This window comes from Pseudorasbora parva, unplaced genomic scaffold (assembly GCF_024679245.1).
Source record: "Pseudorasbora parva isolate DD20220531a unplaced genomic scaffold, ASM2467924v1 scaffold_31, whole genome shotgun sequence".
Classification (NCBI taxonomy): Eukaryota; Metazoa; Chordata; class Actinopteri; order Cypriniformes; family Gobionidae; genus Pseudorasbora; species Pseudorasbora parva.
Window position 1 is genome coordinate 514,619 of NW_027125103.1, and position 144,179 is coordinate 658,797.

Here is a 144,179-nt window from a genome sequence, read left to right on the forward strand (position 1 = left end):
GAAAAATGTATTAAGCATATCTTCCCCAGATAAGGACCAAAAGGAGGGACTAAGCTGAACAAAGAACTTTGTTTCGCGCCGAAAACTCTCTGATCGATTGGACCATCCAGGAAATGGGCGTCGTTCTACCTGATCTACAAATGCCAATGTGACCCTCACCCTTCCGCTTTTGCATCGCATCAAACGCCGCAGGGCCATCTGCTACCAACTTTCTAGCCCCCGAGGGCATTCTTCAGAGAGGAGAACTCAGCACACTTCAAAGAGACCCTCCGCTCCACACCGACCTCAGAAAGAACCGCCGGACACGCAGGACATTTGAACAAAGAATACACGCACACACGCGAGAAGCCAAAACCAAAGCAAGTATTCTTATTTCTACAATCCAAACTGCTGTTAAAAAGGTCGTGTTAACCCTGTTTGGGACGAGTTAACTCCGTGAGGGCTCTGTGTAACGAACTGAAGTGAATGCTGTCTCTCTCTCTCTCTCTCTCTCTCTCTATATATATATATATCTCTATCTCTCTATTTTTGGTCTATTCATTCTTTCGTTTATGTACCATATTCTTTTCGTTTACTATCTATATTTCTACTCTCTTTATGCATATTTAGTATGTACTTTTTGTGTGAATTGTAGTGTTATTTTTAGTCTGTGTTTATTAAACTTCCAAAAGACATTTTTGAATTGAATCTGTTACTATTCCACATACACAAAGTCAATGAAACTTACGATCCTAACCTTACCTAAACTGCTTATGCTACTATTTTAGTAAAGTAAACTGTATGAACATTTGAAATATTGATTTTGTCCTGATCAGTAAAGTTAATGTTTCTTATGCGCTCGTAAAGCAGTAATCCCTTATTGAGAATTGATTTGAAAGTCTATAACTAATTTGCAGGACAAACTTAGTAAGATAATTTCAAGCAATTCCGTAAAGGGTTACTTGTATTTGATTAAACATTTTTCCTTATCGGAAAATTTAAATACGTACTGAACGACTAGCAAATTATATTCATAAATTCATGAATATTGAATATTGAATCTCTTTTGAGTTAATTATTCCCCGAGACATTAAACTCATAGTCATTTTTATTACATATTATGGTGGAGAAATTACCGAGCAAGTTTCAAACGTTTGTGTATGTGTGAACGATGTTCATATTCTATTCATTGTGTATTTTTGGGGTATTAATAACACGCACGCGCGTTTTTGAATTGTGAGGTACCGCGCAAAGCGAACCCAAGCATAAACAGATGCTGTAGCTGTATTATATTAAGGATAGTATAAACGGCACGTAAATCCAATATTGAAACAGAAAACCACGAAAACCTCTGCAGCCATAGGCGCAATAAGGTTCATCCGCGCGATTTCCAAACAAATGTATTGTAGAATCAACGCGAGGTATTGACTCGAGCAATATAATACATGTTTCATCAAATAATGAGATTTTGATGTGGTCTGTAGACATGTACGTGCGTTATCCCGCTTGATCTGAACGACGAAAATTTTCTATCATTGCGGAAGATTGGAACAGGGCGAGACTCTCCTGTCCAATAATAGGCCTAATAATAATATTATATCGTTAAGATAAACGATAACTCCTGGTTTAAGTCTGGCTTAGCTTACCAAAGACCTGAGACCTAAAACATTTGAATCAAAGATGCTGAAAACCATATTGATAAATGTCTATTGGAGCCCTTGTAAATGCGTGATAGACAGACGGTAAATTCCTGTATTCACCAGTTTCGTTTCCCGTGCCCAGCACCAAAGGACCGGAGAAGTCATTTTGAGTGATTGTGAGCAAGAAAAGTGTTTGCAGAACGCCAGAGGGCGACTCAAAAATTGCAACGCTGCTTGCAGAACGCCAGAGGGCGACTCTAAAACCAGACAACGCCATCTGGTGAGCATTTCCGCCTAACTAACTCTAATCTAGGGCGGGCGCAACAGCGCCATCGTGTGGATAAATTCGGATAGTTTCACTCTCCGCTATTTGATTCTGCCTTAACAAAATAATTTTGAGCCTATAAATTGTTTATTGCTTACTGTTGCACACAGTTTCATTTATAAATTTTTTCTAGCAACAACCAAGTCTCCTTTCTCGCTAATTAAACACCCTTATTCGAATTTGAAGTTTAAAAAGAAACATAACTTCCTCTAACTCAAAATGAAATTAGGTTTAAATCACAGACAGTCCAATTGGAAGGAAGGACGCCACCTTGTGGCTGTACCCTGCTAAGTCAGCGCACCACTAACTCCCTATTCCCTTTCTGATTAATTCTTTTATTTGGATAACTCCCACTTAGAGATTAATCGTTATAGGATTATATTTTGATTTGCTTTCTTTTATTTGATTTTCCTTACCGGCTTATTTAAATTTCATTTAAACTTGCTTTGAATGGAATTTGAATTAAGTTGGGCTTCTAATTTTTATTTTTATTTATAATTTTAATTTTAATTTTAATTTTTTTGTGGCAATTAATTTTTTTTATTTATTATTTAAAAAAATTTCCCCTGCAAAAGTTCTCTTCCCCTCCCATTGGGAATAAAGCTCATTTTGGTAATTACAACCAGTATCAAAAGTGCTTTTTGTTTTATCATTACTTGACAGAAACTTTTGCCTTTTTCTAAATTGCTCTTGATATGTAATCTTCCACTTCCTTCTCGCTTACAATCATAAAGCCTTTGATCCGGTAAACAGGAGAGTTTTTAATTCATTTTAATTCCACCTGTTTACCCTCTTTGTGTATTTATCGTAGGGCTCACAAGCATCCATGGTGAATTGAGAATAGTCTCAAACTGGTCTCCAAAGGGGGGGTTGCCCGACCGACGTGACCGACACCGGCTGTGTGTGAATCTCGGTTTCTTGTATCTCTGTCCGCGGCTGCGGCCCGCAGTGGCGACATCAGCAATTTGACACTCCAAAGAAGTCAACCAGTCCAGCTCACGCACGCAAGGCAATTTCTGGGACCAATACCCAAACCAGGGCCTAATAGGGCTCTCGAAAGAGAGGGTTCTGGTGAACGTACCGATTTTGCTGTGCGGGCTGGCGGTTGATGGATTGGTGTGTCAGGTTGTGTTTAAAGTCATAAGCTGTTTGAGTGGGCGCAACGCGACACAGAGTAGCGAGGGACCGGGGACAAGGCAGTTGGGTGTTTGGAAACGTCTGAAAGGCCGACCACACCGCTGGGTTTTCCACCTGAGCGACCTCAATTCACCCCGGATGAGCTAAATGAGATAAAACCCATAGTATAAGCCGAATTTTAGTATATCCTGAGCAATTGCCCTATTAATTTTTCCCTAACACTTCCAGCGTGCACGCTGACGTTCCTTTCATTACAGACCAATTCATTTTGTGTTTGTTTCCACTGTGCTCTTTCCTATCCTCACTGTTGAACTGTCACGATTGTGTTTCATTCAGTTCACCAAGAGACACCAAGGAGAATTAGGTAGTCAAGTGACGACCGAGCAGCGGGTCACCAAGTGACCCCCCCCAGGGCTACCGCCCACCTAATTGTCTAAATTGTCTAATTATCTAACTGCCTAACTGTCTACATCAGTTAGCCAAAATTCCTAGCTATCCCGTACGATAGCTCGTCAGCTTTAGAACAAGCTTGCATTGGCCTCTCTGTGTGTGTGTGTGTGTGTGTGTGTGTGTGTGCTGTGTTTCTCTCGTCCACAGTAAGCCAGCAATGTCCCGTTCATCCAGTCCCGCCGTCCCGTGGGATCGCCTAACGACATGGCTGGAAGCGCTAACGGCCACCAGTCATGGAAATCTGGGGCAGCTGAGCCAGGAGCAACTGGACACCGAGCTAGACCAGCTGATGACACATGATCCAACGCAGAGCTATTCTAACAAAGAAGTGGCCAAGATCCTCGGAAGCCTCGCCCACGTCCTCATCGCTCAGGCACGTTTAAGCGAAGGGAGCTACGCCAATCTGGAACAGGGAGGGAAGGGAGCTACGCCAATCTGGAACAGGATGCAGCAACGCTAAAGCTTCAAGCCGAGGAGGTCCGGAGAGACCAAGCCCTCACCCAGCTTCGTCTAGATCAGCTTCTAGACACAGAGAAAGAGGATGAAACAGACAAAGAACAAAGAAAGGAAGTAGAAAGACTTCAAAAGACCCTGGAGGAGCTCCGTCGTGACGCCGACCGATGAGTACAGTCAGAGAAAGATGCCAGGAAAGACCTCGACGAACAGCTTCGGCGTGGCGAATCCCTCCTGGATAGAGCCAATGATGAACTTAAAGACGGAGACGCTAGAGCTAAAGCCTATGCAAAACATTTGCAGTCGGCACAAGCCGAGATCGATGAGCTCATCCAGCAAAGACACGAGCTCGAAGATGAACTTGACATGGTGCAAAGAGAACTGAGACAATCGTATAAAGTGCAACGTTACCGGAAGGGGGAATTGCACAACACAGAGTTTCCCCTGACCAGTTACTCCGCACATTTTAGCCAAGAAGCAAGAGCTATGAAGGGGGACGACAGCCCCCTGTTTAAAAGGTCACCCGCCAGTCTCCACGAATCTCCGTCAGCAGCAGAGGAAAGGAAGCCCTACCAGGACGTCAAGGTCAACAGCCACGAAGCTTGAAGCAGAAATATTCCTACCTTCAGCCCAGACCCGGCAGGAGGACACGACGTCCACGCATACTTAAAAGACATAGACTTTACCTGCAAACTGTCGCTCACGCGAACAACTGGGACAGACTGTACCTACTCAGGGCCACGTCTAGTCGTGACGTACGGAGCTTTCTGGATCGACAACCAGAGGCCATCAAAGCGGACTACTGGCATCTACGACGAGCTCTAATTCGTGAGTACTCTGATCCTGAGTCAGACCAGGAGTTCATCACTGCCATGGACCTCAAGCAAGCCCGACTTGAGACCTCACAGAACTTTTATAACCGACTGCGACGTGCTTACTTTGGGGCAGGTAACGACCCAGGCATGGAGGAAGACCTCAACTTCAGAACTCTGTTCCTCCGAAACCTGCACCCTATCATCAGGCACCACCTGGGGGTGCTGGCGTGCCCGCGCAGTATGGATATGCAACAGCTAAGAGACTTAGCTCACAAAGCTTACATCAAACAGAAAACCATTTCTGAAAAGACTGTAAGACCGCCCACCATCTGCCCTGTCTCTGAGCACCGCCCAGAGCTAACCCTAGAGGGCGCCCAACAGAACCACAGTTACCGACCCGTCAACAGAGAGTCCAAACCACTCCAAGCCAGCAGAGGGCAGCGTGGTCATGGTGGTGGCCGTCCACTGCACCAGAGCGATCGCTCTGAAGGATCCTGGGACCCGCCTCGCCCCTTTCACAACCAAAAGGGGGTGAGCACCTGGGAAGCTGGCCGAAAACCCAGACGGAGCCGAAACGAACCTCCGAGACCCAGCCCAGAAAGCCAGTGAAGGGACCACTATCGACGTGACAATGGTAAGCTCGGACCTGAGCCCACATCTGACAAAGAAAGTGCAGCCGCTTCTGAAGTTGCAGAGCTCATAAAAACACTGAAAGAGTTTCTCCAAAAAGAAACCTCACAAGGAAGACAAGAATGACGGACCAGGTATAGCATGACTAGACCTGATACCTGAAATCAATCTTCCCGACCTTCCTGCAACTGAACCAAGCACCCTGAACACTGTTCCTCAACCACAGACTAGTGAACTAACTGTTGCACCCCCACATGTCAGCAGCGCACACTCACTACAGCTAACAACAAGCCAGTCAAACACCAACACCTGTTCCAGGAATGTGACAACATCACGAGTACCCTAACCCTGGGCATCGCCTTCCTCATGTACAGAAAATTCAATGAGATGAGAACCTCCACAGCCAAGCTCACGACAGCCGTATCTGGAGGTCTCCGATGGAAACCACGGAGGGAGGTTACAACGCCCGGAGCAGAGACGGATCTCATCGAGCTGGTTCCCCAGCCGTAACAAACACCTGCTGCCCGACCGCCCGACTCACCTACCATCCGTCCATTGTGAGGGGAGGTTGTCCGATAATGACCACAGGACATCAGCCGAACAAAAAGGGGGAATGTAGCCACAATGACGGTGTCTGTCCATTTGGCAAACGGCCAGATGCCTCTCGCCTCTCTGAGGCGCGTTATCAGATCATGTTAATACGATTAATGACCACAAGGGCACCACGTTGTCTGAAAGACCACTCTTTGATCTCCCTTGGGAGATAACAAGCAGGCTCCGTAGTGACTTTTATTGCCCCCAAATGGCCCTGCACGATATCTGACACCTCACAAACATCTAGACACACACACCCACATAGAGTCCCACGAGTATCAAAGGAATGTATGATTAAAAGTCACCCCAAAAACGTATTAAATGTATGCTTTTCTGCTTAAAGTGTTTTTATATGTGTCTGAAATAATTAGGAGAAATTATATGAACGTAACTCAAGCTGTGTAGGCCCACAGACAGTGGAAAGCCTGTATTTGTGTATTCCCAGATCTCAGACTTATGATCCATGGCATCCTTGTAATCAGAAAAATGCGATCGTACCGAATCTTGTAAAAGAATTTACAGAACATGCATTATTACAAAATTACCAGCGTTGTAAAGAAAAATGCATTAAGCATATCTTCCCCGGATAAGGACCAAAAGGAGGGACTAAGCTGAACAAAGAACTTTGTTTCGCGCCGAAAACTCTCTGATCGATTGGACCATCCAGGAAATGGGCGTCGTTCTACCTGATCTACAAATGCCAATGTGACCCTCACCCTTCCGCTTTTGCCTCGCATCAAACGCCGCAGGGCCATCTGCTACCAACTTTCCAGCCCCCGAGGGCATTCTTCAGAGAGGAGAACTCAGCACACTTCAAAGAGACCCTCCGCTCCACACCGACCTCAGAAAGAACCGCCGGACATGCAGGACATTTGAACTCAGAATACACGCACACACGCGAGAAGCCAAAACCAAAGCAAGTATTCTTATTTCTACAATCCAAACTGCTGTTAAAAAGGTCGTGTTAACCCTGTTTAGGACGAGTTAACTCCGTGAGGGCTCTGTGTAACGAACTGAAGTGAACGCTGTCTCTCTCTCTCTCTCTCTCTCTCTCTCTCTCTCTCTCTCTCTCTCTCTCTCTCTCTCTCTCTCTCTGGTCTATTCATTCTTTTCATTTATGTACCATATTCTTTTCGTTTACTATCTATATTTCTACTCTCTTTATGCATATTTAGTATGTACTTTCTGTGTGAATTGTAGTGTTATTTTTAGTCTGTGTTTATTAAACTTCCAAAAGACATTTTTGAATTGAATCTGTTACTATTCCACATACACAAAGTCAATGAAACTTACGATCCTAACGTTACCTAAACTGCTTATGCTTCTATTTTAGTAAAGTAAACTGTACGAACATTTGAAATATTGATTTTGTCCTGATCAGTAAAGTTAATGTTTCTTATGCGCTCGTAAAGCAGTAATCCCTTATTGAGAATTGATTTGAAAGTCTATAACTAATTTGCAGGACAAACTTAGTAAGATAATTTCAAGCAATTCCATAAAGGGTTACTTGTATTTGATTAAACATTTTTCCTTATCGGAAAATTTAAATACGTAATGAACGACTAGCAAATTATATTCATAAATTCATGAATATTGAATATTGAATCCCTTTTGAGTTAATTATTCCCTGAGACATTAAACTCATAGTCATTTTTATTACATGTGATTTGCCGACAGTCCACTACCCCCAGACACAATTGTTCGTCCCAGGAAGGTAACCTTGCGTCTGCACACCTGTAGCTTATCCTTACTGACCTTAAAGCAAGAGTCCAACAGCTGTTTTAATATCAATTTTTTTTCCCCTAAACAATCTTTCCTCTTTGTGGCAGCTAATAACAGGTCATCTGCTGTGTCTGTTATTGTACCATTTTTCCTGTTCTGAAGTTAGTAAAACTGAGCCAACTACCCCCACTTTTCCCTATCAATAACCCTTGTCCTTTTACTTCCCATTTCTGTCCCTCTATTTGACTAAAAGATTCTTCATAAATGATGTCCCATCCTGTCATAATTTAGGGTGCAATAAAAGGGTCTGGCGGTGGTATGTACGTTTCTAAACTTGAAATCCAGGGTTTCGAGAGGTTGTATGCTGCAATCAAACTATCAGGCTTAACCCCCACGTCCAGCTATATATCAGCCCCCTCCCCTTCTTTTGCTGGGGTCAGTATAGCCATTGACCATTTTGGCTTGCCGCCAACCCCCCTTCTTTTGAACAATTATAAATCGTACAATTTGGGAAGGAGATGATTATACCATCGGGTGAACACAAAATGCTGGCTCCTAATTTGATTAACAAATCTCTGCCCAACAACGGCACAGGGGCCTTTGTGGAGTAAAGAAAGTTATGACGGAGCCTTTTTTTTATAGGCCACGTTTCTGCCTCCCCAGATAACCCCATGACTTCAATTATTTTGTTTGTCAGCATGTCAGCTGTCACTGCCCCCTCCAATGACAGTTGAGTATGTGGCCCCAGTGTCCACCAGGGCCCTCAGTGGCCTTCCATTGACCATCCATTTGCAGTAGGGCCTCTGCCTTTGCCCCCCTGCAGGTTCTCTTTGGGCCTCGTCAATAAGTTTCCGCATTCTCCCCCAGATCCCACACCGGGAATTGTGTGGGCATCTGATTCTCAACTGGGTATTCAGCTGGGGAGGAAAGGAAACCATTAGGGCCTGGTCGTCTGCCTTGACCATTACTGCCACCTCTAAGAGGACCCCATCCCCCTGCAGGTGCAGCCCCTTGCATTGGACATTCATTTCTCCAATGATTCATATCTCCACACACAAAGCACCCAAAAGGGTTGACTGCAGCATAACCACCTCCTCTGCCCCATTGTCCCCGCCCCCTATTGTATCCAAATCTTCCTCCCCTCGACTCTATTAAATATTGTGGGGTGGTCAATTGACCTGTCTGTCACTGCAGATGACGGACCAGTTGTTGCTGTACGATCTGTTGATTCATCTGAATATCTTTTGGATTTTTCTTACTTTTTTCCTTATTTTTTGTTTCAATAGCTGGAGTTTCAATTTTTCTACTTCCCCACTTTCCTTCTCTTCCTTTTCCATCACTCTATATGTGTAATGCACAAAATGCCTCAACCAAACTTCTTCCGTGGCCACTGCAATATCTGGGTTATTATTCATAGCCTGTTGTATGGCTGTGGGAACTCCTCCTAATACAGCTGCCGTAAACAAGTCTTTAGTAAGCTGTGTAGCATTCTGATTCTCCTCCACCTGTGACTCCCATTCAGCCTCGTACCTGTGCAGGTATGCAGAGGCCGACTCCCCTGGCTTGATCTTGAACTTAACATTTTGGTAGGTTGTGGCTGGTGTTGGGTAATGTGTTTTTAATGCCATGCTCAAATCAGATAAATGTTTGACTAGTGGTGCTTCATTATTCACATTCACAGTTCCTGCATCTTCTTCGATTGCTGCTAATTTTGACATAGGCACCAGGCTCCCAAGCAGCATCCTGACATCACCCATAGCCAATTCCACTCCAGCAGTCAATGCAGTCAATTTAGTTATCACTCACATTCTGTTCAGTTGAATCTGTCTTTCTTTCTCTTTCCTCCTCCATACACATCCTCCTCTGTCTCTTCTCCTCCTCCTCTCTCTGCTTGTTCATACTTAACAACTTTCTTCTTCTGGCTCATCCCCCATCTTGCTCCTGCTCGCATCACTTTCTTCACTTACTCTCCTCTGCCTGCCTTCACTAAACCTCTTTCTTTTGTCACTGATGCTCTGCCTTATCTTTTTCAACTCCTTTTCCAAGCGGTTCAGTTTCTTTCACCCTCTCCTCCCTTTTTTTCTTTAATTGGTCCTGGACTATTTTCTTATCTCTCCATGAAGTCTATCTATCTCTTTTTTGCTTTTCCTTTGTTCCATTTCTTCGCCTCACTCAATTTTTTTTTCTGCTAGCAACAGCTGTCTAGGAGTCCTCATTCCCATCCTTCTAATGTTTTAAGCTAAATAACCTTTCCCCATTGTCTCATCTGTTCAATTATACTGAATTTTCAACTTATTCCAACAATCCCTCAGCTCCTTGTCCCTTTTCTTTTTATCTCTCGGCTCAGTCTGAGCCAACACCATTCCCTTAATTTTATTCCAATTATCCTTTATCATTTTTCCTTTTTTTCCTTCCATTTTCTTCCCTTTTATATACTTATGCTATTATCTAGTTAATAAAAGTTAGTTAATTAAAATAGTTATGCTTAAATGTCTAACTTTGTTACTTCTTCGTACATATACGTATATATATATATAGCCAAATTACCTAAATTTTATACACCTGTACCACCTAATCTATTTTTGCACACATGTGCCTCCAATTTCTTCCTTTTTTTTCTAAGTATATACTAAAACCTTTAAAATAATACTGTATTCACCCAAGAATACTTATCCTTCAACCTTGAGCACAACCAAGCACTCTAAAAAAATAAAACCTTTTAGCCTGCATACAGCCAAGTATACAATAGCTTTAACCTTAAACCTTTAACCTTGAGCACAACCAAGCACTCTTAAAAATAAAACCTTTTAGCCTGTACACAGCCAAGTATACAATAGCTTTTAACCTTAAACCTTTAAAGGGGGGGTGAAACACTCAGTTTCAGTCAATCTCATGTCAATCTTGAGTACCTATAGAGTATTGCATACTTCATATCTCTGAAAAGTCTTTAGTTTTATCATATTTATAAAAGAAATATAGGCTGTACCGAGTCTTTCCGGAAAAAACCGAGCGCCTGGAGGCGTATCGTGTGGGCGGAGCTAAAGAATGACAAGCGCGCAAAGCGGTGACGTCCTCAAGCGTGGAGAAACCCATGGCTATCTCAGCTAATACAGATAATGATCCACAATCAAATCTGAGGGAGAAATAAAATGAACAGGAGAAACGGCAACATCAGGACGTCCGTCTCTGTGGTATGTAAGTTACTGTATTTAGTGGCCTCTCCACATTTCTGTGTCTTTACTCGCAGTGTATGAGGACATGATTCGGTTTATGGACTATTGTATGCGACTAGACCTTAGAAGTAGCAAGCAAAACAGTTTTGCACGTCAGAATACTGTAACGGTATACAGAACAACAATGGAGTAACCGTTAGCATTTTGAATGACGAACACGCGATCGTGTCGTTTACTGATGTTTACTCACGCGACGATAGCCAACAGCAGAGACATTTGAAGCAGTTTAACTCACCGGCTGCTTCCAAAGCAGGACCGAACCTTTATCGCTGGGACTGCTCCGTCAAAAACACACTTCTTTGGTATGATTTGGTAAAGTCCTGACAGCAGTGGCGTGTAAATCCATTTTGAGACGCGACTGAAACGATGTTGTGAAGCTTCCCGTCATTTCTGCGTTCAAATCGGTTCAAATGCAGCGCTGCCTTCCCGGAATGCTGTGCTGAAGCGTTGAAGTCGCTCGACGTCACCCATCGGAATAAAGTGGAGCGCGGCGCCACATAAGTGTTCACGGACGACTGGATCTGCAGCTGAGAGACTGTTTACAGCGTGCTCTAGTCATGCGCGCGCGCACCCTACCGGGAGAAGAGCCCGTACGGCCCATACAAGGACCTTCCGATCTATTAACGTCAAGTAGACCCATACTCGAAAAAAACTTGCCGAAACTTGTGAGAAACCGGAAGGAGTATTTTTGACACAGAAATACTCCATCAAAAGTCCAACATTAGTTTTTGAAACTTTGTCTATGTTTAGGATGGGAATCCAAGTCTTTAACAGTGTAAAAAGCTCAGTATACATGAAACAGCATTTCACCCCCCCTTTAACCTTGAGCACAACCAAGTGCTCTAAAACCTTAAACCTTTAACCTTGAGCACAACCAAGTACTCTAATAAAATAAACTAAAATAAAAAACCTTTTAGCCTGTACACAGCAAAGTATACAATAGCTTTTAACCTTAAAGCCCGTATTCCCTCACGCAGGTCTACTGAATGCTTTTTAACCTTTTCTACCCAAGTATACCGGCCGCCGTATACACCAGTGCCCCAGGGTAGAATAACCTTTTTGACTCGCTTTAGTGTTACTATTTTACTCCATCAACACTTTTTCGTATTCAACACAATAATTTGGATATAGCCAATAGCAGATCTTTGTATTAAAACAGGTGTCTGCTTACCTTTATTTTGTTGCTGCGCAGCTTGTGTTGAAACGAAGAGGGTTGAAGTCCTTTTCAGGCTTGATCGATCTCCAATGGACCGATCCGGGTGCCCCCTCCAAATTGTTGGACTTTTGTCCCCAAAGTCCTCCCCAAGTTCAATGATCGGCCAGGAGTCGAGTTATCAATCAAAAGTATACATTTATTAAAGTAACAGCGAGTAAAAAAGGTTTCTGAGCTCAGGATCCAGACCAGCAAAGACCAGCATCAGGAAAATCCTGATGACTTCACTATGGCTGCTCTTGAATGAATTTCACAACTTTATCATGCATATTTTATATTCTTGTTCTTCATCCCCTTCTCCTTCTGTACTGTCTCCTCCAATTGGGGTGTCCCGCGTCATCAGTCTCCTGGCAGCATTTCTATAAACATAGGTGAACACACACACACACACACACACACACACACACACACACACACACACACACACACACACACACACACACACACACACACAGTACAGCTCTGGTATTTTTCCATCTTGGAGATCCCCTACCCCCTCTGTCTAACCCTTGCTTGACCTCGTACCACCTATCCTTATCCTTAGGCCTAGTCCACACGTTCACGGGTATTTTTATTAACGGAGTTTTTCCTCCTCCGTTTTAAAAAACAATCGCGTCCACACAAGCACGGTTTTTAAAAAAATTCTGTCCCCATGAGAACGCAAAACTACGCTATATTGGCTGCCTGATTTCCATATGGGTCCCATTCACTGCACCGATGCACATTGCACTGACTGAGGGATGCCATGGGCTCAAGTGAAACACTTCCTACAAGTTCCTTTGCTTTGGACTCAGTGACAGGTAACTGTATACACAGGTGCAGGGCCGAAGTGGACTGTAATAGCTTCACACACTTGCTTTACTATTTTGTATTATTGCATTCTGGCGCCTTTGTTCTGCAATACAATGAAATAACTGAACATGTATCTGTAGGATATACGTGTGATAAGCGCTGTTAGTGAAGTCCACCGCATAGAATCGACTCACGTAAATCAAAAGGAGATGTGGAAAATCTGATATCAAACAAAGGAAAGAACGACGCGCACTTCAATTTAAAAAGCCGAAATCTCCGTTTTCACCATCTACACGACAACGCTGTAACCGGAGTTTCTAAAAATCTTCACCCTGGCCGGAGTTTTCAAAAAAGTCCGGTTTTAGTAACCGGATACAGCGTTTGCGTGTGGACGAACAGCCAAACCGCGTAGAAAAAGCTGCGGTTTTGAAAATACCCGTGTTCGTGTGGACAGGGCCTTAGTTTAGTTTCACACTCTTTATAGCGTCCTGCAAAGATCTCAGCACATTTCCTAAACTTCTGTACATTTGCAAGTTAAATCATCATAAGCAAATTGAAGAACAACTCAATTCATAATGAACATCACTCAATCATTACTTCATGGTCAAAAACACAATTAATACTGTATACTTAATACTTTATACTGTGAATCATAATATGCCACATGACTAATACTTCATATCCTAATATGCGACTACATGAAAATAATGAACATATCCTTGAAATAAATGAAAATATCCTTCAAAATCCAGGAGAAAAGTCAGTAAATTCAAGTAAGATCACAGGTTTTGCTTATCCCGTGGGAATGTGCCACGCAAAACTCAGATGTAGGGGAGTAATTTCTACATCACAGCGGTCCCTAAATAATACTAAACCCGTGCGAATAGCTCCTTAGACGGCAGAGTACTTCCTCTTTATACAGGTGGAATGTACCACTTCGCCCTTAATAACACAATGAAATGTACCATCTCGCCCTCAATAGCAGTAATAATTGATCACATCATCACATTAACGAGCTTAATGAATTCCTCCTGACAATTAAGAGTGGTTTAAATATCAGTGCAGCTGCTCAAGAGGAGCTGCAGATTAGAATTGAGTAAATTGGTGTAAGGTTTCTGAACGAGACACCTGCTTTTGTTCTAGTCTTGAATGATCCTTCCTAATGGCTGTGAGAGACGTTCTTTGTGTTTGGAAAGGGCTTATTTTAGCTCTTTTCATCTTTGCTGTTGAAGGACAGAGATCAGGGCCGTGAGTAAACATACTTTAAAGTGAATTAACTATGTCTTTGTTTTAACCTAATTCCTCAAAGTTTGAATTTCTTTGCAAAATAACTTTCTTAGTCTCTAGTACAAAATGTTTGCCAAATACTTTTGTGTATTATATATTTATTTTATACACTTGCATGAATGTTTTAATTTATGACACTGAATGTCTGACTGTTTTCACAGAGCCTTTTTGGTGACGTTTCCTGCACTGATTGAGTCCAGCTCTGATGTCAAATTGTGTGCTAGTCTCTTAAAACCCAATGAGAGTCTCACAATGACTGTTTCTCTACTTGATGACAAAAATATGACTGCTCAACTTGTGCAGCAGAGATCTTCAACAGCGTTTCACCGCTGTTTTAGTTTTAAGGTTTGTCATTGTGTGGCACATGCAGCACTTTGGTCTGTTTTTTGTTAACCGGTTTCTCCACAGGCTCCTCAAGTGGATGGAGAATCTGTGCAGAAGCTGAAGGTGGAAGTCCAAGGAAGGGTCTTCAAAATGACAGAAGAGCGGAAGGTCATGTTCAGATCTTACCGACCTTTGACCTTCATCCAAACAGACAAACCCATCTACAATCCAGGACAAATGGGTGAGCTGTGAATGAACCTTGGTTGACTATTAGAACTTGTAGTGTAATAGCCAGTCTACACTTTCAATTGCATTTTGTAATGGCCGTGAGTTTCTGTTTCCCTTTTGCAGTCAATTTCAGAGTTGTGACCATGAGTGCCAAATTTGTGCCCCTTGATCAAATGGTAAGTGCATCTGTCTGTCATATCCATGGTTTTCAAAATGGTGTACAAGGTGATGTGCAAATGGTGACCCTGTTTCATCAGCATGTAATAGTTAATATTACTGTTTTTGTCTTTCAGTACAGTCTGGTGGTAGTGGAGGTGAGTGATCCAGAGCCAGTCTTTCAATGAATGCTGCAACTGCTTTATTTCTGCATGGTTTTAGATTTGCAGGTTCTTTTTTTTCTGAACTTTTTATACAAGGTGTGGTGCCTCTCCCTCTCCCCCCAATAGGATAATAATTATAACCGCATTGGTCAGTGGACAAACGTTTCCTCAACGGGATGGATCTTGCAGCTTTCTCACGAGTTAAACCCAGAGGCTCAGATAGGAATGTACATGCTAAAGGCTTTTATTGGTGACCAAATGATCACCCAAGGTTTTGAGGTGAAAAAATATGGTAAGTCATCGTTCTAGTACAAAAGTACAACTGCAAACCTGAGGTCCTAATTAAGTAGTTTGTTTCCGGTTTAGTTTTACCCAAGTTTGACGTTACCGTAAAAGCACCACAAACATATAGCGTTGCAGATGTGGGACTGAAAGTTGAGGCTTGTGCCACGTGAGTAAAGCTCTCTTCTTGTCTTGTGGTTGGTTCTTGATCTCATTCCTTGTAACTCTTTCCCAGATACACTTATGGCCAACCTGTACCTGGTCAGGCATTAGTGGAAGTGTGCCGTGAGCCGTATTCATATGTTGTGGTTCCTGATTTGACCCGTCGCTGCCTGAATAAAACCGTAAAGGTGTGACCACTGCCATACAGAGCAAGGTTTTTCTTCTGCTTGACTTTTATAATGACTCCTTTGTTCTGCAACCAGATGAATGCCACTGGCTGTGCCTCCCTTACCTTCAGTACATCAGTGTTTTTCACCACCAAATTTGAGGATAAAATGGAAGATAATTTTCTTGTTAACTTCAACATCACTGAAGAGGGCACTGGTGAGCTACTGGCTGAATTTTTTTTTTTTTTAACCAGTGACCCATGTCTCTTATTTGGGGTTTATACTCTTTTCCTTTTTTACTTCTGTAGATGTAATGCTGCCAAAATCCACAACTGTGTTCATTACATTTGAAGTTGGGAAGATCACATTTGTAGAGCTCCCAGATTCTTTTAGAATCGGCTCAACGGTCGCTGGAACGGCAAGTAAAAGTCAATGTTACAGAAGCCTGCACATTGGTTCCCATTCCTAGCCTTTTGTTTTCCCCTAAAGATCTTGGCAGCGGCTTTCAATGGGACTCCAATTGTGAACAAAGCGGTGTATCTCCTGGATGGTAACAGTTGGCCTAATAAGCTGCTCCTAAATCTTACCACAAACCAGAAGGGACTGGCCACGTTCTCCCTCAACACTGCTAATTTTGACCCTAAGGCTGATCTCAATCTGGTGGTATGAATTTATTTTTTATTAATTCTTTTAAATTACTACTCAAGAATTCAATGCTGCTCATTATTCCCCAGGCAAGTGCTACTCCAGCACGTTATTATGGTTACAAATCGCCCTACTTCAGTACGGATGAGAGGGTGCTTCGCCAACCTGCAACTCCTGACAGCCCAACATTCAGTGAACTGAATATAGTGGCGCTTGAGCAGCCGCTCAAATGTGGCGCCACTCTTCCAGTGACTGTGAATTATTCTTTTGTTGGTGAAACTGGCAACTACAATGCGGACATAATCTATATGGTGACTAAAACTATCAATTGTGGTGGTTTTTAAAAAACGAATTGTGCCCTGGCACATTTCATGCGCTAATCTGTCTTTTTTTTTTTTCCAGGTCTTGTCCAGAGGAGTGATTGCCCTCCATGGATTTCAGACGGTCACAGCGAGGGCTTCTAATACTGTCACGAGCGGCTCTGTGTCATTCCAGCTGTCTGTCGGTGTGGATATGGCTCCAGCGGTGCAGATTCTGGTCTACTGTGTCTTGCCCAGTGGGAGTGTAGTTGTTGGTACAGCAACTTTTGACACAGAAATGTGTTTTCAAAACAAGGTATGATGTGCTGTAGCATTTCTTGGCTGCGAGTGGGGAATGTTGACGTCCTACAGTGTGTTCTTCCTTGTTTCAGGTGTCTCTACAGTTCTCTCCGGCTACAGCCGTTCCTGCTGAGGGAAATGTTCTGACTGTCTCTGCTCAAGAAGGATCTCTGTGTGGTATCAGTGCTGTAGATCGGAGCATCCAGATCATGGAGCCAGGAAGACGCCTGAGTGCAGAAATGGTACCCATGTGCCATTTGTTCAGTTTTCCTGTTGGACCTGCTTTCAAATTCAGTTTCAACTTTGGGATTTGATTTTCCCCCTGTTGCTGGATTGGTCGGGCAAAAAATGTGGTTGTTACATTTTTAAAGCCTTAACTTTTATTAGCTTGTGACTGTAACAAACCAAATGTTAGTGCAATTCGTTTTCCTGTGACACTAACACAGACTTGTTCCATGGACCCAGGTGTTCAACATGATCCCAGTGCGCTTGCAGTCATATTACCCATACGGAACTGAGGATGAACAGGAGTGTCTTATTTTTCGACCCAGTCGCGCTGTTCCCACAGATCATGCCTATATACAATTCCAGGTAGAAAATCATTCATGACCCTGTAGTCACTGAAACAAGGACCCTGTAGTATTCAATTTCATCTTTTTGTCACTGACAGAGTGTGGGGCTGAAGCTTGCAACAAACCTGAATGTACGAGAACCTGAGTGTGTGAAGTACAAAGACCTGGTATATTATCGTAACCTCTTTAGACGTAGGTTTACCATTCTTTCCATGATTATTTATTTATTTTTGTGACTTGGTGAATTTGAAATTTTCAGTTGTTGCTGGTCTGTTTTTATAACTGTATCAAGATGGACTGTTCAGAACTAGTGCATGCAAAAACCAGTAACTTCTATTCTTTATTTCAGCATACTTTGGACCTGAACGGTATGAAGTGCGTTCAATGGCTGCTTCTCTGCAAGGTGGTGAGGGTTGGAGCAGCTCCACCTCTGACGTGACCATCAGAACGTACTTTCCAGAAACGTGGATATGGCAACTGACTAAAGTGGGGTTAGTGACGCATCTTAATTTCACCAGCTGGCCTATGTAAAGCCCCTTACCACAATCCTGCCGCTGGCCATTTTGATGAATCGGTGTGTCAAGCCAGTGACTAAAATGATCAACTTCAAGTAATTTCTGTTAGTAGCATGAAACAAGTGTTTAAATTAAGCTACAGAGCGCAATAGTGTTCTATGACTGTTTGGCTCTGTCAGTTATCTGCAGTGCACAATTTTTCAAACTGCCATTAAGGTGCACAACATAAGCTCTTACTGTATTCATGTCATGTTTGCTGTGGTGAAAAGCCTTTTGTGAGAAATAACGTTGCAAAGTTCACTTGTATTTATTCAGAGCCCTCCGACACAAACTCGATACAACGCTTTCTCAGCAATCTTTCCCCAGCTCTGTTTCTTTACTGGCAGCGAGTGCTAGCCTGACAAGCCAGACCCAGAAGTTTGTCTTTCAAACTCCCTCTGCACAGCGTGCATGCAATTGGATAGCACTACAACCAACCAGAGCAACAAAGGTGAAGCAGAGCTAGTTGAAAGATTAAACTTTCGCCGTATCCGGCGAAAACTCCAGAGTCACGGTCAAAGCTGATTCGAAAGTCCGTTCGCCAGTTTCTGTGTTTGCTAGAAGCACGCAAGCGCAACTCTGCTGTCATTATGGTTAGCCCTGCCCACCAACTCTATACACGATGTGACTGGCCTGACCAGAGTTTGGTGTTTACAGCTCAGTGTATTGAGTTGCTAGATGACACTCGCAGCAGATTGGATTTACTGCTGCTAGGGTGCGTCTAGATTTCTAGGCCAAGAGTGCTGCTGTGCCTGATCCACATGTATTCATATTTCAAATGCAAAGATGTTAGCCAATCACAACAGTGGGTGTCTTCACTGAAGACTCACAGGAGACATACCACTTGAAATGGAGCATTCAAGCCAGAGGGGCAAATAAGTATGAAGATGAGAGCCTTTTATTTCTAAATTGCCGTTTTGATGTAAAAACCATACTAACAATAGAAGTACGTTTTTAAAACTTAAAATGTTTCGGGACCCTTTAAAACCTTACTTAAATTTAGAACTTTATAAAACCTTGTACATGTTCCAAGTGTATTGCATAATATAAAATTATTAAATGTATATAATGTAATGGCAGCTCAGAGGTACACTAGCATTTAAGTATGTAATTGAATAAATGTAAAATTAAAACCCTACATAGTCTTCAATATATTGATTAAAAGCTACTGTTTTAAAGGTTTTTTATTCAAGAGCAGTAAGGTTTTTTTTTTGTCTTTGTTTTAGTAACAATTTGAGGTAACCTGGCCCCTTAAGGACAACTGTTCATAACCTGCTTGCATCTCATACGGACACGCAGATTTTACTTTCTCTTTAGACATAGTCAACTGTTTGTTAACCTTGTGTATTAGCGCAGGAAGACTAAATCCATTAATCCTGCTTTTAGTGCCTGTGTTCAGCACATGTAAAGCATGCAAATTAAACACTTAACCACTTCAGCTTCTGCCGTACCGAATGGTTCAATATTATATTGAGAATTGTGGCATCCCTAAATTATATCTGTGCTCCCTTAAACATCACTTCAAAGTGTCAATGAGTGAGTCTTCAACACTGGATTTAGCTTGCATGTCGGGATGCATGAACATTAGTCAGTTTATTTCAACCTCCCCCAAATACCACTTGCTTTTTTTTTTTTTTTTTTTGTATTAGTTTTTCTTGTGCTTTGCTATAATTCTGCAACTGTCCCCCACTAAATTTGTAACTTGCCAGAATAGTGTCTGTAAACTGGCAAGATGTGAAGGGGAGTAGAATTTGTCATATTTAGTCGCTAAAACAAAATACAAATGGCTTGGCTAGCTCGGTTTCCAGGTCATAGGACGGAGAAACGAGGAGGGATATTGAGTTTTGTTTATTTTTAATTCAGAGCCTCTGGATCCACACAAGTTCCTCTAACTGTTCCTGACACCATCACCACATGGGAGACCGAGGCGTTCTGCCTGTCCTCGACAGGTTTTGGTCTGGCTCCTCCAGCGCTGCTGACTGTCTTCCAGCCCTTTTTCTTGGAGCTCTCCCTGCCGTACTCCATCATCCGGGGGGAATCTTTTGAGCTGAAAGCCACGGTCTTCAACTATCTGTCCAACTGCATCATGGTCTGTCTTATTTATAATGGATCTTTATAGAGCTCAGTGCCTTTGCCTAATGTTCACTGTCATTGTTTGGCAGGTTCAAGTAACTCCAGCTCAGTCTTCAGCCTTCACTCTGAAACCACGGAATGATCCGTATTCGTCCTGTCTCTGTGCCAATGAGAGAAGAACCTTTAAATGGATTTTCACTGCTTCAGTTCTTGGTCAGTTTTGGACCATCTGTCCCTCTCAAATGAAGTTTGAGGTGTTATTCAAAACAGCAGCCCATAATGATGGTTACACTTTTCAAATCAAGTGTCAATTAATTTTAATTACCTTAACATTTTAGCTTTATAGTTTTTATAAAGTAATTTTAAATTGTATGTAATCTAATGAATTAAAATGCTTTACATTTGAGAACTAGTCAAACTAGGGTTCAGGATTAATAAATAATGGGTAAATATTGTAAGGTTTATGCTTTGAGATGCAGTGAACAAGATTGCAATTAAAATCCAATTTATAGTGTTTCCTAAATCACTACCTGTCTGTCACTGCAGGAACTGTCAATGTAACTGTCAATGCTTCAGCTGAACCATCCCAGACTCGATGTGGCACTGAGGCCGTGACCGTCCCGACAAGAGGACGCATTGATGTAGTCACTCAACATCTACTTGTCCTGGTCTGTTCACGTCTTTCTGGATACTTGAGTGGAATTTTTATTTTTTGTTTTTCTCTTAAACAACTAATGTGCTCCTAATGCTTTTTAGGCTGAAGGAGTTGAAAGGACAAGCACCCAGAGTTTGTTACTGTGTCCAAAGGGTTTGTTTGCACTCAATGATTCTCCAATTCGTTCTCCCAGTACAGCCAAACATTAGCCAAGCACCCAATTCTGTTCTGTTTGGTCCATAGGAAACATTCTTTCTGAAGATGTGACCCTGACGTTTCCATTAAATGTGATCCAGGGATCATCCAGATGCTCCGTTTCAGTCCTTGGTAAAGGTGTCTGGTCACTTGTGCTTTTTGTTTTCTTTTTTTTTGTTCTTTAATTATTTTTTGACCCATGCCCAATAGGAGACATGATTGGTCTTGCACTGAAGAATGCAGATAGGTTGTTGCAAATGCCATCGGGCTGTGGAGAGCAGAATATGGCTGGTCTTGCTCCCATTATTTATATCATGCAGTACCTGGGTGTCACAGGGCAACTCACCACAGCCATTCGAGAGACTGCCACGGGCTACCTTCAGAGAGGTGACCATGGCTCTTTTGGTTGGGAATCCCTAGAACTTTCAATTCTCCTCCTGTAGACGGTCTAATTTTTTGTTGTGCTGAACAGGGTACCAAGGACAACTGAACTACAGACACACTGATGGTTCATTCAGCACTTTTGGTTATGATGAATCCAATTCATGGTGAGTTTCTCGTTGTTCTACGGTCATGTATAATCTCTTGTGGCACATCGTGTAAGTTTATTTTGTGACCACTTCTCCACGTTCAGGTTGACTGCCTTTGTCCTGAGGTCTTTTGGTCTAGCGAGCAAATTTGTCTTTGTTGACCCAAACGTCCTGCAGACTGCAAAGGACTGGTTGATCAGCAAGCAGGCTTCAGACGGCTGTTTCATGCAGCAGGGAACTCTGTACCACTATGAAATGAAGGTGGTCACATTACTTGAAATGCTCCATAATGGACTTGAGGGCTGAGACTGTGCTAAATATACCTGTGTTTTAGGGTGGAGTTGATGACAATGTGACTATGACTGCCTATGTTGTTGCATCACTGCTTGAACTAGGTGTCCCTGCCAAGGTAACTTCTCCAGTAGTTGTATGACTTCCTTGACGACCAACCTTTTTGTCTTTCGTCTGAGATCTGCTTTGTTTTCAGGATCCCGTCATAACCAATGCTCTGTCATGCTTGAGGCCTGTTGTTGGGAACCTGAGAAACACTTATGCCACGGCTCTGCTGGCCTACACCTTCAGTCTAGCTGGAGAGACCACCTCTCGCTCGCAGCTTCTATCCACATTGAACAACCTTGCCGTTTCAGAAGGTAAGATTTACCAGCCTCTTGTTTAAGGTGTTCAGGTTCTTAGTCAACAACTTTCTCCCCACCGTCTCATCCTAAGGCTCTAAGCTCCATTGGTCTCAGACGACATCTGGTGATATTCTGGCGGTGGAGATCAGCTCTTACGTTCTGCTAGCAGTTCTCACAGTTCAGCCTCTCACAACAGCTACTCTGAGCTATGCTAACCGCATTGTCAACTGGCTGGTGACCCAGCAGAATCCCTATGGCGGCTTCTCCTCCACCCAGGTGCCTCTGTCTACCCAACAGGAGTGCCATCATATAGGAGGAGGTTTTAATCTGATTTTTACTTTTTTAGGACACTGTGGTGGCTCTTCATGCCCTGTCTGTATATGCTGCTCAAGTGTTCAAGTTGGATGGCTCCAGCACTGTTACTGTACAGTCCTCAGTGGTAGGAGGAGACTCTTATAGCTTCAGTGTGAATAAGGACAACAGGCTGCTGTATCAGCAGAAGCCACTAAAGAATGTTCCTGGCAAATATAGTGTTAAAGCATCAGGATCCACTTGTGTGCCTGTGCAGGTCTGTATCTCTTCCCTCTCTTTCAGTTTTCTATTGTGTACATCCTAATTCTGTTTTATTTTGCAATCATAGATTGCATGTTTCTACAACATTCCGACACCTATCACAGTTTCCAAAATGCTGACAGTTGAAGCAAAGGTAAAGGGAGACTGCCGACTGGTAGGGGCCAACCTCCTGTTGAACTTTACTGTGAAGTAAGAACAGATTTGCCTGTTAAAATCATCTAGTTTCTTTCTGGATCATGTTGACTGAACCCTTTGTTCTTGCATCATCAAGATACAATGGTGCAAAAGCAAGTACTAACATGGTTATCGTAGACATTAAAGTCCTGTCAGGCTTCACAGCTGACACATCACTGGTACGTATGTTTAAGATGATTTAGAAAGTCTTAAGATGCTGGAAGCTCCTTCAGCTCTATGTAAATGATGGCCTTTTCTCCTCAGCTTGGTTCTCCACCCCAATCGTTTGCCCCACTTGTGGAGCGTGTTGATGCTGAAGATGATCGTGTCCTAGTGTATCTGAAAGAGGTGAGTACATCACCTATATCTGCTGCCATCTTTATGTATGTGCTGCTGTTAATCTCTTCTGTCTCGCAGGTTCTCAAAGGCTTCCCTATTACTTACACACTACAACTGAAACGGGTTCTTGCAGTGCAAAATCTCAAGCCAGCAGTCATCAAAGTTTATGACTACTATCAGACAAGTATGCTTTTGTCATTGGCTGAACTTCCTGTAGAATTGCCTTTGTTTACTGACTAATTACTTGTTCTTTTTTTCCAGGTGATCAGTTTGAGACCACATACACATCCCCCTGTTCATGAGTGCTGTAGAACAGAAGTCAAATAAAGCTCTTTTTATAAAAATTGTTTTCTGTTTCTGTGGCTTACAGTTTGACAGTATTCTAGTGTAACTCAGGTTACCAGTGGATTGAGAAGGAAGCAGAATTTAATTCCGAAATGGTTTAAAAGAATGAAAGATTGAGCTATTCATTAGACCATAAAACTATGGTTTAAGTATATAAATATTACAATAAAATTGTAATATATAAGCTCGCTAGTGAATGACATTATACGTCGGCTATCGCAGCAGTTGGTAGGAGTTAGGCATTCAAGGAACGTTGCCCCCCTCCCGAGATGCCTATTGCTTGGGGCAAAGTCAAGTCCTGTGACAGCAGTGGCGTGGAAATCCACTTTGAGACGCGACGTTATGAAGCTTCCCGTCACTTCTGCGTTCAAATGCAGCGCTGCCTTACGGGAATGCTGTGCTGAAGCGTTGAAGTCGCTCGACGTCAACCATAGCAATAAAGTGGAGCGCAGCGCGGACTATAACCGACATAAGTGTTCACGGACGACTGGATCTGCACCTGAGAGAGTTTACAGGCGTGCATTTCCTCACTCGGTCTAGTCACGCGCGCGCACCCTACCGGGAGAAGAGCCCGTACGGCCCATACAAGGACCTTCCGTTCTATTAACGTCAAGTCGACCCATACTCGAAAAAACTCTCCGACACTTTTGAGAAACCGGAAGGAGTATTTTTGACACAGAAATACTCTATCAAACGTCCAACATTCGTTTTTGAAACTTTGTCTATGTTTAGGATGGGAATCCAAGTCTTTAACAGTGTAAAAAATAGTTTGGCTGCCTGGCGTTTTCTTCGTCTTTGCACACCAGAAGCGTGTCTGACGCGACGCTGTTGCTGCTAATAATGTACAGGGAAGCCCTATACTTCTTGTTAAATATAAATGTATTGCCTATTGATACAGCAAAGACAACGTCGGCAGTAGCCTATTGACCATACATATCTATGGTATTGATGACAAAATAGAATAGGAAAAGATATGCCATTTTGACACGACTACATATTAAATGACATTTTCATGTTTGAAAGTCTTTAGGTTAACAAATGATATAGGCCTAATTGTAATAATAAAAAACAACATAATTATCGATTTTGAAATCTTAAACCTGTCAATACAGAACAATGTTCTTTTGCCTATTTTAACATGAAGTATAGGGCTTCCCTGTACATTAATACCAGCAGCAGCACCGCGTCAGACACGCTTCTGGTGTGCAAAGAAGGAGAAAACGCCAGGCAGCCGCCTCGCAGCTGACGCAACAGAAACGGCACACTTGCAGTGTGTCTCCGGCCTAAGTTCTGGTGGCTGTTGAGAGTTGCTATGGCATCCATAAACACATTCCAGCTGCTGGAGATGACGGCGTTGTAGATATTCAAATATATTTGAATACATTGCTGGATATTTGATATCCGTTCGAATTAGATTTTTTTCAAAAATGACAGCCCTAACGGACAGTAATCATTTTTGTGTGTACCGATTGAAAGATTTAGTGAACGTTATCTAAACCGATCTGGTGTTTACATGTGATGACTTTCAATCCCAATCATTTTGTCACATGCAGTTTGTCTGCCACATCAAAAATGTCAAAGCTGTTTTCTCCAGCAGCTGGAATGTGTTGACTGTAGCCATAGCAACTCTTAACAGCCACCGGGACTAATACAGTATATTATAAGCTATTTATTTGTTTAAATTGTAATAATCATCTGTCAGGCGCAGTTAAAGTAAAAACTGCCTGGGGCAATACGCTGTGTCATTACTCCAACATTATCTTCATAACTTACGAAATAAAAAGTTAACCCCTCAGAAAAATTAACTTTCCTCTCTTGTCAACATGAGCGCGGCGCGTAATCGGTCAGGTCGTTTACATGGTGAGAAAAAACAAGTATGGAAGAGATTCAAGCTGTGCTGCTTTTGCTGGTTATGTATAGGTTTACTAAAGAGGTAATTAACAACGACAGAAAAGAGCACTGATATGCAGATTCAGCAGCATGCAGCATATTCAGAAAGCTTGTAAAGCTAGATTTAAAATGACATTGTATATTATTATCAGCTAAACACAAAATAGTGACAAACATACAGCTTCCGTCACTAATGACCCCCTTCGAATCCTCAGGGCACTAAAGTTAAAGCCTCCTGAATCTCGATGCGCCACCGGTGGCCGGGAACTCACTAATGTTTTGGTCGTCAAGGTATAATGATATGAATTAGTGTTTCCTGTAGAGTCACAGAAAATACATTGTCTGGTGTATAACAGTTTAGCAGAAGAACAGTCGAGGAGATCAGCACTGAGAGAGAAAGAGATAATCCAAATCTTCCAAAGGACAATGTTCCAATTCAAGCATTCATTAGCACGTACAGATGATATAAGTCGTGTTTCAGGAAGAGAAATTACGACGCCCATAAAGCCTGCTGCAACACTGCCTGGCCCCCGTGTGACTAGTAAAACATAAAACATGTATTAAAAAAAATACACATTACTGCCCTGTTAACCCGAGCATGAAAATACATATACCATACCTGCAGACAATGACTCACACCACCCCGCGTACTCAATGGCGTGCAAGCTGCGCTGTTTTGCAGAGATAAAGCCGCTCGATGCATCTAGCACACTCCTCAGCGATACTGTGAAATATATTTGTGTCAAATTAACCCTCCAAACATATTTCAAACTACCGCTGCCATCAGTAGCTCTTACCTCCAGGATGTAAACACAGCGCACTAGAAATGACGTCAACACCAACGGGACTAGTATTATCTAGGGACCTCTGGTGATTTGTTAGCCAGACAAGCCAGACCCACATTAAGATGTTTCTGATGTTTTTAAGACTCACATTAAGATGTTTCTGGAAACTCACCATTGACAGCTCAATCCGATGAAGAATGACTTCAGTGCCGTTCTTTGTTTTTTTCTCAGAGAAAAGCTTAACTCCAAGTCTTCCAGTCGCGGTCAGAGCTGATTCGAAAGACCGCCGTTCGCCAGTTTCTGTGTTTACTAGAAGCACACAAACGCAACTCGGCCGTCGTCATTATGGCTCCGCCCACCGACTCTATACACGATGTGATTGGCCCGGCAAGAGTTAGGGGGAATACAGCTCAGAACGAGAACCTGAGTGTGTGAAGTACAAAGACCTGGTATATTATCGAAACCTCTTTAGACGTAGGTTTACCATTCTTTCCATGATTATTTTTGTGACTTGGTGAATTTGAGGTTTTCACAGTTGTTGCTGGTTTGTTTTTATAAATGCATCAAGATGGACTGTTCAGAACTAGTGCATGCAAAAACCAGTTACTTCTATTCTTTATTTCAGCATACTTTGGACCTGAACGGTATGAAGAGCGTTCAATGGCTGCTTCTCTGCAAGGTGGTGAGGGTTGGAGCAGCTCCAGCTCTGCCGTGACCATCAGGACTTTCCAGAAACGTGGATCTGGCAACTGACTAAAGTGGGGTTAGTTACACATCTTTATTTCACCAGCTGGCCTATGTAAAGCCCCTTACCACAATTGTGACCAGTCACGGAAAGTAGGGACACAAGTCAGTTCTGGGGCATTTTGAGTTATTCACAGATTCTGAAAGTGTAGTCTCCAAGCTTTCCAACGATGTGTAACACATGGAACTCTGATAATGGTTGGAGAAGTTGTGGCCATCTGAATGTAGGCCTTTTAAAAAGTGTAAACGAGAGAAAACAGCCTCTGAAGTTTTGCTGTTCTCACCTGCTGGGAGTGACAATAGGGCTAATTTACATCTCATTTAGATAAGCCATACCCCCTGTAAAGCTGCATGGTTGCTAGTAATGACAGACGCAACGGGAAAACTCGGACCGCATACTACTAATAAAAAAGATGCTAACATTACCATCTAAAAGCCTATTATAGTAATGGGTTTTTTTGGCAAATGATACGTTATCATATGATAGTCGGGCAAATCTATATGTGGTTGTTACATTTTTAAAGCCTTAACTTTTATTAGCTTGTGACTGTAACAAACCAAATGTTAGTGCAACTAGTTTTCCTGTGACACTAACACAGACTTGTTCCATGGACCCAGGTGTTCAACATGATCCCAGTGCGCTTGCAGTCATATTACCCATACGGAACTGAGGATGAACAGGAGTGTCTTATTTTTCGACCCAGTTGAGCTGTTCCCGCAGATCATGCCTATACACAATTCCAGGTAGAAAATCATTCATGACCCTGTAGTCACTGAAATAAGGACCCTGTAATATTCTATTTCATCTTTTTGTCACTGACAGTGTGGGGATGAAACTCGGACCGCATACTACTAATAAAAAAGATGCTAACATTACCATCTAAAAGCCTATTATAGTAATGGTTTTTTTTGGCAAATGATACGATGCTAACGATTACAATTAAAACGACAGTTAAGAACAATAGGCAGGTATGGGAAGGTCTAAACATGAAGCCGTGTGTGTGTTCTTAGAATGAAAACAAAACGACAAACTTTGGTGTTTCTGGAACACTCCATAAGAAACAAAAGCATTCTTGCAAATCTTGTTGCCTCCAATGAAAAGTCATTCGGGCACTTTCTGATTCACGAGTTTGTGTGCCCATATAATCTTAGTGAAAGTGGTAAACAGATTTGGCTTGCTGTCTGCTATAGAGGGGCTCGGAGAGGATATTCTACCCGAGCTCCGATTGCCCCCCTATAACAGGCAAATTGAATGAATAAAATAATGAATGAATGAGTCATTTATATAGCGCTTTCATATGTACTACTGTACACCCAAAGCGCTTTACACTCGTGTCAAGGATCTCTCCTCAACCACCACCAATGTGGTGTACAAAAGGAGGAGCAGGGGAGGAGGAGGGATGCTTCAGGAACCAAAAAGGGGAAGAGGTAAGCTGCTGGTTTTATACCTTGGTATTAATTAAAAGATTAGATGGGCGTACTCCTCCCGAAATTACGTTTATTAACTTCACTTCACGAGTTTGTGTGCCCATATAATCTTAGTGAAAGTGGTAAACAGATTTGGCTTGCTGTCTGCTATAGAGGGGCTCGGAGAGGATATTCTACCCGAGCTCCGATTGTCCCCCAAAAACATGGGCAGAAATAGACAGCAAGCAAGAATCATGGAAATTTGAACATCTCATGATTACGGGAGGAGTCTGCATAATTATTCCAGAAGACCCCCCAAAATTGTTAAATAGACTGAATGGAAGATGGCACTGTAGCAGTACTGAGGTAGGTAACTGCTGTGGCAGTTTATGAAATAGGTGAGGGAATGCAGCAGTAGTCAGGCATTGAGCGGGGCACTGCAGCAGCATCAAGCAAAGCGCTGCAGCAACATTCTCGAATTGACGGGGCACTGCAGCAGCATCAAGCAAAGCTCTGCAGCAACATTCTCGAATTGACGGGGCACTGCAGCAGCATCAAGCAAAGCGCTGCGGCAACATTCTCAAATTGACGGGGCACTGCAGCAGCATCAAGCAAAGCGCTGCAGCAACATTCTCAAATTGACGGGGCACTGCAGCAGCATCAAGCAAAGCGCTGCAGCAGCTTTCCCAAATTGGCAGGGCACTGCAGCAACATTCTCAAACTGGCGGGGCACTGCAGCAGCATTAAGCAAAGCACTGCAGCAGCAGTCTCAAAATGGCGGGGCACTGCAGCAGCATCGAGCAAAGCACTGCAGCAGCCTCCAACATTCTCAAATTGGTGGGGCACTGAAGCAGCTTCAAGCAAAGCGCTGCAGCAGCATTTTCAAACTGGCGGGGAACTGCAGCAGCCTCCAGCATTCTCAAATTGGCGGGGCACTGGAGCAGCAGTCTCAAAATGGTGTGGCACTGCAGCGGCAGTCTCAAAATGGTGGGGAAATGCAGCAGCATTGAGCAAAACACTGCAGCAGCAGTCTCAAGATGGCGGGGTACTGCAGCGGCAGTCTCAAGATGGTGGGGCACTGCAGCGGCAGTCTCAAGATGGTGGGGCACTGCAGCAGCAGTCTCAAGATGGCGGGGCACTGCAGCGGCAGTCTTTACATGGCGGGTAATGCAGCGGCAGTCTCGAATTGGTGGGGCACTGCAGCGGCAGTCTCGAAATGGCATGGCACTGCTGCGGCAGTCTCAGATTGGCAGGGCACTGTAGCAGTGGTCTCAAATTAGCGGGGCACTGCAGCGGCAGTCTCAAGATGGCGGGGTAATGCAGCGGCAGTCTCGAATTGGCGGGGCACTGCAGCGGCAGTCTCGAATTGGCGGGGCACTGCAGCGGCAGTCTCAAAATGGCATGGCACTGCTGCGGCAGTCTCAAATTGGCAGGGCACTGTAGCATCAGTCTCAAATTAGCGGGGCACTGCAGCGGCAGTATCAAGCAAAGCATGGCAATGGCAGTCACAAATAATGAAGCACTAGAGTGGCAGTATCAAATTGAGAAGCACTACAGCGGCTGCATCAAATTGGGGGAGCACTACAGTGGCAATATTAAATTGTGGAGCACTGGGCACTGCAGCGGCAGTATCAAGCAAAGGATTGCAGCGGCAGTCACGAATTAGCGAAGTACTGCAGTAGCAGCATCAAATAGGAGAAGCACTGCAGCATAAAATTGGCGCAGCACTGCAGTGGCAGAATCAAATTGCGGAGCACTGCGGCATCAAACTGCAAAGCACTGCAGCGGCTGCATCAAATGGTGGAGCACTGCAGTGGCAGCATCAAATAGGAGAAGCATTGCAGTGGCAGTATCAAATTGTGGAGCACTGGAGGGGCAGCATCAAAATGGAGGAGCAGTGCAGCGGCAGCATGAAATTGGAGGAGCATTGCAGCGGCAATATCGAATTGCGGCTCACTGCAGCATCGAAAAAGGAGAAGCATCGCAGTGGCAGCATCAAATAGGAGTAGCACAGCAGAGGCAGCATTAAATAGGAGGAACACTGCAGTGGCAGTATTAAATAGGAGGTGCACTGCAGTGGCAGTATTAAATAGGAGGTGCACTGCAGTGGCAGCATTAACTGCGGCATCAAATTGGTGGAGCACTGCAGCAGCAGCGTCAAATTGCGGAACACTGCAGCAGCAGCATTAAAAAGGAGGAGCCCTGCAGTGGCAACATTAAACAGGAGGAGCACTGTAGCGGCAGCATCAAATAGAAGGAGCACTGCAGCGGCAGTGTCAAAATGGAGGAGCACTGTAGCATCAAAATAGGAGGAACACTGCAGCGGCAGCATCAATTAGGAGGAGAACTGCAGTGGCAGAATCAAATAGCAGGGAAACTGCAGCATCAGTATAGGAGGAGAACTGCAGTGGCAGTGTAAAAATGGCGGAGCACTGCAGCAGCAGTATCAAAAATGGCGGAGCACAGCAGCGGCAGCATTAAATAGGAAGAGCACAGCAGCGGCAGCATTAAATAGGAAGAGCACTGCAGTGGCAGCATCAAATTGGTGGCAGCGTTAAATCGCGGAGTACTGCAGCGGTTGCGTCAAAATGGCGGAGCACTGCAGTGCCAGCATCAAATAGGAGGAGCACTGCAGCAGCAGCATTAAAAGGGGAGGAGCCCTGCAAGTGGCAGCATTAAACTGGAGGAGCACTATAGCGGCAGCATCAAATAAGAGGAGCACTGCAACGGCAGTGTCAAAGTGGCGAAGTACTGTAGCATCAAAATGGGAGGAGCACTGCAGCGACAGCATCTAATAGGAGGAGCACTACAGCAGCGGCAAAATGACAGATCACTGCAGTGGCAGCATTAAATAGTAGGGCCACTGCAGTGGCAGCATCAAAGTGGAGGAGCACTGCAGTGGCAGCATCAAAATTACGGAGCACTGCAGTGGCAGCATTAAATAGTAGGAGCACTGCAGTGGCACCATTAAATAGTAAGGGCACTGCAGTGGCAGCATTAAACTGGAGGAGCACTGTAGCATCAAAATAGGAGGAGCACTGCAGCGGCAGCATCAAATAGGAGGAGAACTGCAGTGGCAGTATCAAATAGGAGGAGCACTGCAGCGGCAGCATTAAACTGGAGGAGCAATGCACCAGGCAGGGCAGCATCAAATAGGAGGAGCACTGCAGCGGCAGCGTCAAAATGACGGATCACTGCAGTGGCAGCATTAAATAGTAGGGGCACTGCAGTGGCAGCATCAAATAAGAGGAGCACTGCAGAGGCAGCATTAAATAGTAGGAGCACTGCAGTGGCAGCATCAAAATGACGGAGCACTGCAGTGGCAGCATTAAATAATAAGGGCACTGCAGTGGCAGCATTAAACTGGAGCACTGTAGTGGCAAGCGAAGCCCTGGAGCATCAAGCGAGGGACTGTGGCATTAAGTGAAGGACTACAATGGTGATATCTAGTAAATCCAAATACTGCAGCGGCAGTATCAAACTTAGAGATCATAGATGGTCGGATGGATGGTTGTAGATTAGAAATTTAAAGCAGCCGAGTTAGACTTTGATGGTACTAGATTGGGTGGACATCTCGTATGACATCAAAAAATGAAAAAAAGAGGGAGAATTTGGGAAAACAAGTTGGTTTTAGGAATTGTTTGAAAGCTCTCCAAGTTGTCCAGTAGGATTGCAATGCTGGGGTTGGAACGGTGTCCACCTTCGGGCTAATGCTCTTAATATTTATGCCAAAATCTGGGAAATATAGAAATTAAGATAAAAACTCCACTCTTCTCCTGAAAAAGTCTGCTGGTTCCTCAGTGACAACTTTTATAGCGTCAAACAACTAACTAAGCTAAACTTATTTAAAACAAATACTTGAAATAAAATCATAGTGATAAAACTGCCTTAAAAGACAGAAAACATCTTGGAAAATATAAAGTGTAATTTGATTGTTTAGTTTAACTCGTATCCATTAGAAACCACGGAGGGGCGGGGCTTATGAGCTATACTGGGACCAACCACCTGGGGTGATTGAGGCGCAGAGGCTTGGTGGAGACAGGTGACGGATCCATAGCAATGATGTAGTAGGAACTGTAAGAGCAATGCAGCTGAGAAGGAGGCAATGAACTGTAGAGGAAGCAGAAGCTGGATGGAATAAGGTTGGAGAATAGAAAGCTTGGGGAGCAACCCCATGCTTGGATCGGCTCCAATGGCGGCGGAGAAAGGAAAGAGAGGGAGGGGCATGACCATCTGCGGAGGCAGCCTCACGCTTGGGTCTGCTCTGATAGTAGAGGCAAAAAATTAGTGGGGGTGGGGTGGGACAGGACCGTTTGGAGAGGCAGCCTTACTCTTGGGTCTGTGCTGATAGCAGAGGAGAAATTATAGGGGGTACGGGGGGCAGGACCGTTTGCGGAGGCAGCCTCACGCTTTGGGTCTGCACCTATAGCAGAGAAGAAATTGGGGGGGGGGACCGTTTGCGGAGGCACCCTCACGCTTTGGGTCTGCACCTATAACAGAGGAGAAATTAAGGGGGGGGGGGACGTTTGCGGAGGCAGCCTCACGCTTTGGGTCTGCACCTATAGCAGAGAAGAAATTAAGGGAGGGGGGGCAGGACCGTTTGCGGAGGCAGCCTCACGCTTTGGGCCTGCTCCAATAGCAGAGGAGAAATGTATTATATAGCTTTTCTCGATTTAACAGAGAATAAAAGCCAGAAAGCACAGAAATATTGGAAGCGTGGAAAGAAGAACAGAAGAAGCTATACTTACCTGTGGGAGGGTGAAAGGTAACGGTCACTGTCGAAGAGGCCGTGGAACTATTGCGAGCAGACGCGGAACTAATGTCTGCGGCCGCGATAGTGCCGGCCGAATTAAGGGGCGGACATGAAAGCGTCGGCAGCTGCGGCTGCCATCTGAAACTGAAACAGACCGTATAGATCGTGCAGTTGTTTGTGTTGATGTTTGCGTGTTGCTGCGAGAACGCCGAATGCGGCGTGAGAGTGAGAGTTTTTGGTGAAAACACACGAGCAGATCGTGAAGTTGCGCTTTTGAATTCCTCTGGGTGAAATGGAAAACCCGCGCTGGATAACGTTTGCCTGAGCGCGTTGACGGACCATTTCTCAGCGGAAGGTACGAGGCTTAACGTTACTGCTGAAGAGGATGATGTTGATGATGATGAAGGCCTCGATCACGATGAGGATCGACCGAGCCCCGTGATGATTCTAGATGGAAGAAGGGAGAGGTTTTCTTGAGCGAGGTGTTATGTGGAGCGGAGAGACCGGCGATCTGGAGATCAACAGGTGAAATGAGCAGCGCAGCCAGTCAAGCAGAGTTGGGCAGGCCAAATGCTTCAGGAACCAAAAAGGGGAAGAGGTAAGCTGCTGGTTTTATACCTTGGTATTAATTGAAAGATTAGATGGGCGTACTCCTCCCGAAATTACGTTTATTAACTTCACTTGCCGGGGGTCTAGTGGATGTATTGTGCGTCTGTTCGAATAGGATAAAGACAGAGAAATGGGTACAGTCCTTATCTGTGGGTGTAGTGTAGGGGTAAGGAGCATGTCATGAAGTTTTGATGCATATCAATCAGTGGTTCAAATCCGCCTTTTGCCACACACTCTGACTGAGCAACTAACTTAATAAATACATGTTAGATGCTTTATTTTCAGATTCGATCCTCGGATCGAGTTGCGTCAACTTGATGACATGCGCCTTACCCCTACACTATAGCCACGGTTACAGTGTTGAGCCATTTCTCTGCCTTTATCCTTGTCAAATGTTACTATCGATATAGCCTCTGCTTTCTTACAGTCCAACTCATCTAACGCCCGTCTGATACATTCTTCCTCTTCGTCTTCGCTCAGTTGTAGATTAGGGTATTATCCAGTCTTATGCTGCTTTCATCGTCGCTTGGATCATCTCTACAGCCGGCCAGAGCGCTGCATAAATAATTAGCCACGCGTCCCTTGGAGGGCGGGGCAATAACAAAAGCCAGTATGGAAATGTACACACAGACAAAACAAGGCGACTTCAACCTCAAACTATACGCTTTTAAATATACAATTAATGCCATCTCAAACAGAGGCTTCTTCGTGATTCTGCAAAAAAGCAACAATCACATAATTTGAAAAACGCATTCTCATTTTTCTCAATAGTAGAGCTGCCGACTTGTGTCCCTGGTTTCCGTGATGGGTCATAATTGTTACCTTTCTCCGTTCTAGGGCGCTTAATTATTTTTGCATCCTCGTTTCCTTTCCTCATGTCTTAGCTCCACCCCTTCAGAATGTGCAGTAAGGATGCGAAGGAAGAGACATTAGAACGGAAAAATTGAATCAAGTAAAATTATATTAGGGATGCATACAGTTAGTCCACAGTTCAACACACACCTAGGTTTTTAACCACAGTTTTCATTTCATTTTTTTGCTATTCTATTCGGCGACAAACAAAGAGGTTAAAGAGAATTTGTTATATTGCAAGTCTTTATTTAAAAGACTTAAAGGTCCCATGGCCTTAATTTTTAATTTTTTTTTTTACATTTAATGAGTTCCCCCTAGCCTAAAATTGTCCCCAAGTTGCTAGAAATTGACCGGTGTAAACCACATTCTGTCTGTCTTTCTCTGCCTCTGAGCTGACAAGCCAGACCCACATCAAGATGTTTGGCCTGGAAGCTCACCATTGACAGGCCTCAATCTGAGGGGCGGGATAAACGGTTGTCTTTCAAACTCCCTCTGCATGGTGTGCATGCAATTGGATAGCGCTGCAACGAAGGTGAAGCAGAGCTAGTGGAAAGATTTAACTTTCACCATATCCGGTCGGCAAAATTCAGAACACATCTTCCCTTAAGAATGACTTCAGTGCTGTTCTTTTCTCAGAGAAAAAGCTTAACTCAAGTCTTCCAGAGTCACGGTCAAAGCTGAGTCGAAACTGGCGGATGACAGTCTTTTGCAAATTAAACGTTTAACTGGCAAGGCTTTAAAATGCATGCAAATAATGATCTTATGATTGTGAATAACTTTTCCTTGACACCAGCACTTCAAACGTGGCTGAAATGCCTAACTTTAGTGCATATGATTGGATTTTTGCTCCTATGAGCGCATGGACTCGCAGGCAAACAAGAGCCAAAACAAACTTTTGTAAGTTTAGAGTAAGATTTCAAATGGAGAGAAATTAAATGCAAAACTGCAATTCACAATCCTGTATTGGACAGTGACTGCCATACCGAATGGTTCAATATTCTATTGAGAATTGTGGCATCCCGAAATTATATCCGTGCTCCCACCCTTAAACATCACTTCAAAGCGTCAATGAGTGAGTATACACCACTGGATTTGGCTTGCATGCCAGGATGCATGAACATTAGTCATTTTATTTCTACCTCCCCAAACATGCCACTTATTAAAATGTATTCAGTTATGAACTGCTTTTTATTTTTTTGTATTAGTTTTTCTTGTGCTTTGCTATAATTCTGCAACTATCCACCACTAAATTTGTAACTTGGCGGAGTAGTGTTTTGTACGCAATGACAAGTAAACTGGCAAGCTATGAAGGGGAGTAGAATTTGTCACATTTAGTCGCTAAAACAAAATGCAAATGACTTGGCTAGCCCGGTTTCCAGGTCATAGGACAGAGAAGCAAGGAAACGAGGAGGAATGAGGAGTTTATTTATTTTTATTTTTTTAATTCAGACTCTGGATCCACACAAGTTCCTCTAACAGTTCCTGACACCATGACCACATGGGAGACCGAGCCGTTCTGCCTGTCCTCGACAGGTTTTGGTCTGGCTCCTCCGGTGCCGCTGACTGTCTTCCATCCCTTTTTCTTGGAGCTCTCCCTGCCGTACTCCATCATCCGGGGGGAGTCTGTTGAGCTGAAAGCCACGGTGTTAAACTATCTGTCCAACTGCATCATGGTCTGTCTTATTTATAATGGATCTGTAAAGAGCTCAGTGCCTTTTCCTAATGTTCACTGTTTGGCAGGTTCAAGTAACTCCAGCTCAGTCTTCAGCCTTCACTCTGAAACCATGGAATGATCCGTATTCTTCCCGTCTCTGTGCCAATGAGAGAAGAACCTTTTAAATGGGTTTTCACTGCTTCTGTTCTTGGTCAGTTTTGGACAATCGGTCCCTCTCAAATGAAGTTTGAGGTGTTATTCAAAATAGCATCCCATAATAATGGTTACACTTTTTTTTTCAAATTAACTGTCAATTAATTTGAATTACCTTAACATTTTAGCTTCATAGTTTTTATAAAGTAATTTTAAATTGTATTAATCTAATTAATTAAAGCTCTACATTTGAGAACTAGTCAAACTAGGGTTCAGGATTAATAAACAATGGGTAAATATTGTAAGGTTTATGCTTGGAGATGCAGTGATCAAGATTGCAATTAAAATCCAATTTATAGTGTATCCTAAATCACTACCTGTCTGTCACTGCAGGAACTGTCAATTTAACTGTCAATGCTTCAGCTGAACCATCCCAGACTTGATGTGGCACTGAGGCCGTGACCGTCCCGACAAGAGGACGCATTGATGTAGTCACTCAACATCTACTTGTCCTGGTCTGTTCACGTCTTTCTAGATAATTGAGTGTTTTTTTTTTCCCTTAAACTACTAATGTGCTCCTAATGCTTTTTAGGCTGAAGGAGTTGAAAGGACAAGCACCCAGAGTTTGTTAGTGTCCAAAGGGTTTGGTTGCACTCAATGATTTTCCAATTCATTCTCCCAGTACAGCCAAACATTAGCCAAGCACCCAATGCTGATCCATTCTGTTTGGAACATAGGAAACGTTCTTTCTGAAGACGTGACTCTGACGTTTCCATTAAATGTGATCCAGGGATCAGCCAGATGCTCTGTTTCAGTCCTTGGTAAGGGTGTCTGGTCACTTGTGCTTTTTTTTGTTTTTGTTTTTTTGACACCCCCCCCCCCCCCCCCCCACGCCCAATAGGAGACATGATTGGTCTTGCACTGAAGAATGCAGATGGGTTGTTGCAAATGCCATCTGGCTGTGGGGAGCAGAATATGGCTGGTCTTGCTCCCATTATTTATATCATGCAGCCTCTCACAACAGCTAATCTGAGCTATGCTAACCGCATTGTCAACTGGCTGGTGACCCAGCAGAATCCCTATGGCGTCTTCTTCTCCACCCAGGTGCCTCTGTCTACCCAACAGGAGTACCATCATATAGGAGGAGGTTTTAATCCATTTTTATTTTTTAGGACACTGTGGTGGCTCTTCATGCCCTGTCTGTATATGCTGCGCAAGTGTTCAAGTTGGACGGCTCTAGCACAATTACTGTACAGTCCTCAGTGGTAGGAGGAGACTCTTATAGCTTCAGTGTGAATCAGGACAACAGGCTGCTGTATCAGGAGAAGCCACTAAAGAATGTTCCTGGCAAATATAGTGTTAAAGCATCAGGATCCACTTGTGTGCCTGTGCAGGTCTGTATCTCTCCCCTCTCTTTCAGTTTTCTATTGTGCACATCCTAATTCTTTTTTACTTTTGCAATTATAGATTGCATGTTTCTACAACATCCCAAAACCGATCACAGTTTCCAGAATGCTGACGGTTGAAGCAAAGGTAAAGTGAGACTGCCGACTGTTAGGAGCCAACCTCCTGTTGAACTTCACTGTGAAGTAAGAACCGCTTTGCCTGTTAGAATCATCTAGTTTCTTTCTGGATCCTGTTGACGGAACCTCTTCTTCCATCTTCAAGATACAATGGTGCAAAAGCAAGTACTAACATGGTTATCGTAGACATTAAAGTCCTGTCAGGCTTCACAGCTGACACATCACTGGTACGTATGTTTAAGGTGACTTAGAAAGTCATAAGATGCTGGAAGCTCCTTCAGATGTAGTTATGTAAATGATGGCCTTTTCCTCAGCTTGGTTCTCCACCCCAATCGTTTGCCCCACTTGTGGAGCGGGTTGATGCTGAAGATGATCGTGTCCTAGTGTATCTGAAAGAGGTGAGTATATCGCCTATATTAGCTACCATCTTATGTGCTGCTGTTCATCTCTTCTGTCTCGCAGGTTCTCAAAGGCTTCCCTATTACTTACACGCTACAAATGAAACGGGTTCTTGCAGTGAAAAATCTCAAGCCAGCAGTCATCAAAGTTTATGACTACTATCAGACAAGTATGCTTTCTTCATTGGCTGAACATCCTGTAGAATTGCCTTTAAGTTTAAGATAATTTCTTCTTTGAGACCACATACACGTCCCCCTGTTCATGATTGTGCTGTAGAACAGAAGCCAAATAAAACTTGGTTTTATAAAATTGTGTTGCCTGTTTCTGTAGCTTAAAGTTAGTTTGACACTGGAAGTCTTGACTTTGTTACAGGCTTTTGATTTTCAGCTTTGTTTGTTTGTGAGGTGTTTGTGCAGTGTACAGAAGGAAACGAGAGGCGATCAGAATAATTTTTTGGCATGCCAATAATTTGGCTCCCACCTCGTGAGGGTATCGCAGCGTTATGAACTGATTGCCCTATTTCCCCCTCACCATGCCTGTGCAAAAGCAGAAGTTGAACAATTTAATCTTTAATGCAGAAAAAAAATAACATGAAAAGAGTGAGATCTTTAAGTTCTGTAGGCAGCTATATCAACCTGCAGAATTTTAGCAAACTTTTGCACCTCCAGTTCAAGTAGTAGTAATAATAATAATAATAATAATAATAATAATGCGTTCAATTTATATAGCGCTTTTCAAGGCACTCAAAGCGCTTTACATAGAAGGGGGGAATCTCCTCAACCACCACCAATGTGCAGCATCCACCTGGATGATGCGACGGCAGCCATATTGCGCCAGAACGTCCACCACACACCAGCTGATTGGTGGAGAGGAGACTGAGTGATGAAGCCAATCAGGATATGGGGATTATTAGGAGGCCATGATGGACAGGGGCCAATGGGCAAATTTGGCCAGGATGCCGGGGTTACACCCCTACTCTTTTTTCCGAAAGACATCCTGGGATTTTTAATGACCACAGAGAGTCAGGACCTCGGTTTAACGTCTCATCCGAAAGACGGTGCTCTTTTGACAGTATAGTGTCCCCATCACTATACTGGGGTGTTAGGACCCACACAGACCACAGGGTGAGCACCCCCTGCTGGCCTCACTAACACCTCTACCAGCAGCTACCTGGTTTTCCCAGTTGGTCTCCCATCCAGGTACTGACCAGGCTCAGCCCTGCTTAGCTTCAGTGGGAAACCAGTCTTGAGCTACAGGGTGATATGGCTGCTGGTTATAAATGGATGGAAGTAGTAAAATGGATGATCTCTTTCAAAGCACCATGTAGCCTATCCAGATATTAGATCAAATGCAGGCTATTTTCAATTTGCTTTTCCATTAATTTGTCCTGTGTCTGCAGGTGCTTTAAACAGAAAAGTCTAAACTAAAAGTCATTAAATACTCTTTAATTTAAATTTAGTGCTTTAACTGCAATGTAAAAATCTTTCAATTTTCCAAATATATACAAACTTCTTGTTTTAGATGCCTTACTAGTGAATTCAGATTTTTTTTTTTTTAAATCTTTACTGGGACAATTCATTGCTCATGGTGTAAACCCCTGAGTCTAAAGTATTTATTTCTTTCAGTAGTACTCTTTATTTCTGTCTTTATCGACTGTCCATTTGTTTACTTCCATCTTGCAGATGCAGGTTGTCATGCTCTTCTCCTGACATTTGTTATAAATTCAGATGTAATTCTTTTAAGACAATGTAAGATTTCCTCTTGTAACTGTGGGGCATGAATAAATACATTTGTATGAAGGATGTTGTTTACTTTGATATGATTATTGTATCAAAAAGTTGCTGAATTGCAGCCATACGTGGTCTCTGCTTGAAAGGAATAAATTAGAGATGATTAACTGGCATATAATCCTGCTGTACATAAAGCAAGATGGGTTTTGGTGTTTCTGTTGATTCAATGGTAAATTAGTGCTTTAAATTGGAAAAAATATGGATTTTATGGCCATCTTGTTCTTTTTTTCATTGTTGAAATAACATTATTTTAGAGTGCAAACCTGATGAAAAATCAATGTTATATTTCAACATGGTTTTAATGATTTGATGATTCATTAACATTTGAAGAGTTTGGTTCCAAAATACGATAAACGCCAATTTTGAAAAAAAAAAAACGAGTTACCGCCAAAACAAGCTCCCCATTGACTCTCTATTCAAAGTTCGATGATCAGTTTTTAACAAAACGTGATATCTGCCGTGTTTCGCTGCCCTGTTTCTTCGCTTTTTTCTCAAACAGAGACAAACGCCAGTCCTGTTTTTCCGCAAAGTCCTACAGTTCCATTCAACCAATCACCGCGCACCATTCCATGACGCAAACTGTCATGGCGGCACCCTGTCAGACGCCGGTAAACAGTCGCCTCAGACTTTTAAGTTTTTATATAGGCTACTAAAATGAATAACTTTGATGGTATTGCGGAGCCAGTGTTTGTGTCGTCTGTGGGAAAGAAGCGGAAGCCGTCAAAAGACAACCACGAAAGGGAAGTCAGAAGTACCTCGTTTCCACTGAGCGGTACAGTATGGTTCGGTACGGTACACATTTATTTGCGTTTCCACTGTCAAAAGTTGTGACTGGTACCAAAATGCCGAACCGTACCGTAACACTTTTTTCGGTACCCTTCCGTTGGGGTACCTAGCACAGTAGTACGGTACTTAAGGGTGTATCTAGACTCACTGCAGTACGCTGATTGGTTGACAGAGAATCGTCACTTGCATGTGCGACAGGGGGATCAACAACGCAAGAGGATGATGGAATGCCAGCCTTTTCTGTTGAAGTATTCACAGTGATACTCTTTTGGGGCTATTATGGGTATGTGTGACCCATCAATGGCACCAACACACTGTGGAAGTCCCCATCGGTTCTCAAAGTAGGCTGCCATCTCTTTAAGCTTCTGCCGGTCAGGAAAACTAATCTGTTCTGGAACTAACAACATGCAAGCAGCCTCGCAGGATTCCAGGACGCACCGACACACTGTTGTTTTGCTGACTCCAAAAAGATGGCTAATACTTCTGTAGTTGCTGTTGGTGGCCAGCTTCCATAGTGCGATGGCAACTCTTTTCTTAGGGGAACACACTCTCTGAAGTTTGTGTCCTGCTTTTCCATTGCTGGACGCAGCATGGCACAAAGGAACATAAAGGTTTCTTCAGACATCCTGAAGTTGTGCACCCACTGTGTGCGTGTGAATCCTGGAACGATCACATCCCACCACTCATTTGAGCATCTGAAAGTCCAAATGGTTGGTCTGCAGCGCCGATTTTGCACCAGATTGATTAACTTAAAAAACACATAAAGAAAACAATGTTAAAACAATGTAGCAGTGATGGACAGTGTGCTAAGATCCTTTAATTAAAAGTTAAACTATCATAGACCGGCTTAAACAATACATAGTCAACAGAAAATTACAGCATTGAAAGTGTTACTCCACCAGAGAGGGCACTTTCATTGAAGCAAAAAGTAACACTAGCCAACAGATATAGACTAACTATTTTCGCAAAATTACAGACAGTACAGATAATCAGTCATTAATCTCAACTAGTATTGCGCTTGTAATAATATACAGAGTCATGTGAGTGATTGATGTTCTCAAAATGCAACCTTCACAGTTTTTATTAGTATAATGAATAGATTGTAGTTTACAGTTATCACAGTTGTATGATTTTTACTGATAAAGGCCTTGTTTCACTGGCAGGGCTTTTTGTACTTATTTATTCTTACTGTAGTGTTATTTATTCAAGTTAGCACATGACAGTCCATGAAACGGAATACTTTGTAATACATGACATAAAAAAATGTAGCTAAGTTTAAGCTTACCCTCCTGCGCCGTCGTTTTTGTCTTGCCTTGTTTTGACTAGCGTGGTTGTCCGTCTCGTCCCAGCTCCTTAACATTTCCCGAATTTCCCTGTATTTTTCGGCTGTGTTTCTCCTTGCAGACTGCAGCCGTTTATCAAACAAAACTTGTCTCCTCCTTGTTATAAACAGCCACATGCCGAGAAGCAAGAACAAGATCTGCTGTAAGGCCTCCATCGTTCTTCCTCGCGCACAAATGACGTCAACCGATGCTTTCCGTCATACACCACGCCTATCAAGTGACGTTGATTACTACTTTCCGGCATACAGCACGCCTATCAAAGAGGGTACTGTTGGCAGTCGAAACGCTCGCCGAATTAATGGTTTACCGACCTGAACCGTACCGTACTGTACTGTACCGCTCAGTGGAAACGAGCAAAAATAGAGTCAGAAATTCAGGCGGTGGCAAAATACCGGCGATTGCTTGTTCTCACAGTGAATCAAAAAACTTTGTCATGCCGACAAACTGACAGCTGACGATCTTGAAAAAACTTCGACACTCTCTACTGTCATACCACGATATATATCTGTGTCCCACTAGAAATGTGTTCAAGTTGGCATTGTTATGTAAATTGACTGTCATGGTTGCTTATAGCCTAGTTATGTTGCACAATCTCACACAGATGTATTGTTTATTTAAAGTTATATTTTGCACAGAAATATTATGTTTTTTTAATGACACAGAAATATTGTTTTTATGAAGCATTGTGATGGATGCATTTTTGAGAAATCTGTTGTCCAAGTTTGGGACTTGTATAGATAACTTACTATTTAACACTATTTAACTTAATAATTGTACAGTTTTGTACATTGTTTTGAAAATGTAATGAATGTAGTGTACAGAATAACAAGATGAATGCAACAGAAACAAAATTTTGCTCTAATGTTACGTATGAGTTCAGGATGAATTTGAAATGTTGCTATTAACAGCATTAATATCAGACTGAAATGAATGCAATCTGAAAAAGGCAGCGAGATGAATGTACTTTTAAAAACTGGTTTAAATAAACAGAGATGTGTTAAGAAACGACACAGGTTGTGTGTCCTTGATCATGTATACACACACTATGTGTTAAAATCTACACAACATGCATCAAAAGCAGCATCATCGATGAGAGCTTGTGAACAACTGAATAATGTACAGTCTGTCCAGTCGTTGAGTTTGAAACGTTGCCTTGTGCTTGGTGTTGCGTTCTAACTCAGTAACATTTTGGCTTCATAATTTATAATTTAGTTATTTATTATTTAACACATGTAGTGAGTATGCTCAGGGACAACACATGTTGTGTCAAATTTAATGTTTAAGTCATTTTAACACTCAAAGTGTCAGTAGATGTGTAATTTTAAACATAAAGATGTTTATCTGCCTACCCCCAGGGCAGCCAAGAGGTGTGTGTTTCTTCAGTAGAACACAAATGAAAAAAAAGATTTTTAACTCCAACCACCCAGCAAACACAAAACGTTTTTACAACGTTCCACAACGTTGTATTCTGGTTGCAATTAGGTAATGTTGTAGTACAACGTTTTAAAGACGTTTTAAAAACGTTTTTTAAAATAGAAAAATAATGTAACCAAAATAAAACGTTTTAAAAACGTTGTGAAAATACCAACCTGGGACGTTTTCTTTAAGTAGTCAAAAAAACGTAAATATCACGTTTGTTTACTACGAAAACAAAACTAGACCAAACTACAACTTTTGGGAGACGTTTTATTCAGGTGTTAAAATAACGTTATCTGCACGTTGGAAAAAAACGTTTTAAAAACGTTGTGAAAATACCAACCTGGGACGTTTTCTTTAAGTAGTCAAAAAACGTAAATATCACGTTTGTCTACTACGAAAACTAAAGTAGACCAAACTACAACCTTTGGTAGACGTTTTATCCAGGTGTTAAAATAACGTGCTCTGAACGTTGGAATAAAACGTTTTAAAAACGTCATGGTAGTACCAAAATACAACCATATGCCAAACCTCCAACTGTAGGCTACGTTCTGTTTGTGAAAAATATACACAGAATATAAACAGAACGTGACAGTAACATTTTAACATCAACGATTCAGTGACTGATCGAGTAACAGATGAGGCTGATGCAGAGCTGAGCATTCTATATCAATGTTGTGAATATACTTTAAGGTGCTCATTTAACTGATAGAATAGCTATATTAGAGTATTATATTATATTATATTATATTATATTAATTATATTATATTATATTATATTATATTATATTATATTATATTATATTATAGTATATTATATTATATTATATTATATTATATTAATTATATTATATTATATTAATTATATTATATTATATTATACAAGCTTTCATTCTCATTCCATTTAAAGTTTTACGTAGGCATAGGCTGCAGTTTCCACTTAAACGGTGGCCTACTTAACTATCGGGATATTATACTTCAGTATAAAAATATGTATTCATGTAAACGCAACACTGCACAAATTACACATGACGTGTTTAACGTGCGTGCGTGTTGAACATTCGAGTCGCTTTTAAACAAACTGGAGCGGATGGAATTACCATGGAAACGGGGCAGCTCGTCTGACAACAAGCAGCAAAGCTCCGCCTGTCACTGTTGTTTTCACTAATTTCAGGTAAGTTTAGTCCCTAATATTACACATATAATACATACAACTGTTCTTGACACTTTCTAACACGCTTCTGTTGGATATTTACTGTAAAGAAATGGTTTAGTGTCTTCGGAAAAAGTCCGTTAGCGTCTTAACCGTTAGGCTAATTGAGAGGTAACGTGGCTAACTATAGCCCTGAGCTCTTATTTATGAAAGTTGGGCTTTTAATTCCATATTATGTGTAGATAAGAGGTTTTGTTAATGTTTTGCTGGTTATTTGTCAATGGTTGAATGAAAGGAACGTTAATTTAAGTATTTAACCAAACAGTTTGCACTTTACGTGACTCGGTGACGTCACTCACATGCGCTATTTCAAACATGTTTGATCTTTCATAGTAAACAAGTATTGACCACGTATATAACCATGCATCTGTAAAACCTAAACGTAAATTCTGGTATCTTACGATATTATATATTGTATATATCCTGTATATTAATCTTTTTTTTTTTGCTGCATTTTCACCTATGCACTAGTTTATTTATTTCTAATAAACCTACCTGAGTGACATTGTATAGTTTACCACTTATTGTTGGCTCTGTGACAAATTGTTTATGTTCCTAGATTGTGATGGCTGTCCAGCACTATGAACCTGACTTGTAAGTAAAACATACATACATACATACATACATACAACCATACATACATTCCTGTGTGTATATGTTGATCATTCTGGCAAATTAAATGGTTAAATGTTCATTAATTAACTCTGAGATCAACTTTGCAGATGCAGTTCATGTGTGCGTATAGGGAGACAGTAGATACTGAAATCATCACGAGTGTCTGGCGTGCTTCGGTTTAAGTAGTAGTAGTTATTTACATACTATAGACATGGCAGAACAAAGACTTCAGATTTCAGTTCCAGTCTTTTTGAGCTTTAATATTCAGACACTAGTCTGTATCAATATCTGATTCATTGTAGAGCCCTTATTTTGATTTATACATAAAGAATATTTCCAAATTCTGTAACGTTCTGCTTAATACAGTAAATTCCATTTGTGACTGGATTCTGTGATTTCATCCATGTTTGGCTCTACGTGGTATTTGCAGTATTAAAGAGAGGTAGTTTTGAGAGTGAATTATTGTTGTGTTATAAATTTGTTACCATTAGTATAAGAAGGGTAAGACTAAAAGACTAAATTTCAGTCCGGCAGAATTTTCTGCACACTTCACCACCGAGGCCAGATGAGCATTGTGAATGTATGAACCTCACATTATATTTATAACAATCCTTGTTGATGTTTGAATTGTATTTCAGGGCAGTTTGTGAAGACGGATAAACAAGAGATGTTGTGAAAACCAGGACAGAAGTCGGTTCCAGATCCACCTTCCAGACCAGACTTCTGTCTCATATGGATTGCTGTCTAATGGTGTATTATATGTTCTCTGCAGAATTAGGTGCATGCAGATATTACTCAGGAACACGACTAAACTTTGTTTGCTATAATACATCTATTTAGTGTACCAATGTGAAACAGACTAAAACACTTGACTGTTTCTCAAAATCAGGTATGCCAATATTATAAAATATTATTTATTGAACAATAATAGAGACAGTGTATTTAGGCCACGCCCACACCGGGGAGGAAACATTCCAACGCTCTCCATTGATTTTGTGTTGCGTGAAGCGGTCACCTCGTCTTTTTTTACTTATAACAAAAACGGCAATGTCTAAAAGCTGATATGTGACGAGGTGTGCAGCACACAAGGTAAAAAACACATAACTAAGTTTTTATAAGCTGTCGACCCCAAAAAACATGCGTTTAAGGACAAAAGTGGATACAGGCAATAAGACGTGAAGCTTCAGCAAGAAGAATGGGTCAATTTTGGGATCCTGACACTCCATATGCCTACGTGTGCAGTAAACCTTTTGTTAAATATCCAAATGTCAGTTTTATATATTATATATTATATTTCCTGTCGCTGATTACTTTCCCCTCCAGTGTGTGTAGTTCTCAGTGTAATATAGCATGACGCGCTCTGTCTCAAGTGCCTGTATCCACTTTAGTCTTTAAACACTCGTTGTTTTTTTGGGGTCAACAGCTTATAAAAACTTCTGGGTTTTGTTCCTGGGGTTTTTAGCTTGTTTAATGTACACCAGGTACAATAGAAAAAATAGATTGCAGTAAAATAACATATGCAATAACATAATCTGTAATTAGTTAAAATGAGAATTTACATTTTATAGATTAATCTCTTTTGTTATAACATCTGTGCACTGAATTTTTATGGATTTTTCTCTACATTTTTTTGTTCATGTTCTTATTTAAATTCCCAGTCATTGCATAATTTGCATGTGCTGTACTTTATTTGTACCATTTTGTTTTATTGGCATACCGGTATTTTTATTTATCTGTTTAGAATTTTTTTCTTATTATTAATGAGAGCTTTAATTGTAGTCTTCTACAATTATCTCAAGGATTTCAATTTACATTATCTCTACTAAAAATGAAAAAGCTGTTATCATGTAACTTTTCTGTTGTTGTTCCAAACTTGTATGACTTTGTTAGACATTCGAGTTAATGTTTCTTATTCACCATTCACTTTCTTTTGTTCAAAAAAGTGAATAGTGTATAAGGAACATTATGCTTAATATCTCCTGACTTAAGGTTAACATTAACCCCTCCCTTTGTGTTTAACAAAGGAAAGTCATACAGATTTAGATTGGAATAATGCAAGGATGAGTAAATGACAGATTTTTCTTTTTTTGTGAACTTACCTCTATCATATTGCTTTTTATATTGTGTGAATAAATACACTGACTGACAAATGTTGTGTGTAGTATAAATTATTAGTACTACATATGTTTATGTAGTTTAATAAAATGGGAAACAAACAGAGGTAAGGCCTACAGGTAAGGTGAAATGTAAAAAGCGTTATTAATAAGCTGAATATTAAGATTGACAGAAATATTATAACGTGTGATTAGCCTTGACAAATTATACAGAGATCTAAAAAGACCACAATATCTTTTTCTTACTGTAGTTATAATATTGTTTTTATATTAAAGATAACAGTAAAAACAAAAAAAAAACATTTTGATCACAGCATGTGTGAAGTGAAGAACCAGTTTGAATGTGGTACGTTTCTACAACGTTGGAAGGAGATGGACGTGGTAGGTGACAAAAACGTTATAAACACATTTTTGCAATGTTGGAAGGAGAGGATATGGTAAGGTGATAAAAAAACGTTATAAATATGTTTCTGCAACGTTGTAAGTAGACGCGGTAACGTGATAAAGACGTTTCTGCAACGTTACAAGGAGACGTGGCAACGTGATAAAGACGTTATAAGAACGTTTCTGCAACGTTGTGAAAAAACGTATTTATAACGTGAAAAAAACCCGACATCTGTCGTATTAAATACGTCGGATAAAAACGTTATCGCGACCTTTTCACAACATGAAAAAAACGTTTTTACAACGTTGCTGTGTTTGCTGGGCATTGCTCGTTTAATGCATGTCAATGAGCAACGGTTGGAGTTGGATCTTCATTTGTGTTCTGCTGAAGAAACAAACACACCTACATCTTGGATGTCCTGGGGGTCAGCAGATAAACATCAAATAAATTGTTTTGGGTGGACTATCCATTTAAATGATTTGCATTTAACAGGAATTACTCTATTATATTGTATTACATTTGTTACATTTATATTACTGTCTTCTCTTTGGATCACAATGGTTTAAAAGTGGGTCTGTAAATCTCTAATGGTGAATTTTTTTTTATTATTTTTTTTTTTATGTAGTTGAATACAATATTTACAAAGAATTTTTCCAAGTAACTGACGTAAAGCGACCATTATCAGTTAATTTGCGCCCTCGTGTGGTTACATACACAAACGCAGGAGGGTCTTAGTGCTTGTACAAAACAACAGTAGATGTTCTGATGTCGGACTGATGCAGATCAGATTGGACAAACTCGGGCGATAGGATAGCGGACTGCCAGCGCAGGTCAGAGTTCACAACTGTTGTTTATATCTGCGTCATCAGCTGAGCGGGTGAGTGGTAATAACGGACCGTTATCTATTGTTATAATATTGTAAAAGCTAAATAGCACGCATTGAAACCACTGTGTATTAATGTAATGTTTATGTTTAGGGCAGTAGGAGTCTGCCCGTTAATATGCTGATTTGTCTATCTATCGCTGCTTTCCCACAGGCGTCGACCATCATCATATAATGGCTCATCTCGGAAGATTTCTTTCATTCGCAGTTTTATTTGGCTTCGTGACGGCTGAATTGCATAAAAGAACAGGTAATGGATTCTACTACATTTAAAGCTGGAGTCTGTAAAAGACTTGTTATTTTGTGGTGGATAAAAATTGGTCCTTGTAATATCTCCATGGGCCACATTCCTGTTTTCTTTTTGTCAGACACTTCAGCGTATAAATAGTTGAAATCAAGTAAGTAAAAACTGGAGCCTAATATACTAATGAATATCTTCCCTAGAGTCCCTATTAAATGTTTAAATAAAACGCCTCGGCGTTAAAGGCGATTGGCGCGTCATGGCATGCGTTGAGGAAAGTAACATGCACCACGTGATCAGTGTCGCTGCAAAGTCGCCTTTACCCGCTAAACGTCGCTACTGAACTGTTTCTGCAAACATGTTGTTGTTTGATATAGTTAGTGTACAAATTACATGTGAACAAAAACGATTGACATGTATTGTTTCACTGAACACTGCAATCAGTGAAACGGTCTGGTCTGCTAATGTGACAGTGTTGGGATAGCGATGTGAAGGGGACTCTCCAAATCACTACTGCGTCAGTTTTGTTTTCCAACTAAGATCTCTGCCAAATGACATCCAGATCCCCTTGGGTTGGCAAGAAGGCTCCTCGGGGTAGCTTCGAGGGGAAGCCAGAAAAAAGAAAGGGGACCATGTCAGGGGGACCAGAGGACATTTTGTATGTCAGTGCAGAGGCTTCAATAGGCTTGTATGCACTTTTGGAATGATGCATGGATTTCTCAGCTGCATTTTGCGTGTGCATTATTTTATAACCATATATATTTTTTCAATACGTTTTGATTACATGAAATTGCTTCAATCATACAAATAAAATCAAATTCTTAAAAAAAAAATAATGTTTTTGGAGGGAGAGTTAGGAAAACATTGCTATAGGCTATATGGCATAGCTGTACCAGAACGGAAAATGGTCATGTGAATGTAATTCGCATAAAAAATGCGAATGAGGAAATAACTGTGATATACAATTTCAGTTGAATTTCTACCCTATACGTTCCTCAATCAAATCAATACACACACACACACGCACACACACACACACACACACACACACACACACACACACACACACACACACACACACACACACACACACACACACACACACACACACCTCATGCAAGTCCTGTGCATTCCTCCATAGCATCCACATTTGATCAAAATACAGAACAAAAACAGTTTTGCAAAATATTATTACAATTTAAAATATTATAACATGTGAAACTTGTTTCAGGATTCTTTGATGAATAAAACGTCAAAAAAAGAACAGCATTTATTTAAAACAGAAATCTTTTAAATGAGCAGCACAACAGATTTAATCAAATAATGATGGTTAAAGCTGCTGTCCGTAACTTTTTTTGTGCACTTTGTGTCATGAGTTACATAAACTGTTAAACGGACCAACTTAAATAATAAAATACACTTACCGGTTGTGCACCATAAACAACGCCTTCTCCAGACAAAGAGGCAACTGCGTCCTCTTTTAAGAATAATCTTTCTGCGCATCCGGCATTAAACTGACTGAGATTGAGGAAGCAGTCCTCAGCAAAATGTGCTGCACATAGTTTTAAATTGTGATTATAATTTTCCGGAACCGAGTTAACCATAAACTGTAGCCATTGATCTCTACGTACAGCGTCCGTGGGAAGGCCAAACAAAGGTGATTTGACTCCGGGATGAAAATAACAGCGTTTCAATGGCATGACGACAAACGCACTCTACAAAAACAACGCTTCCTATTCTCGACCTGCGAGAGCAACAAGACCACGCCCCCGAATTTACGTGTTCTTGTGGGCGGAGGGTTCGTCAACAAACGGTTTTAGTTGCGTCATTAAATCAGGAAGTGCAGGGCTGTAGTCCACACCGGCCGTTCGCTGTAGGCTTTGAAAGGGAACTTCTGTTAAATAAAATATCTCGCTTGGCATTGAACTTTGAGCTTTATAATTTTACAGGTATTATTTATGCTCTAACAGCAACACAACTCAGCATTACACAACTAAATAAAGTTTGAAAGATGGAATCGCAAAGAATGGGACCTTTAAATTATAGTAAATGGACAGCTGTGTACTGTGATTTTACAATTAAAGGATTACTTTAGTGATTTAGCGTATGATGAAGCTACGTATTTAAACTGGGTCATTAATGTAGTAGAAATGTGAAATTATTTTAGACTGAGAAAAGACAGAAAATATATTTTTGTCTCATGGGGATGAAACACAACTACCACTACTGGATCACTGGATCAATTCTGATGTCGTGTCTTACTTTTTTTAGTGACGTGTTTGGTAAACCTGTCTCTGCGATACTTCACAAAACTCCTGAACATTGTCTGACAGCACCACTAATTTCATTTTCGGATGCATAAAAGGTGTAAATAAAAATATATAAACAATGAACCTTAGACGGTTTCCAGAGCATGCAATGTTTATGTTTATGACAATGTAAAAATAATGCATTTTATTTGTAAAGCACTTTATATTAAACAAAATCTCAAAATGCTACAGATTTAAACAATCAAAAAAAAAAAAATTAAAACCGAAACAAAAATAATTAAGAAGTAACAAATCAACCAAAAGCTCTGCTAAAAAGGTGGGTTTGAAGACCACTTTTAAAAGTGTCTACAGTCTGTGGATCCGCAAGTGGTCAGGGAGAGCAATCCACTGACTAGGGGCTGCTGAACAGAAAGCCCGATCTCCCACAGTACAATGTAAATATTTTCTTTAATGTTTCGTCAGGTAGCTGAGGATTCTTTATTTGGTGTATGGTGGTCATAACCAGAAATCATTAGCCTGATGTCATCATACTCAGTTCTAGTCAGAATATGAGTCTGAAACTGCTCCATTGGGCTGTGATTATGGGGCGTGTTTCAACCGAACCAGGAAAGACATCAATTGGATAGACCTACAACCAATCAGAGCAACAAAGTGACGCATAACTTTAGTTGTCAAATGTCAACAGAACTCAACTGCACTGTGTTGCCAAGTCTGTGTTTTCCCGTGGGTTGTTTTCAATGTCCGCATGTTGAAGCGACCTCAATTATGTGATATATAGACCCAGGAATGTGAAGTTTAGCAGAAAAACGTTCTGGGGAACCCAGTGAAAAGCTATTGGGCTTGTTTTGGGCTAGTAGTTGGCGGGTTTTGTTTTAAAACTTGGCAACACTGTCTGCACACACACACACACACACACACACTGGAATAAGTAACGTTATAATAAGAAAAAGATGAGTGTAAACGATCATTGCCGGTGTTGTAAAAAATAATTTAAGGATACACAGAGTACTTGCCAACATGATCATCATTTCTGAGGGAAATAGTGAAGGTGAATGCATACAAACAAGCTCTCTGTTTAGGATTTAAACAAATTCAACCCAAACGCCTTTGATGACGTGCATGGTTGCGTTTCTGTTGATCATCTGTCCATCATCGTCTAAAGCCCACACTGATGATTTCATTGGTCCAAACAGTTTCTGTTCGGGGATAATTACTCCTCTATGGATCAAGTCCAGACCGAACTGCCCGAGCTCAAATGTTGTGGGCAGGGCTGAGTTCGGCTGGCATCCAGGCTAATTAACAAAGGCTACATATTACAAATGAAATATCAGTCGACCTACTAGATATTGATTAGACATCAGGGTGCCACACACTACTAATTTATAAAGATGTTAAAAAGACATTTATAACAATTGCTGGAATTGCGTTTATATATTTTACATAATATTTACTAAATTACAAATCATTTAAAAAAAAAGAGAAAAAATATTTGAATTTGATTAAAAATAAAACCATGTAAAATAAACAGATTTATACTTTTGATTGCAATTTCTTGATTCTGTAATCCTGATAAGTCTGTGTGAGCTGTCAAAATAAAGGTCCTGCTTTAGCCCCCGATGATATATATCCGTCAACCACAAGTGGCAACCTCCCGCGATCTCTCTTGAAGCCAATACGGAAGTAATGTAAACTGCAATTCCTCAACTGGCCACTAGGCACAGGCTCCAGAAGGGAGCAGAATCTCATTGAGCCCCATGTTAAAATTCTCAACTTTAAAGCAGAAAAAAAACATGTTTACAGCCTGGTACAAATTGTGGTTTTGGCTTATAAGGCTAATTTTGATCTTCATGACAACTCTGAGGGGGGTGAATTTTTTTATAACTCATTCGTTTACGTTATATAAAGCCTTAAGGTTCTGCATAATTAAGGGCGTGGTTACAAGTGGATAGCCATTTATCCGCCGTCTATAGTTATTGCGTCACCTCAGCTCCGCGCACATTTTTGCCCATTTTCTGTTATGCGGGAGTGACACCCGATGACTCGCTCACAAGATGGCAACGCCCAGCTCGTCCATACTTTAAGCTTCAGAACGGCTTATCGGAATCCTATGGGTGACGTCACGGACACTACGTCCATATTTTTTTACAGTCTATGGTCAACCACTACAAATATCCATTTCTCAGGTTCATCATCTGCCATTCAAACTGTAAATCATTATCATATATGTTTGCAAAATGTAATTTTTATTATTTTTCTGTGTCCCTAAATATTTCAGCACCTCTGTTCTTGGAAAAGTGGGATGCACATAATGTAATTTCCCGTCAGAAGAGAAGCAACGCCGGTGATGAAGAGACTAAACTCCCGGCCAACCTTGAGAGGGAGTGTTTAGAGGAAGTTTGTGATTACGAGGAAGCGAGAGAAGTCTTCCAGGATAATTATCGGACAGTGAGTCTTTCAGTGAATTCACCTGTCTATAATATTGTTGTGCAATATCATCTACGATAGTAGTGATAATTGGCTGATATAAGTTTTCATTTTAATCTTAATTTCTTATTCATGTTTTAATCATGCTATGTTGCTTCTCCAGTAAGATTTTTGATTTAAGAATCTTTGATATATGTGCACTGGAAAACAAGACAAGTTTGATCAAAAAGTTTAGTAAAACTTAAAAAAAAGTCAGTTATTTTCATTTTCAAAAGAGCTGTACAAACAATTGAGATCTGTTGCTAATACTCATTGTTTGCTTAGACATTTACATTTACAGAACATATTGACATGTTGTGTTCCCTTCAGTTTCTTTACTTTTTCTTTAATTGGTCTTAAAAATATTCATAAAACCTGCAATATATATATTTTTTTTTTTGTGTGAAAAATCACACATCCCTATTCTGCACATGTATAATTATTGCTAATACACTTGTAATTATATGCCGACTTAATTGTGTTTATGTTTCTTTAAAGGATATCTTCTGGTCTGTCTACATTGGTAAGTTGTTAATGCTGCAGAAACAAACTTGGGTAAAGATGACGCCCTTAAAAGGCAAAGATAAAAAATCAATATCCATTATGGCTGAGAGGTCTTCAACCCTGCGCGCCGGAGACCCGCTGTCCTGAAAAGTTTATTTCCAGCCTTTTTCAGCTCAGCTGTCTGTGATTTCCCATCGATCCGGAAGAGCCTAATGAGCTGGTGTTTAATTAGGGTTTGGAGCAGGACAGTGGCCCATCAGGAGCAGGATTGAAGACAAAATCCAGTGAAACCAATATAGAAAAGTGGTATCAGTTGTTCCACGTATCTCCACGTACTATATGGTTAGGATTAGAGTTAGTTGCATGTAATCATGCATAATTTACTGTTACTACTATAGTAAAGACATACATTAAGAACACTGTAAAATTTAGTAATACCGAAGTATGTCAGTTTTCTTGGGACAGCAGTTGATTATAAAGGTCATCATAAAATAGTATTGGACATGAGAATGCTGCAATTGGCCATTTAATAAAGCTTAAAGGGTTAGTTCACCCAAAAATGAAAATGATGTCATTAATGACTCACCCTAATGTCGTTCCTCACCCGTAAGACCGCCGTTCATCATCAGACCACAGTTTAAGATATTTTATATTTTAGTCCCAGAGCATATGCAGTCAATGCACACTTTACTGTCCATGTCCAGAAAGGGAATAAAAACATCATCAAAGTCGTCCAGTGGGTTAATTAGAATCTCTTGAAGCATCCAAAATACATTTTGGTCCAAAAATATCAAAAACTACGACTTCATTCAGTATTGTCTTCTCTTCCATGTTCCTCCAAAAAGATTCAAACGGTGTGAATCGATCAATGATTCGGGTCGCCACTGTCACATGATTTCAGCCGTTTCGGATCGCGTCAAACCGCCAAACTGCTGAAATCACGTGACATTGGCGACCCGATGCATTGATCGATTCACTGATTCATTAACCGTTTGAATCTTTTGGAGAAACATGGAAGAGAGGACAATGCTGTATAAATTCATATTTTTTTATCTTTTTAGACCAAAATGTATTTTGGATGCTTCAAGAGACTCTAATTAACCCACTGATGTCACAAATGGACTACTGTGATGATGTTTTTATTCCCTTTCTGGACATTTCATTTTTGGGTGAACTTTAGGATATTCTGTAGTCTGGTTTGTATACATTAAAGGATGTTTTCTGTGTATCGCATGTGTTATCCCTGACAATACTAGATGGTGACCAGTGTGCGGATCATCCGTGCAAAAATGGAGCCATGTGTTCAGATAGTGTGGGCGGTTATGACTGCATCTGCAAATCAGGCTTTACAGGAATCCACTGCGAGACTGGTATGTGTAACTGCATCTCTGCATTAGCCTAAATAATCGTTCACAGCACTGGAAATTATTTCAAGAGATGCATTTTGAGCTCTTTTTTTAAAGTGCACATTAAAGGGGTCATGAAATGAAAATCAATATGTCCTTAATATTTACACATTTACATTGTTTTCCACTATTCTGAGTATATTACAGTATACGTATATACACTCTTCACTATTTCTTATTATTTCACCTGGGGCCTCGTGTACACAACTTTACTTCAAATTCACCCTTAAAGTACGCCAGAACTTGCACAAAATTGCTTTTAGAAATCCTAATCAGCGGAAGAGGCATGTGATGGTGTCAAATCTTCATGTTGTGATAATTGGTGAAGCTTTTATCGCTTTATACGGTATTATCATGATATTGAAATAAGTTTTGTCATATTATGTAAGTCGCTTTGGATTAAAGCGTCTGCCATATGCATAAATGAAAATGTGGAACAAATTATAACGGGTTTAATGAAACATTTTCTTGTAACAAATATAACTGAACATTTAATGCTTCAGTCTGTACTCTGTAGTATTTCCTATTACCTGTTTTTTCCTCTTTGAAATGATTCAGAAGTAAGTTAATGCATTTCCAAAAAATAAGATTGTAAATATTTTCCAGCATTTTAGTAATTAAAGTGTCGGCTAGGTCTTTAAAATAAAGCATTCCAAATGAAGTAAAGATTATGCTGTGTGATTTTACATTTGATTACTTTATTCAATCTATTGTGCTTCTTGTTTGATGTACTTGTCTTTAATAATGTTTGAAAGTTATATTTTATGTTTAATTTGTGTGTGTGTGTGTATATATATATATATATATATATATATATATATATATATATATATATATATATATATATATATATATATATATATATATATTTTTTTTTTTTTATGCTTTGTTCTCGTATTCAATGTAAAAATTCTGGTGAGTAAAATAAAATCTGCACCAACCAATGGTGTCTTGAGCTTTAGTGTGTGTGTAGATGATTGGCCAAAGATTTAGACTAAGCTAACCTCCAGAAACATAATACAAAAATATCTGAAAATGCATTTCATGACCCCAAAATGCTGCATACAACAGTTTTACCTATAATAATGTGTGACCCGTCACGGAAACCAATGACATAAGTCGGCAGCTATACTTTAGAGCAAAATGAGACAGAAGCATTTTTTTTTTCCAATTTTTTTTTCGCTTTTTTGCAGAATCTGTTAGTTGAAATCACGAAGAAGCCTCTCTGTGTTTGAGATAGCAGTATTGGTATATTTAAAAGCGTACATTTTGAGTTTGAAATCGGCTTGTTTGTTTGAAATTGGAGATTCTAGCTTGCAGTAGGGGCGTCATTGTCTGTGTGTATTTGCATACTGGATAAACCGGCTTGTTATTTCCCCGCCATCCAAGCTTGGCTACTTATTATGCGAAGATAAAAGCGGCATAAAAAGACTGAATAATATCCCAAATCTACAATTAAGCGAAGATGTAGAAGAGGAAGAATGTATTGGACTGGTGTCAGACGAGTTGGACTGTAAGATATCAGAGGCTATATCGATAGTAACATTTGATGGGGATAAAGACAGAGATATGGGGAAAATCTGTAACTTTCACTACACGAGGAGAAAAGAGAACTGTCTGCATGGGACACAGTCCTGTAGCCAGAAACTTTCTCCAGATATTATGTAGAACATACGGCTAGATTCTTTAGCTGCAGAAAAAGAGTGGCAGGACATGCAAATTATTGGTCTGAATCCACTTAAATTAGTTTGGACTGCTCTCTCAGTAGCCTCATTTCCATTACAGATTTGCACCAAAACCTTTGCAATATTTAGGATGCTAAATGTCGATTAAAAAACTATTGCTAAATGACAGCGTTTCCATTAACCGCTGTCATGCGTCTAAAACTTTTTTTTTCGCCTGATAAGTCATGTCAAAAATGTATTAGACGTAATATGTAATATAGATATATATTATAGAATAATAATAATATAGAATAATATAGACGTATTATCCATGCATTAATTAAAATTAAAAGAATTTGAGTTTGGATGGTAGTATCTCAAAGGCTTTTTGGGTTTTTTTCTTCCGTTATTTTGGCTTTGAATTTTGTTTTTTAAAAATATGAACTGAATTTAGAAATGCTTTTAAAATAAAAAAGTTTGCGTTTAATAAACTGAAAATGAAGACAGTGTTTGGAGTGAGTGCATGCAGAATAATCTGTTCTCTGAATCAACAACCTTTGTGAGTGTACACAAATAAAAGTAGACAGATTATAGTTTATAATTATGTCTTGCACATATCTGTATGGTTAAAAATGTCGATTGTATTGTGAGTTCTATCCGCTGCCATAAAGGACAATGTCCATCATAATGTGCCGGCGACTTCGTCGGCCATGGGTTAAAGAAAACATATAGTCTGTTTAATTTGGCTTTATTTAAATATTAGCCTATAGTATTTTTATTTTATTTCATATGTTATGTTGACGTGAATATGTCTGGAGACATGGAGTTGGGTCAGGCATTGAGTATTGTTTTGAATAAAAGTCTTTATTTAAAGTGACTTTCGTTTCGTTTTTCAATGAATGCGGATTTCTAGTGTAGCCTATTTACTTGAACTTCTTAGGTAGTCTAATATCTATGTAAATACGAATTTAAATGGTCTGAATAAAGCTCTCTCTACGGGCCTGACGTGCGATGCTGTGCTGAGTAACATATCACTGTCTCACGCAAAGAAAAATATTGCAAGAAGCATGTTTCATAAAGCATTTGAAACTCTGAAACATTTTAGCAAACTCACAACTGCACAATCTTTAGAGGCAGTTTTCTCCCCTTTAAACTTTTTAAATGCCTACATTCAAATGGCCACAACTTCTCCAAATATTATCAGATTTCCATGTGTTACACATCGTTGGAAAGCTTGGAGACTACACTTTCATAATCTGTATTTCAAACTCATTCAACTCATTCATGCCTAAAAACCGACTTGTGTCCCTACTTTCTGTGATTGGTCACATTTATCATTTGATAATGGTTTTGACCATTATCAAATGATACTACTTCTGTTTTATTTCTGCATTTTCTTTATTATATGATGCTAAACGACTGTTCTGATTTGATTCTCACTTAACTCATGAATTGTTGTCTGTAGATCAAACAGTATGTGTAATAGACAAGAGCAAAGGTTGCAGTCAGTTCTGTAAGCCCGGCTATCAGTCATACGAGTGCTCTTGTGCTTACGGCTGGAAACTCAAGCAGAGAGAGACGTGTGAGCCGGCTGGTGAGTTTCTACGTCTCCATCACACAAGCATAGTTTCTACCTTGCAAACATGGCACAAGCAGGTTACAAGCATACACTGCAATAAATGCCTTTTTTACTTTTTTGACCCGTTTCCAGCGCAAATATCTAAAAGTTCTTAAATCAAGATAATTTTACTAGGTTTCTGGAAAATAAAATCAAAATGAAGTGAGATTTTGCTTAAATCAAGCAAAATAAATTATATTACTAAACTATCTGCCAATGGGGTGATTAGGACAGAAGCAAGAAACATGATTTTATTTAGGAACAAGAATATTTTTCTTATCCCATTGGCAGATCATTTTGCTGGTTTTAAACACTCACTTTATTTATATTTTATTTTCCAGAAAACAAGAAAAAATATCTAGATAAGTAAAAGCATCATGATTTAAGAATGTTTTATCCGCGGGGTCTTGAAAAGTCTTTAAAGGTGATAAATCAACTTTGGGAAAATTAAGACCCTTATAAAGTATTAAAAAGTCTTATCACGGCTTTATAAAGTCTTAAATTTTGAAAGTATTTTGTTCAAGCTTTGTCAAAAGAGTTTGACTCCAAAAAGTATATATGAATATATTTCTTTTCATCCCAATAAGTATTAAAAAACAACGGGGCGCTCAGTCTGAGATCGGCTCGGAGCGCGCGCGCGCCAGGGATGGAAATTAGCACCGCCACCAGCCAAATGCGGCTGATTTTGAGTTGTGGCGGGTAAACTCGCTTCACCTACCGAGCTGTTTCACCTCTTTGTAAACTTTGTTCAATGCATGCGCGTGCTGCCGTATGTGCGCATATGACCAGTCGTTTTCTACATCATCACTCGCGTGAAGATGCGCTGTGAGACTCGCGCGCGCTGAGAGATCTGACGCTGTGCATCATCCGAGAGCGCGCGCTCGTCTAACAGTGCGCAAATATTGAGTTCTCTTTCGAGTCTTGCGCTTAAACGGACAAACTCACACAAGAAGTATGTAAACATGTCCATGTTGATGAGTATCCAAGCAGACATAGTCTGAATATGCCTTAAGTGAACTGCACAGTCGAGAAAGACGAGCATATCCCTGCATCAGGTCTTAAAGGCGCAGTAGCCTTTACTGCTGCCTGAGTGATGTCCTTATATTTAGTTTGACATTAAACAATGTCTCTTGATTGAATAGCTTTTGTAAGTTTAATAAGGATTAATCTTTAATTTAAACGGTTAAACATGCAGTTATTTTACATTTGATTACTTTATTCAATTTCTGTACCTTTCTGCAGGCCAGTAGGCATGTGCATTATTATTTAATGTACACATGAGTGAGGTCGAGTTAAACATTCTAGTTTGAATTTTATTTTTCGGTTTTCGGCTTTGGTTTCTTCTTTTTTTGTTTCGGCCAAGAATTTTGATTACGGTGCATCTCTACTGACAATGTTCTGCTCGGTATGTTGTCAACATGCTTCAAAGATCCCAAAACGAATAGTTTCATTCTTAGGACTAAAAACCATAAAACTGGAAGCCATAAAAGACCACAAATCATTGTGAAAATGTCAGTATTTTATTGAGACTTGAGATTAAATAAACTGCTTAAGTATTGTAGAGCTTGTAGTATTAATTTGTTAAAAACAAAAAAGTGGCTGGTAAAAACATTGAGTGGTAGACTTTGAAAAAAGTTAATTTCCATCCCTGGCGAGCGCTGTCTACGGGTGACGTCATGTATTTTGCGAAATGTGCAGTTGGGTAATGTGTCGCCCTCCATACGTTGCGAAACAGATATGCAATATAAACAATACAAAATTGGCCTACGATAGAGATTTTAAGTCTACATTCGACTACAACAGTTTATTAAAGGTTTGTTGCCGATTAGAACTTGAAGTGCGATGAGGTCTTAAAATATTTTGAGAAGGTCTTTAAAAAGTCTTAAAAAGGTATTGAAATTAACTTCAGGATTCCTGCATATACCCTGTATTTAGGCTGCACAGCAAAATCCCCTGTATTAAATCAACACTGCTAGAGTGCATTTGGTCCCACTCCACATAGATTTAGAATAAGACTGAAGCAGTGTTAAAGTTATTGAGATAATTAAGAAATTTAGAGATTAAGCAAGTGATGATTGACCATTAATGATGAACACATGACAATAACAATCAGAATCACGGAAGGAAAGAGAAACACAACTACAACTGACTTCAGCCGCAGCCTTTGATGAAATCAATTGAAGATAAAAGAAGACATTAAATCTCTGAAGATCTCAGCGGAGAAGGATTAAACAACTCGGTTATTTTTGTCATTCTGTCTTTGTTTTATTGAGAACAAACAGAGGATTAGCTACTGAGGTTTTATGAAAGTAATTTGGTCCCCATTATGGTGATCAGTGTTTTCATTTAGTTGGACAGTTTGACTGAATGAAAGGAGGGTTAGACACACAGACATCAATAATCAACAATGTTTTATGTTTCAATGCATTCTGGGATCCACCATATTATAAAACGCATGCATTGCACCATGTAGCATGTCACCATTGTTGAGAATCATATGTTGAATCTCGATGCCTGTCTAAAATATTTGTTTCTGTAATAAATTTAAAAAAATAGAATAGAAATTCTCTATAATAGAATAGTTTTCAGATCTATTAATTACCACCTTTTGTTACTGATGATATTAGTGGATCGTTCTGTCTCATTATGAAAACTTTATCACCTGATTTGCTTCTGGCTTCTATTGTAACAAAGTATGTGTTTTTAGTAAACACTGTTACAAATAGAAATAAGACAATTCTAAATAAGGAGCATTTTTGCAGTGTATATTGCCAATGTAAACTAAACAACTTCATATAGATTTATATAGTGTTTCAATAAAGCATGTTTTAGTAGTATTGTGTATTTATTTTTCATTTAAAACTCAGCAAGTACAAGCAATCCCAAATCACCTCTAAGTAAATGTTTACTTCTTTTTTTTAGTGTCGTTTCCATGTGGAAAACTTAGTTCGGCTAGCTTGAGCCAGTGGGCCAAACGTCAATCAGCTAACATACAGTCAGACTATGAAGGACTCGCCTGTGGCCCAGAAGAGTGTCCCTGGCAGGTAAGCGCACTACTCTTTATCCTCCTCCAGTAATCCAGGGTTTTAATCATGCCTTTGCTCCCAACACTGCTCACGATATTCCCACACTTCTTGAAAGGACTTGAATTTCAGGCGCATGGAGTCAAGGTTTGGAAAGTCTGTGGAAAGTGCATGAGTTAAACTTGAGCTATATTTTGTTAGAGTAGAATGGTGCTATTACAAAGAATTGGCCTTTATGTACTGCAAAAGCCAGAGCGAAACGGAAGGAAAGCTGGAAAAAAGTGGCACAAGTTCATGGATTGTGATAAATAAACACGTGAGAAGAGTGGAGCTGTTAAACTCACTCCATGCCAGGGAAGTGCCAATTCAATGACACTTGACTCAATATTGAGCTACATACAAATTTGCTAATCAAAGTTCCAACAAATAATGCCTAGTAAAGTAGGCCTAGTACATTTATAACTGCTTCGTTTACAGAGTTAACCTGGGAAACAAATATATTTCTGCTATTCGGAGAGCGTCATCTTCTGTCAGAGATTGAAACTGCACTTCCAATCCTGTTTGTTTAGACCAATGCGAAGATCGACCCATGTTTTCACACAGCTTACACGCATACAGTGCAAATGTTATCCAGTGGATTGATAAGGAGCTAATGTGCTTTTTTAGTAGAATAATAATGTATCTAGAATATTAAGTGTATTTTTAATTAAAATCTATAATCATATGATAATTTTGACTCATCCATTTTCTTTAAAGGCTAAAACTTGTATTATTTGAACTGTTGTTGAAATATTGTTTTACATTAAGGATGTTGCCATAAAAGACGTTGTGCAGGTATTTAAAAAAGGTCTTAAAAGCCCTTAAATTGATTTTTAAAGACCCTGCAGAGACCCTGTACAGGTGGCTAACAAATACTTTTGAAGATTTTTGCCAACATTTACAGTATCCTTATTATTTCATTGCAAAATGTTGCATATTATAATCCCCTATATTTTTTATGTTTTTAATCTAGTAATGGTTAAAAAAACAAGTAACTTAAGTGTGAAATAAATATTAAAAGCAGAAATTAGACTTGTTCACACCGAGACAGGGGCAGTGGAATGGGGAGAAAATGTAAGGTCTCAGGGCACGTTTTTACTTGAGCACTGCATTTATAATGCCATGTCATGTGCGAGAAAATGCAAAAGACGCAAGCTGCGAGTACAGCAGTCATACAGATCCGTATAGCACATGTTTACAAAGAAAAATGGAAAAACCAACCCTAAGAAACCTAACTGCTCTGGTTCAAACCCTCTCTCTCTCTCTCTCGTCTGAGTGTGTGCACTTAATCTCTCTGACGCACGGTGAAGATCTGAAAGCATTTAGCCTAGCCCACTAAGCCGGGACTTTTTTAAGGCGAGTCTTTTTACTGCATCGAGTCGGAGTACTCTCAGAAGTGCTATTCCGCCATGCATTATAGTTCTCCTTTATAATCCGCTTAGAAAAGCGCCACATTTTATTTTATGTCACAATACTAGGTTGTTCAACTATTCGTGTAGCTGTATTTAAATAGGGAAAACGTGGAGGTATTTGGTCGCTTCTATCTTGATCTCTGTTTGGTACTATAGTGAATGAACTGGGCTTAGTGGGCTAAGCTAAATGCTATCAGATCGTCACCGCGTGTCAGAGAGATTAAGAGCACACACTGAGACGAGAGAGGGATTTATCAACTCGTCTTAGTTAAGGGGATAACATAGTTTAATGTGAAAAAGCAGTGAAGTATCCCTTTAAGTGGCCAAAGACAAAAAAAAAACCTAAAAAACATCGAACAACCCGTATATCACCACATGTTTGGGAAGGATTAAAGAAAAATCGCTCTCTCGCTCTCGCTCTGTGCACGTCATTATTCAAAACACACGAGTCACACATGACGGACATTAGCCGAGAACTAGCCTAATATATGCTGCTTTTGCTTGACTATCATCATGTGTCATGTTCGCTTGTTAGTCCATTTACGATCGTATTGTGGCTAACTTCAGCGATGATAAAGAGCCGCTCATTTCCACACCGTATGGAGCATCTAAATCTCATCACTGTGTGCTTCAAGCATCAGCTCACACAATTGTTCATGAGAATGGTTTGTGTGTGTTTTTGTGATCGCTATAACTCTAATCTGGTCATAATTGTAATATATCGTTAGCTGGACTGCTTGTGTTCTATCGAGTTGTTCATGAGAACGGTTTGTGTTTTGTGATCGCTATAACTCTAATCTGGTCATAATTGAAATATATCGTTAGCTGGACTGTGTGCTTGTGTACTATCGAGTTGTTCATGAGAACGGTTTGTGTGTGTTTTTGTGATCACTATAACTCTAATCTGGTCATAATTGTAATATGTTCGTTAGTTGGAAGGTCATGCTTGTGTACTATCGAGTTGTTCACAAGAACGGTTTGTGTTTTTGTGATAGAAGGGAGGACTTTTTCATTGAATATTCGACCTGGATTAGATACACAGAGATTCTGCCGTAGCCGTTGATGCCTCCGGGTTACGTATGTGTGGGGCGGTGCTATCAAAATAGGGGCGAGACCTTTTTGGGGGTAGGGCTGTGTTTGTTTTAGTGATTTGAAATATCAACAACGGTTACCAGATAGCACTTACCCCACCTTTAATGAAAGGGTGCCATTAAATATGGCCATTTTTATAATGTGATATACCCCTCAATTTTAATTCTTTTACTTCAATGAAAGGTTAGGTTTTTGCAAAATCTTCGAATGATAGCTCAAAAGTATAAACAACGCAGATTGATTTTTACAGCCTTTGATAATATTTACCAAGGATGCCAACAATTCTGGACATGACTGTACACTACCATCTCTCTATCCTAATATACATTTAAAACATTATAAAAAAACAAGAAATAGCACTAATAAATACAATAGAACGAATATAATTCCAAGTGGCGATCATCAGTTGAGATTGAAATGTGTCTTATGAAGTTTTTTTTTTTCTTATTTCATTTTTATAGTTTATTTCTAAATCTACTTGCAGTTTATGGAGAACGAAACCTGTAAAAATAATAAATTAATACACAAATAAATAAACAAATCCACAAAATTCCACACAAATAAATAAAAAAAAAAAAAAAAAAAAAAAAAAAATATATATATATATATATATATATATATATATATATATATATATATATATATATATATATATATATATGCAAATATTCCTGCATAAATAAATATATAAATAATTAAATGTGCATGGAGTTATATAAATAAAACAAAAGTTGCGAGAAATTATTTTTTTAAATGAAATGCTAAACTGAAAGTTGTCCTTTTTCTTTTAACCATTTATTAATTTTTGAATGTGGCTTGGATTTATTTTTCCTTGTTAAAATATGCTAATGAGGAGGTGTCAATCAAATATAAGTAGGCAATCTCTGTGCCACCATTGGCTGATGGATGTTGACCTCATTTAGCATGTTAGAACAGGGGAAAATAAATACTGAACTACATTTAAAAGAATTATAAACAGTTAAACTTATATAAATTCAGTTTAGCGTTTACTTAAAAAAAAATCCTCCAGCATTTGTTTTATTTATTTAATTATTTAACCTCATATACATTTAATTATTTATATATTTATTAATGAAGGAATATGTGGATTTAGTTATTTATTTGCACATTTATTTAATGTTTTTGCCGGTTTTGTCCTCCAGAGCAGTTAAACACATGAGTGTTTGTTTCATTATTCATGCACAACAGTAAATGTCTTTTATAGAAATTGTATTGTATATTATTGTTAAAAAGAAATAAAAATCGTTCTTCATTTCAAATAGACAGCATTATATTTAATTGAGTCTGGCAACTTGAAAAATAAGGTGTATTGTGGTCTAAACAAAAGTTAATGATCAGTAAACATTTCTCGATTTCTATGTGCACTAATTATATAAAAACTACTCTTAGTACACCATAGTTACACAAGTTAACTAGATCTATGCCTTTATTTCCGTTTAAAGGGATGGAAGCCGATAGAAAAAGATCAGGCTTAAAGAAAATGCCATATCCTGTGGATAACATTAATATCACAGCCTTCATCTTTCAGTTGAAATGGATGGTTATTATTATATTATACATATTTACATGCAGTTGTCACTCACACAGCTTTGCATTGTTTGTTCTCATCTGTTTCATGAAGGCGCTGCTGCGTCAGGGGTCAAGTGGCTTCTGCAGTGGGGTCATCTTAAAAGAGAAACTGATTCTGACCACAGCCCAGTGTGTGAGGAAGTACAGCGAATTTCAGGTGGCAGTGGGTGAGTGCCCTTATACTCAGACATCGAATGAAACGCACGTTAAAGGGTTAGTTCACCCAAAAATGAAATTGATGTCATTAACTCCTCCCCCTAATGTCGTTCCTCACCTGTAAGACCGCCGTTCATCATCAGACACAGTTTAAGATATTTTATATTTAGTCCGAGAGCGTATCTAAGTGTATGCACACTATACTGTCCATGTCCAGAAAGGGAATAAAAACATCATCAAAGTCGTCCATATGAGACATCAGTGGGTTAATTAGAGTCTCTTGAAACATCCAAAATACATTTTGGTCCAAAAATATCAAAAACTACGACTTTATTCAGCATTGTCTTCTCTTCCGCGTTTGTTTTCAATCCTCAAATAAAGATTCGAACGATTATTAATCAGCGTATTGATTCATGATTCGGATCGCCAATGTCACGTGATTTCAGCAGTTTGACACGCGATCTGAATCATGAATTAATACGCTGATTCATAACCGTCCAAATCTTTATTTGAGGATTGAAAAAAAAAACCGGAAGAGAAGACAATGCTGAATAAAGTCGTAGTTTTTGTTATTTTTGGACCAAAATGTGTTTTCGATGCTAATGACAGAATTTTTATTTTTGGGTGAACTAACCCTTTAAATGGCAGCTTCTCTTTTAATCAAAATGCCATGCCTGAAACTCTCCAGGTAAACGGCTGACCTCATTTGAAGCAGGAGAGCAGACGCTTAATGTGAAGCAGGTGCACATCCACCCGCTCTACAGCGAAGGCAGACCTGAGAATGACTTGGCTGTAGTAGAGCTGAGGGAGAGGATCATCTTCAAGAAGAGCGTGGTTCCCGCTTGTCTTCCAGAGAGAGACTTCTCTGACAGTGTGCTCATGGCGGGTGAATACATGGGTGTGGTCACCGGTTGGAAGGAAGTTTCGGGCGCAACGGATTTCCAAGGGAACCTCATGTTAAACCACCTGTCCTACGACAAACTGCCGGTCTGTTCGCAGCGCCACTCTGGCCAGGTTTGTGGATCCTAGGGATGCAACAATACAGTTAAACCCTTGTACACATTCCTGGTGTGTTGTATAATATAAAATAAATATATATAAAGATTTACAGTGGCAGCTCAGAGATGTACATCAGTAGCATTTAAGTATGAAATTTGAATTAATAAATGTAGGCTAAAATTTAAATGACAGTCTTCAATATGCAATATACTTTGATTGAAAGCTACTGTATTGTTACTTGATTCAAGAGCAGTGAGTTTTTTTCTTTGTTTTTAGTTTTGTTATTAACATAATTTTAGAGATGAACTGTCCCTTTAAGGACAAGTGTTCACTTGGCTGCGCTTCTAAGAACTGCTCGCATATCTTATACAGACATACGCAATTTTACTTTCACTTTAAACTTAACTGACTGTGTTTATATATGTTAACCTTGTGTGTATTTGACAGTATTAGCGCAGTAAGACTACTTAGTCCAGTAATCACGTGTTTGACAGGCGCCCGTGCTTTAGTTAACACCCCCTAACTTTAGTGCATATGATTGGATATTTGCTCATGTCAGCGCGTAGACTCGCAGGCACACTCAAAAAGAGCCGAAATGAACTGAGAGAAATATTTCAAACAAAGAGAAATAGAAGTAATTAATTAAATGCAAAACCGAAAAAAAAAAACTCAATTCACAAGCGCGTATTGGACCGTGAATGCCGTACCGAACGGTTCAATATTATATTGAGCATTTTGACATCCCTAGTGGATACACCAGTATTTTATTGAAAAGCATTTCACTAATTGTTTCCTAATAATCGCAAATTAGTACAATTGTATATCATCCAAGAATATCCAAAATATAAAGTGTGTCAGGACATTCACAGATAACACGTTAAACTGTAAAAAAAATGAATTGCATGTGTTTATGTTGACAGCACTAAGTAAAATGTAATTTTTAATGTAACTCTCCCTTTTAATACTTTGGTTTATTTTATATGAGTTATTTGAAAGAATAAAAAGAGCAGTTTCATGTCCGTCTGTATTGTTAAACTGGTCGAGGTTGAAATGGGATTTATGAAGTAATAAGTAATGCAATCATTTTTAGAGAGAGTAATATAATTACACCGTTGAAGATTTAATTAGTAACTAGTAATTAATTACTGTTTTAGAGGAACTGGTTATTACCGCCTTTCCTGCCGAGTGTGACAGATGCACTGCAAGCGGAGAGAATCTCATTTCCTCTCTCCTTCAGCACGAATGGACTTTCTTTGCGTTGCCGTCATGCCGTCATGTTTGAAAACCAAATCAAAGGTTCAAAAAACTAAATATTAAAGTGAGGTGAGCTACGCTATGCTTTCTGCCGCCTTCTCCTGCGTCATTGTTATCCAGATAATATAATGTGAACACAATCCAGCGGGGGAGGTGTCATATACACCGCCATCCTAAGACTTTTCTCTTTCAGACGAACACAATCAGAGTTATATTAATAAACCTCCCGTCTCTTCCAAGCTTTATAATGGCAGCGAATGGCTGTTTCTGTTTTGAAGTCCATTAAAGTTCATCCATCCATCATATAACTGCTCCACATGACTCCGGGGGTTAATAACGTCCTTCTGATGCAAAGCCATGCATTTGTGTGAGAAAAATATCCATATTTAGCACATTATGAAGTAAAATATCTAGCTGACGGCCGGTACACATTGATTTACAGAGAAAGAGTGACCCCTGACCTGACGCATGACATATTGACGAATGCAGAAGTGCAGAGGATGGAGCAAAACACCAGTCATTAATTAGGGTGGGTTGCACCAACAAGGTTTACTCTCAAATCTAGATTAAATCAAGGATTATCTAATAATTCTGTTGCACCAAACTTTAAACTTTGTTTAAACGACAATCCAGCACTCTCCATTGACATTATGTTGCGTGAAGCGGTCGCCTTGTCGTTTCTTACTTTAGCAAACAAGCTAAAAAACTCAGAACTAAGTTTTTATAAGCTGTCGACCCAAAAAACGAGCGTTTAAGGAGACAACAGTGGATAAAGGTAGTAAGACGTGAAGCTTCAGCGGGAAGAATGGGTCAATTTTGAGATCCTGACACTCAGTATGTCTCAGTATTTCTACGTGTGCAGTAAACATTTTGACAAATATCCAAATGTCAGTTTTATATATTATATTTTCTGTCTCTGATTACTTTCCCCTCCAGTGGGCGTAGTTCTCAGTGTAATATAACATGTCACACTCAGCTCAGTCACTAAACGTCTCAGATTATAACTATAACCATAGTCCCTGAGAAGGGAACGAGACACTGCATCCACTAGGGACAGCTTTGGGAATGCCCCCAGCGTTGATAGCGTCTGATGCATGTATGTGAACTCAGCCAATGGCAAATTGTGGTGCGTATGGTGCGTATTGTCCTGAGACGCAAACAGACTCACCTCCGCCTGGCCAAAGACCTCCCAAATGAGCTTCACCACCTCGGGGTGAAGTCTCCATTCCCCTGCTCCAATATAAGGATGTCCGCTCCAATATTCTGGACCCCTGGGATAAAGATTGCTCTCAGGGAGAGTAACTTCCCCAGAGACCACAGGAGGATCTGGTGCGCCAGTTTGCACAGTGGGCGCGAACGCAGACCCCCCTGACGATTTAAATAAGAGACCACTGATGTGTTGTCTGAGCGGACCAACACATGACGGTCACTCATATCCAGGAGGAAAAACTTAAACGCATTGAAGACTGCCATCATCTCCAGGCAATTTATGTGTCACGAGAGATGACGGTCCCTCCACAGACTGAGCGACCTTCCATTACCGTTCCCCAGCCTGTGAGAGAGGCATCCGCCGTGAGAGTGACACTGCGCTTCCAACACAGGACCCTGGGACAGGAACCAGTTTTTCTTCCATATGACCAAGGCGCGGACGCACCGCCGCGTAATCTCGATCATGCGAAAAGGGTTCCCCCTCGGGGAAAACCCTCTGGTCCTGAGCCACCACTGTAAAGGTCTCATGTACAGCAGGCCAAAAGGTATTACGTTGGACGCTGCTGCCATCAACCCCAATAGTTTTTGAAACTGTTTCACAGTGAGTGACTGGCCTAGCTTTACTCTTTCGATGGCTGATAGAATAGCAGTAATGCGTGCGGGCGCAAGAACCGCTTGCATCGACACTGAATCCCAAACTACGCCCAAAAAAGTGGTTCTCTGTACTGGAGAAAGCACATTCTTCTTCGCGTTCAGCGTTAACCCCAATTTTCGAATATGAGCGAGGACGACATCTCGATGCCGAACCGCCATCTCCTCCGACTGTGCTAAAATCAGCCAGTCGTCTATATAGTTCAGAATGCGTATGCCCTGCAGCCTGAGTGGAGCCAGCGCTGCATCTACGCATTTCGTGAACGTGCGGGGTGAAAGAGCTAGGCCAAATGGAAGAACCCGATATTGGTAAGCTTTGCCCCCGAAAGCAAACCTCAGGAACTTCCTGTGTTGTGGAAGGATGGAGACATGGAAGTATGCGTCCTTAAGATCTATTGTGACAAACCAATCCTCGGATCTGATTTGAGTCACAATTTGACTTAACGTCAACATCTTGAATTTTAGTTTTCTGACTGTACAATTCAGATGACGAAGATCTAATATGGGACGCAACCCTCCATCCTTCTTTGGAACGGCTGTAAAAACCTGAGTCTCTGTCCTGTACAGGGACTTGTTCTATAGCCTCCAGTGGCGTCAGGACCTCTTTTGACCCGAGTCCTTCTTTGCCTGAAGCACAACCCTCAGGTCAGTCTTCGGCTTAGAAGGCTTGGGCTGAGAGCGGCGGCCCGGCCCACCAAATCTCTGGGGTGGAGCACGAGACACTACACTCTCTTTCTGCTGCTGCCTATATGAAGAGCCTGACGGCTGGGGCTGCTCACGCCCAGCAGCCCCAGGGGGTTGGTGGTGACACGGTAAATATTTTTTAAATGCCTCCTTGCCTCTTACCCTGGCCCCGTTGTGAAGGTGAAATATTAGGTGTAAGAAAACTCGTCTAATTTGCTTTTGGGACGAGCACCTTGTTTCTCAGCTGGCCATTGAATATTTAACTTAGCCACAGCACGAGTTCCTCCACCAGCTCTTCATGTCCTGGAGAAAGAGATGGCGAATCATCTTCCCCCAAACCGACGCTCAACACATCCACCTCCTCAGAACTGGAGTGTTGAGACGACGGGCTCTCATCCCGGGCGGAAGAAGCCACAGCACGGGCTTCCGACACCGGGATTTGAGCGACAGATCTCACGGGTGAAGGCAGAGAAAGAGCGCTCGCGCCGATCTCAAACCCCTCCGTGAGATCCATGTGCGATCCTCATGATGTCCTTCTCCGCTGTGCCTCGGCAGCAGTGGGTCCAGAACCAGAGGGAACGCGAGCCTGATCACCCTTCTCGAAGAGTGGCAGGCGGGAGCGGAGCATGCGAAGCGGCAGCCTCTCACAATGCTCGCAGTCAGACCCCTCGAAGGCTGACAGAGCATGCTCCACTCCCAAACACATCACACACAAATCATGTGTATCTCCCCCCGTAAGGAAACAGGGACACGGGGGAGCACACTGTTTGAAAGATGATGTGTTCGCCATGACTGTTTTAATATTGAAGCTGATTATATCGGACAGACAACAATAAATAGACAAGACAGTTTTACACAGAGGGCTTTGCTGAGGCAAAAAAGCTGAGGTCTGATCGGACCGGAGGTGTATTTATCCTTTCCTGGTCGTGACGTCACCTGCCCGTGACGTTCACGTTTGCCATTGGCTGAGTTGACATACATGCATCAGACACTATCACGCTGGGGGCGTTCCCAAAGCTGTTCCTAGTGGAGGCAGTGTAAAGTTCCCTCGCAAGGGAACGCTTGTTTTTGCACTTTTATAATGGATAGGTGCACTTTTATGATAGATAGATGCACTCCTATGGTGGATGGATGCACTATTATAATGGATAGATGCACTTTTATAATGGATGGATGCAGTTTTATAATAGATAGATGCACTTTTATGGACTCACTTTCAAAAGATTTCCCAAGATTTCGTATCTCCAACTTAAAGTTATTGAGATCTGTTGGAAATTGTATTTTCAAGCTTTGAAGCGTCGCTAATACAACTCATTGTGTGCTTAGACATTTGCATATAGAGAACATATTGATGTGACGTGTTCCCTATTCCTTAAAATTTCTTGAATTGGTCTTAAAATGGTCTTAAATATACCTTCATAAAACCTGCAGAAACCCTGGATAAAAAAGTAGTAGTAGGGAGAATGCCATTGTGATTACAATAAAATATATAATGTTCAGATTACAGGGGAGTGACGGGGGTGAATCAAAAGTATTTCAAGTATCCATAGTGTGTATAACTGACTTGTTTTATTTTGTCTTAAGGTCACCAACAAGATGGCCTGTACTCTGGCTCGAGCTAAAGCAGACTGTGTGTTCGGATCCGGCAGCCCCGTGCTCACGCTGTACCGAGAGGTGTTCTTCCTCACCGGGATAGTGAGCCAGCCTTCAGGAGCTGACTGCAAGAGCGGCTACATCCTACAGAAAGTGTCTCGCTTTTTGCCATGGTTAAACCCCTTAATGCAGCAACAATGAGTGAGATTCACTTGTTTCCACACATAACGTTAACACTTTTACAGTCCTGTTTTGCATGTACATACTACGTACCTATTGTAGTAATTACAATAACAATGTACAACATTATACAATAATAATGGGTAATAACTAGGTACTAGTAGGGGTGTGCGATATACAACGTGTACGATAATATTGTAATTGTTATTTTAACGATATGTGACCCAAGAGCACAAAACCAGTCCTGCTCTCATGGGTATATCTGAGGCAATAGTCAACAATACATTTTGTGGGTCAAAATTATAAATTTTTCTTTTATGTCAAAAATCATTAGGATACTAAGATCATGTTCCATGAGGATATTTAGTAAATGTCCTACCGTAAATATATCATAAATGTATATTAGTAGTAATATGCATTGCTAAGAACTTCATTTGGACAACTTTAAAGGAGATTTTCTCAATATTTAGATTTAATTGCACCCTCAGATTCCAGATTTCCAAATATTGTTCTAACAAACCACTAATCAATGGAAAGCTTATTTATTCAGCTTTCATATAATTTATAAATCTCAATTTCAAAAAAGGTTTTGTGGTAAAGGGTCACACATTGTCTTTTTTTGATCCATTTTGCCAACTTAAATAGTTCCAAACAAATCAATGACTCGAGTCAAATGAATCGGCTGGTTGAATGAATTGGTTAAATAAACGATTCAATGACTTACTCATTAAGAGAGTCAAATGCTTCATTCCTGAATAAATTAGCCGCTTGAATGAATCGATTGAATAAAGGATTCAGGGATTCACTCATTAAGAGATTCAAATGCTTAATTCCGGAATGAACAGGTTGAATGAATGATTCAATGACTCACTCATTATTGCTATCAATGGCTCAAGCCTCCGTTACCAGCTTTAAAATGACGTTTTGGAAATAGCAAAAGACAAGAGCTGTTGGATGAGACGCGGAAGAAATAATCCTACTCACAATAGCGATGTTAAGTACGAAAAACGGACAAATTCTTTTAAATATATAATCAAATCGATGTCTTGAGGTGTGGTAACCATAGGATAAGCGGAATAATTGACTCCGGGCCGTTGAATTATTAGAAAACATTATTCTTTATTCGCTTTAATCGTATCGTGACCGCATCAACACCTCGGGTGTACATTATTTATTATATATTTTTCGAATAATTCAACGGCCCGGAGTCAATTATTCTTTACATTTGTAACTGCAGGTTAAAAAGATCATGCATAATGCATTAATTCAATAAATTAGAAAAAAATGCTTTTTAAAGGTAAAATGCCCATAAAAGGTAAAAAATCTAAAAAAAAGATATTTTCTCTCAGTGCTGTGATCTGACGAATATGAAGTATGTCAAAAGCTTTAGGAGTCAGCTGACCACGGCAGTCCTTACCCTGCCAGATGTACCAACATAATAACACACTCAGCAAAATATCCTCTAATTATCGTTATCGAGAAAATCCCACAATCATTTTTGGTCAGTATCGCACACCCCGTCCTGATCCTATCCCTAGACCTAACCTTAACTCGTGTAGTTTCCTGATATTATTCAGTACCTTTCTTAGTAAGTACATTGAAAGTGTGCGTACTGTAAAATGAAGTGTAACCCACATGACTTACGGTATTGCCATTCAACAAATCAGACGAAGTGCAGCAGAATGGATCATATTTGTGGTGTCTCGTGTTTTATTACTAGAGGCAGAGAAAGTTGTTACGTTTTGATTACAAAGACATTTTTATTTTGTTTTCTATTTGATAAATATTTCACAATTACACTATGAATGGATGGGTCATATTTAATTTTCCCTTACTAATGTTGCTCAAGTTTTCTTGTACCAAAACACTCATTTAGTAATGTACTACCATTGTTTCACTGATGAGGAGTGCAGAGGGAATAAATGAGGAACTGGGACAGTTAGAGCTGCACGAATCTTTGTTTGTTTGTTTGTTTGTTTGTTTGTTTGTTTGTTTCAAATAGAGATCATGATTTTTAGGGTGTGTTTACACTTTTCATGTTTGGTTGGATTAAAACGAACCCTGGTGCGGTTGCTCGGTTAGTGCGGGTCATTTGAACATATGTGAACGCTTCCATCCGAACCCTAGTGCGCACCAAACAAGTGGACCGAGAGCGCTAAAAAGATGAGTCTCAGTCCGCTTCCAAACGAACTCTAGTGCGGTTCGATTTATATATGAACGCAACATGGACCAAAGATGTGAACGAACCAAAAACCTGACATAATGTCACAAGATGCGACGCATAGTCAGCTGATTTGACGACGCGGAAAGATCGGTGTATCCAAAATGAGTAACGTTAACGTTAGAGGGCAAACGTAGAGCAACGAGGAAGTGCCTAATCATTTGGTCAGACGAGCATGTTTTGAAAATACTACAAAAAATGCACAAAAAGCATCCCTGGTTCTTCTCATCAAAGGACCTGTGCTGTGCTGCCCATATTAGCAGGTACAGACGACAGAACGGTTGTCTATTTTCTGCACAACGGAGGAAATCCTGGAGCTGTTTTAAATGTTAAATGAACATTTAAATGTTAAACATTTTATGAGCTCTTCATGAGTTCTCAGCGGGTAAAAATAATGCCACATGTACACGCATAAAATGATGGCGTTTAATCCAGCACACAGCGTTGTTTTGAATGTTCGATAAGCGAGCTCCTACGTCATATAAGCCGACCAATCAGGTTGTGAGCGTCTCCCTGAGCCTTTGGTTCGGTAACTTTAGGTTTGCTGTTAAAAATGCCAGTGTGAACGCTAAGCGGACCAGGACTATATGTTTTGTTTATGTTTTTTGGTGCGGACCAAACTAACCGAACTACAAGTGTGAACACACCCTTAATGATTAATAAAATAAGTTATTTACTAGAGGTTCTGACAAAATGTTGTCGCAGTCTATTTAAAAATGTTTTACAATTTGAATGAATTATGTCTTAAGCTGCCTAGCGCCTGTAACCTTAAAGAACCTGCAGGTGTGCATGTTCAATTATTGTTCATAGTTCATTGATCACGCATGGAAAACATTGTTTAAGCCCTTTCCAATAAAGATTACAATGATCTTTTAAATACACCATCCTGAGAAAGGGACATTTATTTGAGTTCATGTGTTTGAGTTGTGATGTTATAGCATTAAAAACCCAGAGTATTGTGAAAGCAGATTCACATAAATGGAGTGTGTGTGTGTATGATGATCATTCTCAATAAGAGCTTCTGTAGTCGTCTGACAGAAATAAAGTTAATCTGGTTAGTAATGTGTGAAGCTGGACATAAGTGTACTTTTTTGGGAGGTGTTATTCCAACAAAAATTCAACGTCTGCCCTATGTTGGAGCTTGGGTCATTGAACTTCAAAACAATTTTCATTTTCAACCAAAATCTACCGTCTGACTGATGTCACACATTGACATACTGTGCCTGCTGGGTAACATCTGACAAGAGCTCTAATCACAACTGGTATAATGCAGATGCCAAAGAAATCGGAGCCATCTAAGACCTGTCCAGTGTCCTAATGTTGTTCAAGTTGAAATACCTTTAGTGAGCCAGCTGAGGGCACTATAAACTCAAGGCTGGTGAGCAGATTGTTTGCATCAGTCACCACTATAGTAGAACAGGGTTTAATATCACAGTTTTTTTATTTCAATGTTTGACATTATGCCGACAAAATGAAGTCATTCAAGAACACAGGCCTATGCCCCATTACAGGCATCGCTGGAATCGGCTGGAAAAGGATTTTATCAGTCCCAAGGTCAGGATATCACCAGTGAGGCCATCTTCCTTCATACACCACTGGATTATTTCACAAAGTTATATAAGAAGATAAGCAAAACAAGTCATGTCACTTATCTCACGCATGATTGTTTTAGCGTGTGGAAATGTTGGCCAGCAATTGGAAAAGTTTATAATTTCCACAAGTATGTTAACTAGCAGAGGCAGTGAGGTACCAAATAGCCTGTAAGAGAAGTTTGGTGACAGCTGAGGAAGAGTCACTTACACTTTCCCTGAATTTTTCCGTATGTCGAGCATTTTTCCACACCTCTTCCTCATGCCCCCTACTTAGCCTGTAAAGCTCCTCGACAGCTGAGATTGGTTCTAGCTCGGCTGCAGCTGTTTCCCGCTCTTACAGTTGGAAATCATGGGGAGCTGTTGCCAAATACTTTCAATGGAAAGTTGCTAAAGCCTGCTCAGAGTTGCTAAAGGATCTCATACGCTAATTAGCATATTTGTGATGTCCATGCGTCATTTGCAGCGTCAGCCCTTTACTTTTGTTTGCTTCTTTCTTGTGTGTAACATACTGTATTTTAATCCAGCCAATTTCTGTCAACGTAACAAATCTGAAATAGTGTTTAAAACTACATGTTAACAAGCAGTCACTTTCTTTGCACAAAAGTCCTGATTTATAATAGACGTCGACAAAATCACCATAGATGTAAGGTAAAGACAATGGCTGCGTTGTGATTTCAGCGTTATTTAAATGTAAAGTCATCCCATAACTGAATGTCGTTCTTATTTGTTTATCTGACACACGCAGTCACAATAACCAGAGTTCTGTACAATTAAAAATACAATAATAAAATACAATTGTAACACCTTTCAGAATGAGATAGGAACTGGTTGAACTTAAATTTTAATCACAAAATAATTATCAAAACAGAAACCAAAACGGGCCCTTTTTATCTGACTGCCACACACGAACATGAAAAACAAAATTTGCATAAGCAGCAAATGTCTGTGGCTCCCTGTCTCTCTGTTGCTGTTTTTCATGTCCACAGGTTGAATGGACAATAATGTGGTATTTAGGCCAAGTAATGTGAATTTTAGCAGGGGAACTCCACTAAAAAAACCCAGTAGAGTTTACCGGGTTTTTTTTTTTACCGGGGAACCCCCGTTTGAGCTAGTTTTGAGTAGCGATTTGGCAGGTTTTGTTGTAAAAACCTGGCAACTCTGCTCTCCATGGCTCTCTGTCTCTCCTTCCACTGTTGTCACTCCTCTTTATTTTCTCGAGACTGCTTTCATGGCTGTCGGCCCCACCGTGTCTTCCACGACAATAACAGACAAAAACAAATAGAAAAAGACAGTAAATAATATATCATTGAATATATCATGAGCATAAAAATTATACATATAATCTTTAGTGGGAAAAAAACACTAGTCCCAAAATGGAACCCCACAAGTAAGGCCCTGTTAGACTAGATTTTGACCACTTCATTAAGTTTTGTTTTATAGAAAGCCTTTCTTTAAAGTGAATTTCGTTTGTATAAATTGTATCTTAATTTTATTTAATGTTTCATAAGCCAGTTGCCTGGATTTAATAAATAGGCTATAGCAGACAATATTGCGCTCACTTGCAATGCTCGTAAGCTAAAGCACGTCCCATAGATGGACTGAAACTTATAGCGTATAGCATTATTTAGCTTTTTTGTGGAACTATTTCTGTTGGCAGAGCTCAGTTTGAGTCAAATATAACACTACTGAAGTGTAAATATGAGTCAAAGGGAAATCAAATCTTTCTTTCTTTTCTTTGTTATTGTGTTATCATATTTAGGACGTCTACAGTATAGAACTAAGCTGAAAGCATAGCCACAAGGGATCAAGTGTCTTTGTATTGAGAGAGTTTAATCCCAGTTGCATGTTGTGCTGTGTGTAAAGCATCAAGTCTTACACATACAATTCTTCATGCACCCTTTTGTGCCAAACACTGACTGGAGTCCAAGAGAGAGGAGAGATTACTTTTATTTCTAACCCATCCTCACTCAGATCTCTCACTTTCTCACTTCTGGTCTCTCTCTTTGTTTCTCCACCTCCGTCCTGTGAGAATATAAAAACTCTCAACAAATGTTCCTCCCACACACAGAATTCGGGGCAGTGAAAGCACAGTCCTACACACTGACGGAGGTCTGAACAATAGACACACCTCCTGATAAATCTGCCTCTCACTTCTGCTGTTCATCAATCCATTTCCCTCGAGGAAGATTATTGTGTAGACATACATATATAATGAATCCAACAAGTGTACAATGAGGAAAATAGTTTTTTCCCACAATATATTGGAATGTTTGAAAATAAAAACCAGCATTAAATGTGATTATTCATAAAATGCGATTATATAAGTTCAGTTATGAGCATGATGAAATGTAAATTAATCAATTTAATCTGTTTGTGTAAAGAGTTATACAGATAAATGTCCTGAACAACAAACAATTTCTAAGGATTAGAAAGCTAATGAGATGTTTTGAGTCTTTTGATTCACATTATCCAGTAAAATCTCTATAATTTGTGCATTTCATCTCAATTTGGCATTTCTGACATGCTATTGTCGCCAGAAAATGTACTCCTCTTCTTCATTCTCTTCATATAACATAATAGCAAAATGCAGTATGAGGAATGTAACCATTCACCATAGGTTATCTGATTTCATCTCCTTCAGCGCAAGATCACCTTTCCTGGACTCTATTTCCCGGAAATAAATCTTCAGGCTGTCGAACAGCACTCAGCGAAAGAGCTCCAGCCTTGCAGGTCTGAGGACTTTTTCTAAAAGAGACAAATTGCGGGTGTTGTTTCAATTGCGCTGCCTTTACTTGTGATATTTTTGATGAACATGACAATATAACATCGCAAAGGTTTTACGATTGTAAAATAGAGATTTGTAAGCATTAGTAGAACTGGGGGTATTCCAGAAAGCAGGTTATGTGACGCAGCCGGGGCTATGTGACAAAAACGGAGGTACCTTTCAGGGTATGTAAGTAAACAGAGCAGCTCATGATCCAGGGTTAGTTTGCTTAAGAGATATTCAGATGTGTGTTATAAAATTAATATATTTTAATATATAGTTTAATATAACCAAATGTGTTTCAGTTATATAATAAACAATATTATATATTAATTCTAAAGAATAAGAATAAAACATAAGTTTAAATGTTAATGCAATTTAAATATATTTATTACTTATTTTACTGTCACACATGGATCTGCATTCAGTTGATTAGCATCAAGCAAACAATATAACCCTTATTCTCAGTGAATAAAGATGACTTATTAAAATAAAACATTGAAAAAAGGATTGCACAACCACCCAATAAGTGGTGATGTGCACTAAGTAGGTTATTCAAATCATCATTAAACAAAAGAAGAAGAAGTAGAATGGCATGCTTTTTTAAGTGTCTGTTTCCATAGTGAATCATCGATAAAGATTTGCCTGAACTTACTCCCGGACTCATATTTGGAACCAGCAAACCCTCAAGTAAGCAAGGTTTGGGTTAATCAACCAAGAGTTCAAGGTATATGTGAGGGTAAGTTAACATTGCTTTCTGGAATACACACCTGTGGCCTGTTGCACAAAACTGGTTTCAGTTGCTACCCAGGTAAGTTCAAGATTAGTATGAGCAAACTGGTTTTTCGGGCTCAAGAAGGTGGATTGTTTTTTAGCGGTGTTCATCACCATGGTAACTTACGCTACACGGCTAACCTGCTCTGGAGCCGGTTTTATTATGGGTTAGAGATCACAAACCCAAACTGGACCAATCAGCTGCAAGTAAAGACACACTAAAGCCACACCCCCTGTTCCAAATTTGCAGTTTATAGTGAAAAAACGTTAGAGACAAATGTGCTTCTCCTTTGGCGCTAATTATGAATTCTATGTATATTATAGGCTACGAATTATAATTACTTTTGATTAATATAATATATTAATATAATTATTATATTAATTGACAAGTAGCCATATATATATATATATATATATATATATATATATATATATATATATATATATATATATATATATATATATATATATATATATATAACATGCATTCATAATTCTTTTAAACAACATGTATGCATTGAGCTCTTTGTAAACCTATAATTATTAGGCATATTTATTTGATTTCATTGATTCATGATAATTTTCAAAATGATCTCTGAATCTTCAAAAGAGAAGTGAATTGCGCTGTCTCTTTTGCGAGAAGTGAATCAAACGGACACTGTGATTGGCTGTTTGCCGCATGTGTCACACTTGTTGACAGAGAAAGTTCATACCGAGCTTTGAGAAACAGTTGAACTTGATCTAAACCAGGTTTGGAGATTCAGAGTAGGTTTAGAGTTGACAAATCCAGATAAATCCAACCTGGTTTAGATCAAGTTTTTCAAAGCTTGGTATAAACTTTCTCTGTCAACTCAGGTTTAATCCAGAGTTAGCAATTAACTCTGAAGTGCGTGCACCTGAAAGTGTGACACGTGTGGCAAACAATCACAGTGTCCGTTTGATTCACTTCTCTTCTGAAGATTGAGAGATTGTTTAGAAAATTATCATGAAATTAAATGTGTTTACAAAGCAAGAATAAAAACAAAGAGCTCAAATGAATACACGTTGTTTGAAAAGAATTATGAATGCATGTTTTATATTTATATTAATATATGGCTACTTGTCAGTTAATATAATAATTATATGAATATATTATATTAATTGAAAGTAATTATAATTTGTAGCCTAATAAATAATTAGAGCCAAAGGATAAGCAAATTTTTCTACATTTTTTCGCTATAAACTGCAAATTTGGAACAGGGGGTGTGGCTTTAGTGTGTCTTTACTTGCAGCTGATTGGTCCAGTTCAGGTTTGCGAGCTCTAACCCAGAATAAAAACGGCTCCAGAGCAGGTTAGCCGTGTAGTGTAAGATGAACAGCGCTAAAAACCAATCCACCTTCTTGAGCCCGAAAAAACAGAGTTTGCTCAAACTAATCTTGAACTTACCTGGGTCGCGACTAACACCAGCTTTGTGAAAAAGGCCACTGGATTTGTCATCTCTAAACCTACTCTGAACCTCAGAGTTTGTTTAGCTAGCTTCATGCAACAGGCCTCTGAAGGTTGTAGAATAAACACAAAACACACATGCAATAAATCTGGCCCAGCTGTTTCGTCATCAGGGCTCCTGCAGTCCCTTTGGAGAAGCAGCACAAAATGCACCAGCTCTTGAATGGCTCTCGCCACATTTTGTTGACATACGTCACAGTTACGTGGAATTGCCGCTGCCTCATGTCAGACAAATTTTCTAACCGGCTTGCACTGCTTTGAGTCAGCCGCCGATCAGTGTGCATCGCTGCATGAAGTCGAACAAGCCTATTAACTACAACTGACTTCAGCCACAGCTTTAGATGAAATCAGCGGAAAAGACATTAAATCTTTCATATTACAAACCACTTTATTTCTGTCAGACCGCTACAGTTCTTATTAAGAATTAAAAGAGGTTTAGATGTTCATGATTTATTGAAAATGTTTGGTCACCATTATGGTGATCAGTGTTTGCTTTAGTTGGGCAGTTTGACTCTTGGCTTCTGATGTTGGTTGTTGTAACAGTGTTTATTGAAACACATATTCTATAGTAAAAGAAGCCATAAACAAGGATGGTCAGGAGATATAGCTTTCATCATCATAAAGAAAACAGACTCTGTTGCTAAATTTGTGTGCATCTCATCATAGTTGAAACTAACGGCAATCATCGTCACAGTTCAAATCCTCCACATTCAGTTTAATTTCCTACTGTTTCGGAGAGAAATGTAGTAGCACGTTGATTTGCCATGTGTGGGTCTTTAATGCAGAGACTCTCCTTGTGTGTTTGCAGTTTAAATATAAAGATGCATTTAAAAGTTAATGGACAAATGTATCATTACAAAAGTTCTCAATGCTGTTGCTGCAGGTGAAATATAGTGTGGATAACATTGAATAAATATCGTTTTGTTAGGTTAAATACTATTAATTGATCACTCAAGTCCTTAATCTAAACCTCTCTTTACCATCGGACTCGTACATTTGTCATGTTTGTAGATTTTTGTAACACTTTTTATTTTTTTACGTTTGTAGTTCTAATCGAATCGAGGGCCGTGGAGGGGACAGAAGTGTCATACAAATGTCTATTTTAAAATGCACATTCACAGAGTTGCCTACACACAATCACGAAATTGAAGGAGAAATCAAATGCGCATATGCATTCAATCGCAATTTCAAGTTATCACTTTTTGAAAGCGGCTCCCTGAGGCATGAGAATATCTACCAATATGAAATCTATGTGTAGATCACCATCTCTTATCATGCTTGAAGAAAAAATTTGTCTCTAGTTACACTTTGAATATTCAGACTGTTGAGTTGGCCTACTATGATTATGATTGCAATTATTGTTTGCACTTGATCTACAAACAAATTGTGGGAAGTTCAGTTAGGAGGTGAAAAGTTGTAGAATTGTAAATGGACTGCATTTATATAGCGCTTTTAACAGACCCTATGGCCATCCAAAGCGTTTACATTTTTGCATCACATTCACCCATTCACACACCGACGGCGATGAGCTCGTCGGCCAGCAGCTGGGGTTAGGTGTCTTGCTCATGGACACTTTGACACTTGGTCAGGTGCAACCGGGGATTGAACCACCAACCTTTTTGTAGTTTGTAGACAACCTACATGAACCACTGAGCCACTGCCGTCCCTAGAAGCTCATAAATCATGTGCAGTGCTAAGGTCCAAAGAGACAATCAAAAAAGAAAAGCCAGTCAGTTGAGTTTAAGCAAAACCTTTTACAGTGCTTGAGTATTGTTGTATTTTACTGCATATTATAATTCATACTCAGAAAGTAACTTAAATGACATTCATTACAAGATGATGAGTTTAAAGTTAAAACAATTCAAATGTACCTGCAAAAATCTTCTAGTCATGTATTTCATCGAGGATTTCTTTAAAATACTATATAAAAATCTCACACCCCTACTAGAATATAAAAATCTTATCTATATAAAAATCTCACACCCCTACTAGAATATAAAAAAACTGCAGGCGGTTGATCCTTTTCCTATTTAGCACCTAAACTCTGGAACAGTCTTCCTAGTATTGTTCGGGAAGCAGACACACTCTGTCAGTTTAAATCAAGACCAAAAACGCATCTCTTTACTATGGCATACACATAGAACATTTTTAACTTTCATTATTCAAATCAGTTAAATGGTTGTTAGGCTGCTAGGACAGCCGAAACCGGGAACACTTCCCATAACACCTGATGTACTCGTTACATCATAAGAAGAGTGGCATCCACGCTAATGTTAGTCTCTCTGTTTATCCTGAGGTTTACTGCAGTCGGCCGGATCCGGGCCGTGTCCGGACCAGATGGTGGACCTGCAAACAGATAGACTTTCCTCTGTGAAGGCCTCATCGACACATTATCCTGTGGCACTGATCCTCAACAAACCTGTCTCCTGCATGATGACTCCGATCTTCAATCAGATGTATGGAAATAAAATAATGGCAAATGTTTTTTGAAAAAATCGACAGCTGAAACTACAATACCCATACACCGTTGATTTTTACAAGTGCAGAGCAAATGCGTCGCTTTTGCCGCTGTCAGTGTCAACAAATCAACGTGGTCTGGAGAGGGTGTGTGAAACAGTGCTATAATGACAAACAAATATAATGAACTCTTAATATGCTATCCCGGCTTCAGACTCTCTTACTGAGTAGTAAGAGAACAAGGGCAGAATCAGAGGACTTGCTGGCTGACACCCCACCAAGCCAGAATGTTATCGCTGCAGGTCAGACGCAAGCTAATGAAAGCAGCACTTGTGCCGGGGTCGCGGTCACAAGTGGTGACGAGGACGAGAGTGACACCACTTCTACCGATGACAACAGCCGCGTTAGCGAACGTGAGTGGCCAGAATGTTGAATACAGAATACAGGCCAGAATACACAAGTCCGGTATTTCTCCACAAATTACAAGTGGCCGATGAGCAGAAATCAAAAGTTGGGTTGTAGTGTGTGTAGTCAAGTTTGTGCTTGAGTGGACATGCAGCAAGGGCAGAGAGTGTCGCAGGAGTGGAGTGGGTGCTTAATTTTGTCTTTTGGTAGAGACAAGGCTGCACAACACTCACAACGAAAGAAAATAAAAGAGCACAGAGATTCAATTTATCACAAGAAAGCAGTTGAAATAAAAGAGAAGGCAACACAAAATACAATGCAAAAACACATTGAAGATATGAGAAAGGCTGACTACGCTTCAACCTGCAATGTGTGTATAGAACAGCTTATAAGATTGGCTATATAGGCAATAGATTGGCAATAGATCTCCAGTTGCAAATCTTAAATGGTGTCAAGATGGGCAGAGTTTTGCACTCTAACAACTCATATATACTGGATCACATTGCAGCTGAAATTAAAAAGAAGGGTCAATGGTCACTTAAGCACTGTTAAGATGTCTTCATAATAATGGCTTTGACCCTCACCACCTACAGGAACATTTGTTGGTATTTGCTTGTGATGGAGCCTCAGTGATGCTTGGTAGGAAAGCAGGAATTGCTGCGCAGCTTTGTTCCAAATCCCCTTACCTGTTTGTCTGGCATTGTTCCAATCACAGGCTGGAACTGGCAGTTTGTGATGTTTTGAAGGAGGTGGGAGGAATCAACCACTTTATAATATTTTTAGATCAGCTTTACTCCCTCTACCATGCATCCCCAAAAAACCAACGAGAGTTAACCGAGAGTGCTCACAATGTTGGACAGCTCGTTGGTCTCCTTGTGATAGGCCATAGGGATTGGCCTCCTTGTGATGTTTTATCAGTGTGTTGGGTTGCTTCAAGTGAGAGAACAGTGAAAGCAGTGTGGGAGAACTACCAAGCTCTGCAGGTACACTTTGCAAGTGCTGCTGCTGATGCCAGCAGGGACTCAAGAGAGAGAGAGAGAGCAAAATACAAATGACTCAATGATGTTCTCACTGCTGTTTCCTTTGTGGTCAATCTTGGCATCATGTATGACGCTCTTACAGAACTCAGTGACCTCTCAAGAATGCTCCAGAGACAGGACATGACTTTGGATCAAGCCGACAGGCAGCTGGACAGACAAATCCGTGTGTTTGAGTCAATGGTATCCACACCTGGCCCCTACACACAAACTGCCATTGAAGCTGAAAAGAAATGTATGCCTGCATGAAAACCAGAGGGTTATAAAAATCAACCCTGGGCAATTTTTCCGTAGCCTGGCTGAAAATGTTAAGTACAGGATGACTCCAACAACTTCCTCACATGTCAGTAGAACCTCATCTGAAAAGACAGATCGTCACCTCCTCTCAGACATCAAGGTCCTCCAGTCTGACTCCTCGCCTGCATCTCTAGATATTCAATATGGGGATGAGGCGGTCAGATGTTTATGTCAGAGATTCAGAGTTGAGGAGAGGGAAAGTGTCCTAGGATTTAGGGAGTATAAAGACCTTAACGCTTCCAAGACACCAGCAGCCCTGGAACCTCTTCTTAAAGCTGTCCACACCATTGCAGTATCAACAAGTGAATGTGAGCGAGCTTTCAGCTCAATGAATGATACTTTGACAGATAAAAAAAAACTGCATTATTGTTTTTCTCCCCATTTTATTTCATAAGTTGTGAAAAAAAGAAAGATGTACTGATGAGTGTCTATAGGGGGCACTAATGCACAAAATATGTGAGCGTATGTGTAAGAGAGAACACACCTGTGGCTGCATCCGAAATGGCATACTCACATCGTCACCTTTATTTATTTAGCACTTTATAAAATACAGATTGTTTCAAGCAGCTTTACAGTAATGACAGGAAACATGCATTTTGGCTGTTGTTCAGCTGAAGTCAGTTTAGTGTTGATTAAGATCCCTTAAGAGTTAATTTAATCTATAAAGCAGTTCTGAAAAAAATGGCCATAGTCCATAGTTCAGTTCTCATAAGGAGGCTACCTACTCTCTTGAGTAATTACTTCGCAACTGCTAAAAAATGATGTTCAATATTGTATGAATGTGTGTAGTATGAATGTAATCTGGAGGTACAGTCGCCATGTTGTCATTATTATGTGACCTACCAGCGTCAGTAGCATCAATTCACTGCCATTCACAAATCCAGCGGCTTCATGGGATAGTGAAGAATCCCAAGAAACGAAAAGAACTTCAGAATCCCACAGGAAGTAGAAGAACATCCAGGTACTTTTTGCCTTCTTATTTATGAGTACTGTGAATTCATTGAATTTTTTTTTGCCTACAATATAGCAAGGTAGTATGTGATTTCGTATGCAGCCAGTGTAATATCTGTGACAACGTTAAACAAAATAGTTTCCTAGGTGTAGGTCAGCCATCTGGATATGGACCGGATTGGTCTGACTACAGTAACCCTGCTATGAGGATGAGTAGGACATAAAATAGGCATCAGATGTTATGGAAGATGTTTCCAATTCTAGTTGACCTAATTAATGCAACCTAACAATCCCTTAATGGATTTGAATTATAGAAATGTGATATGTGAATGCTAGGTTAAAGGATTAGTTCACTTCGAAAAGAAAATGTCCTGATAATTTACTCTCCTCCATCTCATCCAAGATGTTCATGTCGAACAGAAAATATATATTTTTTAGGAAAACAATCTTAGGATTTTTCTCCACATAATGGACTTCAATGGGAACCAACGGTTAAAGGTCCAAATCAGTGCAGTTTTAAAGGAAGGGCTTCAGAGGGCTTTCTTTTTTTTTTTTTTTTTTTTTTTACATTTATATACTTTTTTAACCACAAACACTCGACTTTGGTGTTGTACCTCTTTACGAAGTATGGCTTCATCATGTCGGAAAGGTCAAGCGTATGTGGAAGTAAAAAACTCCATCTCATGTTCTCCTCCAACTTTAAAAGTGTTCAAAAGCGTTGTTTTACTTTTTTTTTTTTTTGTAAAGATGGGGTTGAGGAAATTTTCATTTTGAAATGTCCAGCCACAGTCCATTTTGATACTCTAGGTATTATCAACTGGCCAGAGTTTTAAGACAGCAATGAACGTAAAGGACAACAATGTGATAAGAGCTCGCTCAAGTACTGGGGAGCTAAACCATTTAGTGCTTTGTAAGTAATCAGCAAGTGTTGTGTCAAGTCATGATTACAAGCTATACTGAGCAGTTAAGCCTAAATTCATTCAGGGCACTCAAAGCACTCCCAAACTGCAGGGGGCAACCATGCAACCGGAGCTGTTGGAACCAACTTGCAGGAAGTGCTCTGGGGGACCATATTAATTGTGCACCCACAAGGAGAGCATGTGCATGGCATTGAGATGCTTAGTAAAAGCTTGCTTGTTTCTCTTACTCATTCCTAAAAGGAGATACTAATGACCACAGCTCCTGATCATCCGAAGACGCAACTGGTAGGACAGAATAGGATGGAATGTGTTGAAATCTGTTAAATTCATGCTTTTATATTACGTTTTGTTTGGTTGTAAAATACAATTTAAGTTAAATAGTGAATACTTTATGTGAACATAGTACTTGAAGGTTTAAACATGTGCATTGTTGAATTTAGATAAGTTTAATCATGGTATTGATTGTTAACTATTAAGAAATACCAGGTTAATCTAAATGACTAAATGCTTGTTTGGTTTGGTTTGAGGATTCAGTAACATTTATTTGTACTTATTTTGAGAAAGTGAAATTGAGATTTATTTGTAACTAATTCATGGTTTTGTCTGTGTATTTTAAAGGTTATCAACCTATTCTGTTCCACCCTTATGAGAATAAAAAATCATAAAGTGAACAGTTTTGAGTTGTCCTTTGCGTTCATCAAGGAAAAAGCAGTTTTCAAGTTTCTGCAGAGCTGTGGTCAGCCATAAAAAGCACACACAACTTGACAGTTGATAACCAGCGTGGCAGTGAGAACAAGGATCAAAGGCCTGAAGTCAAGCTGTCGACGCAAGGGAAGAATTAACTGTAAAACTCTTCACCATGGCAAAGGAAACTCTTGGGAAAACAGTCAAGCAACTGAAGCAAGAGCGGACCGTAGCTAAATCTGCTTTCACCAAGCAAGCAAACTACCTGAGCAAAGCTGCAGCAGATATGATTAAGCATGAACTACAAGAGGAGTTCAGCAAGCTCAGTTCCCTGGCGAGGAATGTCAGCGATGCAAATGAGGACTACGCGGCTGGCCTACTGGCTGAAGCAGGAACTAAGGAAGAGGAAAAGGTCAAGCTTGACAAGCACCAGCAGGCTGATCTTGAAAGCATGATTGAAGAGTGCAACATGAAACTAGAGGACATCCGTGAGGCAGTCCGATTCAACCTCTGGTCAAGATATGGTAAAGAGGAGGTAGACTTTGCAACTCAAGAAGCGGAGAAAGCCTGTGACAGAGCCACAGAAATCCCCGTTACTGCTATCAACAGAGACGGCTATGAATTACAGCTGGAAAGAGCAAGGAAGCTAATCCATGATGCAAGTGAAAGCCTGAAAGACTGGGAAAAATGGATCCCACATGGTGAGACTGCAGACTTGAAAAGCAGACTAAAAGATCTGAAAATATTCGGCAGCAACCTCGAGGCCAGAAGAGCAGAATTCCTCACCGCACAGAAAATTGCAGAAGAGGAAAGAAGACAGACAGAGCCTCAACCGACAGCAGTTCCACAACCAGTGGTGAGAATAAAGCCAACCAGTCTACCTAAATTCACTGGGTTTAGGAGGAATTTCCACAGATGGAGGAAAGACTGGGAGAGCCTGCAAAAGCAGGGAGAGCCGACTGGTTCAGTGGAAGTGAAGAAGTTTCAACTCCTTGACAGTGTGGACGAGAGAATATGTAGAGACCTGCGCCTGTCAACATACAACAGTGCTGAAGACATGTTTAGAGTACTCCAAAACAGGTATGGAAACAAGCCAACAATTGCCTTGGAGATAATTGAGGACCTGGAGAGGATCCCTCCTTTGAAGTCATACCAACCAAGGAAGGTAATTGACCTAATTCAAGCAGTGGAGAAGGCCCTGAATGACCTCACAGAGCTTGAAAGCATTGGAGCTATAAGGAATCCCCTTGTCATCAGATCCATAGAGAGTAAGCTGCCAGATAACATGAAGAGGGACTGGGTGACCTTCATGGTCAATCCAAGAAATGGAGTTACACCTGACAATCACTTCGACAGCCTTTTACATTTTTTAAAGACACAAGAGGACATTCTAGAGAGACTAGACCAGTTGGGTGTAAGTGAAAAACCTGAAAAGAAAGCTATGTACCCGGAGAAGCGGTATGCCTTCACAAGGTCCACAAGAAAGGGAGGATGCGTTGTGTGTGGAGATGAAAAGCACCGTGATAAGATCTTCTTTTGCAAGCGTTTCAAAGAGCTAAAGCCTGGTGAGAAGCTGAATGCTGTCGAAAGGCTGGGAGCATGCAGAAGATGCCTCAGATGTCATGGAGAGGATAATGAATGTACGGACACTTACCTGTGCAGAAACAGAGACTGCAGGCGAGGAAGCTCCTCAGATCACCATTTCTTTCTCTGCCTTAACGGAGGGGTCAAGGGGAAGGAACACATGAAAGTGGAAAAACCCAGCACCAGAAGGCAAACATTCACAGAGGAGCAAGAGAAATTAATATGTGATCTTACCCCAGACATGGCAGAAAAATTCAGAAAAGCTTTCACCAACATGGCTGCAAAATCACACTCCACTGGAAGAAGCCTTCCTGGAGTGATGGACTCAAGCACATGTGAATTACCAGTTATTCTTATGCTTCTCGAAGTAACCACCAACGCAGGGCAGAAAATTGGAACTCTCATTGACTTAGCATCAGACACCAACTACATCACTCACATAGCTGCCAGGAGACTAAAGCTTCGAAGTGAAAAGATCACGCTCGTCGTCCATGGAGTTGGAGGCATGGCCATGAAGGTAAAGACCAAAAGATACTTACTCAAGGTAAGAGTCAAGACACCTAGAGGCACGGAGAGAGCTCATGAAATGATCTGTTATGGGTTGGATGAAATTGCAAAAGTTCACAGAGTAATCAATGCACAACAACTCAAGAAGTTTTTCCCTGATACCAACCTGGAAGATCTTCACAGACCAGAACATGTTGAGCTTCTCATAAGCCACCGTGAAGGAAGACTTGCTCCACAGAGAGTAAAGGTAGTAGGAGATCTTGTCCTGTGGGAAAGCCCTTTAGGAAAGATCGTTGGTGGAGCACATCCAGACCTCTGTGAAGTAGTGGACATGGCCCTGCACAATTCTGAAACTCATTTTGCACGATCAATGAGAATCACAGCAGTGAAGTATCAAGAAATTGCTGAGATGCAAGAATCGAGAGCTGAAACCAGAACCACTGTTATGGGCAGAGAGTTCTTGGACTGGTGGAAGTGGGACAGCATTGGTGCAGCCTGCGAACCCATGTGTGGAGGATGTCGTTGTGGTAACTGTCAACCAGGAGGCAAAGACATGACTCTTAGTGAAGAAAGAGAGCTTGAGATAATCAGGCAAGGCCTCAGGTATGTGGAGTCAGATGAGCATAGTCAGGAGCCTCACTGGGACACAAAATATCCTTGGATTGAAGATCCAAGTTCCCTGCCCAACAACAAAAGTGCAGTGGGAGCCACGTTTCTGAGGACGGAAAAACAGCTCAAAAGAGAACCAGGTTGGCGTGCAGCATACACAACTCAAGTCCATGAGATGGTGGAAAGGAAGGCAGCAAAGAAACTCACTAGAAAGAACATTACTGATTGGAAAGGTCCAGTATGGTACATCAGTCACTTGATAGCACCAAACCCACACTCTATAACAACACCTGTCCGACTGGTATGGAACAGCAGCCAGAGGTTTAGAGGAATCAGCATGAATGACCTTCTCCTGAAAGGACCTGATGTACTTAATCCCATTCGAGCAGTACTGCTAAGGTTCAGGAGAGGAATCCATGCTGCTATCGGCGACATCAAAAAGATGTATAATTCAGTGTGGCTTGAAGACCTGGAGATGCACCTCCATAGATTTCTCTGGAGAGACAGTGAAGATGGAGAAATTGAGGAATATGCCATCACCAGGGTCAATATTGGTGATCGACCAGCAGGGTGCATCGCACAACTAGCCATGAGAGAGACAGCGAAGTTGCCCATGTTCACTCATCTGAAAGAGGAACAGAGAGTCCTTGAAGAGGATTCCTATGTAGACGACATCCTTACATCCCACAATGACCTGGAAAAACTCGACGGGACAACCAAAAAAGTAGAAGAAATTCTGAAGGCAGGTGGATTCCTCCTCAAGCCGTGGGTCCGATCAGGCCAAAGTGGGAGGCAAACATCTGCATCAGAACATCCAGATGAAATCTTCATCCTCCCCAATCAACTAAGAGAAGGAGACAACAGAGCGCTTGGAGTTGGGTACTTGGTCGAAGCAGACAAACTGTACCTCATGACCTCAATAAACTTCTCAAAGAGAAAAAAGAAGATGAGGATCAGTCAAAATCTCGTTGGACAGGAAGTGAGAAGTAAAACTCCAAATCCACTGACTAGAAGACAACTGCTCAGCCAAGTAGCAAGTTTGTATGACCCAATAGGCCTTGCAACACCTGCCAAACAGAAAGGAGCCATTTTAGTCAGAAAAGCATTTCAAGAAACTGGAGGCAAAACTCTAACAAGAGACACGTGGGACACGCCTCTGTCTGAGAAACTTAGAGAAGAAGCCATCCACCTGTTTGAGGAATACACACGCCTCAACCAAATTACCTTCCATAGAAGCCTTACACCAGTCAAAAGGATTGGAGAACCCTGGGGAATAACATTCTCAGATGGGAGTGACCAGAGTTATGGAGCTGTGGCATACTTCAGATGGGAGACAGAGCAAGGCATCCTAGTCCGACTTGTTGAGTCCAAAGCCAAGCTTACACCACTTGACCAAAAGGGAGAACCAGTGAAGGCTGAGCTCTGTGGTGGTGTGTTCGCTGCAAGACTCAGGAAATACATTGAAAAGCACAGTCGGATGCAAGTAGAACGTTGGCTCCATCTGCTAGATAGTCAAACTGTGCTGGGTGCAATCCAAAGAGACAGTTATGGGTACCAGACCTTTTTTGCAAACAGAGTGGGAGAGATCCAGAAGTCCACATCAGTTGAGGACTGGAGATGGATTCCAGGTGAGCAAAACATTGCTGACCTCACGACAAGAGGAGCAACCCCAGAGGACCTCAAAGAGAACTCTGTGTGGCAAAATGGCCCAGAATTTTTGAAACGACCTGTAGAGGATTGGCCGACAAAGTCAGCCAAAGATGTCGCTGCAGATGCAAGAGAAGGTATAAACAAGCTCCAAAGAAAATGTTTTACAGCAGCACTGACCCGAGCACAGGTGGGAAAAAAGCCCCAACATGCTCCACATAGCACTACAATACCAAAATCTCCAACCTCTGACCAAAATAAAGACCTGCAAAGCAGCCCTAGCGGAAGCGGGCCCCAAATCCAAGTCCGGAGACTACCTTCTGGTTCTTCAGTGGGGAAGATCCTTAACATCAGTAAATTCAGCAGTTTAACCAAATTGATAAGAGTCACTGCCTGGGTGTGGAGAGCTGCCACAAAGTGGAAAGGAATGCTGGCCAAGACCACCACCACGAGCAAGCCGAAGAAGAAGATTTCTTCAGCTCTTGAGATCAAGTCCAAAGTAAAGGAAGCTACACTTACCATCATAGAGTGTGAAGATGCACTCAGGGATCTCTTCCTTGCGGCTCAAAAGGAGGTAACCTTGCCAGACACCACACTCAGCAGGCTCGCTGTGGTCAAGGAGGAAAACACTGGACTTTTGCTTTGTGGAGGAAGATTCCAAATCTTTAATGAAGAAAAAACTGCAGTACCAATCTTGCCCTGCACATCATGGGTATCTACTCTTCTAGCTCAAGAAGCCCACAGGGCAAACCATGAAGATATCGCAGGCACACTACTCCGGATGAGAAGGAAAGCATGGGTGGTAAGAGGCCGGAAACTAGCTCAGAAGATTGTTGATAATTGTGTGACATGCAGGAAACTTAAGGCCCGAAGATGCCAACAGATCATGAGTGACCTTCCATCGGAGAGAATAACACCAGCCAATCCATTTGAGTACACAACAGTGTAACAGTTTGGACCTTATGAAGTGAAGGATGAGGTGAGGAAAAAAGTGAAACTCAAGGTGTGGGGAGTTGTCTTTTGCTGCATGGTGTCAAGAGCTATGCACACAGACCTTGTCAGTGACCAGTCAGCTGAAGGCTTCCTGTTAGCCTACCAAAGATTTACAGCACTGAGAGGGCATCCGAGGAAATTGTGGTCGGATCCTGGAAAAAACTTTGTTGGAGCCAGACCTGCCCTTGAAGAGCTCTACATGTTTCTGGACCGACTGGAGAAATCAAAGCTTGAAAACGAAGTTTCCAAGCATGGCACAGAATGGAGCTGGAAGATTCATCCAGCAGACTCGCCTCACAGAAACGGAGCTGCTGAAGCTGCTGTCCGGACTGTGAAGAGAGCTTTACCAAATCTGGGAGGTAATGGAGTCTTCACATGGGGGGAATTTCAAACGTTCCTTTTTATGGCTTCCAACCTCGCCAATGAACGGCCTATTGATGCGAGGACTCAGAGCAGGGAGGACTGTGTAGGATACATAAGCCCAAATTCACTTCTTCTCGGTAGAACTGGACCCAGAGGAGATCCAGGAACCTTTGACTTTGAAGGCTACTCTTACAAGAGATTAAGAACCATCCAAACAGAAGTTGACAGGTTCTGGAGAAAATGGAGTCAGTTAGCTGGACCAAACCTGTTTGTCCGGACTAAGTGGCACACAGCTCACAGGAATGTGGCAATTGGAGATGTTGTCTGGATGGCTGACCAGAATGCCTTGAGAGGTCAGTTCAGGCTTGCCAGAGTCATTGACGTTAACACTGACAACAAAGGAATTGTGAGGGATGTACATCTCAGATCCTTCCCCAGCTACTCAGTCCCAACTGTGAAGCCTACTAAAAAGATGAAAGATCATTCAATCAAGATACCTGCAACAGTTCTTCACAGGGATGTCAGACGGATAGTTGTCTTGCTTCCAGTAGAAGAGCAGCAACGTGATCAAATAGAGAGTAACTAAATTGAACATCACAGTACTGTGTGACCTCCTTGGGTTGAAGAACCAGGAGGTCAAGTGGGAGGTGTTGTGTCAAGTCATGATTACAAGCTATACTGAGCAGTTAAGCCTAAATTCATTCAGGGCACTCAAAGCACTCCCAAACTGCAGGGGGCAACCATGCAAGCGGAGCTGTTGGAACCAACTTGCAGGAAGTGCTCTGGGGGACCATATTAATTGTGCACCCACAAGGAGAGCATGTGCATGGCATTGAGATGCTTAGTAAAAGCTTGCTTGTTTCTCTTACTCATTCCTAAAAGGAGATACTAATGACCACAGCTCCTGATCATCCGAAGACGCAACTGGTAGGACAGAATAGGATGGAATGTGTTGAAATCTGTTAAATTCATGCTTTTATATTACGTTTTGTTTGGTTGTAAAATACAATTTAAGTTAAATAGTGAATACTTTATGTGAACATAGTACTTGAAGGTTTAAACATGTGCATTGTTGAATTTAGATAAGTTTAATCATGGTATTGATTGTTAACTATTAAGAAATACCAGGTTAATCTAAATGACTAAATGCTTGTTTGGTTTGGTTTGAGGATTCAGTAACATTTATTTGTACTTATTTTGAGAAAGTGAAATTGAGATTTATTTGTAACTAATTCATGGTTTTGTCTGTGTATTTTAAAGGTTATCAACCTATTCTGTTCCACCCTTATGAGAATAAAAAATCATAAAGTGAACAGTTTTGAGTTGTCCTTTGCGTTCATCAAGGAAAAAGCAGTTTTCAAGTTTCTGCAGAGCTGTGGTCAGCCATAAAAAGCACACACAACTTGACAGCAAGATTAAACATTTTTAAATTGACAAATAAATCCATGTTTCCTAATGATATCTCCCAGTGGTGGCATGTACAGGGTAAAAAATCAGCGGTCCTAGCACTGAGCCCTGGGGTACTCCAAACTGAACCGGTCGATATAACACCTCTTCATTTATTGCTACAAACTGATGATGGTGAACCATGCTGATGGAAATGCAGTTTGGAAATGTCTGAAAATGTTGATGCTTTATTTCTTGTTGATTTAACCACTGTATCAAATAAAAACCTAGGGTTGTGTCTGTGTCCTTCTAAGAGAATCGAAAAATATGCCAACATATGTGTGTTTGCTTTACTCATCTTGTTTCACTCTGAACAAGATGAGTAAGATGCAGTTAGTAATGATTTCTAATCTGAAGGATGTTTGAGAGTGAAATGAGACTCATGTGCCTTTATTAAATGCACTTGAGTCACGTCTGCTCTCTCTTAAGAGTTCCTCCTCAAACTATCTGGCCAACACAAGAGGAAATGAGAGTTTAACAGAGAAAAACAAGTCTCCCTAAAGCCACCCACATCCCATCTGCTCATTAATTATCAGTTTTATTATTATCATCGCTGTTGTCACGATTATGAGCCGAAGTTTTCCTAATTGCCATACTGGTCATCGGGCTGTATTCCTGTTAAACAGTACAGTGTGGAAAAAAAATTCACCCGTGTGCATGTAATCATCCATTCACATCCCTCCTAATGACTGTCAGTTTTCCTGCCCCTCCATTTTCTGTCCAATTAATTCTTTTCTTACTTGCCGGAGAAAGAGAGACAATAGAGCCCTCCACTACATAATAGAATAGATCATTAAAATTCAGCAGTTCTTTGCGGTGGCACCGTGCTTCCTCCCTGGACTGCTTGGCATGAATGCCAGACCTCGCTTTGAAATTCTACCCAGCAGACCACAAGCCGCCCCAGACACTTCTCACTCCCTTCTGCACTCGCAGAATTAACTCTGAATCTACCTCATGCCAGAGGTTTTTGAGCAGCTGACATGTATTTCCCATGTTCACACTGTAAAGATGAACTGAATGTGGTGCGTTTAAACTTCTGACAAACAAGTTCCATGTATGACTAAAATCAAGTGTGATTAAAATATGAAATATCTATTTGAAACATGAATATTGTATTGGAATGGACAGTTGTATTGTAATGGACAGCACTGCATCTTTATAAGGTTGCGGTAAGCATTGTTTATGTCTTGTAGAATCTTAACTGAATTCAACTGTTATCATAATTAGTTATGGTACGAAAATTACAAAACCTTTTGTTTAATAAAATCATGGCAGCCCCTCTTGACACTGACAGCTGCTGCTTTAGTTGCAGATGTAAGACAAACTGCAGCAGCTGCTTGAAACAGAGAGTTATTATGTCCTAAAGTAAAAAAAAAAAAACGATGTAATATCTCTTGGTGATGGTAATATATATAAGGTATATAATATAATAATATTATATAATATATATAGGATGGCTACCACTAGCAAAAGCTTCTGCTTTTTTTGGATCACCTTCTTTCTTTTTCTTAATATATTTTAGTAATTCTCATGAATTAGGTATCATTCAAAAGCTTACAAACTCTAAATTCATCAGGTTGCATTACCATGGAAACAGTACTCTAAATTCTTCTAGCTGGCTCGTCCCCCTAGAGGCTGGTGTCAGGTTTCATATTGTACATTTTTGTTTTTACTACTTTATAATCGAAACCTTTTCTAATATTGATAAAACACATACTGTCGGAAAGGTCAGAGTCTCAAGATTCCATATTTGATCCATGATATTTGGACAGAAATTTAGTAATTTGTTAAAAGAGAATGCATAAAAAACACCAATGGAATGTGTTTACACTTGTGATATCAACTTTAAATTTGGGACACAGCTTGGTTAGACATATGGCTTTGATTTTATATTAATTTTAGAATAAAAACTATTTAGTAATATATATATATATATATATATATATATATATATATATATATATATATATATATATATATATATATATATATTACTAAATAGTTTTTATTCTAAAATTAATATAAAATCAAAGCCATATGTCTAACCAAGCTGTGTCCCAAATTTGAAGTCCAATATATATATATATATTTATATATATATATCAAATAAAAAAATATTTAGTACAGTATGTTAACTTACAGTAAATTTAAACGTACAAAACTTTTTTGAAGTGCTTTAACTTCCGCAATAATCAGTGTCTTTCAAACAAGACCAAACTTCTATACTCCAAAGCATTCTTGAATTACAGCCATTTAAGTTCGGATAGTTATATTTAAGTAATTTTTAATCAAGTGATGTTTTCACAAAAAAGACACTAAAACAAACTAAATGCAATAGAAGCAACACAATAGTAGCCACCGGCTTAGATAGTTACATTTTAGACAGTAAGCTTTAAGATATATTTTTATTTTTGTACACAAATATTGTCAGCAATGACTGTTAGACAATGTTAGAACAATGCAGTGTAAACACTGTTTTGTGTGCTTGTTTTACAGCCTAAAATGTAATCAAAATGTTCAACTGACTGCTGTATAATTAAAGAAATCGCTTTAATTCATGACAGTCAATGACAATACGCATGTGATATCAATGACCGGATATTAAAAATGTAATTATTAATGAACTTACTGCAAATTAAGAGCCTTTGACATGTTAAAGTGCTCACTAAAATTATGCACACAAAGACAATACAAGTATTTTTCATTGCTAACCATTTTTTCAGTGATTTGATTTATTTTAGAGTTAGCTTGAGCACAAAACAAGGTTTTGTCTCATCACTCACAGATATTTTCCCCACAGGAATGCTTTAAAAATATCGATTCAACTAACTATTGAAATGACCATCCATTAATATGGCTGTGTTTATCAAAAAGAAGCTTTAAAGAAACTCTTGTAGGAGGATCTCTGCTGGCTGCACAGGCAAAATTGCATCACATTTAGCACCAACACCAGAGGCGGACAGTAGTGGAGCATTTTTTACTTTCCAAGTATATTTACTTGATCATTGTTCTTCTTTGGAAAAAGTTTACGTCAAAACATTATATTGTACTTTCTACTCCACTGGGTTTCATATCAAATATCATTTAATACTTAATTACATCGAAAATGCAGTGCTGAATACTTTTACTCAAGTAAAAGTATTTCAAATACATTACAAGTAAGAAAGTACTATATATTTAATGTAATTAAGAGTTAAAGGTAAAAAAAACCAACAACTTGTATTTATGAAATGTAGTACAGTAACAAGTATGACATGATATATTATGCTATGGAATGTAGTGAAGTAAAAGTTTTCCAAAGAAAAACACTGATAAAGTATATACTTCAAAAATGTACTTGAGTAGAAAGTAACAATACTCTACTACTGTCCACCTCTGACTAACAGTCAATGTTTTGATGTGTGTGAGCAATCAAATGATGTGGAAAAATCAGCAGGCACTTATTTCATAGTTAGTTGGCACAAACCCCCTCAGCTGATGCTGTCCTTCATCATAACAACGGACACAGTACAACAACGTGGCTGGGCCTTATGGCCTGGATAACGTGGTGTAAATCGGCTGATCCCAGTTGGTGGTGGGACTGTGGGAGGGAGGAATGGACAGGCTGTTGAGTATGGGGTTTGCGTACGGCCTCCGCGAGGAATGGAAGTAAGGGTACTGGTAGAGGCCGGATGGGTAGCTGGTGTAAGGGCTGTAATAGCTGGAGCTTTGAAGGTCTGTATAGTCACACTGAGTGCTGGCGAATGAAGTGGCGCATGCATGTGGGCTGTAAATGCTGTACTCGGAGTGTGAGGGCGAGGGCGAGTGCTCGCTGTAGTGATTCGGGCTTAGCTGCTCAGTTTTAATGTGAGCTCTGTGCTGGCTCACTTCACTCGTGCCAGGTGAGGAGGATGCCACCAGCCCTTTGCGGCTCCAGGAAGAGTGGCCGTAAGATGAAGCGTAAGCTCCTCCAGAGCTGGCGTTCGGCCCGTGACCGTGCTCCGAGGTAATGGGCGTTGAAGCGGCTCCGGCATGGCCAGTTAGAGGCAAGTACTGGTCAAACTCGTGCACATCAAAGGTTTCCATGTTGCTGATGACGTCTGTGCTGAGCTCAGAAATGTCAACATTGCTGAAGTCGATATTCTGTCGACTGCTGTCAAGCAGACGTCTTCCTTCATGCTTTGAGTCGTGCTTTCCTCCATGATGGAGGTCTGTTTTAGGTGTTGTCGGGGGCGTTGGGGGTCCATGAGGCTGACCTAAGAAATAATCACCACAAAATGATGTTTTGGGTTATACATTTTAATTTTTCATACTATAGGCAAGACAAGGCAAGGTTATTTATAAAGCACATTTCATACCCTTTGAAAGTGCTTTACACAAAAAAAGGAATTAAAATAATCAAAAAACAAAAGAAAGGGAAATTTAAACAGTTATAAAAAGAAAAACACAGATTATACACTAAAAAGACACTGGTGTATCATACTTTTACATCTGCTTGTTTTTCTGTGAGATCCGTGAGATTTTCCCATGTTGATTGTACTGTGTGTTCTTTCGGCATGCCTAAGTGATCTATTGGACATCTCGATTTCTCACCTAAATCCTGACAGGAAGAGCAGAATCGGTCCCCAACCTTAGTTTTGCCAAGTCTGCGTTTGTCCCGCGAAATTGGGCTACTTTAACACTGTTGCCGCTGGCTGTTTTTCATGACCGCGTGTTGAAGTGACCCCAATTATGTGATATTTAGCCCCGGAAATGCTAATTTTACCAGGGAACCCTGCCAAAACACATATATTTTACCCCTCAGAATGCATTTTGTTTTACCAGGGAACCCCCAAAATGTGATTTGGCTTGTTTTGGGCTAGTTTTGAGTTTCAATTAGGCGGGTTTTGTTGTGAAAATCTGGCAACCCTCTTTCACATTAAACTCACTACTCTACCACAGACTCAGACCATCAGCATGGTTTCTTCTCTCAATTTCCCAATTACCATTTCAGAATAATTCATCTTTAGCTATGAATCGCTCCACATGTAGAGTGTGTCTCTCACCTGTATGATCAGAGATATGATCCGATGAGCTTGCCAACCGCCCCATTCCAGGTTCAGCTTTATACATGTGATGGGTTAGATCAACGCCGGCGTCAGATTCACTCTGACCTGGCTTCACACTCTTCCGTCGCCTCGGCTGGTATTTATAATCCGGGTGATCTTTCTTGTGCTGAACTCTCAATCTTTCGGCTTCTTCCACGAACGGTCTCTTTTCGTTCTCCGTCAGCAGTCTGTTGAGTGACATGCATATCAGTCACAATTAACTTTCAGTCACTCAGAATAATATGTATCAATATTTATTCAGTTATTGACAAGAGAGAGGAAATGGATTTGAGATGGAAATCGGAGCGTTGCCCAGTAAGATACAATAAGTTTGAACTGAATAAGGAACTTCAGACCAAAACAATACTAAATTAGAACACATGTGAGCCTGGAGCTCAACACCAGTCCTGCGTCTCTCGGGTATATCTGAGGCAATAGCCAACAATACACTGTGTGGATCAAAATTATAATATTTTCTTTTATGCCAAAAAATCCTTTGGATATTAAGATCATGTTCCATGAAGAGATTTAGTAAATGTCCTACCGTAAATATATCAAAAATGTATATTAGTACTAATATGCAGTGCTAAGGACTTCGTTTGGGTGACTTTAAAGGAAAATTTCTCAATATTTAGATTTTTTTGCACCCTCAGATTCCAGATTTCCAAATATTGTCCTAACAAACCACTCATCAATGGAAGGCTTATTTATTCGGCTTTCAGGTGATATTTAAATCTCAATATCTCTCAAAATCTGAAGTAAATATATAATAAAAATGCTAATAATGCGCTAAAGAGTATACCCAGTGTATATAATAAATTAAAATAGTTATAGGTCAGTTTTTTTGTTTTTGTTTTGTAAGTGGTATTAAATGAAGCTCATCTAATAAAACTATTATCAAAGTAAGTACCTCCAGAGTTTCCCGAGGGTTTTGCTGAGCTCGGCGTTGTGTAGGTGCGGGTACTGATCCGCCAATTTCCTGCGAGCGGCTTGAGCCCAAACCATGAACGCGTTCATCGGTCTCTTGACGTGCGGTTTGTTCTTGAGCGCGCCGCTACCCCGCGCTGGCATGGGCACCAAAGACCAGTCATAACCCTTCAGCACCTGCGACACCGCGTCTCTGATGCACGCCGGGAATCTGTCTTCCTCATCTTCCAGCTTTTTACCCATTCTCGTTAAGATGAGTGAAGTGTGGCCAGATCCAGCGGGAGATGAAGGTGCGTCCGAGTCCGACTCTTCCTGAGACATCGAGCAGGATGAACCGGCCGGGCTGCACGGCGACTTATCCTGCTCCTCGGTCATGATCACTTCTGATTGTAAACCTGAGATGCTCAAATCCAACTCCTTTAGTATTTCTCCTAGATCCAGAAAGTTTCAGAGACCGTTACAGTCCATCCAAGATGATACAAGCGCAATGATAGAGCTCATCACTGTTATTCTGGCTTTGACGCGCCTTTACGCGAGGACTGTCGCTCCTCCTGCCGCCTCTCGTTGGTGGACTCTGTGGCCATGATACATTTCCATTGGTTAACCGCATTTCACAATGAGGTAATTTGATATATTTTATTTACTTATTTATTTTCATTACCAGTAAGTTTTGCATTTTCCAATGCAAAACATTGGGCAACTACATTTTTTGAACAGTGGGTAAAAGGGTGTGAGAGTATATGTAAAAATATAAGATATATAAGCCTGCATTTATTTGTTTTTGATTTACAGTCCAACTAAAAATGATTCAGACACAGATATAATGTTCCTCTAGTTTGTGTGCAGGACACTATAGTTAATTTCTGTAAGTGAGGAGAGCTAAATAAAGTCAACTGTGACATATTATACCCCAAAATCCTTCATACACTGACTACCAGTAAAACTGATTATTTGGGCAGTTATTTGGAAGTGTTGTTTCTTTAATTGCTTATGTGACCTTTGACACCACAGACTGAACTAAATGAAGCATTGCTTGCTCATTGGTTGAGCTAAACTGGCATTATGTAATCGTGTCCTTAAAATTAAGTTGATTGTGATCCATTTCACACCTTTCTATCAAAGTTATCTGACATTATCAAGATGAGTTTTTTCTGACACAGTTTTACTCTGAGCTGTTTTCATATTTTCTTACCATTTTCTAAACTATAGTGAATAAACTGTGATAATGTAAGGAAATGTCTGAATAAATGCTGGTTTAACTTTATCTGCACTAGTATTCACTTAGACTTTTAGCGTTAAAATGTAAATTAAGTAAAAGACAAGTATGTCACATTTTCAGTCACAGAAACTTTTATGGCTTTACATTTTTTATAGAAATATTACATAATTAGCAACCTGCCAGAACTGACACTTTACTTGATTTCTAGCATCTGTAAAATCACATTTTTCCATCTTCACATTTTATCTAAATTATGCAACCTGGTCTCACAGAATTCCGTGAAATAAAGACGGACCCTTAGCTCAAAAATCTGTGGTAGTTTCACAGAATCGCTGAAAATTCAATGATGGGTCCACGGAAGTGATGCCTACGTATGCCAATGACAGGCAGCATCCATGGTCCGCACATGGATTCCCTGTTCCAACCATAGCCCGTAAAAAAACAACACCTTATCCCAACACCTTATATTAATCAGTTTGATTCAGTGAGCACAATTTTATTTACATTCATTTTATTTTCATTCACACACGTTTTGAACGCGTAACTCAATCCCTTCCCTAAACCTACCCATTTGTGAAATTATAAAAAACAGGATATAACAGGCAGATACACAGATACTGCAGGCACAATTTATTCAGAAAGTACAAATATTCCAAGTGTATCGAGGCCAAACGATTGATTTGTGTGAAGAAAATCCCCAAAAGTGATCAGAACTTCGAGTCCATCCGCCGAATATTAACACATTTCAAATATTGCCGCCGGAAGAAACGTCATATCTGAAATGATAAAAATAGCTGTTTTTACCTGACCGGAAAAAGCGGAAGTGCGGGCGCCCGGCGACTGTGTCCCGTCCCGTCATAATAAAAGTCCCGGTACTCGCGAGCCGTTTAGAATAGGCGCCCTCCAGTGGACGAAAAGTTGCATAGTGCACCTTTAAAACATTAAGATCAACTACATGAAGATATCGTATGACTTCAGAAGACTTGGAATGCAACATGAGTTAATACTTCCATACGGTTTTTGGTCCGTATTTGCGAAAAATAACTGACTGTACATTTCTTAGCCTGTTATGTGTTTTATATTGTTGAGTGGGTAGGTTTAGGTAGGAGTAGAGTTAGTTGCTCCAAAATATAAAAGTAGGCTATAAATATTCATAAAATCATGTCTACTTTTACAAATGCAAAGAAATAAATGTGTGTTTGAAATCCGGGTGTGGACCACGGATGCTGCCTGTCATTGATTTACAAAGGCATCACTTCCGTGAACCCATCACAGAATTTTCAGCGATTCTGTGAAACTACCACAGATTTTTGTAGTTAAGGGTCCGTGTTCATTTAACAGAAATCTGTGAGATCAGGTTGAAATCATGACATGCTCTTAATGCAAAAGTACATACGTTCATGAGCTCAAGGCTAGATTATTGTAATGCTCTACTGGGTGGTTGCCCTGCTCGCTTAATAAACAAACTCCAGCTAGTCCAAAACACAGCAGCTCGAGTTCTTACTAGAACCAGCAAATCAGCCTGGTTCTGTTAATTTAGTTTAGTTTGCTCTTATTTGTCCTTAGAGGAAATTAGTTTCCACCGTAGATGCATACATATAACCCCACAACACACAACATACTAAATTATCAACTTATAAAACAATCAGAACAGAAAAAACACACTGAGAGCATCAACAGATATATCAAAGACTGGTTTCCAATGTATTTAAAGCTTGTATAGCTACAGGAACACAACTTTTAATATACATGGTCTTTCTACACATGTGTAATCTATAGCTACAGCCAGAAGTGAGGGAATTAAATATATATTAAGGGGGTGTTTAGAATTGTGTGTGCCTTTCTGAGTGTAAAGTAGTGACACTATCTAATAGATTAGGAGTAGGAATACCAATAATTTTACCAGCTGTCAACACTGCATTGGCTCTCTATTAAACAGCATTCATTTTAGCATACAAATATTGCTAATTACTAATAAAGCACTAAATGTTTTTTTGTTCCCCAGTACTTAAGCGAGCTCTTAACACATTATACTCCATCATGTCTATTGCGGTCTCAAAACTCTTTTGAGGCCAGTTGATAATACCTAGAATATCTAAATCAACTGCAGGCGGTCGATCCTTTTCCTTTTTAGCTCCTAAACTCTGGAATAGTCTTCCTAGCATTGTTCGGGAGGCCTGCTCTGTCAGTTTAAATTGAGATATATCTCTTTAAATACTCTTTACTAAAAAACGATTGCGAAACGACAGTGTTTCCATTAACCAATATTATACGACTAAGAGTAAATAATATATTTTCTTAATGATAAGTGCAAATAGTGACAGATGCTGTTTACACCAACTGTTAATAGCAATTAGATTCTATTTACACAGTGAAAATAACATTTTCTTAGCGATAGATAATATTTACAATAAGCGCAACCAGCTGTAGATTCTATTTACTAAGTGAAAATAGTGATAATTCACACCATATAAAAGTAGCAGTTTTTAGCAATATAAATAGTAATTACATGTAATATATATATATATATATATATATATATATATATATATATATATATATATATATATATATATATATATATATATACTTTATTTTGACGGATACATACTATTTGCACATCAGTATTGTTGTACATTAAAAGGATGCAATAATAACATAAGCATTTCAATTATTTTATTTATTTATAATTATTAAATGGATGCCGTCTTAAAGGGACAATAAATGCACTTCTTACACCTACACCTAATACATGCTTTTATTATAATTAAACATTTCATTAGGCACTTTATTTCCACATTTAGAGCATTTTCTTAATTTGTATTGAAAGTAAATGCCTTTCCGATGTAATTTGTGATGAGAAAAGAGAGAAGAACAAGCTCTGCAAAAGGCAGATTTGTTCCTGTGTTGATTGCGTCAAAACCAAGATCCTTACACCTTATGCTTTACCGATTGCACCACTGAAGACGTTGCACTTTTTAAAAATATTTTTTTTATGTTGCCTGACCCAAGCAGGCATTGATAGGCGTAGCTAGTGTCAATAGCACTTGCCAACAAGGCATGCTATTTGCACTTAGTGTGAATAGACACTCCGTTATTTTTAATGGAAGGAGACCGCATGTTATCCAAGCATTAATGGCAAGGAAAGCCATGATATTTGAGCAGCCACATATGAGGTGTTTCTAGGTGTTTCTTCCTTATATCTTCTTCGAGGTCTTAAATAAAGTCTTCAATACATTGTGGCATTTCTTTGTTGTTTAGAATCCATTATTCCTGTAATTCTTTTGTCTTTTATGAGTTTATGAAATAAAAAAAAACTCTGTCTTGTCTTGTGTTCAAACATGCCGTTTGTCCAAACATCTCTAATGAATGAATGACTTTTATGTACGCCAGGTGACTTGTAAATGTAAAAATTGCAGTATTGCGAAATATTTTTTGAGCGTAAATCTTTTTTATGATATATAGGACTTTTTGCTAAATGTATGTAATTCTGTTGGGTGTTTTCAATTCACATTTTCAGTTTTCATGATTATAAGGGTAATGGAAATGTGGATAAGGTCTCACTGGTAAGGCAATCAAGTTTGATCAGAGCTGCAAAGAGTGCTCAAATATGGAAGAATAGTAAACCTTTTGTATATATATATATTTTTTACAAACTTAAATAGGAGATTGCTTGAAATGGTAAGTCTTTTTTTTTAAGGCCGGTAAGTATTTGTCACAGACACGCCAGGCTCCCACGTCACAGACACCCCACGATCACTCTCACCTGAATACTAATCACGCACACCTGCACCCCATCATCACCTCATCACTCACAGTACAAGAGTCACGCTCACACACACACAGTTGTCCAGTCTCGTTTGCACAAGGTACTAACCTGCTCTGCTTACCTTAAGGACTCCCTCAAAGTGTATTCCCTGTCTCCAAGTCTGCTTCTTAGTCTCCAGCGATCTCCAGTGTCCAGCGTGTGTGTGTTCCGTGTTCTCCATCGTTCCCTCCTGAGTCAACCCCAGTCCATCCCGACGTCACAGAAGAAGCCCAGTCACCGTCACCGTCACCTCACTTCACTCTGTCACAGTTATCTCTACTGGTGCCCTTAAATAAACCCTGTTAACCATCTCTTGTCTCCGTCAGTCTGTACCGTAACAGAAGACCGGACCAAGACAGCGGGCACCAGTATGAGCCACCCGGATCCCTTCCAAGAGCTGGTGGATGCCGTACGCCAAGAACTCACCGCCGATTCAACAACACCGGCACTGGCAGGCACTTCAACATCCACCAACACCACTTCTTCATCCCCTGTTTTTGCCAGTCCCATGACCAAACCGGCGCCCTTCTCTGGATCGGCGGAGGACTGCAACGGATTCCTACTGCAGTGCTCACTGGTCCTGGAGATGCAACCGCACCTTTATCCCACGGATCGCACTTCCGTGGGTGAGAAACTACTCGTATGTCACTCGTATGCAGACGTGTCTAGAAGAACACCAGGACCAGTTCCCGAGCCTGCCGTCCCTCTGCGGACTAGCATCCGTCAGCCCTCCAGAACCAGTCAACGAGCCCATGCAACTTGAGAGTGCGAGGTTGACCCCAGCGGAACGGAGGAGACGGATCGGACAGGGGCTATGTTTATATTGTATGGCTTTCGATTACTTCATCGCCAAATGTCCCATGCGTCCATCTCGTCCTTTGGTGAGTGTGATCTACCCTTTCTCTTACAAGAGTCAACCGTTAACCACCGTGGTGAACCTTATTACTGCCGATGTCTCCCTGCCAGTCTATGCAATCCTCGACTCCGGTTCCGCTGGGAACTTCATATCCGGCGCCCTCTGCCGTCAGCTCCGCCTCCCGACGACTAGCACTCCTTCCACCTACCAAGTTGAATCGATAACGGGCAAGCCCCTCAGTCCGCGGAAGGTCGATCTCCTCGCCGGGCCCTTACATCTCCAAACCGGCATACTCCACATGGAAGAAATACATCTACTGGTTCTGGAGGATTCCACCGCTGACGTGATCCTAGGGCGCCCATGGCTGGAGCAGCATAACCCCGTCATCTCCTGGAAGTCCGGTGAGGTCCTAAGTGGGGCGATCAATGCTTCTCCAGCTGTCTGTCTGCACTGCCTGTTCCTCCCATGTTGTCTTCTAGGAAGATTCCCGTTTGTGCTACTTCCATCGAGAGCCCCATTGATCAACGTTCAGTCAAGATTCCCTCCTGCTACACCCCCTTTAGCATCGTGTTCTGCCCTCACCGGGCTTCCAAGCTGCCTCCTCATCGGCCATGGGACTGCGCCATCGATCTGCTTCCGGGTGAGCCAGTGCCCAAGGGGAAGATCTATCCCCTATCCCTTCCGGAGGAGAAGGCCATGGAGGACTACATCTGGGAGGCATTCGACCAGGGCTATATCTGGCCATCGACGTCCCCTGTTGCATCAAGTTTCTTCTTTGTGGCCAAGAAGGACGGAGGCTTGCGGCCCTGCATCGACTACAGAGCACTAAACAAGATCACAGTTAAGTTCCGCTATCCCCTTCCTCTCGTCCCAACAGCGCTGGAACATCTCAGTGGTGCCACTGTGTTCACCAAGTTGGACCTCCGCACCGCATACAACCTCATCCGGAAACGTGAGGGGGACGAGTGGAAGACAGCTTTCGTGACCCCTACTGCCCACTATGAGTACCTCGTCATGCCCTATGGACTTGCCAACGCCCCCTCCATTTCCCAGGATTTCATTCACGGGGTGCTCCGGGAGTTCCTCCACAAGTCGGTCCTGGTGTATATAGTTGACATCCTGATCTACTCCCGGAGCCTGGCTGAACATTGTCACCACGTTGTGGAGGTCCCGAAACGCCTGAGGGAATTCCAGCTCTTCCTGAAAGCCGAGAAGTGTTCCTTCCACCAGCCCTCAGTGCAGTTCCTTGGCTACAACATCGACCGCAGTGGCATCCAGATGGACGAGGGGAAGGTGGACGCCATCAAGGCCTGGTCACTCTCTTCCACAATCAAAGAACTCCAACGTTTCCTGGGCTTTGCAAATTTCTACCGCCGTTTCATTAAAAATTACAGCATCATCTCCGGTCCACATACCCATCTCCTGCGAAGCAAGCCCAAGTCTCTGTCCTGGACTCAAGCGGCCACACAAGCCTTCGAAGAACTAAAGGATGCCTTCTGCACTGCTCCCCTCCTGGTGCATCCGGATCCAGATCTCCCCTTCGTTGTAGACGTTGACGCATCCACCACCGGAGCGGGAGCAGTCCTCTCCCAGCAGCAGGGGACGCCCAGCCGCCTCCATCCATGCACCTTCTTCTCCCGGAAGTTCAACCCGGCGGAGGTCAACTACGACATCGGCAATCGGGAACTCCTCGCCATCAAACTCGCCCTGGAAGAGTGGAGGCTTCGGTTGGAGGGAGCAAAACATCCATTCCTGGTTCTAACTGACCACAAGAATCTCGAGTACCTAAGAGGTTCAACTTACAGATCTCCTACCGCCCTTGGTCCAAGAATGTAAAGGCAGACACCCTCTCTCGCCTACATGCCCTAGAAGAATCCCCAGGGAAATCCGAACCTGTTCTTCCAGAGAAGGTCTTCATGAGCCCCATTACCTGGTCTGAAGAGACCCTTCCCTTCTCCAGTGCCTCCGCCGCCGCTCCGCCGGGTTGCCCCTCAGATCATCAGTACATTCCACGGGCACAGTGCACACCCTTAATTCACTCCGCTCATTCATCACTGGGCACTGGCCATCCAGGGAACAATCAGAAGGTACGTGAGATGGTGCCGGGAGTGTGCCATCAGCAAGAGTCCCCGGCATCTCCCTGCCGGCAAACTCCTTCCGCTGCCCGTTCCTAATCGGCCCTGGTCAAACCTAGGAGTTGATTTCATAACGGATCTGCCTTCATCTGACGGATTCACTTGCATCCTGGTGGTAGTAGATAGATTCTCCAAATCCTGTCGACTCATCCCCCTGAAAGGTCTGCCCACTGCACTTTAAACAGCTGAAATCATGTTTAATGTAATTTTCAGATACTATGGAATCCCAGAGGATACCGTGTCAGACCGAGGACCACAATTCATTTCCCGGGTATGGAAAGCCTTCCTGTCACTCCTAGGTGTGACCGTAAGTCTCTCGTCTGGATACCATCCACAGACGAGTGGGCAGACGGAAAGAAAGATCCAGGAGATCGGAAGATTCCTCCGTACCTTCTGTCACAGCCACCAAAACTCCTGGAACCAGTTTCTAGGATGGGCAGAGTACGCCCAATACTCCCTGCGACAACCCACCACCAGATTCACGCCCTTCCAGTGCATGCTGGGATACCAGCCCCCCTTGTTCCCATGGTCTGGGGAACCATCGGACGTCCCAGCGGTCGATTACTGGTTCCGGGAGAGCGAGAGGGTCTGGGACTTCGCACATCACCATCTTCAACGAGCTCTCCGCAGACATAAGATGACAGCTAACCTTTGCCGAGCTACCACTCCCACCTTCCAGCCGGGACAGAAGGTCTGGCTGTCCACTCGGGACATTCGCTTACGTCTGCCGTGCAAGAAGCTCTGTCCCAGATTCATTGGTCCCTACAAGATAGTGAAGCAGATCAACCCAGTCACGTACCAGCTCCAGCTTCCCCCCGAGTTCCGCATCCACCCCACATTCCACGTCTCACTCCTGAAGCCTCACTATCCCTCTGTTTCTCCCTCCACAGAGCCTGGCGTTGCGAGGAGACCCCACTCCCACTCATCGTAGAGGAAGGAGCCACCTACGCGGTGAAGGACATCTTGGACTCCAGACGTTGTGGTGGTATCCTTGAATACTTAGTGGAATGGGAAGGGTACGGCCCTGAAGAACGCACATGGGTACCTCGCAATGACATCCTTGACCCCATTCTACTTGACACTTTCCATGCCTCTCATCCAGACAGACCAGCACCTCAAGGCTGAGGTCGACCACCACGGCGTCGGGGTCCTCGGCCCTCAGGAGCGGGCTGTGTGTGTGTGGGGGGGGGGGGGGTAATGTCACAGACACCCCACGATCACTCTCACCTGAATACTAATCACGCACACCTGCACCCCATCATCACCTCATCACTCACAGTACAAGAGTCACGCTCACACACACACAGTTGTCCGGTCTCGTTTGCACAAGGTACTAACCTGCTCTGCTTACCTTAAGGACTCCCTCAAAGAGTATTTCCTGTCTCCAAGTCTGCTTCCTAGTCTCCAGCGAGTACTTTTCACAAATTTCTTCCACTTCCTCTCACCATAATTGTGATTAGTGTTCCTTTTGGTTTGCCACTTGGAACTTCATTAATATTTTTATAAATGTTTACAAAATAAAAAAATATCTTACTTAATTTTACTGATCTAGATTTAAGAATTTGTAGATATTTGGACTGGAAACAAGTAAAAAATACTAAGCAAAAAAGCTTTTTTTGCAGTGTGGGCCCTAAATGTTTCTGCAGAATAAGCAGTGTGCTTCTAAAGTGAATTCATGTTCACACATTTATATTCAAACAGCAAAAAGAAACATCTAACACTGGTCATACTGGTTTCTTTTAATGGGAGGTTTTGGAAATAGTTGGAAAGTGTCTGAAAGTAAGAGTGTCAGCAAAAGGTCATGGATGGACAACAATGAGTCCAGCCATCATAGCGCTCAACATTGTGGGGAATATTCCTGCTCTATGCTTATAACAAGAGAAAACGAAGGAAAGAGTAACAGATGAGGATAAAAAAGAAGCACATGAACTCACCATGTTCATGTAAGACAAAAGGCTTTCATTTCTCAGGGGAAACCCTTGGTTTGTGTCTGCCATCTATATGTCTCTGTCCTGGCCATTTCCTGTCAGACACAGAGAATCAAAAACATTTTATTAAAGGGATGGAAGTATTTTAACAATAATTTCCCCCTTCACTTTGCACAGCATCTTAAATGTTGGTTTGGTCGTTCTAAAATGCCTAAGCCAAACTCTGTGATCAGAATGATTTGGTTCACTTCACTCCCAGAAGTCTCACACATTTGTGTTTCCAAACACCAGCATTTGAACGCAAAACAGCATTTATTGCACTAAGATGCGTCATTTATGAAGAAACCCCCCCACAATTTCTTCCTAAATTCCAGCAACATCCATTTTTTTTCCTCACAGATATTACTGTGATCTATACTGAAAACCTCAAATCACAGTGGAGAGGAGAATCAAAGCTTTTAGGAGGACAATACTCATATATAGAATGTGCAAATTCACATTCACACACACACTATAATAGAACATCAATTAAAAAAACATTAGATGTAAACAATTGTAACAAGGGGGATCCACTGGAGGCGAGGTTGATGAACCCAAGTGCAGTTTATTAACATAAATCCAACCATAAACAAAAGACTCAGCAAAACAACATAAAACTTTACTTGACTTAACTTAAACTTGACTATACAAACAAACACTCACCAACAGCGGGTTACAACATCATCAATAACTGACAAAGACTATGGCAAACATGAGGGCTTAAATACACAAGGGCAAGTGACAAAACGAGGGACACCTGTGAACAATGATTAACCAATAAACCAATGACAACAAGACACAGGAACACGAGGCAGGAACACATGAGGGCATGGAATCACATGACAAAAGATCACATGACAAGACCAGGAAGTGCATGACAAAACATGACAGTGAACATGAAACCTTAAAACATGAAACATGAACCTACACCCAAACACCTTGTGACAGATCCCCCCCTCTATGGGCGGCCCCTGACGCCCATACATAAACAAAGCAATCAACAAAGTCTTGGGGGGCGGACTTGGGGGAGGGATGGTGGGCCAGGCCCGTGCCAAGGCACCGGACCAGGACCCTGGCGTAGCTGGGACGGGCCTGGGAGCATGGGCGGACCCGGACCGTGAGGCGTGGGCGGACCCGGACCGTGAGGCGTGGGCGGACCCGGACCCTCGGGCGTGGACGGCCATGGCGGTAGAGACAGTTCAAGGGGCCATGGCGGTAGAGACAGTTCAAGGGGCCATGGCGGTTCAGGCAGTTCAAGGGGCCATGGCGGTTCAGGCAGTTCAAGGGGCCATGGCGGTTCAGGCAGTTCAAGGGGCCCCTTGCCCCCCCAAAAAAATTTCTTGGGGGAAGCTACGGGCTTGTGGGCTGGAGCCTGGACTGGGGCTGGAGCCGGAGCGGGCTCAAGGGCTGGAGCCTGGACTGGGGCTGGAGCCGGAGCGGGCTCATGGGCTGGAGCCTGGACTGGGGCTGGAGCCGGAGCGGGCTCAAGGGCTGGAGCCTGGATTGGGGCTGGAGCCGGAGCGGGCTCATGGGCTGGAGCCTGGACTGGAGCCGGAGCATGGACTGCTGTGGGACTAGGGAGCTCTTCCTCCACAGTCCCCACAGTAAATGATGAGCCACATAACAATAACGCACAGTCTAGATATTGTGCCAGGGAACAATTTGTTCTTTCCCCAGGCATCTTTGAACGAAGTGGTTCAGTTAAGCCATTACAAAAAATGTCCTTAAAAGCCACATCATTAAAGTCCAAACGGTGAGAAAGCTCCAGAAACTTCTCCACATACTCCTCTATGCATTGACTGCCTTGACGAAGGTGTAGGAGGGCAACTGCTGGGTCCATTTTGGCGGTCAGTTATTCTGTAACACTGGGGATCCACTGGAGGCGAGGTTGATGAACCCAAGTGCAGTTTATTAACATAAATCCAACCATAAACAAAAGACTTGGCAAAACAACATAAAACTTTACTTGACTTGACTTAACTTAAACTTGACTATACAAACAAACACTCACCAACAGCGGGTTACAACATCATCAATAACTGACAAAGACTATGGCAAACATGAGGGCTTAAATACACAAGGGCAAGTGACAAAACGAGGGGCACCTGTGAACAATGATTAACCAATAAACCAATGACAACAAGACACAGGAACACGAGGCAGGAACACATGAGGGCATGGAATCACATGACAAAAGATCACATGACAAGACCAGGAAGTGCATGACAAAACATGACAGTGAACATGAAACCTTAAAACATGAAACATGAACCTACACCCAAACACCTTGTGACAACAATAAAGAAAATACATCAAATGTGAAGTTTCACTGTAAATTACACAATGACCTTTTCCCTTCCAAAAACTGTAAATTTAACTGTATTATACTGTAAAATTACTTTAAATGTAAGGTTAGATCTTTTACAGTTGTTCACTGTATATAGTCTGGAAACTTTCTGTTGACCAAATAAAGGGATAGTTCACTTTAAAATGAAAATTCTTTACCAATGATTCTGTTGATTCAACAGTTGTTATTTTAACGATTCTGAAATCACAGTGGCAGATTTTACTTGAGCAAATAAAATCACAATCACAGTTCTACAGGAAAGACTCGGGAGAAATATTTTGACAATAGTGCATTTATTAATAGTTCAACAAGATGATAATGTACAAAGTAATTTGGCATAGGCTCAGTCCGTAGTGCATAATCCAAGAGTATCGGATCTGCAATTCCTGCCTGAAGACGAGGGCAGGGGTGCAGCCGACCCCCAGTGCATTTGGTATTTAAACAACGAGGAGCTGGACGTGGACATGAGAATGCCTGCAGCATTTACAGGACCCGCTACATAAGTCGGGACCTTAGGAACATACCCTTCCCTCGGGAACAGGAATGCTTTCACCATTCCAGGTGCAAATTCAAGGCAAGAGGGATCTACCGACAGAGCCTGCAAGTCCCCTACTCTCTTCAGAGACGAGATAGCCAGAAGGAACTCCGTTTTTAATGTGAGGTACTTCTCTGACAGCTCTTCAATAGGCTCAAACGGGGCTAACATTAGGCCTTCTAATACTATGGCCAAATCCCAGGTAGGCACCCACGAGCGTGCCACAGGCCTCAGCCTCATCGTTCCACGGAAGAACCGAGTAACCCATGGGTGTCTCCCCACTAAAGCATTCTCTATCGGGGTGTGGTAGGCCGATACGCCGCCACGTACACCTTTAGAGTTGACGGGGATAACCCTGCGGAGAACTTCTCTTGCATAAACTCAAGTACCAAACTGACCAGGCAGTGAACTGGGTTTAAAGAACGGCCTGTGCACCAGGTGACGAAAACTCTCCATTTAAGGGGCATACAGTCTCCTCGTAGAAGGTGCTCTGGAGTGCAACATGGTTTCTATTATCATCTCAGTAGATAGACCCAATTCTACGAGCTGGGCCCCCTCAGAGGCCAAGCCCACAGTTTCCATAGCTCCGGGCGGGGGTGCACTACTGACCCCCTCGCCTGGGAGAGAAGGTCCCTCCTGACCAGGATTTCCCACAGAGGACCCTCGAGGAGAGACACGATGTCTGACAGCCATACTTGGCCCGGCCAGAACGGGGCTACCAACAACAGCTGGGCCCCGTCCCGGCGGACTCTCTCCAGCACTCCTGGGAGCAACGCCAGAGGGGGAAAGGCGTACAGACGTAGCCTCGGCCACATCTGTACCATCGCATCCAGCCCCAGTGTGGCCGGATACGTGAGGGAGTAAAATAGGGGACAGTGCGTTGTCTCTTGAAAAGCAAACAGATCCACCTGAGCACGCCCGAAGCGATTCCAGAGGAGCTCCACCACCTCTGGGTGGAATCTCTGCCTCGACAGGGAGTCCGCCGCCACATTCAGGTAACACTGCTCTGAAAGATAACAATTTGTCCCGGGGCCAGATCAACATTCGATGCGCCAACTTCCACAACCGGCGCGATCTTAGACCCCCCTGGCGATTTATATAGGAGACCACCGCTGTGCTGAACACATGGTGGCCTCTGAGGTCTGGGAAAAAGTGTCTGAGTGACAGGAACACGGCCATCATCTCCAGCTGGTTTATGTGCCACGAAAGCTGATGGCCGCTCCACAGAAAGGGCGCCTCGGTGAGCGGCACTCTCCCAAAGGGGACTGCTATCGGAAACCCTGCGCTTCTGGCATCAGGACTTCTTCTTTGCCGAGGCCTTCCTAGAGATGATGACAGACCTTAAGTCTGCCCTACCTCAGGAAGACCTCGGCTGAACGTGCTGCCCGGACCCCCAGCTGTCTCTCTGTGGGGGAGCCCGTGGAGCCACGCTCTCTTTCTGCTGCGCTCTATAAGAGAAAGACACACTCGGCTGGGGCTGCTCCCGCCTGTCACGTCACATACAAAGGAAGGGGTGCGAGGACTCAAGTGCAGAAAATGATGATTTATTTACAAAAACAAAACATAAAACTCAAAACAACAACCCACGAGGGGGAAAAACACATAATAGAATAATAAAATATAAACTTAAACAAACCAACAGAATCACGGGGAGGACGGAAGACGCAGACATTACACAAGGATCCAACACAGACTGACAAACACAAGGAGCTTATAAGGGGAAGAAATCAAGAGGGAACAGGTGAGAGAAATCAACACTAATCAGATAACAAGGGGGAGGGATCAGACAATGACAGGAGCACATGCTAGACATGACAAAACCCACATGTGCACACAAGACAGGACAGGCATGTGACACCGCCCAGCAGCCCCAGAGGAATAAGAGTTAAGGGGAGAAATCGCTGGAACGCGGCCGCTTGTTTCTTTGACTCCTGAAATCTTTAGACGACTGTATTAACTGAGTCGCCGAAGAGGCCGTGAGGGGAGATAGGAGCATCCATCAAATATTTCTTATCTCGCTCCTTAATATCTGACAAATTCAGCCACAGATGTCTCTCCGTGGCCACCAGGGCTGCCATAGAGTGGCCGATGGATTTGGCCGTCTCCTTGGTGGCCCGAAGAGACAAATCTGCAGCCCTCCTAATCTCCACTGTCGTCTCTCTCCCCACTTCCTCACACTCATTGTCAATGTCCCTCAACAGGTCTGCCTGATATGCTTGTAAGACAGCCACCATATGTAAACAGGTGGCTGCCTGACCTGCTGCCGAATACGCCCTGCCCACTAAAGCTGACGTTGTTCTTACTGGCTTAGTGGGCAGCTGCGGGGCTCTCAGCGACGATGCAGACTCGGGGGAGAGATAGCTCGCGATTGTCTCTTCCACCCGAGGCATCGCCGCATAACCGTGGCTCTTCAACCCTACGATGTTTGAATATTCACATGTGGCCGGGTTGAAGACCCTGAATCAAGCCCCGCTTTGGAGGTTGCGATCTAGATGGTAGGACGCACTCATCTAATTTACTATGTTGACGGGCTTCCTGTCGCTCGGCCGGCCAGTCGAGGCTTAATCTAGCTACGGCACGAGTCACAACCTCCAATAGCTCCTCTTGAGCGTGTGTGTGCACTGGCGACATACGATCATCATCATCCAGGCTCACAACATCCAGTTCCTCGGAACTGGAATGCTGCTGCGCCTGCGCCTCAGCACGAGCAGAAGAAACCGCAGAGCGTGCTTCCAACTCATGAACTGAGGCATGAGATCCAGCGGGTAAGGGCAGAGATAGGGGATCACCCGTCTCTAACCCTGCCACTAGATCCATTTGCGATCCCCAGGACGCGAGTCTTCGCTGCGCCTCGGCAACAGCGGGACCGAGCCCTGAGGACCGCGAGCCGAAGCACCCTCCTCGAAGAGTGCCCGGCGTGATCTCAGCGTTCTCATTGGGAGCTTTTCGCAATGCTCGCAGCCAGCCCCCTTGAGAGCTGACTGGGCATACTCAAGACCCAAACACATAACGCACAGCTCGTGTGTATCCCCACCCGTGATGTAGCGTGGGCAGGGAGTAAGACACTGCTTAAACTGTTTGCTCGCCATACTTTCTTTCAATAGACAACACACACATGAAATGGACAAACAATATTCACATAGAGCGCTTATGAAGACACAGAAGCTGACGACCGTTTAGTCCTGGTGTGCTTTATAGCTTCCTGGTCGATGACGTCACCCGCCTATGACGTATCTCCATGCTATTGGACAGATTTCACTAGTGCTTCATGATGCAATCACGCAGAGACGTTCCCGTAGCGTTTCGACGCAGCTTGAGTTCCCTCCATAAATGGAAACACACTTGCCCGGCCTCGCATTACACCGGGTGTATGATATAGGGCCCTTTGATGCATTACTTAATAACGCGTTACTCTAATCTGACTACTTTTTTCCAGTAACGAGTAATCTAATGTGTTACTATTTCCAAACCAGTAATCAGATTAAAGTAATTTATCCAAATCACTGTGAGTTACTATTTTAAAATGTCATCTTATCAAAATTCTAGGCCCGAGTCCAACTGGAGCCCGTGTTTTTTTGTTTTTTTGGTACATTGTTGCAGCCATTAAAATAGTTCAGTTTTATTTTTAATGTCAAAGTAGTTATATTTCGTTTCATTTCTTTATTAAGTTAATTTAGACAAATGTTTAGAATAATTTTTTTTTTGTTATATTAAAGTAAAAAAATAATTAAGTGACGACCAAGCGGTCAGCGGCCGACAGTGAGTTAAACGCATGTTTAATCAATTTAGCCTCTCAAATCAACTCTTGACTTGTCTTGCCTATAATAAAATCCATAGATTTAAAACACTTCAAGCATCACAATGTTAGTTAATTTAGCCTAATATTGCCACCACAGTAAAAGGTATTTTTGGCGAGCTGAGGCAGGCTGATACAGCTCACAACAAAACGAGATAAACAATCTAAGTAAAAAAACAAACAAAACAAAACACCAGGTTGTCTTATACCTACACCTCCGCAAAATGAATATAGTTTACATCAACGAAAGCAAAAGATTGAAGATGCATTTTATTTAGCAGCTCAATTCAAATTCAAAGACCGCAATATGAGAGAGAGCGACCTAAGCACTGGTAAGATCATTTAGTCTCATTAATTTGTATTGAAGATGATTGTGTTTTTGAGCATCTAAGACTTATTTTAAGTTTAATTTACGGTTATTTGCATTGACTTGCTTTAGCTACTCATTTGCAGCGATGCGTGTTGCAGTAGCACCATCATATCTATCTGACTACCCATAACACGCTCTCACACGTTTATTTTTTAACCGTTTAGCAGGAGTAACATTACACATGTGGTTTAAACAACCAGATACATTTACATTTGTCCGGCCTTCTGAATTGGTTTGAGTGATCGGAATTAAATAGGCTAGGCATTTTTAATTAGGCAAAGAATCTCGGAAGGTCATTTCACATTCAGATAGATATCTCGTCAGAGAAAACGAATGAAGGAACCAGTTGTAAAAAGGCCATAACTCGAGCAGCTGCGCTGAAGAAACGCGCGATGCTGCTGGCGCGGACTTTTTAACCCTGTGCGAGCCATGTCTTGACAGTCACGTAAGCTATTATGTTCACATGTTGTTTCCACCAGCGCAGCACATCTCATTGTTCATTTTAATTAATAAAATACATATAAAACGAAGGAGAAGTCTAAAAAAGGGCCCGAAGCCTGGCAGGCGTTTGTATGAAAATACGGGCCGGGCATAAATGCAGAGCTCTAGTCAGGAGGTTACTGTTAAAAATGCACTTCTAATAAATTGAGTGTTGCCAAAAACGGTTGTCATTTCTATGTTGAGGCAGCAGGGGTGTTGTCGACAACTGCTGATTGTAACTAATAAAGTAACTTGTAATCTAACATAGCTACTTTTAAAATCAAGTAATCATTGCTGTTTACATTGCTGTTGTGTAAATATACCCTTAGTTGCATGTCTTTTTGGATTCCCTTACCAAAGGAAAATATTTTAACTAATATATTACTTGAAATATATTATGATATATTTTAATATATTATTTTCCAATATATTATATTTTAGAAATACATGGAATAATATATTGATGGTATTTACAAATGATTGCCGCTTTCAATATATTTGAAAATATAAATATTAAATCCCATATGGGTGAATACATTGCTATTGCAGTTAGTTGTCAAAATGCTGAATAAGTCACTTAATGTTCATATCTGTTTAGAAAGAGTCTGTGTAATGTTGAATGAGCTTAAGACATTGCACTGCACCGACCTTGTGGCCACCCACTTGCAGTATAAAAACAGTACTGCTACAAAAGTTAATAATTGTTTTAATAAATTTAGCACTGCTTACTGTGAGTTTTAATTAATGAGGCATCATGCAGGCTAATATTTTAACCAATATATTTTAGTTTTAAAAATCTGTTTGTTGACGGTTGTCATAGCAACATCTGGCTGGTAGGGTTTGGCCTGTCTCCCACAGAATGAATGGCTGATAGTTTTGAGAAGTGTGTTGATTTTATCAGCTTGCTAAACCATCTTATTTGAGTAGTTTTGTTGCTGGAGTTGGACTCTGGCAGAAACTCCAGCTTTGAAAAGCTAATTTTAAACATCCTAAGGCTTAGGCTGAATTTGTATTGTTTTCTAAGTCTGTATTGTGTTTAAGTCTGTGAATTTCCATCCAGACTCTGTGTATTTAAATAGTATGGTGGATTTTTTATATATATTGTGATTACTTGGGAATGTTGTTGTTGTATGGCCAGGGGGAATTATGCCATACCCTATGTTTCTGTGAAACGTGGCCACTCACTGAATGAAGGATGTTCCTAACGGGGAAACAAAGTTTATTCAAGTGTGTTATTAGTATACTTCTTTTAAACGTTCCCTTATACGTATACTGTCTAAGTATACTTGGCCTATAATTATACTCATTCTTTTGACTGAGATCTACTTAAAAGTAGAAATAACTACAAGCCAAGTACACTTAGAATACTTATGTTTAATCTTTTGATTGAGCGCTATTATATTGCATTTCTGTCAATAAATCCTCTTGCATATTACACACTGCACTTTTAACTCTTTCCTCACCATTGGCTAAATTTTCCAGCTATCCATGTTTTCACTGTTATATGGTAGGGGGCACTGTTACACATCTGAAAGAGTACAGAATCTCTGGATCAAAACACAGATGAAAAAGAAGCAGAAACAAGTAACAGAAGATTGCTAATAAATAACTATAAAAAAATAACTAATAGATATCCCCAGACTCCCCCCAGTTGACTGATTACATAAAAATAAAATCGTATTACAAGTTTTCTGAAATGTTATGTTTAAATATGCAAATGCATTATCAAATTAAATGTGCACTAATTTGAATATATTCATATAACAACAATCATGGAATCATTCAGTTTAACATTTTTATATATATATATATATATATATATATATATATATATATATATATATATATATATATATATATATATATATAATATATTTTATATATATTATATATATATATAATATATATATATATATATATTATATATATATATATATATATATATATATATATATATGAACAAACCCCTCTGTAAAAAATCTTCACAATATAGATAGGAATAATAACGTTTGGTGTATGGAATTGATTTCTGGCTCAGTGCAGGATACATTTTAAGAGAACGGCCTTTAAAGGTCCCATGGCATGGATTTTGTTATTATTTTATAATGTTTCCTGAGGTGTACTTATATTGTTAGTATTTACATCAAAAATATCATAATTTAGAAATAAAAGGCTTTTTTTTGTCTTGATATTTGCTCTCTGGCTTGAATGCTCTGTTTCAAGGGGCGTGTGTACTCTGAGTCTTCAGTGAAAACACCCACTGTTGTGATTGGCTGACATCTTTGCATTTGAAATGAGTATTTCGAAGTATTTCACTGCCAGTCCAGAGAGCGATGGAGAGCTGGGGAATTGTTGAGAGCGCTGTGAGCGCGAGTTTATTTTTTTTGTATCTGAGAGCTCTGAATAAACACGAGTCCTATTCAAGCCTTATTCTATAAACTTTGCAATGTTATTTCTCTCACAAAATAGTTTCACCACAACTAACAACAAACACAACATCGACATGAATACAGTAAGAGCTTCTGTTGAGCTTAATAGGGTAAGTCATTAAAACGGCAGTTTGGGCAAGTGTGCGCTGCAGATATACCTGTGATTGACAGAACAGAACATTATAAAAAGTGTTCTTTGATCGTTATCTGTAGTTTAGTCATGAAAAAAACAGATTTGTTTCATGCTACTAACAGAAACGACATGAAGTTAATCTTTTTGGTCACTGGCTTGATTCACTGATGCATCAAGACGGCCAGCGGCGGGACTGACAGCATTAAACGATTTAGAAAGAAGGTTTGTGTGAACTTGAATGATTAGCTTACACATCCGAACTCACTGATCCCAGATCAGGCATTAATGAACACTGTTACTCACTGTTTGTGGCGATGCTGTCGAATCCATATAGTAAAGCCTGTGCTGCTGACATCATGACTGATAAACTGAATCCATTCTCTACTAATTCTCTGGGCGGGTAAAGCAGAGGAAGGGGCGGTAACCTTTCCTGATGACGTCATAACAAGAGAATTCAAGATCAGCTCGACTGGGCTTATTTTATCAAAGGCAGAGAAAGACAGCCAGAATGCGGTTTACACCGATCAACATTTCTAGCCACTTGGAGACAACATTCAGGCTAGGGGAACTCATATTAATGTTAAAAAACCTTATTAAATGAAAATGTCATGCTATGGGACCTTTAAAGAAATGTATTGTAATTGAAATCCACACACGCAACAAAAGTGCAATAAAAGATACACTTAAAAGTATCATTTTGAATGTTTCCTTTCCACTATTCTGAAAAAAAAAAAACACTTTATCAAAAGCCAAAAAGCACAAAATCTCAAAATTGACAGATGCATTCAAAAAACAATTTTTGCCTGTTTGGCCTTAAGCATAGAAATCAACACTGCCTAACATTATCGAATGCCAGGCTTTGGGGGTGTTGATGGACTCGATCAACTCCATCTGTTTGTGACAAAAAATGTGATTTTCTCAGCTTTTTTGTTTAAAATGTGGCCATTTTTTTTATTAAATGTACCCACATTTAAGTGTTGATACAAATGATCCATGAAAGTAGAATAAAGTTTTTTTTTTAAATATAAAGTTAAGTTTAAGGTATATTTTAAGTATACAAAATAAATGCCTAAAAATAGGACCATAGTATACTTAAAGTGCAAAAATAATATTTACATAGTAAACTACTGTTACACTTAAAGGACAACTCTGGTGAGAAATGACCCTAGGGGTAATTAACAGATGGTTACTGAGTAGATCGTTCTCTGGGATGCGTTTATATGAAAATCGAATGTAAAGAGTTTTATCTCTAAAAACAGATTAGCTTATAACGCTAGTCTATGGGGCACAGGGTAGACACAGAGTGGTAAAATTAAATCGCTAGTTAATACCACTAACAAGGCTCAAAATAGCCTCACACTAACACGGCAGCATAATGAGGGTCCCTATGTGCAAACCGAAGCATTGAGAACTTAGTAAGTGTACAAACAGTTTAATAAGAAGATACTTTATAAAGACAGTTTATAAAGTAAAACTCTTTATAAAGTAAAAAAAAAAAAAACTGTTTATAAAGTAAAACTCTTTATATTAGATTTTCATGAAAACGCATCTCAGAGAACTCGGTAACCATCTGTTAATTACCCCTAGGGTCATTTCTCACTGGAGTTGTTCTTTAAAAGTATACTTTTATATACTAAAAACTAGGCAAATTTAGTCCCAAGTAGTATTGAAACAGTACACTTATAAGTATACTTTCAGTACATTGATACTAGTATACTTACAACATAAAGAATGCTCTCAATATACTTATATTTCGTAAGGGGTGGCATGAGGTCATATTACAACGGTATTGAAATATTGATTTATTATGTTAATTACTGCATAATACCCACCACTTTATTTACTGTATGAAAATAAATCCAGTATACAGTACATGCTCGACAAAATATGGTAAACTAGTAATCTTGTGGTTAAGTCATTAAAGTGTTTGATCATCTGACCTCGGCTGTGTGTCTGACCCTCTCATTGACCTCTGACCCCTCGCTAACCTAAATGTATTCAATGAAAGCATCTTAATTAAAGGCTTACTGTTCTGTTTAGAGATTGCATTCAAACGTATTAGTGGGAGATGTTGAAAGGAGCAGGAGGGGATTGAGGATTCAGACTGAAGGAAACAATTAGTGAATGGCTGTGAGTGAACTGGCTTGAAGCCATTTTTCAGCGCTGTGTGGAAGAGAGTTCAAGTACTTCCAGATTTTATTGGTTGTATGTGTTTATTCCCAGATACTTCACTGTCTTGTTTGTTTAAGCTCATGCTGAAGGGATCATGTTCAACCACAGATTATATTATTCTAGCTTTTGTAGAATCAATAATCAGTGTTTCAACTGAGAGTCAACCAAAAGACTAAAAGTTTATATGCATATTATCTCTTTCTTTTGTAATGAAACATTTGTCCAATGCATTGGCATCCAATTAAGAATTTTTCATTAGATTTTCTGATATATACTCTATTTTCCAGAGTTGACAGGTTAAGTTCTTGAAAGAGTGTAGTAAATTCTGCAATGGGACAGCTAAGGACACATATTATCACCTCCCCCCATTCCCACTCCATATGGTCTGGATAAAACTTGTGGCATCCTTCGCCTTCCAACTCGTCTGCCTTTTTGATCCCATATTCTCATAAATCAACTTCTTAATTTTCATGTTGAATTAGATTTGTATGGGATGCTTGTTTCCGAGCACTGCGATCCACCCCTGTGCTTTTTACGGGAAACGGGATGTCTCCACACAAACACACACAATCACAGGGGACTCTTCAGTTTTCCACAGGCTTGTCTCTCCATCGCAGGGCCAGCATTCCCATCAACAGCCTTATCTGAAGCCTTATGCTATAATATTTTTTGTCACATCAATCTACACACTATACCCCATTATACCAAAACATAAAATCCAGATTAGTAATCATTTTGAAAAATTATTTTAAAAATAAATACATTTTACATTGACTTTAGGATTTAAACCCTTAAAGCTACACTGTGTAAAGTTTTTAGTTTATTCTTAGCTAAAAACAATTAGTTTTTCCAAAATATATGTGCTCATTAATATATATTTACTTCTTTCTAGTAATAAAGTATTCTCGTAAGTTTATAATATGCCATTTAAAATACATACGGGTGAGGGGTTCGAATGCTGGTCGCCATTTTGTCCCTCCAACTTGAAAGTACATTAGACAAAGAGGGACATACACATAGATTCAAGCTTCGCCTATTGCGTTTTAACACTCGATGGCACTGTGTTGAATGTGAAGAGGGGGATTGCCATGTTAATCTTGGACTAAATCGGCCACCGTAGGAGTTAAAACGAAATCAGAATTGAGAGGAACAGAAACTATTATTCACTGCATGGTCACATACCTTTTCACTGCTAGATGGGGGGAAAAGATCACACAGTGTAGCTTTAAATGTTTAAATGCTTAGAGTTTAGTTGAAGTGCATTTGGCAGCATATAAAGCCTTGGGGCCCAATCATACACCCTACGCAATGCAACGCAATGCAAACACTACGTGACGCAAGTGTTTTCTGCTAGTTTCAGCCTGAAGCAGTTCTCATGTTCTCGTCCAGCTCCTCGTAGTTTAAATATCAAATGCACTGGAGTATCTGTTCACCCATGGGCATCTGGTCTGAAAACCAGGAGTGTTTAGGAGCATTGTTGGAGTAGATATTTTGAGGAACTGAAACTAACTGTGCCATTGGCTACCACGAACGTGCTCTTAAGTCAATAGTACAGTTTTTTTGTGTTATTTAAAGGGTGTGTTGGTAATATGAGCCTATAGATAGAGCACAACACACATACAAGGATTCCTCTCCGAAAAAGCGTTCAGTCTTTTTGCTCGCATGTAAATAGTGAATCATCCATGGCGCAAGCAAAACTAGCTTTTAAAGGGAATGGGAGATGAGATGGTCCCTTTTGTACCATGGTTGACCCCAACCATTTTTCCCATCTTTAAACTAGCAAAAGTGGATTCGGACACACCCTAAGTGCACCAGATAGGGCCCTTAGTCTTTTTGGGTATGATGCAAGAGCTTGGCACACCAGGATTGTTCCCCATCCCTTTCTACAGATCTTCGCCATCCCTGTCAGGAGAATCATTTTGATGTTCGATTGGGTTCAAGTCCACTCAACGAACAACATTCACCGAATTGTCCCTAAGCCACCCTTGCATTATGTTGGCTGTGAGCTTGGTGTCATTGCCCTGTCAAAAGGATGAACCTTCAGCCCAGTCTGAGGTCCAGAGAGTTGTGGTCTAGGTTTTCATTAAGGACCCTGACCAGTTTCCCACTCCTTATCCACTGAACCTGATGGTGGTGCTATGTGGGTGAATCTCACAGTCTGAGACTTAAGTTTGCGTCTTTCATGGGTCTTGTACTGAGGAGAGCCTGGCCACTCTGCCATAAAGCCCAGGTCAGTGGATGATGCAGTGATAGTTGTTCTTCTGACTCCACACATGACCTCCTCTACCATCAGGTTCTTGGCACTTATACTCTGATTACTCTGTTTGGACAGACGGCCAACTCTATTAAAAGTCCTGGTTGTTATAAACTTCTTTTGTTTAAAAAATAATGGAGGCCACAATGCTCTTGGGTATTTTTTATAGCCTTTCTTAGATCTGTGCTTTGACACAATCCTGTCTCTGATCTACAGTCCTTTGAGCTCATGGCTTGGTTTTTACTCAGAATTTCAGCTGTTAGATCTTGTTTATAGGAAGGTATGTGCCTTTCCAAATCATGTCTAATCAACTGAATTTGCCAGAGAAATGGGATGCTCCTAAGCTAAATTTCAAGTGTCATAGCAAAGGGTCTGAATACTTAAAGAGGTCCTATGATGCGATTTCTTGTTTTCCTTTTTCTTTAGTGTAATACGTAGCTGTTTGTGCATGTATAAGATCTGCAGAGTTACCAAGCTCAAAGTCTCAAACCCAAAGAGATATTCTTTGTAAAAGTTAAGGCTCAGCCATGCCTTCCTAAAACGCTTTGTTCAAACACACCTGACAAATCTACGTCGGTCTGTGAGAGAGTTTCATAGCACCGCCCGATTGTAAACGCAAGGAAAGAAGGCGAAACTTTTATTCTCGCTGGCTGTAGTATTGTTGCCGCCGTGTTTTTCATTTCAAAAGTCAATTTGTTTGCCGTTCCAAAAGACAGCAATGGTTAAACTTTATTTACAGTTTATGTTACAGAACAGCACAACCCAAATATTCAACTGTGTGCTGCACATTTTTTGGATGGACTGTTTCCAGAAGTCCGGCTGTGCATAATTCATGCTTCTGATTCACAGAAAAGTAAGTATGTAAGTATGTTTTCAAGATTTGTAAGAATTTGCTACTGACTTATTCAAGTTTTGATCATAGAGTATAGCATAGCGCTTGTTTGCTGTTTCTATGATCACAAATGCAAACTTACAAATCTGATATGTTCTGGTCCAGGCGCACTGGCAAAGTTGATCGATCAGCTTGATCATTTGCATTTTCCGGATCAGATTCAGGTTCGAACTGATAAGGTAGGACTGACATTATCACCTGTCAATCTTGCGTTTGGAGCTGAATTTCCAAATATGTTAGGCCGGAGACTGTCACAATTCACCAGTGTGAGTGCCCGTGATCACCACCAGAGGGCACTCCACCCCGGACTGTCACTCCATCACAAACTACATTACCCATAATCCTATCCTTGGACTCATTAGCACTCACTGTTTACACCTGTGTCTCATCACCTCATTACCTCTGCCTATATAGCCTGGTTTTCTCTGTCATTCATTGCGAAGTCTTGTTTAGTGTCACAACTGCATTTCTGAGCGTTTCCCTGGTTTCAGGTATCTTGGTCTTTGATTTCTTGCCTTCTCCGTGGATTGCCCTTTTTGCCTGTTCCTTCTGTTTTGTTTGCCTTTTCGGACTGATTTCCTGTTATGACCTTTTGCCTGTTCTATTGACTACGACTTTGGATTACCCTTCAATAAATACTGCGTTTGGATCTTCAACCAACCTTCTGTCTCAGAGCAGTTTCGTAACAGAAGACTTCGCCACCATGGATCCAGCAGTATGTCTCGTCCGTCTATGCCAGGGAACTCACTCACTCGAGGACCACATCATAGACTTTCTGAACATTGCAAACTTCACCAACCTCCCGGACTTTATGTTGATTGACTTTTTTTGCTATGGACTCAACAAACAGTTGCAAAGAAAACTCGTCCGTGATGGTCCTCGAGGGTCCCTGGCTGAGTTCCTTGATTATGCCCTTCAGGTAAGCGGCTCTGCTTTCACAGTGGGTGTCATGGAGGAGGGTTGTGACATTTCCACTGCACCTGCCGTGCCTGTGTCCTTGGGCAAGATGTCCGCCGAGCCAGTGTCCTCTGACAAAATGGCCACCAAACCTGTGTCTTTGGACAAGATGGCTGCTGAGCCTGTGTCCTCTGACAAGATGGCCGCCGAGCCAGTGTCCTCTGACAAAATGGCAGCTGAAGCTGTGTCTTTGGACAAGATGGACACCACTCCAGAACCTTCAGCCATCATGGACATCAATGCAGAGTTCCGGGTTATCATAAATGGCACAAATGAAACCTGTAAGGTGGTCCCAATGCAAGTGAGACTGGCATCCAGCCTGGAGGACTCACCGCTGATGTCAGTGCGTGCAAGTGGCATCCCTAGATCAGCGCCATCCAACCCACAGGCCTCTGTGCTCTCAGACCTTCCAGAGCCTGGTGTCGTCTCAGCGGACCTTCCCGAGCCTGGTGTCGTCTCAGCGGACCTTCCCGAGCCTGGTGTCGTCTCAGCGGACCTTCCCGAGCCTGGTGTCGTCTCAGCGGACCTTCCCGAGCCTGGTGTCGTCTCAGCGGACCTTCCCGAGCCTGGTGTCGTCTCAGCGGAACTTCCCGAGCCTGGTGTCGTCTCAGCGGACCTTCCCGAGCCTGGTGTCGTCTCAGCGAACCTTCCCGAGCCTGGTGTCGTCTCAGCGGACCTTCCCGAGCCTGGTGTCGTCTCAGCGGACCTTCCCGAGCCTGGTGTCGTCTCAGCGGACCTTCCCGAGCCTGGTGTCGTCTCAGCGGACCTTCCCGAGCCTGGTGTCGTCTCAGCGGACCTTCCCGAGCCTGGTGTCGTCTCAGCGGACCTTCCCGAGCCTGGTGTCGTCTCAGCGGACCTTCCCGAGCCTGGTGTCGTCTCAGCGGACCTTCCAGAGCCTGGTGTCGTCTCAGCGGACCTTCCAGAGCCTGGTGTCGTCTCAGCGGACCTTCCAGAGCCTGGTGTCGTCTCAGCGGACCTTCCAGAGCCTGGTGTCGTCTCAGCGGACCTTCCAGAGCCTGGTGTCGTCTCAGCGGACCTTCCAGAGCCTCCTGCCCCGAGTCCAGAGAGGACTCCGCCTCCTGCCCCGAGTCCAGAGAGGACTCCGCCTCCTGCCCCGAGTCCAGAGAGGACTCCGACTCCTGCCCCGAGTCCAGAGAGGACTCCGACTCCTGCCCCGAGTCCAGAGAGGACTCCGACTCCTGCCCCGAGTCCAGAGAGGACTCCGACTCCTGCCCCGAGTCCAGAGAGGACTCCGACTCCTGCCCCGAGTCCAGAGAGGACTTCGACTCCTGCCCCGAGTCCAGAGAGGACTCCGACTGCTGCCCCGAGTCCAGAGAGGACTCTGGCTGGACCACCTGCTCCGCCGTGGGCGTCTTCAACCTCACCTGCGCTGCTGTGGTGGTCATCTGCGCCGCCGTATGGGTCTTCAACCTCACCTGCGCTGCTGTGGTGGTCATCTGCTCCGCCGTATGGGTCTTCAACCTCACCTGCGCTGCTGTGGTGGTCATCTGCTCCGCCGTGGTAGTCTTCAAGACCGTCTGCTCTGTTGTGGTGGTCGTCTACTCCGCCGTGGGGGTCTTCAAGACCGTCTGCGCTGCTGTGGTGGTCATCTGCTCCGCCTTGGGAGTCTTCAAGACCGTCTGCTCTGTTGTGGTGGTCGTCTGCTCCGCCGTGGGGGTCTTCAAGACCGCCTGCGCTGCTGTGGTGGTTGTCTGCTCCGCCGTGGGGGGCTTCAAGACCGTCTGCTCCTCCGTGGGGGTCTTCAAGACCGCCGGCTCCGCTCCGGTCGCCTGCGCAACCCTGGTCATCTGCCCGGTCTGCGCCACCCTGGTCATCTGCCCGGTCTGCGCCACCCTGGTCATCTGCCCGGTCTGCGCCACCCTGGTCATCTGCCCGGTCTGCGCCACCCTGGTCATCTACCGGGCCAACTCCATTCTGGCCTCCTGCTCTGCCTGAATCTCCAGGCTCTCTTCCACTACATGGGCCTGGCCCTCCATCCCGCCCCCATGTCCGCCTCCGCTCCACCTCCCTCCTGGACCATTTTAGGAGCGTCTGGAAGCCGCTCCTTTGAGGGGGGGCTATGTCACAATTCACCAGTGTGAGTGCCCGTGATCACCACCAGAGGGCACTCCACCCCGGACTGTCACTCCATCACAAACTACATTACCCATAATCCTATCCTTGGACTCATTAGCACTCACTGTTTACACCTGTGTCTCATCACCTCATTACCTCTGCCTATATAGCCTGGTTTTCTCTGTCATTCATTGCGAAGTCTTGTTTAGTGTCACAACTGCATTTCTGAGCGTTTCCCTGGTTTCAGGTATCTTGGTCTTTGATTTCTTGCCTTCTCCGTGGATTGCCCTTTTTGCCTGTTCCTTCTGTTTTGTTTGCCTTTTCGGACTGATTTCCTGTTATGACCTTTTGCCTGTTCTATTGACTACGACTTTGGATTACCCTTCAATAAATACTGCGTTTGGATCTTCAACCAACCTTCTGTCTCAGAGCAGTTTCGTAACAGAAGACTTCGCCACCATGGATCCAGCAGTATGTCTCGTCCGTCTATGCCAGGGAACTCACTCACTCGAGGACCACATCATAGACTTTCTGAACATTGCAAACTTCACCAACCTCCCGGACTTTATGTTGATTGACTTTTTTTGCTATGGACTCAACAAACAGTTGCAAAGAAAACTCGTCCGTGATGGTCCTCGAGGGTCCCTGGCTGAGTTCCTTGATTATGCCCTTCAGGTAAGCGGCTCTGCTTTCACAGTGGGTGTCATGGAGGAGGGTTGTGACATTTCCACTGCACCTGCCGTGCCTGTGTCCTTGGGCAAGATGTCCGCCGAGCCAGTGTCCTCTGACAAAATGGCCACCAAACCTGTGTCTTTGGACAAGATGGCTGCTGAGCCTGTGTCCTCTGACAAGATGGCCGCCGAGCCAGTGTCCTCTGACAAAATGGCAGCTGAAGCTGTGTCTTTGGATAAGATGAACACCACTCCAGAGCTTTCAGCCATCATGGACATCAATGCAGAGTTCCGGGTTATCATAAATGGCACAAATGAAACCTGTAAGGTGGTCCCAATGCAAGTGAGACTGGCATCCAGCCTGGAGGACTCACCGCTGATGTCAGTGCGTGCAAGTGGCATCCCTAGATCAGCGCCATCCAACCCACAGGCCTCTGCGCTCTCAGACCTTCAAGAGCCTGGTGTCGTCTCAGCGGACCTTCAAGAGCCTGGTGTCGTCTCAGCGGACCTTCCCGAGCCTGGTGTCGTCTCAGCGGACCTTCCCGAGCCTGGTGTCGTCTCAGCGGACCTTCCCGAGCCTGGTGTCGTCTCAGCGGACCTTCCCGAGCCTGGTGTCGTCTCAGCGGAACTTCCCGAGCCTGGTGTCGTCTCAGCGGACCTTCCCGAGCCTGGTGTCGTCTCAGCGGACCTTCCCGAGCCTGGTGTCGTCTCAGCGGACCTTCCCGAGCCTGGTGTCGTCTCAGCGGACCTTCCCGAGCCTGGTGTCGTCTCAGCGGACCTTCCCGAGCCTGGTGTCGTCTCAGCGGACCTTCCCGAGCCTGGTGTCGTCTCAGCGGACCTTCCCGAGCCTGGTGTCGTCTCAGCGGACCTTCCCGAGCCTGGTGTCGTCTCAGCGGACCTTCCCGAGCCTGGTGTCGTCTCAGCGGACCTTCCCGAGCCTGGTGTCGTCTCAGCGGACCTTCCCGAGCCTGGTGTCGTCTCAGCGGACCTTCCCGAGCCTGGTGTCGTCTCAGCGGACCTTCCCGAGCCTGGTGTCGTCTCAGCGGACCTTCCAGAGCCTGGTGTCGTCTCAGCGGACTTTCCAGAGCCTGGTGTCGTCTCAGCGGACCTTCCAGAGCCTGGTGTCGTCTCAGCGGACCTTCCAGAGCCTGGTGTCGTCTCAGCGGACCTTCCAGAGCCTCCTGCCCCGAGTCCAGAGAGGACTCCGCCTCCTGCCCCGAGTCCAGAGAGGACTCCGCCTCCTGCCCCGAGTCCAGAGAGGACTCCGCCTCCTGCCCCGAGTCCAGAGAGGACTCCGACTCCTGCCCCGAGTCCAGAGAGGACTCCGACTCCTGCCCCGAGTCCAGAGAGGACTCCGACTCCTGCCCCGAGTCCAGAGAGGACTTCGACTCCTGCCCCGAGTCCAGAGAGGACTCCGACTCCTGCCCCGAGTCCAGAGAGGACTCTGGCTGGACCACCTGCTCCGCCGTGGGCGTCTTCAACCTCACCTGCGCTGCTGTGGTGGTCATCTGCGCCGCCGTATGGGTCTTCAACCTCACCTGCGCTGCTGTGGTGGTCATCTGCTCCGCCGTATGGGTCTTCAACCTCACCTGCGCTGCTGTGGTGGTCATCTGCTCCGCCGTGGGAGTCTTCAAGACCGTCTGCTCTGTTGTGGTGGTCGTCTACTCCGCCGTGGGGGTCTTCAAGACCGTCTGCGCTGCTGTGGTGGTCATCTGCTCCGCCTTGGGAGTCTTCAAGACCGTCTGCTCTGTTGTGGTGGTCGTCTGCTCCGCCGTGGGGGTCTTCAAGACCGCCTGCGCTGCTGTGGTGGTTGTCTGCTCCGCCGTGGGGGGCTTCAAGACCGTCTGCTCCTCCGTGGGGGTCTTCAAGACCGCCGGCTCCGCTCCGGTCGCCTGCGCAACCCTGGTCATCTGCCCGGTCTGCGCCACCCTGGTCATCTGCCCGGTCTGCGCCACCCTGGTCATCTGCCCGGTCTGCGCCACCCTGGTCATCTACCGGGCCAACTCCATTCTGGCCTCCTGCTCTGCCTGAATCTCCAGGCTCTCTTCCACTACATGGGCCTGGCCCTCCATCCCGCCCCCATGTCCGCCTCCGCTCCACCTCCCTCCTGGACCATTTTAGGAGCGTCTGGAAGCCGCTCCTTTGAGGGGGGGCTATGTCACAATTCACCAGTGTGAGTGCCCATGATCACCACCAGAGGGCACTCCACCCCGGACTGTCACTCCATCACAAACTACATTACCCATAATCCTATCCTTGGACTCATTAGCACTCACTGTTTACACCTGTGTCTCATCACCTCATTACCTCTGCCTATATAGCCTGGTTTTCTCTGTCATTCATTGCGAAGTCTTGTTTAGTGTCACAAATGCATTTCTGAGCATTTCCCTGGTTTCATGTATCTTGGTCTTTGATTTCTTGCCTTCTCCGTGGATTACCCTTTTTGCCTGTTCCTTCTGTTTTGTTTGCCTTTTCGGACTGATTTCCTGTTATGACCTTTTGCCTGTTCTATTGACTACGACTTTGGATTACCCTTCAATAAATACTGCGTTTGGATCTTCAACCAACCTTCTGTCTCAGAGCAGTTTCGTAACAGAGACACACTGCAAGCGTGTTGTGAGTGTGGCGTTTTCTCCGTCTTTGAAGCGTGAAGCATGTCTGACGCGGCACTGCTGCTGGTATTGATGTACAGGGAAGCCCTATACTTCATGTTAAATATAAATATATTGCCTATTGATACAGCAAAGAAAACATTGGCAGTAGCCTATTGACCATACAGTCCCTGACAAAAGTCTTGTCGCTTATCTATTTTCTAGAAATACCTGATATTAACCTGACTTTTAATTAATTCATTGGTGTTAGAATTAGCTCATATGAAAAGCAAAAACCCTCCCAAATGATGTTTAATGCACTGAAAAAAATAATTTTCACAGAAAAAATATTTATCATTTAATCAAGACAGAAAGGTCAAATTTTGGCAAGACAAAAGTTTTGTCGCCTATACATAAATTAAACAAATTTACTGCAAATACAAAAATATGTCAGCAAATTAAGTTGTGGTGCTGTGAGATTCAAATTTAATATCTTGTATGACTTCCATGAGCTTGAAGGACTGCATCCATGCGGTTTGGCAAGGATTCATACAATTTATTGATGAAGTCATCAGGAATAGCTAAGAAAGCAGTCTTGCATGTAGGGCTGCAGCTATCGATTCTTTTTGTAATCGATTAATCTACCACTTAATCAATCGATTAATCGGATAATAATTACTTTTTATTTATTAAAGAGCAATAAGAGACAATAAGACGGGTATCTTAAAATTAACATCTAATTTGTTTTCTTTTTAGAAAAATTAAGTTTTATTGCTGAAATAGCATACATTAATAACTGTGAAACTAAACAATTTTAATGCATACATTTGCCATGTTATATTAAATAAAAATCTATTTCAAATTACTTTAAAAAGGTAAACATAGTTCAATCTAAAACTAAACCTACAACAAATAAATCTAAAAGTAGTAATATAAATAACAATAATGCACAATAATAATATAATATAAATAATATAAATACTCTATAAATTCTATATAATATAAATATTCTATAAATATTCTATAAATAATATAAATAACTAAACATTGTATTTATGTTGTGCAACTTAACTTTCATGTATCAGCTTCAGCTCAGGCATGACATAAGCATTTACTGTCTTATTTACTCCTTTACTGAAGCAAAACGAATTGGACAGGTTAACTTGGAACAAGAGATGTGCGGATCAGCTCTATCGTCACCGAATCAGCTGTTAGAAGCAAACCATCCACCCGCACCCGCACCCGCACCCGGTATTCACAACTTCAAATCCTCTGTGTTAAGCGCGATGCTATCATCACATATTAGCTACACTGAAGAAGGTTGCTAAACAAAACAAAAAAACTTATTTTGGCACAATTACAGTTACATAAACCAGGGTCGACAACCTATACATCACACGGAGGAATAACCGCTAGAACGTGATCAAACGCGAGATATGTTTAATTCAGTTAAAGTATATCACACATGCTGATCTTTTGAGCTAATCATTCATCATTGTAACACAGCTTGTTTTAAGTTAGTAGCTATAAATATGATTAAAGTGTGATATTTAAATTACACAAATCAATGAAAGCACGCAGCTCAGAAAGCACGAGCGCTGCTCATCACACACACACACGCGCGTGTTACAGCTTGTTCTGATGTTTGTTGCGCCTAGTATTGAGAACATCTAATGGTGCATTTCGAAGATATTATCAAGTAGGATATATAAAGTCTCATTAAAGATTTCACACACATCACAATGACGGTGATCCATATGCAAAGCTGCAAACTCCATCGAGTTCATGTGTTTGGAGTTGCTCGTATCTCCTCAGCTGACGCCGGTACTGCCGCAAATGAAACTTAAATGTTCAGTCGCATCCTGAAGCTCAACACACAGTTTTCTTCACTTAAAAACAGCGATATTAAATTATATTACCAGTGCTGATGCCCGCCCGCTCTCTCTATCTCGCATTGCGGTCTTTGGATCTCGACATGAGCTGAAAACGAAAGTTAAAGAACGACACGCATTCATTGCATTTTAGCATGATATGAGAGTTCCGCGTCTTTATTAAAATCAACATATTAATGATTTCTCTCATCCACCTGCAATGTTTGGGATGTTTATGCACCTGAACCGCGGATATAACCGCAATCCGCTCATACTTCGAGTCCTTACACAAATAATGTCTTTCTGCAATTTCTGTGTGTAGTTAAATGGACTAAGCGAAGCATCGAGGCAGATGATTTTGCCTCGAGGATTTTTTTGATTCGATTAACTCGAGTTACTCGATGAATCGTTTCAGCCCTACTTGCATGCCTCTCAGAGTTCATCAATATTCTTTGGTTTTGTCTTCCATGCGTCCTCTTTCATCCTACCCCACATATGCTCAATGATGTTCATGTCTGGTGACTGGGCTGGCCAATCCTGGAGCATCTTGATCTTCTTCGCCTGAGGAACTTTGATGTGGAGATGGAAGTATGCGATGGAGCACCGTCCTGCTGCAGAATTTGGCCTCTTTTATGGTTGGGAATATAAGAGGTATCTAAGATTTCTTGGTATTTTAGACTATTGATGTTGCCTTCCACCCTGCAGATCTCTCGCACACCCCCATACTGGATGTAACCCCAGACCATGATTTTTCCGCCACCAAACTTCACTGTTTTCTGGGTGAATCTCGGATCCATTCGGGCACCAGTAGGTCTCCTGCAATATTTGCGGCGACTGTGGTGTAATTCAACAGAAGATTCATCTGAAAAATCCACCTTCTGCCACTTTTCCTGCGTCCATCCTTTTAGCAGGCTGTGGGCCTTGTCAAATGCCACACGGTTTTTCAATTGTCTTTTGTTTAGTGCTGGCTTCTGGGCACTGATTCGACCATGGAGGCCATTTCAAGACAGAATCCGACAAACTGTTCTGGTTGACACAGGGACTTCAGGTGACCAGGTCTCGTGGAGCTCTGCTGCAGTGGAAAATGGGCTGGCCTTGGATTTTCGAGCCAACAAACGGTCCTCTCGAGCAGTTGTCTTGTGGGGTCTGCCTGACCTGGGCTTGTCAAAAACGTCTCCAGTCTCTTCAAATCTTTTTTTTATCCTCTGTACTTGACGCTGAGACACATTGAAGGTGTCTACCACATCAGCAGTGGATCTGGTTTTCAGCCTCTTGATAATCAAAACTTTAGTCTCAGGGTGAATCTTAGGCATGTTTGCAGAGGTCTAGTTGCAGTTGATGTGAAGATCTAGCGTACTGGGGTTCTTTTTATACACACTTGAGACCTAATTGATCCATTATTAGTCACAGGTGAAGCTCATATGACAAGGTGACAACACTTATGTCTTTGCAAAAATTGACTCAATGGGTTTTACCAAGCTGTGAATATTAGAAGACTTTTTGAAAGTTTAGTTTTTCACTGAAACATTATCACAAAATCTGGTGGGATTAAAATTAGCTTTTTCTTGTAAAAAGATCTTGATTAGAAATATATTTCAGCGGCACTTTAGGTCAATTTGTACACAAGCGACAAGACTTTTGTCAGGGACTGTACATGTCTATGGTATTGACGGCAAAATAGGCTACAGAATATTTTGTTCTGTATTGACAGGTTTAATATTTCAAAATCGGTAATTATGTTGTTTTTTATTATTACAATTAGGCCTATATCTGCATTTATGTTAACCTACAGACTTTCAAACATGAAAATCTCATTTCTTAATATACATTCATGTCAAAATGACATATAAATATCTTTTCCTCTTCTATTTTGCCTGGAAACACTTCCAACACGCTCGCGTGTCGCGTGAAAAATAAGCGTCTCTTCTATTTGAAGCGTGCAAGCTCTAACGATTAACATGGGAGCTGAAATAAAATTGGACACACCATGCACCCCATGCAGCCGTCTCACGGCACGCTTGCAGTGTGTCCCCGGCCTTAAGGGGCATGACTTTTCTGTCAAGCTTAAGGTATTCGGGCCAATCACAATGCATAGGATCGCTGGCCAATCAGAGCACACCGTTTTTCAGAACGATGAGCTTTGTAAAAATGTATGCGTTTCAGAAAGGAGGGGCATAGAATAATTAATTTTTTTAAACCTCAAACCATGTTAACACATTCCATTACACCAAATACACTAAATAATGTTCTTTCTAGAACTGTGATATGACCCCTTTAAGTCAATTTAACGTATCAGTCTTAACATATGTATCACAAAATAGATTTTTGCTGTGTCATATGGGTAATGGAGCGGAGATTTATGTGGACAAAAATCATAAAATCGGGAAAAAATAAGGGGTGTGGTGCTTTTTTTCAAATAATTTAATAATTATTGCAATGTTATGAAATTGTAGCTATTGTTATATCTTCTATTGGAGGGCTACCAAACTTTGCATTCCATTAGCCTTCATTTATAAACAGATAACAGAGGGGGTTTTTCATAGACCAGCACTATCATGAGACAGCTTCTATAATGCACAACATTTTTTGTTCATAACTTACGTCTGTTTGCGGTTTATTGTGAATTGTAATTTTGCTATCTGTATGCTTTGACCATTTTTGTCCTAAAGAAACTAACTTCCCTCTTCAATTATTATGTATTATTTGTTCCTCTTCTTGTTGTGCCAGTTAATTTAAACTGTATACTGCTCTCACTTCACTATTTTGAACTGCTGACAGTCACTGTCACTGGATGCAAATTTTTACCTGCAGAAAGTAATAAAATGTGTGTGCGTGTGTGTGTGTTTGTATGTTTACCAAAATGTCCCAGCATGTCTTGTGGGCATATATTTTGTCATGATAAGGAAAATGTAAAAATGCAGACAGTTTTGTGTGATGAGTAGGTTTAGGGGTAGGGCAAGTGTACTGCGACAGAATATACAGTTTGTACCATATAAAAATCATTATGTCTATTAGAGAATCCCTATAAACCATGTGTGTGTCCATTTAGGAAATTCACTATCAAATTATATGAGCACATTAGATAAAAAATTAAAGAGAAATACAAGTCTTGTAATCATGCATGATACGTGCGTCTATGATTGGCAGCAACGCAGCCCAGCTGAGATGTGTGGGAGAGATGTCACTTCCTGGACATTTCCTGTGAGTTGCTCAGAGGTAAGATGAATAAAAGGGACAAATGGCATCTGATGAATTATGTTCATTTCCTGTTTGTATTGTGATCCAGCCACATCTTCAGTATTATTTAATGTTACTTCTAATGGGGCTTTTAAATGTCACCATTTTTCAGAATCATAGTTATCTTTCATACTGTGAATTATTTTGTACTTTTATTAGGAGCATTCCTTAAGCTGTCCATTAAACAGCATTTTCCCTCTAACAGCTATCAATCGGTTTGTGACCAGAAGTTAAATTGGAATTTTGAAGGTGGAGGAACACATTAGAGCAAAATATACTGGGCTTAGACTAGATGTATATGTTTTATATACTGTACACAACACTCACCTAAAGGATTATTAGGAACACCATACTAATACTGTGTTTGACCCCTTTCGCCTTCAGAACTGCCTTAATTCTACGTGGCATTGATTCAACAAGGTGCTGAAAGCATTCTTTAGAAATGTATTTAACTAGTTTATTTGTCAGGGACAATGTACAAAATACATTCATCTTACGAAAATATGTTTTTTTTTTAACCAGAATTAGCTAATGCTAGTCTCCATCTGCAGTTCCTGAAATATTGGCCCATAAAGGATTGTATCTTGCAGTTGATGGAGATTTGTGGGATGCACATCCTGGCCACGAAGCTCCCATTCCACCACATCCCAAAGATGCTCTATTGGGTTGAGATCTGGTGACTGTGGGGGCCATTTTATTACAGTGAACTCATTGTCACGTTCAAGAAACCAATTTGAAATGATTTGAGCTTTGTGACATGGTGCATTATCCTGCTGGAAGCAGCCATCAAGGATGGGTACATGGTGGTCATAAAGGGATGGACATGGTCAGAAACAATACTCAGGTAGGCTGTGGCATTTAAACGATGCCTAATTGGCACCAAGGGGCCTAAAGTGTGCCAAGAAAACATCCCCCACACCATTACACCACTACCACCAGCCTGCACAGTGGTAACAAGGCATGATGGATCCATGTTCTCATTCTGTTTACGCCAAATTCTGACTCTACCACCTCAACAGAAATCAAGACTCCTCAGACCAGGCAACATTTTTCCAGTCTTCAACTGTCCAATTTTGGTGAGCTTGTGCAAATTGTAGCCTCTTTTTCCTATTTGTAGTGGAGATGAGTGGTACCGGGTGGGGTCTTCTGCTGTTGTAGCCCATCCGCCTCAAGGTTGTGTGTTTTGTGGCTTCACAACTGCTTTGCTGCATACCTCGGTTGTAACGAGTGAGTGATTATTTCAGTCAAAGTTGCTCTTCTATCAGCTTGAATCAGTCGGCCCATTCTCCTCTGACTTCTAGCATCAACAAGTCATTTTCGCCTACAGGACTGCCACATACTGGATGTTTTTCCCTTTTCACACCATTCTTTGTAAACTCTAGAAATGGTTGTGCGTGAAAATCCTAGTAACTGAGCAGATTTTGAAATACTCAGTGAAATACTCAGATAGCTCAAAATTGGTTAAATCACCTTTATTTCCCATTCTGACATTCAGTTTGGAATTCAGGAGATTTTCTTGACCAGGAACACACCCCTAAATGCATTGAAGCAACTGTCATGTGTTTGGTTGATTAGATAATTGCATTAATGAGAAATTGAACAGTTGTTCCTAATAATCCTTTAGGTGAGTGTATGTATTGCCAAAAGTTGTTGGATGCCTGCCTTTATATGCACATGAATTTGAATGACATCCTATTCTTAATCCGTAGGGTTTAATATGGAGTCGGCCCACACTTTACAGCTCTAACAGCTTCAACTCTTCTGGGAAGGCTTTCCTCAAGGTTTAGGAGTGTGTTTATGGGATATTTTCTTTTAGAAGCGCATTTGTGAGGTCAGGCACCGATGTTGGACGAGAAGGCCTGGCTCTCAGTCTCCGCTCTAATTCATCCCAAAGGTGATCTATCGGGTTGAGCTCAGGACTCTATGCAGGCCAGTCAAGTTCCTCCACACCAAACTCACTCATCCATGTCTTTATGGACTGATGCTTTGTGCACTGGAGTGCAGTCATGCTGGGACAGGAAGGGGCCCTCCCCAAACTGTTCCCACAAAGTTGAGAGCATTAAATTGTCCAGAATGTCTTGGTACGTGGAAGTATTAAGAGTTCCTTTTAACTGGAACTAAGGGGCCAATCCCCCTCCAACAAACTTTGCACTTGGCACAATGCAGTCAGGCAAGTCCCGTTCTCCTGGCAGCCACTAAACCCAGACTCGTCCATGGAATTGCCAGACAGAGAAGTGTGATTGGTCGCTCAGAGAACACATCTCTCTGCTCTAGAGTCCAGTGGCGGCTGCTTTATTCCACTGCATCCGATGCTTTGCATTGCTCTTGGTGATGTAAGGCTTGGATGAGCTGCTCGGCCATGGAAACCCATTCCATGAAGCTCTCTACTGTTCATGAGCTCATCTGGAGTACACATAAAGTTTGGAGGTCTGTAGATATTGACTCTGCAGAAATATGGTGACTTCTGCGCACTGTGAACCTCAGCATGCGCTGACCCCGCTCTGTGATTTTATGTGGCCTACCACTTCATGGCTGAGTTGCTGTTGTTCTCAATTGTTTCCTCTTTGTTATAATCCCACTAACAGTTGAGCGTGGCATATTTAGTAGTGAGGAAATGTCAGGACTGGACTTATTGCACAGGTGTCAACCTAGCACGACACCACTGAGCTTGAGTTCACTGAGCTCCTGAGAGCGACCCATTCTTTCACTAATGTGTGTAGAAGCGTCTGCAGAGATTGAACACCTGAACTCAGTGATTTGGAGGGGCGGCCAATATTTTTGCTAATATAGCGTATGTTCATGCTCATCTTCATGTCCAGGTGGCACAGTATAGGTGATTTCATACTATTATTTACTTTTAAATAGAGTAAAACTATGGCTGTCAAACAAATAATAATACAAAAATAATAATCAAATTACATATGCCACTTAATTAATCAAACTAACAACTTTAATATTTATTGAATTTTGAAATGATAGCATGCGTTACTCAATATAAAGGTTTGGAAACAGGCATGAAGTCTATGTAGATACTGTAGCACGCTCTACAGCACACCACATTCAGAAAATTTGACTAAAGTGCAGCAAACTGGCTGTTTCGGCCTTGGTCACATTTGCAAATATACTTTGCATGCTACGGGAAGAACACATGTTTGAATATTTTTCATCTGCATGTGAAATTATGTGCAGAGCTCCTGGGTTTGTTCAGTTACTTGGATTTGTCCGTTATGTTTTAAACCTCATGTAACAGGTGTGTGTGTGTGTGTGTGTTTGTCAGGCATGAAGGTATGTGTTCATCTGGTACCATGAAGGGCAGTCAATGTAAAATCTCCAAAGAAGGCAAGATGAGCTGTTTCTGCCTCTCTGTTTCCTCTGCTCCTTGTGTCCATCCAGGGCGGATTACAAAGGCGTGCTTTGTGAGGGGCTGCAGCTGCTGAAACGCGACAAGATCCAGCTGAAGAGAGATGGGAGCAGGTGGGTCAACAACATGACCCCTCCGTTCCCAGAATATCAGGCTGCACTCACACACACCTACTATGGAGTAACAAGCATGCATAGTACACACGTAGTACAAAACAACATGTTTACTAAGCTATTAAAACTGGGACATACCACCATAGACTTGTATATATAAAGCTATTTATAAAGACTGCCAACTAATCCATTCCAAAACTTTTTTAAATAAACCACATATTGGTAATATTCGTTGTTCCCAAATGGAGGTTGTGTCACGTTAGGATATCATTTTGTTTTAACTAACATGGTGGATACACTTTCCACCCATTGAAAACAGGCCGTCAGGTGAATTTAGGATGTTAACAGGTTACAGGATTGCACTGAGATGACATACAGCTAACATGACCTTCATCCAACTTTGGAAGGTATTAAATATCCATCTATTCATTTTTCCCTTCATATCTAACATGTCACAGTAGCTCAGTATCATTAACCACATGACTACATTAGCCTGTTTTTCTTCATCCGTCCGGGTTAAGACACCAGGATGTGTAGAAACGTCAAAGCAGTAGATGAGACAGTGACAGTTGTTTCCAGTTTACACACACACACACACACACACACACACACACACACACACACACACACTCATACACACATATTCTGTGCTTTGTAGTCATGTTTCATAAGCTGGTCTTTTGATAATTATAAAAGCCAATGGAAATGATGGATGGATCAAGGGGTTGTGGGATGTTTAACTATTCAGCAGTTACCAGTGTAAATGGTGTCTCTGCCGCTGGCCGTAAGCAATTACCCTGTGTATTCATGGCTCTGCCTTTTTTGTGGCATCTGTGATGAGAACGGGCTTCTGTCATCACGTCTGCATGCTTGCATTATGGCTGATCGAAGTCCCTCAGGGTCCTGAAAGACTCCAGTGTTTGCAGCACACTTAGTATTCTTGCAGGAGTTTGTAGGCCACATCCTTAACACCCATACATACACACACACACACAGACACACAGAGACATGCACACACACACACACACAGAGAGAGAGAGAGAGAGAGAGAGAGAGAGAGAGAGAGAGAGAGAGAGAGAGAGAGAGAGAGAGACAGACAGACAGAGATACGTATGCACACACAAACTCACAGAGAGAGAGAGAGAGAGAGAGAGAGAGAGAGAGAGAGAGAGAGAGAGAGAGAGAGAGAGAGACAGACCGACAGACCGACCGACCGACCGACCAACAGACAGAGACACGTATGCACACACACAAACACACACACACACACAGAGAGAGAGAGAGAGAGAGAGAGAGAGAGAGAGAGAGACAGACCGACAGACCGACCGACCGACCGACCGACCAACAGACAGAGACACGTATGCACACACACAAACACACACACACACACAGAGAGAGAGAGAGAGAGAGAGAGAGAGAGAGAGAGAGAGAGAGAGAGAGAGAGAGAGAGAGAGAGAGAACCAATAAGCAGGCCCATACAGAAACGGGTTCTATAGAACGGCAGTTTAAAAGGTATTTTTTGTTATAGACAACAAAAAAATTGACCTATAATAACTCACAGAAACAGAATGAATTAAAGGCTTTTAATATCTTGTGTGTATGGTTAAGATATCAGCTTAAATGTACATAGCACAGACTTATTACAGGGCCACCTAAGCTAAGGCCAGATGTGAATTGTATTTGCGCACCTGAGTAGTGGCCTGTGGTTTCATTTCATTACATCTGCTTCCTCTTTTCAGATGTGTCTGTACCTTTTGGATTCCTGTAGAGAAGCAAAGTAAGAAAAGCCATGAAACTGTCACTGATGATACAGTCTGATGGTAATGATTGTGAACAAGTGAAGACGCTTTGCATGGACAAATGACGGGCCGCAAAGGGCTGACTAAGACTGTGTGATAAGCTCAAGTGAAAATAGGGCTCATTTGTTATTCAAAGCTGCTCCGTTTTCCCCACACCCAGGAGCCCATGCTGGGGAAGTTATCCCAGGCCATCAAGGATGTTTTGGATGCAAAGTGACATGCAAAAGGTGCAACATTTGCATGTCCACTCTCATCCCACCTGTTAGTCATGCAGCGCTGTTATTAGTGATCTTACAGCCTAATAAGATAGTCAGCTTGTTGTTCATGTTCAGTTTTAAGGTTAAGAGATGTGTGTACCAGGAGTTTGGTTTCTGTG

The 144,179-nt window shown here is 41.5% G+C and overlaps 4 protein-coding genes, 2 long non-coding RNA genes and 1 pseudogene across 6 annotated transcripts; 5 read left to right on the plus strand and 2 right to left on the minus strand.

Annotated features, from left to right (window-relative positions):
- The first annotated feature begins 14,070 nt into the window (after positions 1–14,070).
- Positions 14,071–23,640, plus strand: LOC137065799 (alpha-2-macroglobulin-like protein 1). The gene is made up of 34 exons (XM_067437324.1): positions 14,071–14,231; positions 14,432–14,615; positions 14,679–14,835; positions 14,946–14,998; positions 15,116–15,136; positions 15,269–15,434; positions 15,509–15,593; positions 15,660–15,774; positions 15,850–15,970; positions 16,062–16,171; positions 16,243–16,416; positions 16,488–16,709; positions 16,801–17,013; positions 17,090–17,239; positions 17,463–17,588; positions 17,668–17,761; positions 17,919–18,060; positions 19,987–20,212; positions 20,286–20,409; positions 20,743–20,864; positions 20,953–21,004; positions 21,095–21,178; positions 21,257–21,433; positions 21,519–21,594; positions 21,681–21,837; positions 21,911–21,985; positions 22,064–22,226; positions 22,303–22,487; positions 22,558–22,779; positions 22,852–22,973; positions 23,056–23,137; positions 23,223–23,306; positions 23,376–23,481; positions 23,559–23,640. Exons 1-34 carry the CDS (start codon positions 14,146–14,148, stop codon positions 23,597–23,599), a joined length of 4,317 nt encoding a protein of 1,438 aa, XP_067293425.1. The 5' UTR covers positions 14,071–14,145; the 3' UTR covers positions 23,600–23,640.
- Positions 23,641–37,795: 14,155 nt separating this feature from the next.
- On the plus strand, positions 37,796–38,412 carry LOC137065800 (uncharacterized). The gene is made up of 4 exons (XR_010901792.1): positions 37,796–37,883; positions 37,957–38,078; positions 38,158–38,239; positions 38,327–38,412. It is a non-coding gene; the product is annotated as an uncharacterized lncRNA (long non-coding RNA).
- Positions 38,413–39,568: 1,156 nt separating this feature from the next.
- Positions 39,569–39,685, minus strand: LOC137065930 (5S ribosomal RNA; annotated as a pseudogene).
- A 5,012-nt stretch (positions 39,686–44,697) lies between these two features.
- On the plus strand, positions 44,698–47,718 carry LOC137065798 (uncharacterized). Its single transcript, XR_010901791.1, has 3 exons — positions 44,698–44,920; positions 45,519–45,553; positions 46,213–47,718. It is a non-coding gene; the product is annotated as an uncharacterized lncRNA (long non-coding RNA).
- A 1,070-nt stretch (positions 47,719–48,788) lies between these two features.
- On the plus strand, positions 48,789–76,106 carry proza (protein Z, vitamin K-dependent plasma glycoprotein a). Its single transcript, XM_067437330.1, has 10 exons — positions 48,789–48,950; positions 49,111–49,206; positions 53,743–53,912; positions 54,429–54,453; positions 55,691–55,804; positions 58,970–59,098; positions 62,045–62,166; positions 66,331–66,445; positions 67,123–67,448; positions 72,816–76,106. Exons 2-10 carry the CDS (start codon positions 49,131–49,133, stop codon positions 73,023–73,025), a joined length of 1,287 nt encoding a protein of 428 aa, XP_067293431.1. The 5' UTR covers positions 48,789–48,950; positions 49,111–49,130; the 3' UTR covers positions 73,026–76,106.
- Positions 76,107–93,924: 17,818 nt separating this feature from the next.
- On the plus strand, positions 93,925–95,613 carry LOC137065808 (uncharacterized). Its single transcript, XM_067437329.1, has 2 exons — positions 93,925–95,222; positions 95,556–95,613. The coding sequence occupies exon 1, from the start codon at positions 93,967–93,969 to the stop codon at positions 94,879–94,881; it is 915 nt and encodes a 304-aa protein (XP_067293430.1). The 5' UTR covers positions 93,925–93,966; the 3' UTR covers positions 94,882–95,222; positions 95,556–95,613.
- Positions 95,614–98,105: 2,492 nt separating this feature from the next.
- On the minus strand, positions 98,106–102,280 carry sox8b (SRY-box transcription factor 8b). Its single transcript, XM_067437323.1, has 3 exons — positions 101,718–102,280; positions 100,766–100,995; positions 98,106–99,976 (listed from the first exon to the last, which is right to left on the minus strand). The coding sequence occupies exons 1-3, from the start codon at positions 102,107–102,109 to the stop codon at positions 99,270–99,272; spliced, it is 1,329 nt and encodes a 442-aa protein (XP_067293424.1). The 5' UTR covers positions 102,110–102,280; the 3' UTR covers positions 98,106–99,269.
- Between the last annotated feature and the right edge of the window lie 41,899 nt (positions 102,281–144,179).

Coding starts and splice junctions, on each gene's coding strand:
- LOC137065799 (XM_067437324.1), top strand. CDS start 14,146: ATGGCTGTGAGAGACGTTCTTTGTGTTTGGAAAGGGCTTATTTTAGCT. Junction 15,594..15,659: donor AAAGTTGAGGCTTGTGCCAC/GTGAGTAAAGCT, acceptor ACTCTTTCCCAG/ATACACTTATGGCCAACCTG. Junction 20,213..20,285: donor ATCTGTCCAACTGCATCATG/GTCTGTCTTATT, acceptor ATTGTTTGGCAG/GTTCAAGTAACTCCAGCTCA.
- proza (XM_067437330.1), top strand. CDS start 49,131: ATGGCTCATCTCGGAAGATTTCTTTCATTCGCAGTTTTATTTGGCTTC. Junction 55,805..58,969: donor AGGAATCCACTGCGAGACTG/GTATGTGTAACT, acceptor TGTTGTCTGTAG/ATCAAACAGTATGTGTAATA. Junction 66,446..67,122: donor CGAATTTCAGGTGGCAGTGG/GTGAGTGCCCTT, acceptor GAAACTCTCCAG/GTAAACGGCTGACCTCATTT.
- LOC137065808 (XM_067437329.1), top strand. CDS start 93,967: ATGGTGTCAAGAGCTATGCACACAGACCTTGTCAGTGACCAGTCAGCT.
- sox8b (XM_067437323.1), bottom strand. CDS start 102,109: ATGACCGAGGAGCAGGATAAGTCGCCGTGCAGCCCGGCCGGTTCATCC. Junction 100,996..101,717: donor ACCCTCGGGAAACTCTGGAG/GTACTTACTTTG, acceptor GTCACTCAACAG/ACTGCTGACGGAGAACGAAA. Junction 99,977..100,765: donor TCATATCTCTGATCATACAG/GTGAGAGACACA, acceptor ATTATTTCTTAG/GTCAGCCTCATGGACCCCCA.